The 144,179-nt window shown below is 43.8% G+C and overlaps 4 long non-coding RNA genes across 5 annotated transcripts; 1 reads left to right on the plus strand and 3 right to left on the minus strand.

Moving 5' to 3' along the window:
* Positions 1–20,431: 20,431 nt before the first annotated feature.
* Positions 20,432–28,372, minus strand: LOC123606577. The gene is made up of 3 exons (XR_006716349.1): positions 28,205–28,372; positions 27,181–27,378; positions 20,432–22,699 (listed from the first exon to the last, which is right to left on the minus strand). It is a non-coding gene; the product is annotated as an uncharacterized LOC123606577 (long non-coding RNA).
* A 143-nt stretch (positions 28,373–28,515) lies between these two features.
* On the plus strand, positions 28,516–34,624 carry LOC123606578. Of its 2 annotated transcripts, XR_006716351.1 has the most exons (4): positions 28,516–28,627; positions 29,500–29,544; positions 29,949–30,074; positions 34,346–34,624. It is a non-coding gene; the product is annotated as an uncharacterized LOC123606578 (long non-coding RNA). The 2 variants fall into 2 exon arrangements; XR_006716352.1 differs by lacking the exon at positions 29,500–29,544.
* Positions 34,625–41,082: 6,458 nt separating this feature from the next.
* LOC123606579 lies at positions 41,083–45,478 on the minus strand. The gene is made up of 2 exons (XR_006716353.1): positions 43,756–45,478; positions 41,083–43,672 (listed from the first exon to the last, which is right to left on the minus strand). It is a non-coding gene; the product is annotated as an uncharacterized LOC123606579 (long non-coding RNA).
* A 602-nt stretch (positions 45,479–46,080) lies between these two features.
* Positions 46,081–118,650, minus strand: LOC123606580. The gene is made up of 3 exons (XR_006716354.1): positions 118,538–118,650; positions 100,942–101,056; positions 46,081–46,498 (listed from the first exon to the last, which is right to left on the minus strand). It is a non-coding gene; the product is annotated as an uncharacterized LOC123606580 (long non-coding RNA).
* Between the last annotated feature and the right edge of the window lie 25,529 nt (positions 118,651–144,179).

The raw sequence follows: 144,179 nt of genomic DNA on the forward strand, positions 1-144,179 counted from the left end.
ATAGTGCCAAGACTGAGAAACCGTTGCCGAGACTATGTCCTGTTAAGATATAGTTGATAAATATATAAAATATAGTCCCTGCTTTTATAGAGTTGATAGCCTTCCAACAAGAATGAGACAAGAAGACAAATAGTTATCCCACAGGCACCCTATCCCTGTCTTGTGGCACTTGTCACAGTCAGCGCTCTCCAGGGGGGGATGGAAGGAGGATGGGCTCCTTCTAGTTGGGGGGGGTGTTCAAAGGAGGTGCTTTTTCTTATTACTTATTTGCAACACTAACCCCCAACAAAAGGTGTTAAGAAAGGCCTTCGCTGACAAGCCTCTCCAGTGAACTGGGTTTGGACAGAGATTGGAAGGAAAGTGTTCCAGATAAGGAGAATAAAGAGAAGAGAATGTCAACATGTGGACGTGGGAAAGCAACATTTAGTAGGATCTGTGAATGGGAGGAATCCATGAGGAGCTTGAAAATGTGGTTGGGGCCTCCAAGGGGCCTCGTAGGGGCCTCCGGTGCTAAGCAGAGGGGTTGGTGCCTGTGCTTTCTGTCAAAAAGCTGCCCTGTTTTCCTGTGTCTCCCAAGCCCTCAGGAAGGAGCCAAGGTTATCGATGTGCCCTTTCATCCCTCTGCATGTGGATATGGCATGATCAGGGCTGGGGAACAGGCCTGAGGTCTCCACGCAGGGGAGAGACCAGAAACAGCAGGAAGAAGTATGATGTGAGTGTGCGTGAGTGAAGGCAGGGATTCCCGTCCATGGAGAGCCTGTTCTGTGTCATGCCCTGCTCTAGGCACACTACATGAGGCATTATCTTTACCCCATATGACAACCCTGAGTGACTGGTGGTATTAGCCCCACTATATAGATAAAGAGACACCAACACGGTACGAAACGTGGCTTTTCCTAAGGTCCCGCAGCTCCCAAGTGGCTTACTCGGGACTCAGAGCCAGAATTTCTGATTCTACAGCCACACAATGACTCTCACCTTCTCCATCCTGTCTGCACGTGAGGGTGACACCAACAGTGACAGTGAGTGGGGATGCTCCCAGCTGAAGCTCACCGCTGGCCTCGCTGTGGAGGCGGGCAGTCCCGGTGGGAACCCCCACAGGCTGAGGAGGAGCGAGGTGGGCCAGGGGGGGAAGGAGCCGTCACCACTGGTTTAAATCAGGCTGCCTGAGCAAGGGTGGGCAGCCGTCTCCTCACCAAAGGGGTGGGGGGTGGAAACCGCTCATCTCTGGCCAAGGGCTGTGTCTTCAGCCCCAGCGGTGCCCTGGTCTCGGAGCTTCGAGAGGCTTATGGTACTTGAGCATTCGGCCCAGGGGAGTTATCAGAAGGTAGAGAAGAAACAGGAAGGCTGCCAACTCCGTGTCAGAGTTCCCAAGTGGAGCCCAGGCTAAGGAGCCGTTTGGGTGGTCCACAATTGGTGCTTTCCCAAAACAAGCAGGGGCCGCCTATGTTCCCAGATGACTCCCACGGCGACCCTAATCCTGAACTCCCGGCCGCTGCCTTTGCTTACAGGGCTCATTAGTGTGCACAGAGAGGAAGCTGTCCTGTCCGGGCAGAGTGGGCCACAACAGCAGGTGGGTGGGGCGAGAAAAGCTGGAAGCCACCCACTCCGAGGGACTCAACAGAGCTGGCTGTGGGCAGAGGAAGGACCCGGAGCCGGCTGGGGCTCAGGGAGCTGTCTCGCCAACTGTGTACATGTAGCAAATCGCAGATGCCTTGCAGACAGGTTTCGGTGCCACGACAGGGACTTAGGGTCAGCTAGACCTGGGTTCAAATCCCGGGGCAACTACTGGAGTGAAGAGATCTAATTTCAGAGAAGTTACATGTCACGGGCAGCCGGCCTTCTAGCCTAACTGACAACAGAGAACCCCTACTCATGTAAGTGGTTGGTGTTCAGACCTTGAGACCCCTTGTGCTAGGGCAACAGCTTTGTGGTTCTTGTATTCCTTATCTACCAGGCTTCCCTCCACCCCCCAGCTTCCTGTCTTAAACAGACCCTTTCTTGATACATATCTGTGGGACGGACGTCACTTGGGCATCCCAGTGAGCCAGGCTCGGTGTTGTGTGTGTACCCGCCCACACACACACCGACCTCAGCACCAGGAGGCTCTGGGGGAGCACTGAGCCAGCTCACGATGCCCAGCTTTTTTGTCTCTTCGGACTTTTCCAGGCTAGAAAGCACAGGGAGACTCTCCAGAGGGAAGAGGCCTCATGGGTTGTTCACTATCCCTGTGGGGCCAGCTCCAGCGGGTTCATGGATGGCACCTCTGAGTATTACTCTAAGACAACTGCGCCCCCACAGGACTGGGCAAGGTGTAGAAATCCGAAAAGAATGGCCATAGTGATCTGGAAATGCCTTCTTCTCGACCCGCTGAAGTTTGGCTTAAGGTTGGGTCAAAGGTCAGGTCAATGTTGAAGTTCCCCCTCCTGGGTCACCCCAAGCTGGAGTGGCGGCCCTTCAGGTCTGCTCGGATAAAGCCGTTGCTGGTTTCCTTGTCATCACCCCGTCCTGCCCCTTCGGAGGCTGGGCTGTGATGTTTTGCTTCTCTTGATGTTAGTTACACCCTACGGTCACTGGTCTGTTATGACCCACGGCCGACCACATTTGTCTTTCTGTCCAATCTGCCCAAGCCAGTACCCCTGTGTCCACCTTCCCAGCTTGTGGCTTGTCTCTGTGCCCAGAGCAGATTTAATTGCTTCGCAGTTCTGAGAACAATGCCCAGCGGGGCTTTTCTGGGCTTTCTTTCCTCTTTCCCCCAAAAGAAGTGAAAATGGAAAAAGCGTTGCCTCTCCAGTCACAAAGAGCTGGCTGGTAGTGCTGTGTCATGGGGCAGCTTTGTCCTTACCTGGACCAGAGGGATGGAGTTGGAACCACAGCCTGCTCTGACTACAGGAGCTCCCCACAAACATGACTCAACTGGCCAAGGTGGTTGGAGACCTAAGGGCCTGGGAGTGAGGGGAGCCGCTAGGAAGGGGTTCACATGCCTTGTGATGAATTCTAATGCACCTGCATGAAGTCTTTTGTCCACACCTTACAATGTACAATTCAGCACCCCTGGCAACAAAGAATCATGCATCCCCAAATGTCCAACAGCATCAATGTTGACTGTTGTAATTTAGCCATGGCCACAGGGCACCACCTCCCAGACTGCCGTGCGATCCCCCTTACAGTAGAAATACCTCCTCGCGGACTTTCCACCAGCTGCCCAGGGAAAAGGAGGATAACAGCTAGATTCACTGGATTAACTTCAGGCTCTACAAATGCCAGAATCAGGGAGGCCCAGGAAAGCAATATTGACTTCACACCATGCTCCTGGAACGGCTGCTTTGCTGAGTTCTCTCTGATGATGCTCACGGGCTTCTCAGAGGTGGGTTCTGGCTCAATGGCGTCTGCAAGCCAAACTCTCTCCCAGCCGCGGTCTTTGTTGCTGTGACCGGCTGCATCCCCCTCCATGTAGTCAGCAAAGCCAGAAACCTAGAAATCATCCTCGTTGCCTTCCTGTGCCTTCTTCCCCGTATCCAGGCTGCCCTGTTGATTCGCTGTCCTAGATGTCATTCATTCCACCCACCTCTTTCCATCCTCACCACCCCTGCCTCGGGCTGTCCTTCCATGATCTGTCACCCAGGTTACGCTAAGAGTCCTAACAGTCTCTCTGCTCCCAGCCCCTTTCAACTCCAATCCACCACCAACCTTACTCCAGGAAACATCTTTCCAAACCATAAATCATGTCACTCTACTTAAAATCCTAACAGCAAGCCATTGCCTCTAGCACAGAACATGAAATGCAAAGCCCCTCGAGGACCTAGCCCTGACCTACCTCTCCAAAGTGAGCTAGTACTCCCCATGCGTCTGCATCTTGCATTTCCCTCAACGCACCACACTCGCTCAAGCCTCTGAGCCTTCTCACATGCTGTTCCTCTGCCTACAACGCTATTTCCAGCCTCTTCTGTTGCCTGATTCCAACTTTCCTTAAAGACTCAGTTGAAGCATCACTTCCTCTAGAAAAGACTTCTCGAATTCTCCCCAGAGGGCTGTACTCAGGGCTTTCCTGTCCACTTTCACTGCCCTTTGTGCACATTCTTCTCATCCCATGTTCTAATCCTGGGTTCTCTTATCTGATTCTTCCACCAGACCATCAGCTCCTTGAGATCAGCTGCTGTAACCATTTCTACCTACCAGCACCCGCTACACTGCCTTGCACATAGTAGATGGTCAGTAAATGTTAATAGGATAAAGAACTATTGGGACTATGATCAAAATACGATTGATCAATTAATTGAATGAATGAATCGATGTGGATGTCCTCACTATGCTAAGGTATCTGCTTTCCTCCTTCCTTGGTTCATTTATCAAGCAACTACTATGTGCCAATCACTATACAAGTCTCTGGGAATTTGGAGATAAATAAGACTTAGTTTTTTCCTTGCAAAGCTTGTGGTCTGGCTGAGGACACAGATCCACTAATTAATCCCCACCTGTCCCCCACCCTCAACAAACAGCCCCACACTTCACCTTGTTGCTCTAATTAAAAACATGGAATTCTTTCTTCATTCATCTCTTCACTTGCCCATCTCATCCAACCCAACAGAAAGTCCCACTGAGTTTATGTCTAAACCATACCCTCCATCTTTTATCCTTCATCTTGATCCCCGTTGCTACCAGTATAATCCAAGCCAGCATCTTTCTCCTTGACTCATTGGTCTCCCTCCTTCCATCCTTGCACTTTATAATCCATTCTTCCTGTTAAATGAAAGAATGTCACTTCTATTCTTTTTTGTATTTTATTTTTAGAGAGAGGGGGTGGGTAGAGGGGCAGAGAGAGAAAGAATCTCAAGCAGACTCCATGCTCAGCATGGAGCCCAATGTGAGACTTGATCCCATGAACCCAGAGTCGTGACCTGAGCCAAAATCAAGAGTCAGACGCTCAACTGGCTGAACCCTCCAGGTGCCCTTGTGCCACCCACATTCTTAAAACCAGTTTCTTCTCGTCACATTCACTATGATGACCAGGATCCTTGCTCTCAGTACTCACTCTTTCCCTTAATAGAATTTTGTAGCCATACCCTTGCCATGGCATCTTGGTGGGAAGAATGTATTTCCCCCACCTCTTAGCCTTGAAAGTGGTCGTGTAACTCCTTCGGCCAATGGGATTTTAGTAGACACTGTGCAAGCGGAGGCTCCAAACACGTTGCGCAGTTTGGCATGCCCCTGTCTTCCCACAGCACACGGGAGACACCATGCCCCACGAGTGCCTCGTCCAAGGAAAACGCGTATGGAGACATGTGGAGCCGACACGAACCCAGTCTGAAGCCAGGACCACAGTCCTACCTACCCACACCCCTGCAATCAGAGCTGGTTCCACGGGAGCTACATTACTACTGTAGCCAATTGGCAATTTCCGTGTTTTCACGAATCCTTTTTCTACTGTGAAAATATTTTTTCCAGGTTTGATTTCTGTATCAGGATAACCCTGAAAATACACATTTTTCTGCTTGAATATTTGTGGCTTCCTGTGGAAATCCATGTATTTATAAATGGAATTTCAAGTATTTTTTAAACTTTTTTTAATGTTTATTTATTTCTGAGAGACAGAGCGTAAGTGGGGGAGGGACAGAGAGAGAGAGGGAGACACAGAATCCAAAGCAGGCTCCAGGCTCTGAGCTGTTAGCACAGAGCCCGATGCAGGGCTCGAACTCACAATCCGTGAGATCATGACCTGAGCCTAAGTCTGAAGCTTAACCGACTGAGCCACCCAGGGACCTCAGAATTTCAAGTATTCTTATAGCTTTGCCTTAAATACCTGGAGGAAGAAAGCTTCTGCTTGCATACTGATTTACTTAATACTAAGCATGGTGATGGTTATGAACTTGAATATTATCAAACCTGACTGAATTCAAATCTATTAATAAATTGTTACAATAGCTTGTTTAGTCATATACAGGGCTCCTTGTGAAAAGGGCCCCAGGCTTGGTCTAATTCCCCTCTCCTGTTACTATTCTGAAATTATTTTTAATTTTTTTTCAAAAGGGCTCCACGTGTTCATTTTGTACCAGGGCCCCAAATTATGTAGCTGGTTCTCCCCCCAAATGAATGCTGGTTATTGTAAACTACGGAGTTTTGCATGGTTTCACTTAATTTCTTCCTAGTAGCTATCAACTTCTGAAATTATGTGGCTCACCTGTTTTCTTGTTCCCACTGTCTCCTTCAAACAGTATAAATTTCACAGCAGCAAGCACCTTGTTGTCTTTTGTGTCTCCGTAGGTCCAGGGCCTGGTGCATCGTGGGCTTTCAATAAACACTTGGTGAATAAACGAGCAAACAACCTCTATAGCTTCTGGAATCAGGCAAAGATCTGTGAGAGCTTCGTGGACAAAAACTTCTCCCAAAGGAAGAAGGTTTACCGCAGAAGCAGTGTTCACACTTGTTCATTTCCCATCTTTTGCCTATTCAGAATGCCCGGCACCTCTGTGAACTCTACTAGAAGTCATCTTATAGAAATCTAGTTGAAGGGAAAGATGAGAAAGGCTTCTTTTCGGGGGCCATTCCAAGGACAAGTTCATTGGCTCAAGGCGTGATGGAGCAGAGACTGTTCACTGTCCCTCTGATTCTTTTTTTCTTTTTCTTTTAATAATGCCCAGAATTTCAGCTGGGTGCTGGCCACTCAGCTTGGGTCTCCCCTGCAGCTATTGGTGCCATGTGACTCATTCCAGTCAGTAAGATAGAAGCAGAAAGGAATTGTGAAATGACATCCACTTCACAGTCGCTCTAAGAATGCAATGAGCTGGCGTTGCACGGAGAGGACTTAGAACAGTGTCTGACTCAGTGAGCGCTCAGTGTCAGTCACAGCCATTATGACTATCGGAATTTCCAATTTTGTACTCAGTCCGGGATTAATTATGAACCTTCCACTGTTCTTATAACCATGTATTGTCACGAGTTTCTCATTATCATTTCAGAGGTTGTTTCTTTATCATTGTTCAGCAGAGTTCGTTACCTTTGAGGAGACATCGCAATGGGCTGAATAGCTCAACAGGTGTGTCCCCTACCACATTCCAGTTCCCATTGGCAAAGGTATCCTTGGGGCCTTGGGAAAATGCATCCAGCTCAGATCTTATGTTAACGCCCAACGTGAGGTTTTACTGAGCACAGGCATTTCCCAGAGCATTTAGAGGCTTATTAGAAGTTGTCTGAAGCACGCACTACTTTTTAGTAATAACTAGATCCCTATTTTCAATATTTCCAAAACACTCTGCTGTAGTGAGGGAAAAGAGAGAGAGACTGAACAAAATCAAATATTTCCCCTTGAAAGCAACTGATGTGAGGGTTGTGTTGTGTCCTCATGACCCTTTCTTGCATCTTTTATGCATGACCAAATGGTACAGAATTAGTAGTGGGAGCACATGACTTTGAAGGTAGACAAGCTGGATGTAAGTCCTGGCTAGGTCTCTCCAACTTGGTGACCTTGGGCAAGTCACAGCGTCGCCAAGTGTTTAAGTATGGAATAGTAATGCCCACCTCGTGCAATTGTGGTTGACTTAAGTAGTAAATGAGATGATGAATGCAGAGTATTTACAGCAGCGTCTGGAACACAGTGAGCTGCCATGGTCATTACTGCAGCATAGTCCAGAACTAATTGGGCCCAAGTCATTCCTGCCACATAACTTTCAATAGAGCTTCCTGATGACAGATCTGGTTTCACAAGTCACCCACAATCAGCAGACCCAGTGGGCAAACAAGTCCCATTCTCCCAGAGGGACTTCAATTTCCTATCGTCCTGCTCAGTTAAAGAATTCATAACTCCCTCCCACCCGTAGCGTTCAGCATTTTAAACCATGCTCCATAAATAGAACACATTCCATCTTCTTATAGATGAGCCCCTCCCAGCCAAGGCCATCTTTCATAAAACATTCCCATCCATTTCATTGCATTTTCCAATTTAGAGTCTGGTTCAGAGCCTTGGGAATCACATCCTCCGTTGGTTTCTCACCATAGGTGACTCTCTGGGAACAGGCCTCACAGAGGGGCTCTGACTTATACCTCCTGGGCTGAGATGAGGGATCAGCACACTTGAAACAGGGAGGAGTTCCTTTTGAGCTGCACAGGCGATGGCAAAGGTTCATGAGAAAGTGCCTGAATACGGGCACACTCGGGATTGCTCAACTCAGGAGGGGCAGGAGCAGAGCTCGTGAGAATGTGGGGTAAGTTCAAGGCTCAGGCCCTGCCACGCTTTCAGACATTCACACCCTTCCCTGCATTTTCTCCCAGAGAGCAGCAAAGAGCCGCATGAACCACAACGTGCATCAATCCCAGGCTGGACCAAGAAAAGCAAACAAAACAACTCTCTCATGGCCCCATGCTACAGAGCTCACCGCTTGGCCAGCGTAAAATATCTGTAATAATAGAATTCGGGAATAAGTCATCTCGTTGTCTACTGGTCTTTACTATTGAATCAATAAAAGTTTTCCATTTCAAATATATACACCACTTTCCTGAAAATAATGCTTGGGGTGTTTTAAAAATAACTTAAGAATGTTCCTCAGTCGCACATAACCCGCCATGCAAAGAAAGGGAGAAGAATCGGGCTATCGCTTGGACAGAATGTCGTTGCTAAGACAGGGGTCTCAGTGGGTCTCAGTGTTCTTCGAGAGCAATAATGAAGGCATTAAATTACCAGGTCAGAGGCCCCAATTCACAAAGAAATAATATCAGTTTATTATTTCTAATCTTATTAAGTTAGAAAATAGTCTTGAGATGTAATGTCATCCCAGAATGGCTAAAGTATTGATTATGTGAAGCTGCATTCATGGATAATTCAAGGAGCCTGATTTCATTTAATTTCAGTAATTTTTAAACCATTCCAATGAATTTTCTATAAAGCAAATAATCCTAAATTATTCCCATAAATAATGTAGATATATGGTCAGATTTGCTTAGTAGTTACCAGTTACACACTTTGCATTATGAGTTAGAAAAAAAAGATTATTTTTAATCCTGTTTTCCCAATCCCCAGTGTCTTCCTCAGGGCAAATGGGCCTTAGGAAAAAAAAAAAAAAAAAAAAAAAAAACATATTGCAGTTTTAAAAGATAAATATGGACATTATCAACATAGGACTTATGACAATCCACTGATGCTTGTCATTTTCTTGTAATTCTATTATGTCTAAAGCTGAAGCCTCAATACTCTGTGATTTGAGATTATGGCAGCAAAGAGAAGCATACAGCCAGGCGTCACGGTGTCGCCCTGTGGCAGCCGGACTTGCAGAGAGCACTTGATTCCCAGAGTCTCATTCTTCCCTGCCCGCTGGCAAAGCTCTCACTAGAGGTGGGACCAAAAAGAAGCTTATCTCCCCAGCCCCACACCACATTGTCCCCACATTGCCCCCACATGCCCCAGGAAAGCGGCCCCAGGGCCCCGGTCTCCTCTGGGTAGGAAAGCCCAGCTACCGGTGCCTACAGCTTAAGCTAGCATTTAACGAACACCTACTATGTGCCAAGACCCAGGCTAGGCTCTGAGGGATAAAGATTAGCCAAGATCCTATTTCCTTGTTGAAGAAGTTTCCAGTGTGATGTATGTGTGGGTAAGAGAGGCTCAGGAAAGTGATGTCTAGGGTGGGCTAAGGGTCTCTTCTCCCTGAGCGGAGATTATCAGGGAGAGAGAGTACCACCCTCCACCATCAGCACCACACAGAGGCATTGTTTCCAGCGTCCTTTTTCTCCTGATTATAGGCATTTATTTTTTCATTCGCCCAGCAGCTAGTTAACACCTGCTATGCCCCAGGTGCTGCCCTAGGTGTTAGCAGTACAGCCATCAGTGACATCCAGATTGGGCTCTTGGGGGGGGCTTACAGTCTGGTGGAGAACACAGATAAGGCAAAGAGAGGTTCTACATGATACTCTGTGTAGGAGGAAATACTTGCAGAAGACCATCTGGGGAAGACGACATTTGAGTCTCCAAACATGACAATACCATGTAAAAGGGGAGGCAGAAGTGGGGCAGGGCGTTCTAGAGAGAGAGGAAAAGCACATGCAGAGGTCCAGAGGTGAGAGGGGGCAGCATGATGGAACTTCTCGTGTCAGGAATACATGATGCAAAGAGGAAAGAGAACACAGCCCAGCTCCTAAAGGCCTCACATCTTGGATGCTGTGCTATGAGACCCGCATCCCGGGTGACTTGCCTGGGGTCAGCCTCAGCTCTGTCCCCTCCACCAGTATCCCCTTCTTGGCCTGTGACCCACAGGTCAAAGAATCTAGCGGACGGTTTCCCCTTGGTCTCTCATTCACATCCCTCCAGGCTGATAATTAGACTTTTCCTATCTCTCTTCCCAAGATCCTGTGAGCAATAGGCAGAGGGCCCTCATGCAATTAATGAGCCCGGAGTTACCGATCCAAACTTGAGACTCACGTCCTCAAGAATGTTTCCTCTCAGGATATTTATTAGCTCAGAAGACATGTGTGGGCAGAGCATGTTATTTAGTGACCTGTAATGCCTGAATAATGATCACAATAAATCAGACCTCATTATTATGTGCGGGAGAGCCGGACGGCCCAACTGGCTAGGTAATGAGGTCTAATTTAATGCCCTGTATTATTCTCCACATGTTTGCTGGGAAGCCAGGGGTGGGGGCTAGTCCTCATGGGTCCAGATGCCCTGGATGTGCGGCAGTTACACAGGGAGACTTGTGGCCCCAGCATATGTTAGGAGTCAGGAAAAGAGTGATCAACAACGATCTGTCCCTCTGAGTGGGTTACAACCAAGGTCTGGTCCCCTCACACCCACTTAAACAGGAAGAGCTAATGGCCAGAGCTAATTATAACAAACAACAGCACCCTGGGATCTATTTCTTAGGAGTGAAAGGCAAGGTACATGGTCAGGAAATGCCAGCACAGAGAAATCAGAATCTCCGTGAAAAGAAATATAACCGTCAGAGGGCTAACTTCATGAGCCAGGCTTCTAAGACTGGTCTATAATAGACTCTGCTCAGAGCGTCAGAGAGGGGAGGAGGTGGCTTTGGGTCCAGCCTTCTTTGAACGTGACCAGCCCTCACTTATTTTTGCTGTGAGGGGCCTTTTGCAACAGCAATCCATTATTGCGCTTTTTAATTCTTCATGCACAGCCTTTTCTCATTGATTACCTAACATCATTAGTTTGGGCTCAGCCCATACAAAAGTCAATGGAGTGATCAATTTTAACCATATGATGTACAAAAATTTGTGCTTAAAGCATCCAGACACCAAAATCGTTTATCTCTTGCCCACCAAACTGTAAATCTTTTCCTGCTATTGGCTTCTTGTTGGGCAGCAGACATAAAGAAGGAGCCAGCCAGAGACCTTTGTGTAGGTGGCCTTCTCGAGATCCCCGAGGAGCTGTCATCTGCGAGGCCCCCGACATCCGAAGGCGGTTACCAAGTGTAATATCTGTGTGCGGCCACGGGTGCCAGACAGCCTGTCAGGCTCAATGCTTCGTGTGCTGGAGCTCTGTGCCTGCTCTCTTCGTCCCTTTCTTGTCCTCTCGTTTTTAGAGGTGGAACCTCATCAAACCCAGCAAAGCAGCCTGCACCCCCCACGTCTGGAGATCAGGGCGGTTGGCGTGGCACCCACATAAAAAGCAATGTTTAGTCATGCCCTCCTTGTCCTCCAGGGCAGCAAAATAACTGCATTCTCTCTGAGCCACAGCGTGAGCACTTATCTCTACGAGGCCCAGAGGAAAGGTGTTCTCCGTGTCACCTTTGCACTTGAATAGAATTCTTAGATCCGCCTCTCTCCTGGGATCTCCGGGCTCATAATCCTACTGGAAGCCTTTTGATAATACAAACTCGGATCCAGGATGATCATCTGAGTATAGGAGAGCAATTGCTGAGGGAGACTTCTTTGTGTTTTAGGTACCTAGAATAATTGGTTTTTGATTTCAACATTTATTCATTTTTTGAGAGACAGAGAAGGACAGAGCACGAGCAGGGGAGGGGCAGAGAGAGAGGGGGACACAGAATCCAAAGCAGGTTCCAGGCTCCGAGCTGTCAGCACAGAGCCCGATGCGGGGCTCGACCCCACACACCGTGAGATCATGACCTGAGCCATAGTCGGATGCTTAACCGACTGAGCCACCTGGGAGCCCCTAGAATAATGTAAAATGAATATTTATCCCTTTCAAATTCTGCTGTGTTACAGGTCATCAAGCCGAATATGGCAGGTACGTGGAACATTAAATAAATCTCCGGAAAGGGGCTAAGTGTGCGCTGGGCTAGCAAGGCAGAGTCTTGCTTGATTAGAAGGCAAAACAATGAGATGGAGGGTGGGGTTTAGTAGAAGAGGGCCTATCTGGGCTTCAGGGTCACAACGAGGTGAAAAGTGACCATAACAAAATTACCCCTGAATCACTCAGCATGGTGCCCGCTGGAGATCCCATACTGCCTCTCGGGGAAGTTAACCCAGCTAGATTTTCTCTGGCATTAAAATAGATGACTGCGTCTTCACTCAAGCTTGTTTCTGAGACTAGTTGGCATGAAAAATGTGTTTCCATAAACACTTAGAACGCCACAGAGTATAAAAAGAGGCTGATGCCAAGAGAAGACAGGAAGACTGAGGTCATCCGCAAAGACTGCAAAGTCACACTTCCCGCTCTAGTGCACTGTGGCATGGCAGTTCTCAAACTTTAGCCGTCATCAGAATGGCCAGAGGCTGGTCAGAAGACAGACTGACTGATGGGCCTGCTTCCAGAGTTTCTGATTCAGGAGGTCTGAGGTGGGCCTGAGAAATTGGCAAGTCCTAGTGACGCTGCTGCTGGTTCAGCAAACACCCTTGGAGGACCATCGCTTCAGGGTGGACCTTGTTTTATGCACTGGTGGGGAGAACCTTCCGGGCCAACCACCTCCGTGTGCAGCCACGATGCATTCCTGGTACAATTACAACTACACGTTTTCTCCGATTCCAAAGCAGTCGACTGTCTCTGGCCAGAGTCTCTGCAAGCTCCACTTCATTCTGTTCTTGATCCATTTTCAGGGGGTGAGGATGAATGTATGATGTCCTTCCCAATGTCAAAAGACCTCAGTCTTTAATTCCTTGCTGACATTAGCCTGTAGTTTTCTTTAGCATTTCACCAACAGTGCCTAGATTTGCCAGAACACTCAATATTTTCCTATGTAGGGCAATAGTCTTCCTTTGTTTCTCTGATCTGAGTCAGAGAATGATCACATGCACGCATTGCGTTGGCCATTACCAGTTAAAAGCTACCCCCAGAGGGGCGCCTGGGTGGCTCGGGGTCTGTTAAGCCTCCAACTTCAGCTCAGGTCATGACCTCGCAGTTGAGGAGTTTGAGCCCTGTGTCAGGCTCTGTGCTGACAGCTCAGAGCCTGGAGCCTGCTTCAGATTCTGTGTCTCCCTCTCTCTCTGCTCCTCCCCTGCTCACTGTCTCTCAAGAAATAAAACGTTAAAAAAAATTAAAAACTACCCCCAGAAAAAGAAGCCACACCGGAGTAAATAATACATGTAGCAGAATGCACTCAAGACAGAGAGAGCATTTTTAATATGGCACCCTAGCTATGCACTGACTTATGGCAGGATTCAGAACATGCAGGAGACGGGCATATTAATCCTGTGTGTGTGTGTGTGTGTGCGCGCGTGTGTATTTCAGAGACAAATAGTGTTAAAGCACATCAGTCCTTCACAGGTTAGACTTCAATTCACACTAAGTACACAGTTGAAATCACATAAATTTTGTTCCACTGAATCTGTTTTTACTGTCAATAAGGGAAATAGAGATCACCCGGTTTATAGAAAGAAGAAAGGCAGCTGTCCACCTCACGTCTATTCCCTGGGCTTCAGAAAGTGACATAGATAAAGTTCTCCCCCAGGTGACGTGAGCCAATTTACACAGTGGAAAGAAAAAGAGACTGAACACACTTCCCTAGCCTATGGCCTCATTGGCACCAGAAGATCCTTTTTCCCGGAGTCCAGAACTTCCAACTAGGAAAAATTCAGAGTCGATTTTCATCTTTTGCCCAGAATCATTTTGGCTGAGAATAGTTTTGTGCTTAGCTGTTCAAATTTTTTAAATTATATATGTGTATATATATATATATATATATATATATATACACATATATATGTATACACACACACACATACGCTTCTTATATATCTCTAATCTTATTGAATTTAACCAACATTTATAGTGTTTTTTAAATGAAAGATTGTTTTCTTGCTATTACCATGTAGAAATATTGTGTGTATGTCTTTGAGTTTTCTGGGTCTACAGATCTGCGGCCGGGAAGAGTGAAGGGTTCAGGCCATCCCAAACAGATGCTACCACATGTATAGCAACTCCTTCACAGAAACTGTCTCCCAGGAGCAGCGTAACCTCTGGAAAAGCATTCTTGCTAACTCAATCCCATCTTCGAGTTGCAAAGTGATACACCTACTAGACTCTCCAATTATTCAAGAAGGATTTGGAGAATGTTCTACACCAATAATGTCAGGGTAACTCAAGCGATCACCTCTTCCATACTTGTAGCCACCTCCCTTTGAATTCAGGAAACGGGTGAGGGCATTGTGAAAGCAGAACTTCCTTTCTACTTCTCTAAGAATATGGTAGCTGATGTTCTGCAACATCTCTTTTCTCTGTGTATTTGTCTCCCTCCTACTCTGTAATAAAAATGTCCAGCACATAAATACTTTCTGTCGTTTCCAGTTTTGCATGAGTAAAGGTTGTAATGCCAGGATAGACCTAATTACTTAGTCCATGAAACACTCCGTGCCAGTTATAAGCTTTTCCATGAATTTCATTGTCTTAAGTTCTGACATTTCCCAAGGGCCCATCCACAAGCATGGTTGGCTCCCGATTGCCTGGAGAGATGTCAATATCTCCAAATGGCAAGGATTTCACGTTTGGGGGATATGAGATGGACTCTGATTGACCCATAGTAGATATTATTCTGCTCCTCTTGTGTTGATCTACACTAATGATAAGCACCATTCTTGACTTCCTACAGACTTCTCCTAGGCCTTATTTCCTTATCAGCTTCATTCAGAAGAATTCCGAATGTCTGTTTTTGTTTTTGTTTTTTTAAAGTAATGCTAACTGGTACGTTAGAAGAACCCAGAAATGGGGCGCCTGGGTGGCGCAGTCGGCTGGGCGTCCGACTTCAGCCAGGTCACGATCTCGCGGTCCGTGGGTTCGAGCCCCGCGTCAGGCTCTGGGCTGATGGCTCAGAGCCTGGAGCCTGTTTCCGATTCTGTGTCTCCCTCTCTCTCTGCCCCTCCCCCGTTCATGCTCTGTCTCTCTCTGTCCCCAAAATAAATAAACGTTGAAAAAAAAAATTAAAAAAAAAAAAAAAAAAAAAAGAAGAACCCAGAAATCTCAGTGGTGCAACAAATATATTTCTCACTCATGTCACAGCCCAATGAGATTGTTCCTCACCAGAAGTGTCCCCTCCATAAGAGGATTCAGGGACTCGGACTCTTTCCATCGTGGGGCTCAGCATCGTCGTTAGGGAACTGCCAACATTGTCCTAAAAGTAATTTCCGCCCCAAAGGGCCGAAGGGGCAGTGAGCATGGGTAACCTCCCACGAGAGGTTTCATAGGCTCAGCCTGGAGGTGGAACAAATCACTGCCACTCACATTGTTCTGGCCTGAGCCCGGGTATGCAGCTACCCATTTGCAAAGGAGGCTAGAAATGCAGTTGTCCGTGTAAGTCCAGGAGGAAGAGGAAGGAGGGTTGGCAGATTCCCCAGCCGCCCCTGCCACCATGGCCTTTACAGCCTGTGGACATTCTCTCACGGATAGAAGATGGAGATAGGAAGGAGTCATGGCTGACCTGCTGTCTGTAGCCTCTCTCATTCCTGGTTTTCAGATATCTTCATAAGGAGAATCCTGGGCCTGCCCTTGGGGAGAGTCTTCTAAGAGAGGAAAGGAAAGAGATCACACGGCTCCTTTGTTACTATTGATACGTGTGCATAAATTTGAAACAATTAAGCAGACATGACAGGAAGTTAGGTGTTGGCTGTGAGAAGCTCAGAGAAGTAACTGGTAGCCCACAATGTTTTATCACCTCCTTGGTACACAGCTGGGGCTGGCCTTTCGCTACGAACCTACGAAATCACTTGCTCATTATTCTTTCCTTCCCTGGTCTCCAGTGTCAAAGGGAGGCTTATCTGAGGAGCTTGATTTTGCTGTGCTAGACAAAGCAATTTTTTGTGTCATCTCATTTGTTAGCAACTGCGAGATGTCAGCAGCATTTATACGGTGGGTCCAGGTGGCACCTTCCCGGATGCACAGGGAGCACAGACAACAAAACTTCTGAAGAACTGTAAGAAAGACTCTTTAGTAGCAATGGCTCTGTGCGATGCAAGGAGCCTGAGAGTTAATAGTCACCGAGGTCCTGGGAGTCATTTGATTTTTATGGTAAATGCTGGAAGGGCTTTTTCTCTACTGTTCCTATTTTTAGTGTAACTTTATCTTGTTTGCTTTTATGGACACTAAAGGCTGGAGACCTTTAACACTGAGAAAGATTCTTTAGATTTGATTTGGTCCTCATTCAGCCAGATGTGCCAATACAAACCCGATTTGGGAACCCCATGGAGCGAAGGAATCTGGAGGCTGGGAGAACGCACAGATGCAATCACCTCTTCCTCCCAAATTACACAGCAAAGGCCAAGGGAATGGAGGTGGGTCAAGGAAAGAGCTGTGTTTTCCCCCCTTAGACCCAGTTTCCATTCTTCACCCCTGAGAAGGACCACCTTATGTGGGTTTACTCCTTACCCCTAAACATAAGCTGGGTCCCAGAAGAGACTAGAGATCTGAGGGTCCACAGCCTTCAGCCTACCTCAGAAATATTTCATTGCTTTGGTGAGAGACCTCACTAGAGGCCTACAGTCCCCTTGGGAACAAAGCATTCGCACCATTTTCTGTGGCCTGTGGATTACAATGCCCAGTGCTACTCAAGCCCTTGGAAAGACTCTTTAGGACATTATTACAGCACTCTGTGCACTTCAACTGCTCAAGATCCATTTGAGGATTTGTTCATCTTCTTGATTTGCCCCGTTCTTTTGCCTCCTGGCCTCCCACCTCCTGTTCCTTCAGGGATTATTGTCTTCAAGGTCAATGAGAAGATACAGGAAATAAAAGAAGCTGTCTCCTTCTTTCAGGGACTAAAGAGAGGCCTCCTCCAGACCTTCCTTAATTTTCTCTCCTGACAGACATCTTATTCCAAGTTGATCATGAAGGTCTTAGTTTATAGTAAATACCCAAATGCCTGTAAAGCAGCGTTAAGGAGAGTTTTGTCATCAGTGATGACAAAGAGGGCAATTAGGGAATTTAAAGAAGCTCTACAATATGGTAGAGGTCACACCCGAAAGTTGGGGGGGGGGGGTGGGAGGTGAGGGTTTCAACAAAGTAATAAAGAGTGAAACTGACTGCGTGGACCCGGGGCAAAACAAAGAGCACCTGCTTTATCTGAAGGGGTCACCACCCCCTGGTTCCTGTTGATGGCTGCCAGGCCCAACGTGGGCCCATGTTGCCAGACCTACCAAGTTGTAAGAAAAACTGGGAATAAATATTTCTATATGAAGTATCCTAATTCTGCAATGATGAAAAACAATTTATACCTTTAAAAACGCTTAGCTGGCTTAACCAAACACATCCGATGGTGGATGCCCATGGAGCCTCTGGTTTGCAACCTCTACAAGTTTACCCTTCCACAAGCAATGGAGAGCCGGCTATTGTTAATATTCTCCTTTTGTCCTCTGGTACAATTTCAGGTCGTAGGATGTCTATGTGCAAAATAAAACAATCCACATTCAGAATTTACCATTAGATTTGGTAGAGTATTCGACTGTAGAACTTATCACAGGAAATACAGATAAGCAAAATAAATTCATTCTACAGTAAGTAGTGGGAGTACAGGCCTTTTTGTGTTTCACCTCCTCTAAAAACAAAATATGATCTTTTCTCAGCATTTTAAATCACTCAGCATTACTAGATATCATTTTCATTGAAAAGAGAAGATCGTAACAAGCCATGAGGCAACATGAATGTAGTTAATGCCACTGACCTATACACTTAAAAATGATTAAAATGGTAATTTTATGTTATGCGCATTTTACCACAGTTTAAAATAAAAAGTGCGGGGGAGGGGAGTGGATTACATCCAAGATTTTGGTCTGGGGAAGCCAGGCCACAAATAGTACTAATTAGCAGCCTTGGGCAGGGGTGGAATATTCCACTCAATTAGACCTCAAGAAAGATCTGCTGATTGATTGGAAAAGGGAGAATTGCTTAAATACTACCTCCGCAGGGAAGGGAGAGAGGATTTGAATAAAGGTGCTGAAAGCCTGAAACAAAGCCAAAGTCCTGTAAACAGTCTCGAGAATGGAGCAGACAGGGCTGTCTGGTTTATGAAGGAACAGAACCTATCCGTGACCAGTTCCCATGAAAGAGGTATAAGACTTTCACCAGTAAAAATCGGTAGACAAGCGAGTAGCTATACGCCCATTTGGCTGGAGCTCTGGGCCAGACCAGTGTATGAAGTTTGGACTTTGGGGATTGATTATTCCAAACATAGAAACATAAGCTACTAGATACGTCTTCTTTGGAAATGGACTATACCCCCATCCTACCAACACCCTCCTAGGTCAGGAACCATTAATATAAGTAGTTGACCTGAATTCACAGTCACTGCACAAAGTCATTGGACATCAGCTGATTTCATTATCACTTATTTTTTTTTTTTAATTTTTTTTTTCAATGTTTATTTATTTTTGGGACAGAGAGAGACAGAGCATGAACGGGGGAGGGGCAGAGAGAGAGGGAGACACAGAATCGGAAACAGGCTCCAGGCTCTGAGCCATCAGCCCAGAGCCTGACGCGGGGCTCGAACTCATGGACCGCGAGATCGTGACCTGGCTGAAGTCGGACGCTTAACCGACTGCGCCACCCAGGCGCCCCTCATTATCACTTATTTTTTATCTACGAAATTAAAGATTTTTTTTTTTAATATAGTTTATTATCAAGTTAGCTAACATACAGTGTATACAGGGTGCTCTTGGCTTCAGGAGTAGACTCCTATGCTTCATCGCTTACATACAACACCCAGGGCTCATCCCAACAAATGCCCTCCTCAATGCCCATCCCCCATTTTCTCCTCCCCCCCCCCCCATTAACCCTCAGTTTGTTCTCTGTATTTAAGAGTCTCTTATGGTTTGCCTCAATGAATCCAGTTTTTATTTTTTTTTATTTTTTTAAATTTTTTTTCCAACGTTTATTTATTTTGGGGACAGAGAGAGACAGAGCATGAACGGGGGAGGGGCAGAGAGAGAGGGAGACACAGAATCAGAAACAGGCTCCAGGCTCTGAGCCATCAGCCCAGAGCCCGACGCGGGGCTCGAACTCACGGACCGCGAGATCGTGACCTGGCTGAAGTCGGACGCTTAACCGACTGCGCCACCCAGGCGCCCCTGAATCCAGTTTTTAATAGGCCACATTTCTTACTAAAGAAATGGAACGAGAGAGGGGCCCCTGGGTGGCTCAGTCGGTGAAGCATCCGAGAGGGCATGATCTCACAGTTTGTGGGTTCGAGCCTCACATCAGGCCCTGTGCTGACAGCTCAGAGCCTGGAGCCTGCTTCGGATTCTGTGCCTCCCTTTCTCTGCCCCTCTCCTGTTCATGCTCTGTCTCTCTCTGTCTCTCAAAAATAAATAAACGGTAAAAAAATAAAAAATAAAAAATAAAAAATAAAGGAAATGGAACTAGAGAAAAATTTTAAATACTACCAGAGAAATTGATGATGTTTAATTATCATAAATTCAAGATACTCAGTTGATTGTCTTATGTCTCTTAGGGAAATGTGAAATCAGGCACACACAAAATAATCCAATTCTCCCCGCCCTCATGAAACCTGCCTCTGAGTATTCCTTTTTATTTAATTCTCAATGGAAAAAATGTTCTCCCTGAAGGCTTGTTTGCAGTTCCTTCTAATCACGGTGGAGCTTGAGAGTCTGGGAAAGTTGGCATTCCTGGTTCTGTGAATTTGAGATCCTGGATCCTCTAAAGGTCAGGGAGAATTCTGCTCTTACTTTTGTTCTTTTTGCTTGAGGTCACTATGAAAGTGCTTGTCTCTAGTTTAACGCCCCCCACCCCCACCATGTAGGCTTTCCAAATTTGTAATTAGTAATAACAATAACAGCAGATTTTTTTTTTTTTAAGTTTACAACAGGGTAGAAAACACAGAATCATTACACCCATGTAAAAAAACCAACCTCCCCTTAAAAAAATAAATGCATAGAAAAAAATACAAGAAAGACACTAAAATATTTATAGCAATTTTCCCTAGTCATGGAAGATTTTACAAGTTTCTTTCTACAGCAAATCAAAATGAAATGCCATTTAACTTCATAGAGACCTTTTTCCCCCTACTACTATGAAACCAAAGAATGGAAATTAACTAAGAGCAGTTAGCTTATTGGCTTCTACTTTTCTATGCCGAGCATCAATTTTTTGTAATAAAATGTATTTTATAATTTACATAAATTAAATTCATGAAGTAGGGCACGTTTGTCCCCTGGCCTCAATCATCTATAGGGGAGAAGGGAGGTAGGATGTTATGAACTGACTGTCCCCATGGTCACTGGTGCTGAGGGCAGTGGGACACGGGGTGCTAGGTGCCAGTGTGGTGTCAGTGCTGAGCTGCGTGGTCTCTGAGGGGAATGAGTGATAAGAATATTTCCCTCCACCATTTTTAAAAGCCAAGTTCCTGATTTACACAGAGAATGAGGGGTTGTGGCGGGGGAGGGGGGGTGGTGGTGGTGAGTTTACCATATCACATTTTCACATTTTCATCTATCATAATTTTAGATCTTTACGTTTCTGGAGTTGGTGATGGATAGCCTCCAAACACATAAACACTCCCCACCTGTACAAAATGCACCAGGGACTTTGCTGTCATAAAGGCAAGATCAAGGTAGGAGTGAATCAAATTCTAAAACCCCCTCCTTAGGAGAAATAAGACCCAAGATCGGCTGTGGCCACGGAAGGTGACAGTTTCTGGATGCTGTTAGTTTGCAGCAAATTGACGTTTTGTAGTCTTATCTATTACCAGAAAAGCGCTCTTAAAAAAACAACAACAAAAAAAACCCCAACAACAACAACAAAAAATGTAGCCAGTGGGGGAGAAAGCAGGAGCCCCATCGTCTCATTTTTAACTAGGACCAGCTGAAAAATGAAGGCAAGCCCCACACAAACCATCTTATGTCTGCCAATTCATTTCCTGGCCCCAAAAGGAAAAAAAAAAAAATCCAAACCCTCGTGTTTCCTCTCAAGCAGGCCAAACATGGCAAAGCACCAGGGGAATTCTGAATGGAATCAATTGCACTTGTTACTAACTGAGTTTTCTTTTATTCTTATATTACCAAGGGCTGGATACTCAGCTGCAAGCAATTATAATGAAGAGTTACTGAGTAATGGTTTCCAGATTGCTCCATGATGGGGCATTAATTGAAAGGGACAATTTAAGAGCTTAGGCCATGTAAATGCATTTCTTATTCTGTCAGATTGAGAAATTTCTGGATGCAAAAGGCTGAAATGCTCAGAACTGATAAAGACTTAATAACGCCCATTTAAACCAGCATTTTCAAAATGAGTTTCATGTTTTTAAGAGAACAAATATAAAACGGTGAACCTGTGGGCTTGTTCATTCAATCAGGAAAATATTCTAAATAGCATATTTGCATGCTGCACTCAGAGGCATACACATTATATAAAATGATACTTGATTAGTCTATTGCTGCATTGCAAAGCCAGTTCAGTTTTCAAACTTACTTTTCAGGTTGCATGCTATTATAATGCATGTTAAGCTCTGTGTGTGTGTATATACTTTAAGATTTTAAACAGCATTTAAAAACACATAAATGAGTTTTATGAGTTTTACGTGCACATGATTTAAAATTTGAAACAACATTTAGACAGATTTGCATGCATATGAAAATGGACCTCCACAGAAATTACTTACCAAGTCCATATCAGCTTCATTTTATCTTTCTTAAAGTAGATTTTTATTTCCCTGAACCCCATTAAACAGAAGAATTTTCAAAGAGGTTCTCTGACATGTAGCAATAAGGACAAATATCAGAAGAGAATAGGAAAGTTAAAGCCAGACAAGTTAGAAAAAACTCCACCCCTTGAAAATAAGAGTAGTGATAGCTTTCAAGGTCTACTTTCAGACTTCTGCATTAGTACCAGTTTTATTTTTGAAAAGGAAAAAAGGAGAAAGGGAGAGAAATGAAGGAACAGATAGAACAATAGGAAATAGCTGATAGATGATAGATAGATGATTGATAAATGACAGGTGATAGATTTGTTAGAGAGAGAGAGGGAGATAAATGATAGATAGGTGGATGGATGATCAGTGATCCAGAGACAGATTGATAGAAACAGAGGCAGATACATTTCAGGACTTAAATTCGAAGTTGAAGGTGAAAGAAGCAACATGGCCACCACCTTCTCATTCTGTTGTCTACAGCCGAACTGCCATCTGAAAGTTGAACTTTTACCCTTCCTTCTACCTTAAGCCTCTCTCTTTCCCGTGTCTGGCTTTGTGCAGGGTATCTGTGGTGCTGATGGTGAGCTTCCCCTGGAGCCTGGATGCAAACCATGACATGGAAGGCAAAATAGGCAGAAGAGAGTAGTTGTCACCATGGGTAAATTAATGGCGTCCTATCAAAAAATGAGAGGAAAGGACCTCATTATTATTACTATTGTTACATTACCCATTTTCACTCATTCATTCAACAAGCTATGATGTGACTTTCCCTCCCATCTACCACGTCAAATGCTAGCTAAGCCAAAAACCAAGATGAAAGCATCTAACCCATTCACAGGCATACTGTGGATTATTGGTCCATTGATAGATTACTGCTTGGCTCAAAATCTTCTTTCTTACTGGATTAGTCATTCACAGGATGAAAGCCCTGGATTAATATCTGACTCTTCACTTCCCTTGGCTGTTTGGTGACAATAGTGAAAAATCTGGTCTTTTCTGCAGCTCTAAAGTCAAGGCCAAACCCCAGTAGAATGCCCCCAGACAGCAGTCCTCGCGCTAAGACGCCTGAAGTCAAAAACAAAACTACTTGAATGGCCCATGGTCGGTCTTGTTCAGGGGTTGAGAACCTTCATAAGTATTAATCTAAATTGATTATTCACATGGAACTGTCAAGGATCCAAGATGAGACAGAGGAAAGTGTATTTTTTTGGCCACAAAATGAAACAGGGTGCCGCGCATTTACATGGCTACTGTTACCAAATAGCATTGCCTAAAATGGTTTCCTTTTATCAAAAAAAAAAACAAAAACAAAAACCTACACTATGTATCTGCCCTTTATTTTGCTATCCTTTCTTCTTCTTAAGTTTTTTCAGTCACTGAAAAATCTGAAATTTTCATTGTAAGGTTCAAAACCCCATTATTGTCTCTAAGATTTGAAGAGAAGAGGTCTCTTTTTAAACATCCTGAATTTAAGAATAAACAAACTCAATAGGAAGATGTAGACAGTTCTTCTCAGCCGCTCTTGTGATTTCTCATGTTGTGGATTGTACTGATAAATTATCCTAAATCACATCGTAATTTCGCCTAAGAAATGTAAGCCTCGTGGAATATGGTTAAAATATAAAAGGGACAATTCATGCAGCCACTTACCGGGCTGTGGCAATTCCTAGTAGCAGCCAAACACCTGAACAAACCCAGTGAATTCCGAGTCAGATGGTTCGGATAACAGCAGACGTGGGCGAGATTGATTTGGTGAAATAATTCACTTACCATGCAGTTTAATACGTGTCTTTATTCTCAGTACTCCACATAACCGGCGGAAAGACAGTGAGGACACATTCTCTTTTGATAACGTAGTTTATTCTGAAGAAAAGTGTCGGAACCAGCACATGCAAGTACCCCCCACTTTTCGAAAGTTTACATTACACTGCGTTACTTTAACAAAAGACCCTCATTAGTACCTGTCGTCACTAACTGAAAAAATCCAAAGAGGATTTTCACTTTTATTTTTTAAAAAAGGCGGGAGGGGAGCAAAAATAGCCTTCAGTGCTGGTTTTGCAGGGAGCTAGAAACAGAGGCGGTGTGCACCCCCAGCAGCGAGAACGGTCCCACCAAACTCCTTCCTGAGAAGCACACTCAGCATCTCAGCAGCAAGCCGCCACAGCTTTGAACTGTGTCTGTGAGCATCTGTGCTTTCTCTTGATTTATTTTGTGTATAGTTAGCAAGATGTGTCCCAAGGTATCAGAAAAGCCGAAGAGAGGTTATATTTTGGGTCTGGGAATACTCAAAAAATTTTTCATATAAATTAATGGTAATTGCTTATTCGCTTTATGCCATTTCAGCTTATAAAGGGTTTCATAGGAACGTGCTACTTTCAGGTAGCGGGGCGGGGCGGGGTGGGGGTGGTGGTGGGGAACCTATAAATGCAGAATTGAACCACGTACGCACATGACTATTACCCAGAAGGGCTATCACCATAACCTTGGATCCAGGGCACATTCTGATTTCAATAGCTTACAGAAAAAAAACTCATCTTGAATTTGTAGGTGTGAGTGAAAGGCTTGGAAGTTGATTTAGAGCGGTTGATTTTTTTTTTTAAACTGCTTCAAAGTTGCTACAATGTAGATAGTGTGCTGCTGAATACACCTGATTTCCCGCGTGACCAAGAATCCAGAGTCGACAAGTTCATCCTTACGCTAAGCAGCTTTGCTTGAATCAGTACCTGGAAAAACTAGGAGAATTCCTGTGTTTACATACTCCTTTCAAGCAGGGCAGGAGCAACATTTGAGAGGGATTAGCAATCAAAAATTGAAAATCTACCATCACTACACGAGCCTGCCTTTTCATTTTGGACAGATCATAAAACACATAACATGGGCCAGACCCTAGTCCAGCAAACGCTCGAATCCTAATTTTCAAAAATAGCTTTTATATGCAATTGCTCTCTTTTCAATAAAACAAAGATTTGTTTATAGCTACAATTTAATTAAGAACCTTTTGGAAGAGGAAGATCTGGAAACCAGGGATCTCATTTTTTTTCCTCTTTTTTTTTTCCACCAGAGTTGTTTGTTTATTGGTTTAATTTTCCCTGAAGTAAAAATACACTTTGAAATGTAACATGTCATTATGTAATTTGTAGTAACAAAGTGCAGGCCCTTGCACACGACAGCAAACAGGACCACTCCAGCTCACAGACAGTCCCCACATCCACTCCTCCCTCCCCATCTGATTAACAGCCTGTGTAAACATTCAGCCAACCAGAACACTGGCCAGTGCAAAATTTGGTCAGCCATAAAACTGCCAGCCAAACACACACATGAGGGGTTTATACAGAAATCTTAATTTGGGGGAAATGATCAAAACTAAGACGACATGGCCCCAAAGGAGATAGGGAAGGGCTGACCTTTATTTTCTTTAATCCCTCCCTTCCCCTGATACAGACAGGGATGATATCACCACCAAGGTGAAATGCAGAAGAAAATGGCCCCGAAATGCAGGGTTGTAGAGGGAATAATCAGAAGCTCAACCCCCTTAAGGAAAATCTAGGAGGAAAAAAAAAATAAGCTTCTGTTTTAAGGAGAAATTTTACCTTGTCTGAGTTGTTTGACAAAGGTCCTGTTTTGACATATCCAGAATGGATTCCCCCCACCAGCGTGTTTTCTATTGGTGCAGGGAAAACTAATACGTATTCTAATTGTATAGAAATTAATGGAATTGATAGACAAAGGGGTGTTTTGTGAGTTTTTTTTTTCCTACCCACAAATCTCATTGCTCTTGGCAAAAGACTTTAGACCCTTCACATAATGGAAAATTCAAAATGTCCAATGTAAAAATAAATAAATAAGAAGAAACTGACTTTTTTTTTTTTTTTTTTTTTTTTTTTGAGAATACCCATAGGGAGGGGCACCTGGGTGGCTCAGTCAGTTGAGCGTCCGACTTCGGCTCAGGTCATGATCTCACGGTTCGTGGGTTCGAGCCCCGCATCAGGCTCTGTGCTGACTGCTTGCTCAGAGCCTGGAGCCTGCTTCGGATTCTGTGTCTCCTTCTCTCTCTGCCCCTCCCCCACTTGTGCTCTGTCTCTCAAAAATAAATAAATGTAAAAAAAAAAAATTTTTTTTTAAAGAATACCCATGGGGCACCTGGGTGACTCAGTCAGTTAGGTTTCCGACTTCGGCTCAGGTCATGATCTCACGGTTCGTGAATTTGAGCCCTGTGCCAGGCTCTGTGTTGACAGCTCACAGCCTGGAGCCTGCTTCAGATTTTGTGTCTCCCTCTCTCTCTGCTCCTCCCCTGCTCGCACACTGTCTCTCTCTCCAAAATAAATAAGGATTAAAAAAAAATTTTTTTTTTAATTTAAAGAATACCCTTGCAAGATGGCTAACATTTTTTCTGGCTTAGGGCAGTATTTCATAGCTCACTTTGGAGGCTACACTACACCTAATTTTTAACAAAATTGAGTCTTTTTTTTAAATTCACCTTTTTAGAAACTACACGGGTGGTAATGGCACTGATGGAATTACCTATAACAAAAGCATTAGTCTGGTTCCTTCTCCTTAATGGCTCTTGGGTTACTGGTTATTACGGGGAACTGGCCTTCCCTGTAATTCCTTATAATTTTCACCTTTGTTCTAGCCTTGCTCCTTAATTTTGAATTTCTATTTTGCTTGGAAAACAAGTATGGCCAGCCATTTTATGATGCTCTCTAGGATTTTCTGCTGCTTCTTTGGTATATCTAATCGCGCTCACAAGCGTTGACTTTTGCCTCTCATAAGAATCTCCATGTTTCACTGTGGGTGGTTTCATGATAAAGAAATTAATAACTATACGTAATGTAAGCTCCAAATAGAATCAGAAACTATATAGACTTGGTGAGCATTTTTTTTCCAGACACTGGGTGAAGCATTTTCCATTTCATTTAATTACTCACAAAACCCTATGAGTTGGGCAGGAGTATTACTCCCTTTTTATACAGATTGGGTCTAACTGCGATATAAAGAGTTTCAGTAATTTGCCCCAAGTCAGGCAGCCAGAGAACAGCTGAGCTGGAATAGTGGCCCCAAACAGCCTAATGGAAGTCCCTGTCTACTTCCTACTTCCTACTTCCTCTCCCCGGTGTGACAGTATTGCCTTGGTCATGAGGCAGCTCTGTCTCACCCCTAAGAGTCACTGCAAAGAGGCAGATGGGGTGCCCTCCATGATGCTTTCTCGTAGGCAGTAGGCGAGGCAGCCTGGTGCATTGAAGGAGCACCTGTCTCAGAGTTTGAAAGCCGTGATTCCTTTACAAGCTCAGGCACAGATTAATTGTACCTTGGAAAGGTTTACTCTCACATCTCTCAGTGTCTGTTTCCTCATCTGTGAAAAGGAGAGAAGCTTTTGTGAGATTTAAACAAAATAACATTTTTGTGATGCCGAACAGAAGGTTATCAGCTCTTCCTTTCTCCCTCCCACTCTCATCTGCTTACATCATCTTGTGAGAGGCTTTTGTCATCATAACTCTACTAAACAATTTACAAAATTCCATTCCTGGATTGTCGATGGATGGAGTTTCCTATCTTAAAGAAAACAGTTTCAACAGAAATGTTTTGTTATATTTTTGTTAAACTCATTGCTTCACTGAACTGCATGCGCTCTAACTCTAAAAAGCAAGTTTGGTTTTCTATTCCAAGTGAGTTATCAGGAGGCAGTCCTGCCTTTACTCCAAAAACCAGCAAGATAATTTCTAACATTCAACATTCAGGAATGTTCGTTTCAAAAGCATATGGTCCCTGCATGTGGGCAACTGTTTTGTCAACAGGTGACAGAAGATCAGAGATGTTAAAGAAGCCTCCTCTCTGACGGAACATTCACTGGCTCGTGGTTATTGGACCTTCTCCGTTACAATCTGCCTTCAACCAGTTTTTTCAGTGTTGGAATAAAGGCAAGTGAGGATAAATTATGACTCAAAAGACTTCAGATAGTGACCCCAAACACTCTTCCAATTCTGTGAGCTATTTAACCTTAATCTACCTTGAAAACCACAATAGATTTCCATCTTCTTGGGATGACAGAAGCCAAGAGGACAGTCTAAATGACCTTTTGAGGCTTACTTGTCTCTTTCAAAACATTTCAGTTTTCCCCACTTCATCCCGCCCTCCACCACCAGCCACCCGATGAGCACTTGCATAGAGTAAAACCTTACGTGCTTCCAATGATAAATTAGTTGTCAATACACAGAGAAGTCACTTTTTCCAAAGTCGCCCGGAGTAGAGGCACATCCTACTTCCTCTCAAAGGCCCCAGAGCTACCTGCGCATTGGCATATGCACAGAAAAACACGTTTGGCCACATATTTGAGCTGCGTTAATCTGTTGAAAGGAGGATAGATTCTTAAATGGAGCTTTAAATAACCCTCCCCTTTGAGATCATCAACGCTCCCAGCTGGGTCTTTGTGCGAGATGAAATGATTTACAGAATCGGGCCTGGAAAAATTGGAGGGCAACTCCGAGAGGCAAGAGCACGTTGTGGTAGATCATTCATGCTGCCAGGGAAACTTTTGTAGTCTCCAAGCTACTACGAGACATGGCTCTCGATCCAGGGCAGAGGACTCATCAAAAAGGCAGGAGGTATGCTGGCTGCACAGAGGGCCGGGGGGCAGGGGGTGGTTGTTGGCAGGGCGTTTCCACCCCAAACGCAGACAGAGTCCTGGAAGGACACTCACATAAACAAAGCAGAGAGACAGCGTCAGCTCTGCAGCGAGGCTCCCCCTTTCCCAGATCAAAGCCCGCGCCAGGGAGACAGCTCCGCGGAACACAGTGTCCTTTCTGGAACATCCAACTCCGGGGGAGAGACTTGAACTGGAGCCACCACCTTGCCACCTGTAGCCAATGCCACTCTCCCAGGGTGGGGGGTCTGCCACTGCTCAAACAGCAGAAAATCAATGGAAAGATAAGACGACACAGGGAGAGGAGGTTCTACCTCAAGCTATCGAAAGCTCAGATCAGCTAGTTTGAGAAAAAATTGCATCCAGCCAACCCTAACAGTCCATGGAGTGTAAAAAGGGGATGAAAATCAGGACAGGGTCATGGTTAAGAACACAAATTCCAAAACCAAGTTGTTTGCTTTGACGCTCCATTCTGCCACTTGCTAGATGTGCAACCTTGACCACTGGACTCCTCTATGCCTTAGTTTCCTCACCTGCAAAATGGACCTAATAGCACCTACACGTAGGATTTAATGAGTGACGGGCCCCTAAGAAAGCTCTAAAATGGTCGCAATTATTATTTGAAGTCACACAGTCCTGGGTTTGAACAGGTTCTGCTGCTTAGTAGTTTTGTGAACTTGGGGAAACAACACACATTGGGGACAACTTACCCATCTGTAAAATGGATTTTAATACCACCCTGGCCGTGTTGCCATGGGATTTGATTTTACATGGCACACAGTAAGCATTCAGAAAATGTCACCTCTGATTATTGTAATCTGTCCTGTTTTCCAGCCCAGGCAGCCCACAGGATTCCTTAGACTGGAAGGATCACAGCCGGTAAACCTTAGAATCCTCTTAAACTCCCAAAGCTTTATCCATATGCAAAAGAGATACATCCCTGGGGATGACTGGGTCCTGGATGTTTAAGATACACAACTAATTTTATTTTAAGAGAGAAAAAGGAACCTGGAAGTGTTCCCAAATTTAACATCTGCAAGCAGAGGGGATGACGAAATGCATTAGTACTGAAGAATAACGTTCTCCCATCTTCTCGGAAAACATCTGGGGTATCACCCGCCCCTCCACTCATCCCCCCACCTCCCACCACAAAGCTGGTTCTTGGCTGACAGTTTATCAGAGATAAATGGAAACACCTGGGATCCAGATAAGGCCAACTGAGTGTGATCAGCTGAGGAGCCCTTGGGGACATATGCCACTCAGTATTTCTTTTTCCACCCCAGGCAGGTTGGGGACGTGATCTAGCCTGTGACTGAAGGCGAGGCTCCCTTTCACATTCATTCTTTCCTTCATTCATTCCAAACAACCTCCAGAGGTCAGAGGTCAGCCAGTTCAGCTTCCTGCCTGAGGTAGGTCAACCCTGAAACCACCAGGTAAGTTAGATGCTTATTGATCCTGCTTTGAACCATTTCCTCAAAAAGACACTGAGTGGCTAAGTCTCCATTTTGTTCCAATCCGATCACCTTTTCCTTTGTTAAACCAAGCCCTCTCTGGCTACAGAGATGTACGGCCTAATGTAATCTTTCATGCCCTCTGGTCATTCAAACAAATATTTTTGTTGCCATCTCTACCTTCCTGAACTTAAAAAACTTTAAATCTGCCTTGTTTCCCCTGTCTCTACATCGGGCTAGACTAAACAATCCTGTCTCCTTTAACCTTTCTTCAGAGGTCCTACTTGCCTTCCCTTTAATTAGCTTATTCCTTTTCTCTCAACTCATTCCAGCTTCTACACATCATTTAGAGGCTGAAACCTGACACAGACCTCTAATACTTGACAACAGACCCAGCCGCTGTTAAAGTGAGAGGGTTTCAGTGTGTGCTTTAGCACAGCCACTATCTGGAAGTATGATCCCTAAGCAAGTTGCATAATGTTTCTGGGCCTCAGTTACTTTAATTGTGAGGTTGTTCCAATCATAAAGAACAGGGATTGTGAACATGGCATTGGGGAGACAAACCAGCAGCCAATAGAGACTTTCTAAAAGAGCTGAATTCAGAAAGACACATAGGGGTGTACTGGGTAAAAAAAGGAAAAGAGAAGAAAGCAATCCTACCAGAGGCAACTACCTGTGCAAAAGTCCTGGGGCCCAAACTCCTATGAACCAGTACGACTGGATCCTAGAGAACAGGGAAGGGGGTCATGAAATGAGGAAATTAAGGTGAAGGAGGCAGACACCAGGGCCTTGTTAGCCATGATAAGGATTTTAGTCTATCCTAAAGGCACCGGGGAGATGATACACTTATAAACGGCACATTTGGTACAATTTTGAAAAACAGCGGCTATGGAATGGATTGCACACAGAGAAGACATGGTGTGAATAGAAGACTTTGGAAGTAATCTAGGCCTGGAAGTGTGAGAAATTGGACCATGGTGGCAACGTGAAGATGAAGAGGCATGGACAGATTTGGAAATGAGAATCAACAATCTTTACTGACGCAGCGGATACGGCAACGAGGGAGAAAGAGGTGTCAGGGATGGCTGCCAATGTCTGCTTGCTCATCTTTGGTTGGCGGTGCTGTTTATTGAGAGCAGGAATGCTGGGGGAGGTGAGGGTTTGAGGGAAAAGGTATGAGTTCAGTTTTTGGCCACATGGAGTTTGAAGTGCTGTGAGATGGCCAAGTCAAGATGTTGAATAGGCAAATGGATTTATGGCTGGGAGCTCTGGGGAGAGCCTAGGCTGGATATATAGATTTAAGAGTCATCAGCATATAGGTAATAATTAAAACCATAAGCATGGACAAGCTCACAGACGGAGGCTGTAGGATGGGAAGAACAGGACACTGGAGCAAGCCTTGAGCTTTTCCAATATTTAACAGTCAGTAAAATGGAAGATGAGCCAGGAAAAAGACGGAGGAGAATCCCCAGAGGTAGGAGGAAATTAGGAGAGTGTTAGCTCATGGAACCCAAAAGAAGAGGGTGTTTTGAGAAGAAGGGAATGTCGACAGCAAGGCTGTTACATTTCCTTGTCTTTAATGACCTAATCTAGGTGACATTCTCATCCAACTTTCATGTATGTGTGCAGTGCTGGGTTTTTCCAACTTGGAATTTTGCCATTTTTCCTATGCACACTGTGGCTTGTTGTTGGGGGCTGTGACCACACTTTCTATCCCATGGGACTAGTATAGAACACTGGTTACATCTCATTTATCCCAAAGCTTCTGCTACCCAGAATTAAGGAGGAAAAAAACACCTGAAAAACTTAATGATTATTACTCAACTCTACCCACTAATATTTGTGCATTTACAAATAGGAGCCCTTACTTAGCTTTCACTTAGAACTTTTATTTTATAAATTCTCAAGAAGTTGATATTTGGTTTCTCGGACCACAGTGAAACGGAAAGAACCTCGTGGAGAGGAGCTAGGGTGGGGGAAGACAGGAAGATCACAGAGGCACGCAAAAGTCATTACGGTACAGTCAGCCCTCCTTAGGAAGTAGATTAAAGTGTACAAAGGCAAGCGAAAGAACAAAACATTACAGCAATCTGAGTTCCTGTCGTGAGGCATAAATACACCCTACTCCTCAGTAATCCTTGGAGAAACATCACACTATAATGCCTGATAATTACAGAGTAATTACATAAATTTTAAATAAATGTTTGCTACATCAAAATAGAAATTAAAAAAAAAAAAACCTATCGTGTGCTGTTCCATATTCTTCTGTCCCTTGTATTTGCTGCAAACTGGTAGTTAGAGCCGAAGGATCAATGGGATTCCAGCTGAAATTTTTGGCAAGCATTCATCACAGGAGGCGATGGGAACCTCAGGTTATTGTGAGATGTTAGGATTGGTCTGTTAGGATTGGTCTGATGTCAGCCTGGACATCCATTTCGAAGTTCCTGCTGGCCTCTCACCTGATGGTTTTACAACCATTGATTCTCATGGCCTGGATTTGTTATTTCATTAGGAGTCGAAAAATCCAGAATGCGGCAAGCTCTACAGCACCAATCACCTAGTGTCTTCAACAAATTGCAAAGAGAAAAGGGGTGAGGGGGAGCCACAGATTAAAAGAGACACAACAACCAAATGTGGTGTAAAGGCTTTGTCCTGCTTATTAGTAAATAAATGTTTATGAGTCAACTGGGGACATTTTAACACTGACCAGAAATGTGATCCTGTTAAGGGATTGTTACTTTCAGGCATGGAAACGACGTTGTAATGACATATTTTAAAAAGCTGCTGTTAATCGAGATAGGACTGGAGTATCTATGGATGCAATGATACGATGTCTGGTATTTGCTTCAGAATAATCCAGGGGACGGGGCAAGGGGCCATGGATGTGCACGCAGCGGGCCTGTGGAGGGATGAACCCATCAGCCCTCGCGGCGGAAGCTGGATGATGGGAGCCTGCGGGCTCATGTGCCCTGCTCTCTACTTTCTATCAATGCTTGAAACGTTCCTTTTAAAAAACTTAAACGTAGGGGGAGAAAAGTCATTTCTTTCACACCTTGTTATTTTGGAAGAAACTATTTCTAAAAAGTCTTCTTCCGCAGGGCAGAGGAAACAGATAATTTGGCGCGTCTGAAGAGGCGTGCCTGGAATAATGGAGGTATGACTACTGTTACCTCCTTACTGAAACACCAAGGTGAAGCCAGCAGCAGGGAAGAAATCACTCCACACCCCACACCATGGCAGCTTAGGAAGCTTCACTGTTTCAGTCAGACACTATTTCTTTTTTTTTTTTTTAATGATTTATTTTGAGAGAGAGAGAGAGAGTGAGAGGGGCAGAGCAAGAGGGAGAGAGAGAATCCCAAGCAGGTTCCGTGCTGTCAGTACACAGCCCAACCTGGGGCTCAATCCCACGAACCATGAGATAGTCACCTGAGCTGAAATCAAGAGTCGGTCACTCAGCCCACTAAGCCCCCAGACACCCCAGAAACGATTCCTACTTGGAGACACTTCCAGACTTCAGTTTCAGGCTGCAAAACTCTGTGACCCTCAGCAGGCTGACTCAGTACTGTGGCTGAAGGGGGGTGCTCTGAGCCTCTGTGTCCCATGTTTCAAGTCCGATTCTCTTACCTTTCTCCCTCCTCTGCTCCCTGTTCGTCTGCCCCAGAGAAGTCACCATTTGTTGGCTAACTCGGTGGTGGCAATGAGTAGCGGGGGAAGCTGGTGGCTGGGGGGTGACGGGTTCAGAGACTACCCAGGATCCATGTAAGTGTTTTACACCCCCTTACGTGGATTTTCACCTATCCTGTTCCCTGAGTTCAAGAAGCCCACCACCCACTGAAATCCTGCTCATCTTTTAAGAACCATTTTAAACGTCATCAGAGTCTCAGACCTTTTTCCAGCATGCTCATCAAAGCTAAGGGACCCTTCCTCTAATCCCCCCGGCTTTTTGCTTGTAGACTTTATACAATATGTTTAGATATCTAGACCTCTGACCACGTGGTTAACCTCTCCACGGCTGGAATGTGTCTCCTCCACTTGTATATCCGTCCCTAAGTCACGCCCTGTCCCCAGCCATTGTCTCCCATGCAGTGGCCCCAGCACAGATGAGCTCACCCGTGGCCTCGCAAGCCTCCTCCACCACCTATCTCTAATTTTCCATCCCCTCTGCCTCCTTCCCGCTACCCCTCCTTTTCCTTACTGCCCCTTCCTACACTGCCTCTCTCTTCCCCCAGGTTGAGAAGCGAAAGCATCAGAGAAGAGGAGGATCGATTTCACACCAGGGCCTCAGGCTGTATGGGTGGATTCCCTGCACCAGACCGTTTGTCTGGCAACTGCAGAACTGGAGAAGAAATCTCGGCCCTACCCAGGAGTCTCGGAGCTCCCACCGCCTCATGCGCCCATCACAGCTTTCTGGATCGACAGCCCCCTCTTTCAGTCAATAGGAGCTTTGTGAGCTAAACAACAGATGCCACAGGGCCTAGAAGGCAAATAAATATGGTTATTCAACGTTCTATCACACTGTGTATAATTCAGGAAATTCAATTATGGTTTCCCCGGCAACGGTAACACAACTTCAGGCCGGGTGCACAGGCCTTGTTTTCTGGTGCACAAGGGGTTGACCCTGACCCCTTCACACGTCGGAGACAATGCAATCTGGCAGACTTACAATTGCTATTGGAAACCTAACTGGGTCCTCCTAATGCCAGCGCTTACAAATTTAAAGCTGTTTTTCAGCAGTTGGTTATAAAGACTTAAAAAAAAAAAAAAAAAAAAGCACTAACATAATCTCAGACACATTTAAGTGTGGAACGATTAAGCAACAGGGGCACAACTCCAGAATCGGGATAGATCTGAGGCATGAAAAGGCAGAGCAAGACTTTCTTAGAATGAGAATTGTCAGGATCGGACCTGCCTACTGTCCAGAGCACGGGTTATAGCCTGAGATCTACGGTGTCCCTAAAGAGAGACCAGTGCCATTGTGGTTGGGAGCGGGATTCTGGTGCCAACTTGGTTGACCAGTCTTCTGAGTAGCTTTATGACCTTAGGCAAGGTATTTACCTTTTCTGTGCCTCAGTTTCCCCATCCATGCAGTGGGGATGATGACATTGGTGACTATAGGGTTATTCAGTTAGTTTGGCTTTGGAGCAGAGAGTATTATTGGACCTCTTGGCAGGATTTACTAATGACAGCACTTAGCTATTTTTCACGACCCCACTTGTAATTCTGTGCCTGAGCCAATATCAGAATTGGGACATGTTACATATGTACTACCTTGAGTTGGTTCTTTTTTATTTTCCTAGCAAACCGTATTTCTTTTTCCACGCCTCACTCCTCCATGAACTTTAATTAAGCCCTCTCCCATCTAGAGAGCAAGACAAGGGTTCAGTTTTGTTTTTGAAAAGACTCACAAGCTTGTATGGCAGCAGGTTTTTCCACAGTTTGACAGTTTCAGTTCAGCTCGGTGCCGCTGATTTATAAGACACTGAGCTCATTGGCTTTATCCTCTGTTCTCCCCCAGCCATTTCTCAATCGAGCCGCGCTGGCTGGAAACATCTGAGAAAGAAATTTACTGAGAGATGCACAAACAGCCTATTCACATTTCATAATTTTCAGGAGCCTTCCCCAGAGGACTCAGTGGTAGCCTGTTAACACATGTGCAACCCCTGGCCAGTGTCCTTGCACCCCGTCACCCCACTCACTGGTGCAGACAGTCCCCGGGTCCCCTCCAAACTCGGCTTCTTTGACTCTAATGCTAAGTGTTGGAGCTAACACGGCCCATGCTGTTCTCAAATCTTGCCCAGCCTTGCCTGTGACAGCGGGATTAGACAGGAAAATATGGACGGAAGGCACCCAATAGATTTAGTGATTTAATTGTCTGAGCGCTTAAAAATTCAGGATTAATGCCCCTTTAAGTGTGCCTGCTTCTTTCTCATTAACAGGAAGCTGTTTAAAATAATTCACTTGAATAAAGACCTAATGGGGGCTCAGAAGAATGTCTTTGCATGACTCATCTACCTCCTTTCTTCTCTCTAGCCAGCCCCTCTCCCCTGACCAATTTGGTCTTCTCATAGAGAACCTCTAATCTGAAATTGGTGTTTCCCACTAAGCTCTCCATTTGTGCTTGAAGTAATTTGCAGTGGCCACGTTCTGCATCTTGTTCTCAGACGTGTCTTGGTCAATTAGTGCAATGTCACAGCCATGTGTAGTTATTCTAACTCCAGCTGTGAGCTGTTAATAATAAACTTACCCACAGGACAATCATGCCATATGGTTGATGGTCAATCAAGACTAAAATATGCATTAGGAAAAAAAAAAAATGCTCCTGTCAACAGTGAGGGGGTGTAGGTCATTGGTTAAGGATGCTGGCTTGCAAGAACCAAGTTTGGGTTAAATAGTGTATCACCGGCACCCTTACCTTGCTCCTACTCTATGATATTTGTCCTGAGACACAAAGGCATGGTAACTAAAATGACACAGCTGGAATCAGAAGACAAGTAGACAAAACATGGTGAGATGTATAATATAGGTTGGGGAATAGGGATTTGTTGAAAAGAAACATAGCTCAGATTCTTTACTAGGAAAAGGAGACAGATCTGCATTTCAGTCATGGGAAATGATTTGTATGCTACAAGACAAATTCTATTTAATGGGGGTTTGGAGGCAAATAAAAACAAACTGATTTGTGGCAAACGAGTGAAGGAGGAACAATAACCCACTTGGGTGATTCCAATTAACTTCCTGCACAGGACTGAAGGGCTTTAGGTTATTTGGGTTTGGTTTTGAATTTGGGGTTTGGGGCAGAGTGTGTGTGTGGGGGGGGAGATGTTGGAGGCTCTTGGCAAATAGCTTAACCTTGACCTATGCTCCTAGTCATAGCTACTCCAGTAGAAAAGCAAATGGCAATGCCAGTAACGTATCTACTTGTTTTGATGGCAAAACCAATACTTAGGCATCTCTATGTCAGTTTCACTGGAAACGACGAAGGACCAGGGTAGAATGGTGTCCCATAAGCAAAAAGCCATGCCAATTGCTTTATTCAATTGAGCTGAGTTTTAGTCTGTGGGCTTGTTTACATAACCAGTTCTTAATACAACATCTACCATGAATATCTTAATAATACACCAGGGGCCAGACCCAATCTCTACACCATAGCAGTTTTGAGTTAACATGTTTAAACTGGAAACCCAGGTTAAATCAGGTCAAAGTGTCCTTTGAATTTAAACACTCCCCCACCACCTCCTAAGAAAGAGTCTCCTCCCCCCACCCTACTTTTTTTTTTTTTTTTTTTTTTTTTTTTTTTTACTCCTGGTCAAGAAGTGAAATAAATCCATTCCTGTGAGGCTCCTTTTCTATAAAAAGGAGGAAGTATTTTTCCACACTAAGAAGACCTTCCAATTGTCATTCAAAGGGTAGTCCTCCAAAGGGATCCTTAGCCTTGAGTAATGGAGGGAAGAGAAAAAAAGAATGCTAGCTGCAAACTCTCATATACCCCCCATCCAAGATGGTTGTCCCCTTAGTCTTCAAAAATAGTTTGGATGCCCAAGAAGACTGCCTTCATGCAGCCCCAGAAAAAATGGTGTTTAGAGATTAGCTGGACCAGGATTCCACAAACACAGGGGTTGTTGTTATGTAACCTCACCAATTTAATATCAAAAGGAATGCAGTTGGAAAACCCTGCCCCTGGCCCTGTTCGTGTCAAAGGGGTTAAGTACCACACCGCACCCGCCCCCCGCCTCACACACACACACACACACACACACATTCTAGTTTAGAGACATGACATGGACACACACAGCAGAGAATCCAGAGGAGAAATCAGTTCTGCATTTGGAGGTGATGAGAACAATGATAAGGAAGAAGAGGAAACGGAGAGCATCATCATTTACTGAAGTGTCAGGAAGTATTCTGGGCACTTTACATAGATCTGCGCAGCAATCCGCAATGTTGATAGACCCATTTTACAGATGCGAAAACTGAACTCCACGAAGTAACTCGCTTAAGTAAGGCAGTGGAGCTAGGATTCAAACCACATCCCCCTGACTGTTCTTTTCTGTGTTGAGGGGATGCTTCATTGAAGAAGCAGGATGTGAAGGAGACTAGAAGGGTGAGTAAGGTTCAGATGGGCAGACCTGAGGGTCTAACCTATTCTAAATAGGATAAAGAGGTGGGAATAAAGGAACAGATGCTGGAATGGGTATGTCACAGTAGAGATGTTCAGAGTTGAAACAGAGGGGCTTTGGAGGTTTACAGGGTTTACACAGGGCAGGAACTGCTGGAAAGTGATTGGACCCAAACATTGCCACACGCAATCACTTTTAGGAATACATCTTGCAAAGGCTTGACATGTGAGGTCGAATCCATGTGAAAGGAGTGTACCACAGTAAAAATGTTACTGTTATGGCAGCTTTATTCAGAGTAGCCAAAACTTGCAAGCAACCGAGGTAAATGGGTAAACTGGGGTACATCCAGACAATGGAATATCATTCAACACTAAAGAGAAATGAGCTCTTTTTTTTTTTTTTACATTTATTTATTTTTGAGAGACAGAGAGAGACAGAGCACAAGTGGGGGAGGGGCAGAGAGAGAGGGAGACCCAGAATCCGAAGCAGGCTCCAGGCTCTGAGCTGTCAGCACAGAGCCCGATGTGGGGCTCAAACCCACAAACCGCGAGATCATGACTTGAGCCGAAGTCAAACACTCAACTGACTGAGCCACCCAGGTGCCCCAAAAGAGATGAGCTCTTAAGCCACCAGAGGACATGGAGAACCGTTAAATGCATATTGCTGAGTGAAAGAAGCCAATCTGAAAGGCTACATGTGGTATGATTCCAACTATACGAATGTTGGAAACGGCAAAATCATGGACAGAGTTTAGTGGTTGCCAGGGTTTGAGGAAGGGGGTGGGGAAGATGAATAGGTGGTGCCCAAGGCATCTTTAGGGTAGTGAAACCCTTCTATATGATATCGTAATGGTAGATACAGGTGACTATACTTCTAACAAAATCCATAGAATGTATAACATAAAGAGTGAACCCTAATATAAACTACGGACTTGAGTTAACAATAACATATCAATACTGACTCACCATCATCACAAATGTTCCACACTAAGGCAAGATGGTATTTTTTTTTCCCCCAAGATTAACTTTTATTTATTTTTTTCAGAATTTTAAAAAAATTTTTTTGATATGAAATTTATCGTCAAATTGGTTTCCATACAACACCCAGTGCTCATCCCAAAAGGTGCCCTCCTCAATACCCATCACCCACTCTCCCCTCCCTCTCACCCCCCATCAACCCTCAGTTTATTCTCAGTTTTTAAGAGTCTCCTATGGTTTGGCTCCCTCCCTCTCTAACTTTTTTTTTTCCTTCCCCTCCCCCATGGTCTTCTGTTAAGTTTCTCAGGATCCACATAAGAGTGAAAACATCTGGTATCTGTCTTTCTCTGTATGACTTATTTCACTTAGCATAACCCTCTCCAGTTTCATCCACGTTGCTACAAAGGGCCAGATTTCATTCTTTCTCATTGCCGCGTAGTACTCCATTGTGTATATAAACCACAATTTCTTTATCCATTCATCAGTCGATGGACATTTAGGCTCTTTCCATAATTTGGCTGTGGTTGGAAGTGCTGCTATAAACATTGGGGTACAAGTGCCCCTATGCACCAGCACTCCTGTATCCCTGGGGTAAATTCCCAGCAGTGCTGTTGCTGGGTCATAGGGTAGGTCTATTTTTAATTTTTTGAGGAACCTCCACACTGTTACAAGATGGTATTTTAAAAATTGGGGAAATTGGGAGTAGGTGGAAGAGAGGGCTTATGGGAACGCTCTGTAGTTTTTCCTCAGTCTTTTTTCCTGAGGTAAAACTACCGGAAAACCAAAACCAAAACACAAGATTACCAGACTAGGCCCAGATCCTATACCTGGCCCTGTTACTAACCAGCTCTTAGAGCAGATCGTCGCCTCTCTGGGTCTTCCAGATCAATAGCTTACAACATGGCCCACCTTCACGAGACATTCCACGACTCTGAGAAAATGCACATTGGCCCAAATTTCTCCCTTTGTTGAGGAGTGAGAGACCCAATGTGCTTGGGCCTCAGGGCCATGAATGTCAGCCCCGCGAGGGTTTGGACGGTTGCAGCCAGAGCTCAAGATCTATGACGTCACTTCACTCTTGTGCATGAGGTCGTTTGCACCTGAGGGCCCCAAGCATCCATGTGCTTGTGGTTGTGGCTGCTGCTCATTTAGAACGGTTACTAATTCTCGGGGCGCCTGGGTGGCGCAGTCGGTTAAGCATCCGACTTCAGCCAGGTCACAATCTCGCGGTCCGTGAGTTCAAGCCCCGCGTCGGGCTCTGGGCTGATGGCTCAGAGCCTGGAGCCTGTTTCTGATTCTGTGTCTCCCTCTCTCTCTGCCCCTCCCCCGTTCATGCTCTGTCTCTCTCTGTCCCAAAAATAAATAAACGTTGAAAAAAAAAAAAATTTTAAGAACGGTTACTAATTCTCAACTTCTGCGAGCATTAAAAAAGTGTGCTTTTTCAGCACGAAGTTTTTTTGCAGCATGATAGAAACTGGAACCCACAAACTGTGTTGACTTTAAAGGAGTAGATGTGAGAATTAAAACGTCCTCCTTCTACACCCAGTTTCTGAGTTTATGTGCTGAGCTTCCTGACAGAAAGTTGGCCTCTACGTGCCCCCCAGCTGCCATGTAGATGACAGGGTGCCTGGCCGAACAGATGTGCTGATGTTTGCAGGCAGAGCCGGCCTGCATGTCATTGAAACCCTGCTCACCTCATTCGACGGTTGCTTCCCTGCCCGCTTCACAGAGCTGCCGCAGGGGAAGACCTGAGCTTACATCCCAGGTCGGCTCTTACCTGAATCCCTCGGGTCCCAGCAGGTACAGTGTAAACACAATCCAATGCGAATATCGCTCATGACGAAGGGGAATGTAAGTCACGTAAATGCCAAGTACGATGGGTAATTTCATTTTATATAAAAACACGCGGTGGAAATACACATCATTTTTAGATTGCACTCGATTTTTTGACACACAAATGCATTTTTGTTTTAACAGGGTGAGGAAGAAAAAATAGTATCACCAACTTTTACTTGTGTGCAAACTTCATACACACAGGATTTAAACAGATGTGTGTGTTTATAACCTTAAAGATGCACATATGTAACACATTCCACAGTGTATTTATTTGCACAGTTGATTTGACTGAAAGACTCTGTATTTACATCTTTTAATTGTGTTATGTGAGACAGTGCTACACGCGTTGTTTATGTGTCTGACATTTATGATTGAAAGCCAAGTGGCTCATGGAAGTTAGTTCTCCGTAGGTTTTGGAAGTATTCCAGACCAAAAAATTAATTGCTGCCAAGAAAGGCATGGGTGGGGGTGGGGTACGGAACGTCAGTTGATTTCCAAATACTTAATTTGGGACGATCAAAAGTAAAAATCAAAAAATAAAGCGCCCTGCTCAACACAAAGCACAAAACTTAAGGCTAACTTCTCCCATTCAGGGAAAGAAAGAAGCTTTCTGTTGCTGTTCATGTGTGATATTTGAAAGGGGCTGCAGCACAGTGTAAGGATGGGGAGGTGGGCAGACCTCTCTGGAGCCCACATCCAACACTTCTCAACGAGGATTCCAGAAGGCCCAGCCTGTAAATGCCTATATTGTCTTCCTTCCCCGCAGCCACGGCCAGCTGAACATTCTGCTTGGTCTGTCCACAAAAGTTTTCTTCCTGCATCCAAGAGTTCAGGTTTTAAAACGCACTCTTGTTGGGAAAAATTCTAAAATCAGAAAGGATGTGGTCTGAAGTGTTGAAGTGTTTGGCCACGTATGGAATACACTACTCAGAGAAATGAAGTGGCACATTTATCAAGTCTCAGTGTGAGCTTTTCAAGCTGGGGATCCAGTATAGATTTGTTTGAGCTGCCCTGGCCAGAGCTTACTGAATGTCTTCCTCCGCTGGACGTGTGTGCCTTTTGTATTGCCCTCCTGAAGTACGTAGGTGCTGCTACCCTTTGGCACAGATTATTAATGCCACTGACAATTCTGCTATTTCCCCCTTCTCTTTGTCAATAACTCAGGCTTATGAATCCAATAAATATCTGCCTAGACTTCAATTATGCATGAGTGGATTCTCTCACTCTTCCCTCTTAGTTTTCTGCAGCACTGGGGACAAGTTATCATATACCACGTGAGATGGGTTTGCGCACAGGGGAGTGCTGGGAGCATCGCTTAGGTCATACCAAGTCCTGCTAGAAATACACACCGTGCTGCTAATCTTCAAATATGGAAAGGAGAGGCTCTCTCAGAAACTACCTTTGCTCTCTATTTTAAATTCCAACGGGTATGGAGACAAACAAGGGTAAGGAATTTTCGGTTCCGCTCTGCTGAGCTGCACAAAGTGACTGGTTAGCTTGATGGGCAGAGGGAAGGGAGAATTAGCAGTACTTTGTCTCCACCCCTAACTCGATCTTTGAGCATATTTGTTCCAGTAAAATCAGGTTAAAATAAATGAAAGGCAGCTTGAAGGAGGCTTAAGATAACGGGGAGAGTGTGCATGCACATGAACTTCAAGCCTCCCCTACCTAGCACCTGCCAGCAGACCCGCCATTTGATCCTCAATCACAGCCCAGAACGTGCACCCCAGCCCCAGCCTGGACCATGGACGAGGCTCCACTGGGGAGCACTGGCTGTGTGCTCTCAACATCTAAAAAAGCCAGTAGCCGAGCTCTGATTTCTGTTGTGAAGTCAAAATACAGAAGGAACCCCATAAATGGAGAGGGAGAAAGGGCATCCAGAAGGTTGTATCAAATGAGCGAATTTCAGTAATTGTGGAAAGATAGAGCCAGAAGTGACAGAGCAGGGGTGCGGTGAAGGGGTAGGGATATATGTTGCAAGAGAAAAATGATATTTTCTCACCCTCCTTTTCTTGTCCCTCCTTCTCTGTCTCTCCACCCCTCAGAGATGGGGTTTGCAAAGACATAGACTTGTCTCCATATAGCAGATAACGTGGAGAAACCCACATAGAGAAGAGGGGACACGGGGAAGGCCACTCCCACTTCCCCATCGCATATGAACACCACCACCACCGACTCCTCCTCTGGAAGTTTATTTTCCCTACACCTTTTAGGAAAAGGGGGACGTTTTCCCTAAAATAAAAGTTTTAAATCTGAGGGAAAGATAATTCTCCATATTTTTGGAGGGCTAAAGCTCGGCTCGTAAGCAGCGTCTATGATGAGCCCTTTATCCAGAATAGCTAAAAGGTGTGTGGAAGGACATGTCTAATGTCACTCTGGCTTTCTCAAGCTATCCTTGTCTCACGGTCAGCCTGCAGGTTACACATGGAGTGCCCCCTCTCCTACTGCTTTGAATGCACTGCTGATCTTCGTTTGGGTCATAACAATCAGGTCCTCTCTCTCTGCCATCCTGGGAGGAGGATCAATCAGAATTCTTGTCACACCTGTCCTACTTGAGAGTTTCCACTTTAACCCCCATGCCTTTGCTGTCTCATCCAGATTGCAAATCACTTCTTCCTTTTTCAACCTGTCCTACTTGAGAGTTTCCACTTTAACCCCCATGCCTTTGCTGTCTCATCCAGATTGCAAATCACTTCTTCCTTTTTCAACTTGAACTTCGGCATCTTTCGCTCCCTTTGTTGCCCCTCCCCCAATCTCCTCATGTAGCACCAGTCTGCTGTTACTCACATTGCCAGAGACAGCACCAGGAGATTCACCTGCAGAGTCTCTTGTCCTGTGTGTCTCTGAGTCCACAGGTGGGCACCCCAGGATCCTGGAGATGCACTGTGGGTGGAAGGGGAGAGGACACCACAGGACCGATCCTACCCTTGGAGTTCCACAATACGCTATCGTCCACACTAAACGTCCTGAGACTTCTCACCATAAAGAGGCCCGCTTCATGTCTATAAAGTGACACTGCACAAAATTATTTCAGAACCCCAACTTTTGAGTCAGGCCTTCTACCATTTTGCAAAAGTGCTGTTGTGAGGGGCATGTGTCAGGAGATGTCACTGGTCCACATGGTGGGTCTATCCCATGGTGGGATCCAAGTGCTTGTATGCATGGGCATGGGCCTCAGGAAACGAGCTGCCTCTCCAACTCGCCCCCACCTTGTCTTCACCCCACAAGCGTACAGCAGTTCCTGGTAATGCCCGAGTTACAGATCTGGAGTGACCAGCCCTGGAAGCCCAACCCTAATGACTCACAGAACTTCAAGACCTTCCTCTTGTCTGCCCTCAAGTGGCAAAGACTGATGGCTATACTACAAAATAAATCCTTTCTCCCCTTGTTCTTTGACAAGAAGAACTTCTAATTTGGGGGCTGGACTTGTCAGGATTCTGAGTAATCCTGGATAGGTATGCAACTGAAGGGAGGGCTGTGGGCACCATCTAGAACTGTGTTTAATGGGAGGGGGCATGCCCTTCTTTCCCTTCTCCCCTTCTCTGCTTCTAGAAAGATGTGATGGCAGGGGCTTGAGCAACCACCTTGTGTCCCACGGTAGAAGCCACATGCTCAACAAGGTAGAAGGAGACCGGGTGCCTGACATCGTAGAACAAGATATCCGCTCCAGATTGACACATCTCTTCATCTTTTATATGAATAATAATAGAGTTTTTATTAGGCCACTGTTATGGTGAGGTTTCTGCCACCTCAGCAGAATCTAATCTTAATGCATTTGGCTCCTCTCTTCAGCTAAGCCCTCAGATCTCTCCAAGGAAACTAAACGCCCAAATTATTTCCTCGAACAACCTCTTGGAAAGTCATCTCAACTGGGAACAAGTTAGCTTCAGGGAGACCCCACTGGAGTGTCTCTACTGATGACCTTCTGCCTCCTGTATCTGGACCCTCTCTCACCCAAGATCTTTCGCAAGGAGAGCAGGAGGTGGGAGTTGACTGGACAATCATCCACACCACCGTGATGAGCACCTTGGCTGTCCCTGCCTGGGTGGTCTAGTCCAAGTACCCATCTGTTTTCTCACTCTTGGCCCCGGATAACTGTTCCTTGCATTGCCAAACTTTCGGTGTTATATGTTCATTTGGCTGTATTCCCATTTACGATCATGTCTTCCCCACATGAAGCATCCAATGTGCTCATTAGTATATACACACCATCTATTCTGATGGGCTCAGTGTCATGTGGTTCAGCTTCAACATCACACAGCATCTAAATTAACAGACACTCCAATACACGACTCTGACCCTGCCAGTCCATTTCATGTTTAAATCCATAGTGCCAAGGCTAGTAATTCAAAGGAAGGCAAGGAGCGCCTGGGTGGCTCATTCGGTTAAGCGTTCCACTTCAGCTCAGGTCATGAGCTCGCGGTTGTCAAGTTCAAGCCCCCCATTGGGCTCTGTGCTGACAGCTCGGAGCCTGGAGCCTGCCTCGGATTCTGTGTCTCCCTCTCTCTCTGCCCCTCCCCTGCTCACGCCCTCTCTTTCTCTCTCTCAACAATAAACAAACATTAAAAAATATCTAACAAATGAACTAAATGGATAAAAACCCTAACGTTAGAATATCGAGCACTCGGACACGCGAAAAGAAGATTTTTGCACAAGAAAGTGGTGTTGTAACCACTATTTCTGGGCTGTGGAGTCACCTACTTTCTTAGGGTTTGTGGCCAATGAAAAGGTTTTCAGAAAAAAATAATGTATTTGTACAAAGGCTTAGAAAAACCAGAAGCACACCTACATACACTTTTGACTGCATCTACCTGAGGAGAGGAAAGAAGGCAAGGAAGCAGGAAGGGAAGAAGAGAGGCAATGAGATCTGATCCATAATCTTTTTTTTACATGGCATCTAGCATGGAACCTGGTGGCTAAAAACAGATATTTCTCTATGCCCGAGGGGGGGCAGAACAAGGAACATAGATATCAGTTTCATTGCCACTACCACTGTTATCCTAAATTTTGAAATATTTGAGCATACAAAAAGCATCATATTGGATGCTCTTTATTGGATGCATAGATCTATGTTTATAGAAAGTTTTAATGGTTGCAAAGACAAATTGCGAAAATGATTCATTTTTTTTAGAGATCTTGATATATCATCCCGCATGCTAATAAAGTTTTCAATACTGGGCTGCAGTATAGATTATAATACTAATGTTTCCCCTGGGCTCCAGTGATTAGAACTCCTTTGGTAAATGTCTTAAAGTTAAGGTTAATGCACCAAAAAGCTGTAATTCACTGACGTTTAATACTGGCTCGTGCAACATGAAAACTTTGGTAGCGGATGCAGGCTGTTGAGAAACTTTTCTTCAAGCTTTGGAGTCCAGACGTTCACAGAACGTTTTCTCCCCATGCCCTCAGAGCCGTGTGGTTCCGACACCTTCCTCACGGATGCACAATGATTCTGGAAAGACAACAACAAAGTCGGGGAAATAATGGCATTATTGTTGAAGGGAGCCTTCAGGAGGTAATACTCTAACAAGAATTGAAACTTGAACTCTTTGAACTGAATTTTTCAGGAAAGCACTTCCAAACTCTTGAAAGGAAAACATCAAAGTTTTGAAGGGCAGATATGAAAAAGACTTCCCCTCTTACACCAAAGTGACGCAAATTCAACCTGACACACGTTTATGGTGAGTTTTGTGCGCCAGTGGAGATGAAACGGAAAAAGGCACGTGCTCGTCTTCAAGGAACGTATGACAGTGATCTTTCAGCTGGTTGAGACCTCGGTTTCTGAATTATTTTTCCCTTCTGTCCTCTGCCTACTCAGAAAGGGCTGGGTGGTACGTGATTTTTGTAGGTGCTCTCTTAAGGTGCAAAACCTCTTTCAGGATAGTAGGAAACAAACTGTAACTATTATGAGAAAACATTTTTCTTCACGGGTCAGTTTGGCAAGACCAAGAAGCTTAAAAATAGAATGTGTTGATACGAGCGTGAGATAATGGAAACTCTCATACATTTCTGGTGCGAGTGGAGAGAGGGGTGGCCTCTACAGAAAACAACTGGGTAATATTTACCTAAAGTTTAAGCGAATATACTGGTTCATCCAGCAATTCTGCTTCGAGAAACGTATCGCCCTTTACAAGTACTTTGCTCATCTGTGAAATGATGCATGCTAGATATAACTCACAGCACCACGGTGAAAACAGCAAGAGGTTAAAAGCCACCCAAATATCTGTCAGTAGGGGATAGGTCAATAGGTGAGTAATAAAGTGGATGATAAAAAGCCGTAATGACTGAGGAAGAGCAGCATGAGCTCAGATGGAATCAGCAGCAGATGTGTCCAGGAGGACCAAACAGGGCACGATGAGACCATACGGTATGTGGTGCTGTGGCAGGTCTGGCACAGGTGTATTAGGACAACTGTCCTGCATCGCTGTCCCTTACCCTCCCCAGGAACCCAGTGGGCTCAGCTGCCAACAGTCTTGTCACAGAGCTCGTCCCTCTGAGAACCCCAGCTCTGTCTTGATACCGTGAAAACCCAGCCTGTCTCTGGGGGGTTGTGAAAATGAAACGTTCCTGGCTGATGCCTCAGATCTACATGCGGTTCTGGGCCACCCTTTGGCCCACCAGAGAGCCCCCAACACCCTGGGAGCAGCTGCCGTCGGTGCCCCTGGCACCTGCTCTGCTGTCCCAGCCAGCTTTAAGCTTACACAACCAAGACAGGGTACAAGCAAACCTTGTAAGGGCTGGCGTGCGTTGTGGCAGGACACGGGCTCTGAGATTCAGGGTCCGGCCGCATCTGCAAATCTTGCGGACCAGAGGGTTCGCGTGTTTGTTATCAGGAAGTAAACAGCCTGGAAGGAGGAAGGTCTGTGCTCTTAGCTCCAGCCAGAGACACCAAAGACCCCGAGGGGAAACCGTGGACCACCTCTCCCCATTTCTCCCTGACCACAAAGTGGCTCTAGTAGAGTGAGAGCTGAAGGAGGCCTGGTAGCTTCTGAAATCTTCAGAAACTCCAATAATCGGTGTCCAGGAATCAGCATTCTCCAGTGCCTTTGTAGGAAACAGGCACCAAAAGGGGCCCTGAGAGCTGTGTGTGAACCCATGGGAAATAGACCCATACATAAGATCAGGAGGCTTGGACAGGAGGGCACAGGTGCCCCTGCCATGCGGCCGGAAACAGTCAGGTTCAAGAGCAGGAGAAGCCTAAGGAATTTTGGATTACAAAAGCAAACAGACTGCCTGCCTCAAGTTGTAGGAGTCAGGGATACAGAAAACCGGACCAAAAGTCATCTATCCTTCAAGAGGACGGCTCCTAAGATGTCACGTATGTCGAGCACGTTCTTCTTCATGCTTTCCTTCCAGTCCTGCCAAAGCAAGGCAGTCCAGTCCTGCCAAAGCGGTGGTTTGCAGGGACCAGTGAAATGCCAGTCCTCCCCTGTGTCAGTTGCTCCTAAAAACAACATTTTTCTTGTCCTGGCTACAGACACCTATCAGGATGTACCCAGAGCCTCTGTCTACTATGTCAACAGAGTAGAATGCTTGACAAGAGGAAATATTCTGATTACCTAAAGCAGAAGCCAAAACCAGAAGGACGGTTGCAGCTTCCAGTGGTGAATAAGTCCAAGGCTGTTTTTGGTTTTTTTGTTTTGTTTGTTTGTTTGTTTGTTTTTTGCAACGGACATCCTAGATGTTTAAGAGGTAGTGAGAAGTTACCACTTCTCTATAGGCTCCAGACTGGTCTCTCTGTTCATCTTTTCTCTGCCCCAGCCAGTCCCATCTCTGCAGTAGGGTTACTTTTCCCCAAAGTCCACTTTGATTGTTAATAAAATAAAGAGGTTCTCCAGGCATCACATAGGTTCCAAAACTCTCAGCTTGGCTTTTAGGATTGTCTGAGTTGAAGCAGTATTTCCGGGACTATCTCCAACTAAACTCAAGGCCAGCAGGTTGACTCATCTGTTCTCCAACTCTCATCTCATCTGTTCCATCTCTGTGCTTGTCACTTGGCACCTACCCCACACCCACCGTCATTTACTGACATCTTGCTATCTTTTAAAATCCAACTCGATGCCACCTCCTCCAGGAAGCCATCCTAATGCTCCCAGCCTTAAGTGCTCTCTCGTTCTTCTGAACTTCTGCAGGCCCTTGTTCCTCATATGGCTTTGTACTACAGTTGCTTTCCAAATGGGCTATGTTCTCCTTAGGAGTTAGATCTTTTATGGAATTTCTGTACCAAGAATTTTCTGGTATCTCTCAGTACTTAGCATTACATTCTACATGTAATGTTGACTCCCAGCCTTTCGATTAGAAGAGGCCTGCTATGGACTGAATTGCATTCCCACCACCGCCCCCCCCCCCCCCGCCACCCACCAAAATTCATTATGTTGAAACTCCTAACCCCCAGCGTGATGGTATCTGGAGGTGAGGCTTTGGGGGGAAAATTATGTTCACATGAGATGGTGAAGATGGGCCTCTCATGATTGTATGAGTGCCCTTACCAGAAAAGAGCCATTTTTTGTTTGTCTGTTATCCATTTGGCCAAGTTTTGTCTTTTGTTTGGAAAGTCTAATCCTTTTGCTTTTAAAGTAATTAGCATAAGGAAGAACTTCTGCCATATTGTTATTTGTTTTCTTTATGTTTTCTACCTTTTGCTGTCTCTCGTTTTCTCCATTACTGCTTTTTTGGGAATGAAGTTGATTTTCTACAGTGAACCCGATTCCCTTCTCATTTCTTGTTGTGTGTATCTGTTAAATGCTTTCTTTAGAGTTACCATGGGGATTACATTTAGCGTCCTAAATTTGTAACAATCTGGTTTGAGCTGATACCAACTTAACTTCAGTAGGGTACAAAGTCACCACCCCCCAACTCTGCCCCGGAAAGCTCTGTTCTCCCTTTCTGTTACTGATGTCCCAAATTAACTCTCTCCACATCGTGTGCCCTGTAACATGGATAGTTATTATTTTGCATGCCTTCGTCTCTTAACTCGTGTAAGAAATAAAAAGTGGGGTTACAAAACAAAGCAAAAACAAAACTCTTTTTTCAAACTGCTCTCTCTCTCTCTCTCTCTCTCTCTGCTGTGTGTGGACGCAGAGAAGCCAACCGTCTGGGAACCTGGAAGAGAACTCTGACCAGAACCCAGCCACGCTGGCACCCTGGTGTCAGACGTCCAGCTTCCAGAACTAAAAGAAAAGAAATTCCCATTGTTTAAGCCACACAGTCTATGGTATTTTGTTAGGGCAGCCTGGGCTGGCTGAGACAGGGCCTTAAGAGGTCCTCTGAGCCGGCCTTCTTATTTTACACAGTGATCCAAAGGGACACAGAGCAGAGCAGGGGTCAAAACCCAGCTGCCCCACCCCACCGAAAACCCCGCAGCCCACAGCTCTAGCAAGTATAATAAGGTTGTCAGATATCACAGAGTGAATGAAAAGGCCCAGAGCAATAAGTATATTTTTCTTAAACATGTCTATACCTTTAAACTCTTTTTATCATAGCTTTGAAATAACAAACCAAAGGCCCACGGGGACCTCCAGCAAGGTCTGAAATTGAGAATTGGGCTTAAGAAGCTGCCAGGGATGAGGAGAGGAAGGGGGAGGACTGCCTGTTTGGTTATAACAATATTATAATTACAGAGTTGTGAGTTACGCAAAGGAGAACACACGGCAGGATTCACCACCACCTCGCGAGATTTCTTGTACCCGTGCACACACTAAAGCATTTCGGGGCTTGGCTTTCTGTTACTGCCACTACATTACGCTCATCCACGTTTTACAGCTCACAGAGGGCTTCCACATACATGGTCTCATGGAATCCACGCCACAGCCCACGCAGGAACGTGCCTCTCTGCGGAGACCATCACCTCCTAGAGCCGAAGTTTCCATAAGTGAGCTGAGTATGGGCACACAGCTGCTGAGGGTTGGACCTGAGACTGCAATGCTGTGTGTGTGTGTGTGTGTGTGTGTGTGTGTGTGTGTGTGTGACAGAGAGAGAGAGCGAGAGAGAGAGAGGGAGAGAGGAGTTGGGGTGGGCTTGACCCCACTTCACTATACACTCCAGGACTACGTTCCAAGAAGTCCACGAACATTCTCCATTAGCTGGTAGCTGAAAGAAAACCGAACTTCTAATGAGGGACCTGAGTTTCCGTCACCAATTCACAAGTGACCGAGCAAATTACTTAGTCTCTCTAGTTCCCAGTTTCTTTACCGTGAAAGAGGCGTGTTGGATAGCTTTGTCTTTGATTCCCTTTCAATTCAGACAGTCTGTGATTTTCAGAGCTAAACAGGGTTAGATAAAAGAGCAGGCCAACTCACTTCCAAAAAATTCTGATCCCTGGACCAGGTCCCTAGGAGGAAGACATTATTCATAACGCATCCTCCCCACACTCTTCAAGTGGGGAGGGGAAGACAAGACCTGCATCTGGTCTGAATGCAACGGGAACTGAAGCCTGCCCTATCACTCTAGTTAAAAGACTCCGCTGTAGCCGTGAGTGCCAAAGTGGTCAACGTGGCTTTGGAGGTAAATCAAAACCAAGTATGCAGAAGATCAAAAGCTTTACTCCTCAGAGACCAGCAAAAGGCACATTTCCCAGACACTCTTCCCTATGGAATTTAAGATCTTCTGATATCTTGCCTAATTTAGACCCCAAACCCTAATAACTTCAGGCTGGAAATAGTCCTAGATCAATAAATACCCAAATCATAGTAAATCAGAAAACAATGTTCACAGCACTGAAAATCTCTTTATCATGGCAGCATCTATACGTATTAACTGTGTTTATTACTAATAACATATGAAGAGTGCGAGGGTTTAATGCGTCATTCCACGAGTTTTTAATCTTTAACACAGACTCTTTATAATCAAGTTCAAAAACTTTCCTCAGTGGTTCCATGTCTTTAGAGAAACAGAACATCTATCAAGAGAAAGACTTTAAAGCATGTTTTCAACAAGTAAGAAATAAAGCCATTGTGAAGAAAAGATGAGGTTTTAAAAAACATTTGTTAAGCTACATTAGCACTGGCTTTCAAACCCCATACTATGACATTCTTATATTCTGTATTAATTCATATTTGCACATGTTATAAAGATTTCGAGGAATCTCAACCAATAGATTTCTTTTAATCAGCAGAGGTACAAAAGGAGGACAGCAAGAACACTTATTCATCAGAAGTGATACTATTTGGGAATAAGACAAAATTTTTCAAATTTCCGCATTAGAGCGCCACCTTCGCAATTTTGTGCCTTTCCAAAGTACTCACTAGAATATTAATTACCTAACATTTAACATTAAGCTCATACTGAACAATGAAATCTATGAAATGACAAGTTCCACATGAAAGGTATTTCTTCTCAAACCCATTAAACTATATAATAACCATTAACAATATTCAGTTCAGAGCCCCTTAACATTCCGCGTCATGCACTTGGACATACGGCTGACCTGTAACTTTCAAAGTTTGTTGGCCACCATCTGGCTTTCGTCATCCATCCACTTATTAAGTATTCGGTTAATGTAAATACAGAATAAATAGAGATGCAAAGTGAACATCGTACAGTTCCTGCCATGATAGCCATCATAGGGTGGGAAGAAAAACAAAAGAATTAAAACTACGGTAGTGCACCTGCCGGCACAATCAAAACGTGTGTAAGACACCTGGAGAGCAGAAGAGAGCGCACTTAGTTCTGGGGAAGCTTCCTGAAAGAGGTGGCATCTGAGTTCGGGCAGCTGCTAGCTGTAGAATGTTGAGAAATGACTCAGGCTCTCTGAACCATACAGAGTGATAAGCTTTCCGTGACACAATGTATCTAGAACAACAGTGGCTCTCAAACTTTCTGCCTTAAGGGCCCCTTTATACTCTGAAAAACTTACTGAGCATTGCAAAGAGCTGATGTTTATCTATCGGTACTGATTGTATTAGAATTTAAAACTGGGAATTGTAAAGTATTTACCGCTCGTTAAAATAACAATAAGGGCATGTTAACATAAATAGCATTTTTTAATCTCCCAAAACGAACAAAAATGCATACTAAGTGAAATAAGCCAGTCATAAAAAAATAAATGCTGTGATTCCACTTATATGAGGTACCCAGAGTAGTCAAATTTATAGAGACAGAAGGTAGAAGGGCGGTTGCCAGGGGCTGGGGAGGAGTGAGCAAACGGGGAATTGTTGTTTAATGGTATGGTTTTACTGATGCAGGATGAAAAGAGTTGTACGGATTGATTGCACAATAATGTGAATGCACCGCATTCCTGAACTATACGCTTCAATATGGTGATGACTGTAAATTTTATGTTATATGTATTTTACCACAATTAAATTTTTAAAAAAATTTTATGTTTGTTTATCTTTGAGAGAGAGAGTGCAAGTGAGGGAGGGGCAGAGAGAGAGGGAGACACAGAATCTGAAGCAGGCTCCAGGCTCTGAGCTGTCAGCACAGAACCCGACGTGGGTCAAATCCATGAACCGTGAGATCATGACTTGAGCCGAAGCCAGACGCTTAACCCACTGAGTCACCCGGGCGCCCCATAGTTATTTTTTTTAATTAAGTTGAGTAATAGGAATGGCATGATTTTACAGTTTTGCAGATCTAATTTTTCTTTTTGTCTAACTTAGCACAGCTGGATTCTCATATCTGCTGCTACTTTCATTCTGCTGCGATACATTGTTTTGATTGTCTACCATCATGATTAAGTGGTTAAAAGGGAAAACGTTTTGGTAATTTTATCAGATAATTGTGGATCTTCTTCTTTGATACTACACCAATATTCAACAAGTGGTAATTTCTTAAAGGTTAGTTATACTATAGAGTCTGAAACCATAAAAATTAACTTTTGCTACTTCGTTACATTAAAATCCATTTTCTACTTTGCACCTTACGTGACTCTTTTACCCATGCGTGATTTCTTCACATTGACTGTTGGTTGTTGGGGAAATGTTGGTTCACTCTTCCAAATGTTATCCCATTTAATATTACAATATCTAAGGTATTGCATGCTTTACTATCACCTCTGATGTCATCAGAAAAGTCTTTAAATATTCTGAATTTATCAAGCCCATGGTGCTGAATACAAGTTTTCCAAAATTCCAATTTTCTCTTGAAAGCTTACATTCATTATTAGCCATACATACAATCAGTGACTTCTTTGACATAAAAAGCATATTTTGTTTATTCTCATAAAAAAGACCCACTACATCTGCCAAGTCTAAATATCCACAGTGTGTGTGTTATTCTTGCAGGTAAAAAGGGGACTCCGTGGAGGAAGTGACTGCTCAGCTCCCGGCTCAGAGTATCTCACAAGACCTTTCCTCAAGACAACTGTACTTCAAGGTACAGGAGAAGCCTTAACGCTCATGTCCCATGTTGTCACACAGAGCATTAAAAAGATGTACACTTAAGGGTCAAGTTTTAATACAATGAATAAATTTTACACTGTCATCAAGAGTGTTCCTTAGTAAAAGTGGCTTTTTCCCCTCTGTAAGTACATGGCGGTGAACACATGCTCACTAGTACAATTTGGTGCCTGGCCTTGATTTATGCTAAGGAGCCAGCAAGCTGACCCGCCCTTGTTTTTGTACCTTCAGTGTAAATGCCAGGACAGTGAAACAGGCAAATAACATCTTACTATTAGTATGAAAACACTTTGATCTTGTGGATTCCCAGGAAACAGTCCATGGACCATGCCTTGAAAGCCTCTGATCTAGAGGCCTTTTTATTTAAATCTTCATTTTTAAGTATTCTAACAGAAATGTTCCAATTCCTAAGTATACATGAAGATTGCAAAAGTAGATAAAGACCGCATGAAGTATTTCAATGCTTGAACACAATTATTCTGAAAGGGATTCTAGACTGAAGATGACTTAGCATGGTACCTTCGATACTAAGGAGAAAATTAAAGCAAGTGCCTTATCAGGCATAGAGCAATAAAACAAAAACTATCCAAGCTGGTTACTCTGAGAGACGTCTCTAAGAGAGGTTTATAGTTTCTAAATGTTTCTTTTCTTTAAAAAGAAAATGATGTTTTTCTTCCCCCCAAAAAAGTTTAACCTAAAGAAAGGAAACCCCCCATTGTTATTCATATTATTCATATTTTTTCTTAATTTAGGCAGCAGTCATGGCTTTCACAAGCAATGACAACAGAAACTTTTCTTAAAATAGCACAGGCTTTCCAACCTCAAAACCTATAAGGACTGCTGGATTTCAAGGAATAAAATCATTGGAAGGTTACTACATTTGTCGTATTTCAAACTGAGTGTAAATAATAAAGGTCTAACTCAAAAAACAAGGCCGATAATTCCGTGGTGACCAGCCAGACTCCTATTCCCATCATTTATTCGTATGTTGATAGACTTCCCCAGGAAGCCTGGGAAAATAACAGAAGTAACTCAACTTTCCCCAAGAGGGAAGCCTTCATTTTTCCTTGGCAGATTCATTCCTAACCACATAGCAGGGAACCATTATTAACATCTGGATATTCAAAAAGAGCCACTGAATTATTATAAAAATGTTTCAAATCATCAGCCTAAAACTCAAATGATCTACAGTGTGTATGATGCTTTTTTCTCCCTTTAGTCAAGAAGATAAATGGAGAAATTCTTTATATTTCAACTTCCATTACACATTTGTTTTTAATCTGGGAAAATTCATGTCTGCCTACTGTACCTCCATATCAAAGACTGATATGTCAGCGTTGGCTTCTGCTCCTCTCACCATGAGTTTCTTTTAAGAATACAATTTTTTTAGGAGTGAGATTACTGCAAAAATCAATTGGTCCCAAACAGTTATAAGTCAGATACTGAGTTCAGTTCTCTTTTAGTGTAGCTGTGTGCTGTTAGACTGAACAGCAATTAGGCAGATCAAATGTCCTCATGTTTCACTAATCCCCTTCTCCCTTTTTTTTAAATTTATTTATTTTTTAATTTACCTCCAAGTTAGTTAGCATATAGTGCAACAATGATTTTGGGGGGTAGATTCCTTAATACTCCTTACCCATTTAGCCCATCCCCCCTCCCACAACCCCTCCAGTAACCCTCTGTTCCCCATATTTAAGAGTCTCTTCTGGTTTGTCCCCCTCCCTGTTTTTATATTATTTTTGCTTCCCTTCCCTTATGTTCATCTGTTTTGTCTCTTAAAGTCCTCGTATGAGTTAAGTCATATGATATTTGTCTTTCTCCGACTAATTTCACTTAGCATAATACCCTGCAGGTCCATCCACGTAGTTGCAAATGGCAAGGTCATTCCTTTTGATTGCCAAATAATACTCCATTGTATATCTATACCACATCTTCTTTATCCATTCATCCAACGATGGACATTCGGGCTCTTTCCACACTTTGGCTATTGTCGATAGGGCAGCTGTAAACATTGGTAACCCCTTCCCCCTTTTTTTTTTTTTCAACGTTTATTTATTTTTGGGACAGAGAGAGACAGAGCATGAACGGGGGAGGGGCAGAGAGAGAGGGAGACGCAGAATCGGAAACAGGCTCCAGGCTCTGAGCCATCAGCCCAGAGCCCGACGCGGGGCTCGAACTCACAGACCGTGAGATCGTGACCTGGCTGAAGTCGGACGCTCAACCGACTGCGTCACCCAGGTGCCGCACCCCTTCCCCTTTTAAACAGTTTCTAAAAATTAATAGTCATGACTTTTCATAAACACACCACACACACACACACACACACACATTATAATATTCTTCGCAAAGCCTTTAAGTCTCAACATTGGGAGCTACTGATTCTGTTGGGTCAAGATGACAGTTTTGTTGGTGGCACTTGATAAACTTGATAAGACACCCTTCTATTTAAAACCCTCTGATGTCAGGGCGCCTGGGTGGCGCAGTCGGTTAAGCGTCCGACTTCAGCCAGGTCACGATCTCGCGGTCCGTGAGTTCGAGCCCCGCTCGGGCTCTGGGCTGATGGCTCGGAGCCTGGAGCCTGTTTCCGATTCTGTGTCTCCCTCTCTCTCTGCCCCTCCCCCATTCATGCTCTGTCTCTCTCTGTCCCAAAAATAAATAAACGTTGAAAAAAAAAAAAATTTAAAACCCTCTGATGTCTTCCCATTATTCTCAGATCACTACGTGAAGTCTTACCACGGTCCACAAAGTTCTGCTTGCAGCCCCATCAAGAGGATATTCAGCCCAGGTGACACACAAAAAAATGTTTTTGGAACCCCCCAGGATGAACAGGTTCAAATCTTTGCAAGCAACTTTGATTTTGGCAAGGCCCATTCCAAACCTTTGTACTACATACTGACTTCCCACCACTCTACTTTCCCTACGTGTATGACCAGCCTGTTTATCACCCACCCCACCACCTGTCCCAGCCTCCTCCCCCACCAGCTGCCCATTCCCAGCCTCCCTGAACTACAGCTCTGCCCCAAATAGTCTTCATGTCTGTTTTTCCCAATCAAATCCTACTCAACTCTCAAGTCTTGGCAGAAAGAGTCAATAAAGAAATCTTGCCAGGTTCTGCCTCATGCACCCTCACAGACTCTGTAACCTTCCTCGGCAGACCTCCTCACACTGACCACATGGTAGATAAGTGGCTGTTGAGTTAGTCTGGTTTTAAATGTCTGTCTCCCCACTAAGCTTCATAAAAGCAGAGACTGGATCTGTTTGGCTAGTATAACCTCCCCAAAGCCTAGAAGAGAAACTATACATGGGCCCTCAGAAAGCATTCCTTCCTTGTGGGACAAAGTTCTTAATAAGGAGAAACTTCTCCTAAACTAAACTTTACATTGGAGTGGAAGCCCTGAAGCAAATTCAGGGAGGGCTTTGGAGAGGGAAAATCTTTATTCTCTGCTGGATGTAAGGGAGAGAAAAGGAAGAGGCTGAGGATCTTTAGGATGGTCCCTCCCCTTAGAGTTGTGAGGCCTGGCTCAACAGGACAGATGGAGGCCCCAAAACCAGCTATCTAAATATTTATAAGCTTGGGGAACCTGGGTGGCTCAGCTAGTTAAGTATCCGGCTCTTGGTTTCAGCTAAGGTCATGATCTCAATGTTCGTGAGTTCGAGCCCTGCATCAGGCTCTACATTGGCAGCATAGAGCCTGAGTGGGATTCTCTCTCTCCTTCTCTCCCTGTCTCTTCCTTGCTCATGCTCACTCACTCTCTCTCTCTCTCAAAATAAATTTAAAAACTTAAAAAATAAATATTTATTAGCTTAAAATTAAGCTAATGAACAATCAAATGAAATACCTTTTATCCTCTTATTCTTAAAAAAGATGCCTTCAAAGTAAACCGGAAGTCTGAGTAATCAAACATAATGAAATATAGAGACTTCAATCAAGTTGGGGGTTTTTTTGCACCCAAATTATCCACATTTAAATTTTTTTTTAATGTTTATTTGTATTTGAGACAGAGAGAGAGAGAGAGAGAGAGAGTGTGAGTGGGGGAGGGGCAGGTTAGGGATGGGGGAGACAGAATCCGAAGCAGGCTCCAGGCTCTGAGCTGTCAGACAGAGCCCGATGTGGGGCTCGAACTCATGAGCTGTAAGATCATAACCTGAGCTGAAGTCGGACACTCAACCGACTAAACCACCCGGGCACCCCAAATTATCCACATTGTGAAACGCTTTAATAGGAAATAATTATTTTCTTCATTGTCTAAATACACACAACACACACAGAGTTCATAGATCTCCATTAGGAATGAATGGTGCCCATTGTTTTAAAAAACAAAAACAAAAAACAAACCTGATTTCCAGGACACTCAGAATCCAGTTCTATTGAACTGTGAAACCAATATGTGTGCAAATTGAAATTCCTGCCTGTAAAGAAATTGCTCTTCTCACAATTGTTTTTCCCCTTTCTCCCCAAAAAAGTCCTGCTCTGCTTTCCCCCTTGGACATTTTTCAACTCCGTATCCCGTCCTTGGTGGCTCCCAAGAGTGAAGGGTCTTCAAATCTCAGACATCTATTCACCATGTCCTTCCAAGGACCACAATGAGTGCTTTGCAGGTTATCTTGGGATGAGGGCTCTCAGAAGCGGGGACATTTACGACATGTAACACAGGTATGCCTCACTCTACAAAGGGAGTGTGATCTGGAAGCCCTGAGTTCCCAGTAGCTCTCGTTCCCCTCTGTCTTCCCTTGTCCGTGAAGAGAATGCTCACCTTCATTTAGGGTGGTCACTTCATCAAAGACCTTTAATTTCACCCTTTCTCCTTCTTCCTGTCAAGTATTCACAGCAACACTCGTTCAAAAACTCCATGAAGACCTCTAATAGATGGGTTATAACTAACTCTAAAAGGATCCATGAATCCCATTGAAAAGTGAAACAATCTGTTGCAACACAAATACCAATCTTGCACAGCACTTGTGTCGTCCACTTCTGACCGTCCGGCCGGGAATACAAGCACGGCCCAGAGAAACGCTTGCCCGTGTTTCTTTTTGCTGACTTGGTACTGCACTTACTACCTTTTTGTGTGTGAAGATGAAAAACACACCCCAAAAATGAACTTGAAAGAATCAGAAATTTCCAAGTGTTGGACTGATAGCAATGATCGGGAATTGCTTTGAATGCCATTTACCTCTGCGGGGGCTACTGGTCATAACAGGACACCTGTTGCTTCTTTTCCTTTATAATTTCCCTCCTCCTTAAATTTGTCTGAAGTGCCTTCCCAGGCTGGAACCTGCTACATCACCAGTAAGGGAGGGAAGAAGGATAAAAATTCCAAGGTGAGATGTATTAAACACAGACGTATTTTTCACCTTCTCCTTTTGGCTCCGCCTCCAGAGGGACTAATGCCTAATGATTCCAGGAAGCGAAAGCAATTAAATTTCACTTGGTGTAAAGTTGAAGAAATTGTCCCATGTGAAAAGAATGTTTCTTTGCCACATTCCATCAGCGGCAATAAACAGGCAGATTTCCCTGGTTTTGATATAGTAGTGTGAGCTTTCACAAGGCTCAGGTTGATTTCATTTTAAAAAGTGGAATTTATGGGACAGAGGGCTGAAAGGTTTGTACTGACATGTTTAAAACCCTCTTTTAAAAAAGCGGCATATTGCATCGTTCCATTTAAGTGTTCACACCGCAGACTGAAACATAATCTGTTTACTGAAAAAACAACTTTTTATTGCCCTGTGAATAATTTCCCATTGAAAAAGAAAACAATGTACAGTATTTTAGTGCTTTGTGAAACATCTGGAAATTTTTCTTCAGTTGCTAAAGCTATTAGGAATTTGCATCCACATTCAAACTACTGATTTTTTAATTTAATGCAGAGCAACTTCAAACATACTATTGAACAAATCTAAAAGCGACAGCTTCCAGAGGCCCGCCGAGGGCATTCAGAGACAAAGCAACGAACCCAGCACAAGGCAAGTCTGGTCTCTCAGTGAGCCCGTCAGGGATGCTTTTGCTTCTTTGTCGTCACTTTCCTGAACACGGTGGAGAGTGGATTGTATTAGTTAGGGTGACACCAGCTGCTCTAACAAATAACCCTAGTCTCGGTGGCTTGACATGGTGGAAATTTTCTTCTTGCTCACCGAACAGCCCAACATGGTGTGCCAAGCAAGCTGGATGCTTTCACATGGAAATGCAAAGACCCTGTTTCCATCTCTGACTGCATCTTCCACAGGGCACTTTGCAGAAAAGAGACAGAGCCTGAAGGCAGAGGTGGTGGCCACCAGGCCTGCTCCCATTCCATGGGCTAGAACTCAGTCGCCCGACCAAACAAACCACAAGTGAGGCGAGGACCACACATCCAATCCCGAGAAGGAAAAGAAAAGGGTTTGGCCAACAGCTTGCCAGTCTGTAGATCCCAGCCAACATATTACAAGATTGAGAAGGTTTCCCTCAAACGCTACCACGTTCGGTGCTCAGCATTTGCTTATCCAACCCCTACGGTGGGCTCTACATAAATCATTCTACTAAAGGTCCTGGCAGTTTCCGGAGGGGACTAATGGTGCCGCAAAGCCATTGGACTTCAGAGGCTTTTTCCTGATCTCAGCTCCAAAGCCTGTACCTTTATTTGTGAAAGTTGTAAAATGGGACAAATGATGAAGACAGCTCTCCACGTGAAGACAGCATATTGGCCAATTCAAGCTCTGGAACTATGTACAAGCTTTACTGTCAGAAATCCTCTTTGCATTTTACTCTATTTTACTTTTCTCCTGAGGCTGTTATTTCTCCACCAGGGAACTTCCTGCAAACTTAAGACTTAACACGTTATTTTGGAAAAAAAAAAAAATCTTTCCACACTGTTTCATTGCCTATGTGTAGGCATCATACTCCGACCTACAGGGGATACAGCAGTATGAGCCAGGTTCCCTCAAGAACATGTCCACCCAGAAAAGATAAGTTAAAATATAAATGACTGAAGGTTGTGTGTGTGGGTTCTTCCTCCCCCACTCTGGGCCTGCTTCTCCTACAGTCTACGTGAGCAGCCCATCTCTGTACTACCATCGGATACGATCTTACTTGATCATCTTATTATAATTGACTATTGACCTGTCAGCTTCCTCCATTACACTAGAAACTGCATGAAGAAAAGAATCTTCTTTTTTTAAGTTTATTTATTTATTTTGAGAGAGAGAGAGAGAGAGTAAGGAAGGGGCAGAGAAAGAGAGAGAGAGAAAGAGAGAATTCCAAGCAGGTTCCATGCTGTCAGTGTAGAGTCCAACACAGGGCTCGAAATCTTGAACCAGGAGATCATGACCTGAGCCAAAATTAAGAGTCAGTTGCTTAACTGACTGAGCCACCAGGCGCCCCAGAAAGGGATCTTCTGTATCTATCTTGCTTACCCCCAGCACATACCCCAGTCTCTGGCTCCTAACAGGTACTTGCTAAGTGTGTGTGGACTGGGATTGAGCTGAATGCAAGTTAGGAAAAGATAGGTTCCATAAGACAGTAAAAGAATCAAAGAGCTACTAGTGTTCAAAAGACAGAACCGTGCATCTGGCTCAAGGGGGGCAGGGAGAGGGGGGACGGTTTCCTGAAGCATTTGAAGTGAACTTTAAAGGAAGGATAGAGTTTCAACAAGCAGAATTTCAGCGGTGGATCGCCCGCAGAGGAGCGGCGTCCGTAAACACTCCGAGGTGGAAAAGCAAAGAGGAAATTGAGGAACAGCCAGCATTCTTGCTTATTGTGCACTTAAAGTGTGTGAAGGGAAGGATAAGAGAGAGGAATGGGAAGTGACTCTTCTAGAAAGGGCTGATCCTCAGGCTGGCAAGTTTCAATTTTATTCCGTGGGCCAGAGGGAGCTGGGGGAGGCCTGGGTATCAGGAGGAACAGTCTGCCAGGTGGGTGAGAGGTGGAGCATGTGGGTGAGAGGCTGGAGGAAGAGACGCCTCTGGCCAGGCTTGAGAAAATGCAGGTGAACGGCCCCAGGGCCCTAGCTGAGGCAAGGGGCAGTGAGGAGGGACAGGGTAGGTGGGGCTGGAGGTACCGGCAGAGGAAGAGCCAACTGTTCTTGAAAACAGGTCAGAGTGTCAGGAACGATGACAAGGCCAAAGCGCCAGGGGAATGACAATGCGGTGCTACCTCAAGAGGCACTGGAGACAGAAATACTGATTTGGTGACTGAGGACAGGATGAAAATGTGGGTTTGAGACACTTTGAGCCTAAAGTGCTCAGGAGAGGCCGGGCAGGGATGTGGGGAGGTAGGCCGTCCAAATGGAGCTAAGGGGAGCTGAGAAGGCAGGGCAGCGAGGGCCAGGTGGGCCTGGCCGTGAGGGGGGGCCACTTGGCCCAGACCTTGGATCCGTGGAATTTTCCAAACTGAGACTTGACGCTGCCTTTAAAGGAGTTTATATGTACAGTCCCAGAGTTTGTGTGGGTGTTGAAAATTTGGTAAGTATAAACTTGCAAGATACATCGCAATTTTGCAGCCCTACCGGGATATTTATTCACTGTCCTCATATGCACGGAGACTTATTTAGAAAGAAAGAAAGAAAGAAAGAAAGAAAGAAAGAAAGGTCTTCTAATAGCTCTGGCTCGGTGTCCCCTCATAACCCACACTCACCTCCAACTGTAGCAATCTCTCCGCTGAACGATAATTGCCGTATCTTCCTCCATCTCCCCGCTGTCTGAGGCATGATGTGGGGTTAAAAGCACAGTGGCCAGCCTGGCCTCTGGCAGAGAGAAGGCAATGCAATACATATTCAGGGAGGGATGGTGAGGAAGAGAGAAGTCCTTTACTTTGAATTAATAACTGCAGTTCTCAAAGTGGAGGAAGGCTATATAGAAGAAAGACAAGTATCTTCCTTTCAAAACGGACAACGAAACCATCCTTGTAGCATTAACAATCTAATTGAACATATGGTGAGCGCCATCTTCTGTGGGAAGCTTCCTGACAACGTCATGGAGGTTCTGTCCAATTCGGTATGAGGGTGTGGGGTGAAGAGATGGGAAGATCGGGGGTATTCCACTCCAGTTCGTTTTCACACCTTGAATTCCACTTCTGAGCACAGACAGACATGTCCTGAGAAACTCTCTGACCGCCTTTTCTATTCCTTGCTCCCTTTGGCCCCAGCAAGCATGGATGGAGAAAGAGAGGAGGTCAAGATGTGGAAGATTTAAGCAGATCCGAAGATGAACGATGGAAGATCCTGGCTTTTTTCCTTCCCTATTAAACCCTGGGCAGACTGCTTCAAGAAGAAAGAACAACACGTTGCCCAATTATTATAAGAATATACTTCTGATACACCTGTTTTACTTCCCAACGCCGACTTTGATGACCTTAATTTTACCTGCGCTATGGTATAAATTTTCCCTGAGATCTTTATCTCATCCTGACGCCAATTAGCACATGAGTTTCAGCAGAAGAATCCACGGCAATTTATACACACCTTCGAAGGAAAGGAAAGACTAATCGAAATGAAGACCGTCTCAAAACCAATTGAACAGGTGTGCATTTCCATAATGGCTGCACAATTCAGCCACGTATTGGTGTTTGTTCCTTTTGCTTGTGAACTGAATTAGTAATCTTCACATGCCCTGTCCCGGTGATTGAAATAAATTACTTTGTTAAATTGCGAAGCAAGTTGACCCATCTGTTGGCCCATGAATGTTCAGATTCTCAGAGGGTTTATTATTCCAAATAATGACTGCCATATGCAGCGGTAAACAGTTCCTTTAAAACTGACTAAAGGATTTGGTGCGACTTTTGAAGGCAATTTATAAAGCTATTCATGTTCCCCTACAGGATCTGCCCTTCAACTAACTTCCAGAAAAGTTGTCTTGATAGGTTAATCCTGACCAAGACACGTAGTTCTCTTTGGAGAGGACAGAGGCAGTGAAGAGCAGAAACATATGTTCTGTGAATACCTACTATGCATCAGGCACCAGGACATATGTTAGTGCAGCTCCACGGGGCCTCACACACGGGCCCTGGGCTGTGGGTACAGATCCCAGAGACAACAGGAGGTCAGAGAGGTTAAGCGGCTCATCCAAAGACAAATGCTCAGTGTGAACTGGGATGCCAACCCCACCTAGTTGGTTCCAACTTGTGCTATCAATTCAGACCTATTGGAGAAAAAAATCAGAGAATATTTATGCCACTGTTCCGATCCTGCAAACAGCCCCATTCTGACAATTCTTGCCCCCTTGTCTCTAGAACATGAGCCTTTCTTGTCTTCCTGATCTCCTTTAAGGGGAGAAGAAGAGGGTTTTGAACTCCCATTGGCAAGAATATAATAAGAATGTTTTGGGGCACCTGGGTGGCTCAGTCAGTTAAGTGTCTGACTTTGGCTCAGGTCATGATCTCGTGAGTCCAATCCCCACATCAGGCTCTGCGCTGACAATGCAGAGCCTGCTTGGGATTTTCTCTCTCTCTCCCTCTCTTCTCTCTCCCTCTCTCTCTGCTCCTCCCCCACTCATTCTTTCTCTCTCCCTCTCAAAATAAATAAATAAACTTTTTAAAAAAGGGCATGTTTTAAAGACAAAACTCTATGGGTCCTCTCATATGTGGCTTTCCTTATAGGCCATCCTCATTTTCAGATCCCAGGAGAGAATACGTGTTCTGCTCACACAAGGTCCATAAACTGCTCTGACCACGGACCAGCCATGATTTGTTCATGATGTTAGCAGTGACTCACTGTGGCTAGATTACAGATGTTAAATTGCTGATGGATGGCCGAAAGCCAGCACATGGTCGGCTCTTCTGGTATTCAACTGCAGTATTAATCATGTGTGGAAAGGTACTTTTTTCCCTCTGTGAAAAATGAAATGGCTAATATACAGTATGGAATGAGTGCCCTGGAATAATTCCTTTCCTAACGGGAAAAGAATAAAGCTATTAAAAGAATAAACTCTTGTATGTGACATGATGACAGTGGGATTTTTCTGATGAGCTAAATGAGTAAGCTCCCTCTCCTTTGATTTATGCCCATGCAAGGAGCCTCTCAAAGCTTCAAAAGGCAGAGAGTGCATTTGGAGATGTCGTTGGGTCTCTACTCCCTTTGTTTAAAGAGTAAGAGGCTAAGCCCAAACCCAAAGCAAGCGTTTGACAGGCAAACCTGCAGAGGTGAGTACCTGTGTGCTCAGCAATTCAGAAGAGGAGTTTCCATGTTGGAAAGGATGGAGACAGGGGGCACCTGGGTGGGTCAGTTGGTTGAGCGACCGACTTCAGCTCAGGTCATGATCTCACAGTTTGTGAGTTCAAGCCCGGCGTCGGGCTCTGTGCTGACAGCTCAGGGCCTGGAGCCGGCTTCAGATTCTGTGTGTGTGTCTCTCTCTCTCTGCCCTGCCCCTGCTCATGCTCTGTCTCTCTTTGTCTCAGAAATAAATAAATATTAAAAAAAAATGTTTAATGAAAAAAATTTCTTTTTAATTTTAAAAAGGGAGGAGACAGAACCTTTGGCTGAAGAGCTTTGCTCTCATTTCAAAAAACCAGAGACATCTCTGCATGGGCCAAAGTGTGGCCCTGCCTCTGTGATTGGTCTCCCAGACCTGAGGGAAGCACACCTATTCCTTTGCTGTCAGTTTGAATCCTGAGGAGGGGGCTCGAAATGAGGATTGTTCTTCACCTCCTCCAAAGATGGAACCAGGAAAAAAAAAAAAAAGCCCACATTAAGAGCCTCGGAAAAGGCTTCACAAATAAAAACTAATTCCCGGCAGAGGTGTATATTTGACATCAGAAAAGATTGCCCAGGTAATGTCCGTCAGAGAAAAAAACATTCTTGAATTATGTATTTGTATTTAAATCAAGAGCAATGTGATCAGAGAAGCAGCATATAACATCAGACAAAACCCAAACTGGGAAAAGCACAACTTCAGAAATAGTCTGCAAAATAACCAGTCAGGACTCCTCAAAGGTTATGAAAGTTTGAGAAAGTATCACAAATCAGAGGAGAGTAAGAAGAGACAGGAAGTAGCAAATGCAATGTGAGATTGTACATTGGATCCGGGACCAAATGAAGAACGTTAGTAGAACCACCAAGAAATTTAGAGATTAATTTATAGTAGCTAACAGTTAATCTGGAGATTAACATTTGGAGAAAGCAACATTATCAGATGTGTTTGTTGCTGAGGGGTGTCCCTGCTTTTAGTGGACAGAGCTAGGACACATATATATGTATGCTGACCCATGCGTATTTATCTGTACATATTTACTTCAGTGTCTACTTGAAGGTATACATGTGAAAACAAATGTGCATTTATGTTGATTTCTCTGACTCCAGTCCAATACCGCTGGGTTCATTCTAGCATTACCCCTTTGCTTCTCTATAACCATCCACAGTGAACACCAACCTCTCATTATCTGCAATTGTTCATTGCTGGAATATAATTGACTCTATGTGTTGATCTTGTGTCGAACAAACTTGCTAAAGTCACTTTATAGTTCAAGGAGCATTTTTGTAGGTTCTTTAGGCTTTTCTACATAGGCAATCACGTTGTCTAAAAATAGAGACAGAGTTATTTCTTTTCTAGGATGTACACCTTCTTTACTTTGTTTCTTGATTACGTGAAATCAGATCAGTAAAAGGGCAGAACGTTGCCTGTTCCCAATCTTTGGTTGAAAGTTTCGAGTCTCTTACCACCAAGTGTGATAACCATAGATTAATATTATTTTATTAGTTGTAGATTTTTCACATATGCCCTTTATCAGGTTGAAGAATTCTTAATTTGTTGAGAGTTTTTATCTCAGGTGATCGTTGAATTTGTCAAATGCTTGCTCTCTATCGAAATGACCAAATAGCTTCTCTTCATCAGTCTGTTACTAGGGTAAACTATATTAGTTGATTTTGAATGTTGATTTTGAATGTTCAACCAGCCTTGCATTCCTGGAATGAAACTCACTTGGTCCTAATGTATTGTCCTTTTTATATTTTATTGCATGCAATTTGCTATTATTTTGCTGAGGATTTTTGTATCTATATCCATGAGAGATGGAAGTCTATGGTTTCCTTTTCTTGTAATGTCTCAGGTCTGTTTACCAATAAAGGTAGGATATAAAGATAGAAAAGCAGATAATGGAGAAATTGAATGTATGTCTCTATCTATACAAAACTGGTGTGCAAACCAAATTCTGTCCTTTCCTGGAGAAGAACAGGCTTGGGGAAAGCTGACATTGACAAGTCTATAGACTTCTTCTCTCTGTTCTACAATTAGAACAAATTTGGCCAAGATCCTGTTGGATCAGCGACTGCATAATGTTGACAGTAACATCAACTGCACTCTCCAGAGACTTACTAATTAAATTTCAAAGTTTAATCAAAAGAAAACTCACACGTTCCCTATTAATATGCTGACTTGTTTGGAAGATGGATAAATTTTAGCTATACTTTCAGAATAAGTTTGGGATGAGTACAATAGATACACGATGAAATTGAGGACCAGGATCCTAGAAAAGTCAGAAAATATGGCCTGAATATAGCATGTGTTAATAAATATTTGTTGGATGAATAGGTATCTGTAAAGCTTGTTATATGCTTGGAATGTTTTTCAAGTCTCCTACTACTCAAATTTTCAACATTGTTCTGCTTAGAAAAACAAAATGTCAATTTTTCTTAAATAGTTTCATTTTCTTTGCCTTTCTACCCATTTGTGTCCTAGAGGAAAACACAACCCAAGAGTTCCTGGTTCAGCATACTTACCCAACATGTTTGTCCTCTGTCCAAAGTGATACTTTAGTCACATTTGTCTCAAGAGACAGCATAGTGCCATTGGCCAAGAGCCAATGAGGTTACAGCCTGTATTGCTCAGCTTCAAATTTAGAACAAGGGGGTTTTCAGTCCATGGGTGTGGTTCTTTCCCAAGACCATCTAGCAACGACAATTTGGTCGGGGAACCTTATGCCATGGGTCTAAAATATCTGCATATGAATAACAGCCAGGGTTCTTATTTCCTTTGTGCCAGACGCCATGCTATACCCTCTGCCTATATTACCTCACTTCATCCGCACAACCAGCCGATGTGATTGCTATCAGCAGCCATCACTTTCCCTTCTTTCAATGAGAAAGCCGCATCTCAGGTCAGTAGGTGGTGGGCACCTGAAATAACATTTTCCCAAATGATGCCTCAAATCTAGCCTCAAGGGAGTTTTTACCATCATGAGCAGCCATGAGCCCAAATCATAACTGCAATTTTGCTGGTGGTCCAAAGGGAAATACTTTGTGTGTGTGTGTGTGTGTGTGTGTGTGTGTGTGTTCAGTTGTACCCAGAGAAAGCTTACAAGAGCCTCTCATACCTTTTTAGAATTGTTTGTTGGAACCTCTAATCAAATTAGACATGGAAAAGTCTTTTCCAAGAGTTTTCGCCTGTAAAATGTATGAGCTCAAATGCTTTCATTTGTTCATGATTTGTCTCAAGTACCTAAAATAGCGCTTAACAGAGGAGGCACACAATAAGTATTTATCGGGGAAATAAGGGTTTTGAGGTACAATAATCCATTTAAATCACAAGTACCGCGAGTGATATTGCAATAAATAGCTTCTCCCCCACGTATATGTCTTCTGTCAACCCTAAGGTCATAGTCGAAAGAGGGAAATGTTTCCCCACACTTTGACAGAAGAAGAAGACACCTGACAATGAGTTTGCGGGATAATGTCCGGGATATAGTAGATGCTTAATAAAAACGTGTTGAAGTAATTATTGAAAAGGAAGAGCAACAGTGACTCAAGCACACTCTTTGTCAGACATTCTTCCTGCTCTACCTCATAATGTCCGTGGCAGCTACTCTAACGTTTCCCATTTTACAAAGGAAAAAAAGTAAAGTTTGGAGAGGTTAAGTAACACAGCTGAAATCATACAGTTGCAGGTGGCAGAGCTGAGATGGAACCCGGGCAGGCTGGTCTCAGAAGCCCCAGCCTGAACTGTCCCTTAACACCTGTGCACTTGCCAACCCATTCCTTCTGCAAGGACTTGGCTCTTCCCTCCCCCTGGATCTTTGTGTCGCTGCCTCCTTATTGTCTGAGCCTCCGCCCAGTATCACTTCCTCAGGAAGACCTTCCCTGACCATTTCCCACCAGCCATTCCCTCTCCCAGGATCCCATTAGATTGTCCTCAGGGCATGAACCGCCCCCTGGTAATCTCCTGTTTATGATTCTGTGACTGCCAAGTGCCTCAACCAGAGCTTGAGTTTCATGAGAGCGGGGGCCTCTTTCTGTCCTGTTGGCCACAGTGACCCACAGGCTGGAGCTGAGCCTGGCACATGAAAGCACTCCCTAAATACTTGCTGAATTCCCGAATGACTGCTGCAGGCCGGTGTTAAAGAAGATGGCACCTGCTAGGCCAGTCCTTAGAAAAGCGCCTGGTGCCCGACTGGTGTGTGTGTCTCCAGACCTATTAAGTTCATCCCCGTATTGGTGCCTCTTTGCCAGTTCAGGAAAGAAAATTGATTTCCACATGGGCCAGTTGGGCACATTTTTCCATGCAAAGAGGAAGGCTCAGTGACTTCATGTTTGTAGTGGGCTTTATAATATCTCCAACAAAGATTCTTTGCTGAGTAAAAATAATTTCCATCCCTTTCAGATTGGAGCCATACACACTCAACTTCTACAAGACCAAAATGTCAGTTGTTTCTGGTTTAAAGAATGTGTCTCAACAGACAGCCCTAAGCTTTATATATCACACAGGATAAAATCCAAAGAAAAAAAATTTATTACAGAAAACTCGCTCTGGCCTGGATCCAGCATTTGATGGAGAATATTAACAATATTGCTTGGACTTAAGTCTCTCAGTTTCCCCCGACACATGTCTGAATGAGCTTGATGTATGTGACATGCATCTTGTTTTCGACCCTTGTAAGTGAGCTTATTGTCAGCATAATTGTTTTACAGATCTCCAGCCAGACTCAGACCTCACACGATGCTGCCATGTTTGTTTCTTCAGAAAGTTTGGCGGTTCAGATGACATCACCCTCCTCTCCACCCTCCCCAGCTTTGCGTTTTCTGGACCAGTCCCTTGTAACTGCTCTGATTTCATTCACTTTCAGGTGCTATTCTCCCTGTCTAGAACCCTTCTCCTTCTGCCTGTGTCTTTCTCTGAATTCTTTTTAAAGACTTGGATCCATTGTCCCACCTCTCTTCGCTTGACATCATCTGTCAGATTTACTCATTTACTCATACTTTCCAGGTTAAGCCGGTGCCCCTCCTCTAAATTCTAAAAGAAACTTATGGAGACCTTTGGTCTGGTTATTTGCTATTATCCACCGGCCAATGAGCTCCTGGCACATACACTTTATTCATTTTGTATCCCCAGCACCTCGCTGTGTCCTGTACACGATAGCACCTAATAACGACTGCAACTGTGTTTACCCTGAATTTACGCTGGTTCACGCATCCCCCTTCCATTTTGTGTGAAGTTGTCTCACAGGAGAAAAATCATTTTCCTCCACTCATTCCTTAAAAAGCTGATTTCACTCATAAAATGAGAAGGCCAGATTTTCAGTTCCTGGTGTTACTCTCCCAAACCTGTCTCGAGATCTGCAGTCACCCAAACCGATGGTGAGTGGAGATAATGGTCCTAGGAGCAAAGAACTCATTGGCATCAAGAACATGAAGGCATTCCTCAGACAGGAGCAACACGGCACATGGACCAAAACAGAACCAGGAGAGGCAAGGATCAAGGAAGGCCCAGCTTTCTCACCCCCGCCCAGCCTTCTTCTGATCAAAACCTTATACCTCCATGTACAAGTGTTCCCTTTAAAACATCATAACCATTTCTAAGATATAAAGGAAATAACAATCGTGCTCTTGGTATGGTGTAACTACACAGTAACAAAACCAGTTTTCATTTAGAGCTTGCAGAATAAAGTGTGCACATGGCCCCGTGCCAAATGCAGTCTGTTATCTTGTGATATCATAGCCACAGGGAAAATTGATGTGCCTTCTCCTAGAAGTACTGCTACTCTTATAAGAAATAGTTCAAGAACTTGTCAATCTCTGGGCCCATCTAGAGATTCTACAGTAAAGTTAACTTGGCCAGAGTTTCCATCTGGACAGTGGCTAAGTTCTGCGTGGTCGAGAACAACTGTGACCCTGCACATCTGTTGTATGCATCATCACTTCCTAAACTCTCTAGACGACAGGGCTAGTCTGAAGGGCCAGGCATCTCCTACAACCTTCAAGGAATCCCCAGGGCGGGTTTTCTGTCCCAGACCTTCATTCTTCACTACAATATCTATGCATATGGTACAGGCTAGAGGCAGTGTGCAACTTAGAACCCACAAATGGCTGCCCTAATCTAGTTTACCTGTTGATCCTCAGATCCTTCAACAGGGCTTAGTTGGTGAAGCATCTACAACCACCTGCCCCCAGTGCAGATTTCTGCTTCCAACTAGACAGCACCCTGGGCAACAGGACTTTCTTTCTGGGAATCTCAAAATGGACAGTGAGGTGGGATTAAAGAATTAAAGAAAAAGTGACATCCTCCCTTGCCCCATGTTTTGATACTTAACTGGGCCAATATATTTTATTATAGTTAGTCTCAATGGTGCGACCTCCCCATTAGGTGACATCAAGTCCCAAAATACAAATAATGTTCCAAAGCTATTGGCAGAGTTTCCTTAACTTGAAAAAAAACATGGCACCAATCGTTCAAGAAAAAAATTTAGTGGGAAACCACTTCTGTCACTCAAAAAGTAGAATATCGACTATAAGAAAGGAGAATGCCAAAAATAAAACTTGTGGGAAGTCTACTTAGCAGAGCAGGGTAGAGATTGAAAAGCTAAGGACTTATAAGTTAGGTCCACTTTGGAGCCGACAGATCAGAACAGGCAGGTGGAGTAGGAAACCCCCTCCTCTTTTAAGTCTTACCAAGTGTTCCTCTACATGGGGCCTACTGCACTGGATTTTTAAAATTCTTAGTGTTAAAATAAGTAACATCTTAGCAATCAAAACATTATGGCAATCAACATAATTTAACTATACAAGCTACTACAGGTCTATGGTCTTGAGGATCAACTAATGGGTAGCAGACAATAGGAGTGATTGTCTCCATGCTCTGGGCCACACACATGCTGATATATCTATCACTGGGTTATTTGAGGAATAAATAAAATAATGACGAGAAACAGTAAAGCTGGAAAGCATTCTTCCAATATAAAAGATTTGACTAGCAGTAGTCCTCAAGTTGTTATAACTGGTTACATGGAACATACTGTTATATCAAATGTGATGTTGTAAAGGATTTACGTTGGTTAGTCACTCAACAAATCTTGTCTTCTTTCACCCTGAGCTAAGTACTGTTCTAAGTGCTGGAGATGCAGTGGTGAGCAAGATGTAGGGAATCCCGGCTCTCATGGAGCCTCTGTTTCAGGGTCAGGGATGGGAAAGACAAACACAAACAAGTCCATAAATGGGTACCATGGTATTGCCTAGTGGCACGTGTTAGAGCAAAAACAAGATAGAATGATACAATAGAGAATGAGTAGATGGAGAGTGACAAGCAAGGACAACTAGGATTAGAGTACCTGGCCAGAGAAAACTTCACTGAGGAGGTGACATTGTAAAGGAGACTTGCATGATGAAGAGCCAGTCATGAAAAGATTTAGTCATGAGACAGCTTTGTAGGCAGAGGGAATGGTGAGTGCAAAGGCAGAAGCATGTTATAGAAACAAAAAGAAAGTCAGTAGGCTGGAGAATAGTGACCAAAGGAGAGACTGTAGAGTCAGGTAGGGGCCAGATCACGCAGGACCCTGTAGCGTGTTTGGTGGGTCCTTCCTCCCTCCCTCCTTCCTCCTTCCCTTCTTTCCTTTCTTTCTCAGTTGTCTACCCAGTGGCTGAACCCCTTTGTTATTTTTTAAGAACTTTTGGAATTTCTCAGCTTCTGAGTCTTAACAGGAGGCATACCAATCTTGTTATAAAACTTAAAAACATGAAGGACTTTCTCTTCCAGCCTCCCTTGCAGGTGGGTACTGGTGCATGGTCTAATTCAGCCAATCAGATGCACAAGCCCCAGTCTTTAAACCGGAAGGTAGTGATGCAAAGAAGCGTGAATCCTGGCAAATCCACCTGGAGTTCAGGTGATGTAGCATCACATCAGAATAGGTTTCCAGGGGCAACCAGGGCCACAGTTGCAGAGCAGAGCTCAGCATCTCACGGGAGTAGGAGTGGTCGTCACACAGTGGCCTGGAATGTTCAACCGTGGCAAGAGCAGTGTGCTCACCAAATGCCCGGTGGTGAGATGTTGGCTATGGTCCTGGCTCTACCTGTACTTCCTTGCTCTGACTGCTTTCTGAGCCTCTTCGGCAGCCTCCCTAGGGGTTCTATGCTTCCCACTCCCATCACTTTCTAATAACTTTCTTCGCTGTTAGAACCAACCACAGTTCACTTCCCTTTCTTGCACCTAAGAACTCTGACTGACACAACATGGTCAGAACTTTGAATTTTATTCTAAGGTCAGCAGGAAGCTGCTGGAGGGTTTTAAGAAGAAAAACAGCACAGATGAAATGAGAATGTCTGGGAAGAATTCCTGTTTAATCTTAGGACTACACTGTAATTCTCCTAAACAATTGGTTTGTTTGAGGCTGTTGGACATCCTCATTTGGGTAATTGACTTTTTTTCTTTTTTATGTGTTCTCTGTTAGAAAATGTAGAGTTCAGGTCAGGGCCAGTCCATAATGGAAGTAGATAACTCTGGTATATATTTTGAACCTTTGTTCTTGGCTCCACATTGCCTCATTCTTGCTTTTCTTTTAAAGGTTGTACTATATGTCCTACCTGGCTTCAAATTCTTTCTGGAAAAAGCTTGTGTGTGTGTGTGTGTGTGTGTGTGTGTGTGTGTGTGTCTGGCTACCTGACACAGTAGCCGCCAGCCACATCTTGTGATTTTAATTTTAATTCACTAAAATTAAATTAGGCTACCCTATGATCCAGCAATCCTGCTCCATATTATTTGAAAATGTATGTCCACACAGAAGCCCGCACATGGATGTTTATAGCAGCTTTATTTATAATGGCTAAAATGTGGGAGCAACAAAGATGGCCTTCAGTAGGTACATGGATAAACTGTAGTACATCCAGACAATGGAATATTATTCAGTGCCAAAAAGAAATGAACTATCAGGCCATAGGAGAAACTGAAACTGATATTATGAAATGAAAGAAGCCAATCTGAAAATGCTACGTATTGTGTGATTCCAAATATGTGATATTCTAGAAAAGGCAAAACTATGGAGACAGTATAGAGATCAGTGGCTACCACAAGTTAAGGATGGGGGGTAGGACACAAGACGAATACACAGAGCACAGAAGATTTTTAAGGCAGTGAAAATACTCTGGATGATACTATACTGATGGATACATTTGTCATTAAATATTTGTCCAAACCCATAGAATGTGCAACACCAAGAGTGAACCCCGGGGCACCTGACTGGCTTAGCCAGTACAGCATGTGACTCTTGATCTCCGGGTCGTAAGTTCAAGCCCCACATTGGGCATGGAGCTTACTTTAAAAAAAAAAAAAAGAGTGAATCCTAATATAAACTATGGACTTTTTGTGATAATGATGCGTCAATCATTATTAGGTTCATCAATCATGAGAAATGTTCTCTGATGGAGGATGTTGATACAGGAAGGAGGCCTCCCCCCTGCATGAGTCAGGGCGGGGGGGGGGTGTATGAGAAATCTCTGTAACTTCCTCTCAATTTTTATGTGAAATAAAACTGCTCTAAAAAGAAGTAAGTTCTTAAAAATTTAATTTAATTTAAAAAATCCAGTTCCTCAGTCATACTAGCCACACTCCATGGGCTCAGTAACCATGTGTAGCTACCTATTCTAATAGGTATAGAACAGATATTAAACACTTCCATCATCATAGAAATTTCCATTGGATAGTGCTGCCATGTGCTATCATCCATATAGTATACTATAATATTACTTAATATAATGAATATCTTTTTTGTTCTGTTGCCTCTGAGAATTTGTCAGTTGAACATTGATCTCCACTTAGGAACCAGTAATGGCAAGGGTTCTAGAATACGTTTGCATGATGATGTGCACAGAAAAGAAATATTCAAGATGCCGTCTCTGTAGAACTGATCCTAAGACAGTGAGAGCCGTGTCCCAATCATGTCTGGGCATTGCACAGGCACTCAGAAAAATACAGAGGATGTCAGAAACTGTCCCTTTGGTCTAGCATGGAACAGTGTCTTTTCTGAAGACAAAACAAAGCAAAAAGTCTAATGACCTCTAACATAAGCCAGAGGCTCCAGTTGGATAACTGAGTAGAATCGGAGGTTATTGTTTCACAAGACCGTCTCTTGGGAAAAAAAGCGAAGGTTTCTATACCGAAATGGAAAAAACAAATACGTTCTCTCCCAGTGGTTAATAATGTTTTCTTTATTAAGCAAAATGCACACACGGTGTTGTTTTCTCCATTGCTTCAAGGTCAGCAAGGCTGGGAACTGATTAGCAAGAGTCAGTGGTATCTCTCAGGCATAGGAGGACAGGCCAGACGGGAGGGGAACAGTTTTCAGAACAGCAGACTCTCTTCCACCAGCGAGCTTTGGGCAAGAGAAAGGAGCTCTCGGGACAATTATCAACACAGTAGCAGCCTGGTGGTTTTCTTCTCCTCCTCTGGGGAGCTATTTTCTTTGCAAAACTACTGTAATTTTAATGGGCTGCCATTTGCTCATTAAAGTCATCTGGGAATTTAGTCAGCATACGGACCACAAAATGGAACTCTGTATAATGTTTAGGATTTTGTCGTTTAATAAAACATTTTATAAGCTCAGTGTGTACCTATTAACTAATAACTGCCCTTCCCAGGGCCCAGCCTCTTGCCCTGTGGTCTACAGTGCACTGACTGCTATAGGTGAGTTATGGAGAGATCTTTCCCAAGTTCCCATTCATCTTTATTATGATACTCAACTAGCAGATGATGAGTAATCAGTCACTGTTAAATTCCATCCCTGGGAATTTGATCGGGCTTGGCTTCTTATCATTCAAAATCTTTTTGAGGGCCGTCTCCTTTGGAAAAGGGAGGCCTTGAGCTTCTAATCCTATGGAGGGATTTATTATCTGCTGGGGAGCCACAGCATGTATGGGGGTGCTGGTAATTATCACTGATAGAGCAATTCCTAAATGCTGGTCCTTGACCTGATTCCATCATTAGCTCGCAGGACAGATGATAAAAATGGGCATCTCTAGGCGCCAGTCCAGACCCGCTGAATTATCCTCAGGGCCAAGGTCCAGAACTGTTTGAAAACCACTGCCCCCATTTTTTTTTCCTGAGATGCAGCCAGATCTGTGAGGCACTCGGAAAACAGAATACTAAGCATATTGAAAGGCATACACTGCATCCCCGTAGTGGAAAAGTTTGCTTTATACAAGAAAAACAAAAGTCAAAGAGCAAACTCTGCTGCATCTCCAAGCCTAACGACCCATTTAGTAAGAGTTTATCACAAAGGTCAAAATGTGGAAGATGCAACACAACCTATCACCAGGCTTAGAAAACTCAAAAAAGGCACCGTTACTGGTAGGCTGTTTTCTTGAAATTTATTACCATTTTTTGAGCACCTGTGTGTCAATTTACTTTCATTTCCAACAGCTATGGGAGAGGAGGCTTATATAGCCCTAGGTCCCAAATAAAGCATGGGGAAAAGCACAGGGAGAAAAAGGCGGGGGACTGAGAGCCCAATACTGGGAGGCAGAGGGTCAGAAGTGTTCAGATAACAGTGGGATGAGCTGGGGGTGCAGCAGGGGGCAAGGACCTACACCAGGGGTGGGTGACGGAATGCATGTGAGAGAACTTCCACTCTAACTTGACTGTTCTAATGCCATATTTCCCTTGGCTTTGTCTAGTATCTTTCCACTGTAAATAAACAAATCTCAAGTCAACACGTTAGCTTAAAATGGGTTGAAAACATAGCACTCTTTTAAGATTGTGCTTAAGAGAAGCAATGATTCTTTTTGCCACCATCCCTACTTTTGCTTCTGATTGGCTGGAGGAAACACACCCCCACAAGTTCCCAAGGGAAAAAAATCAGTGAAATGAATTGGGACCCATAGAGCCCAGTTCTACCTGTCCCATGACAATCTACTGTCAACTGACTCTTGGGCCTGACTCTGCTCAGGCACTGTGCTCAATTTTTTGCAAGCATTATCATATGTGTTCTTCCCAAATGCCTTATAAGCTAGGTATTATTGTCATCCCCATTTGAGAGATGGGGAAAGGGAAGCTTAGGGGAGGTAAATAATTTGCCAAAGTTGTAGCTGCAATATTTTAGTCAAGCTACACTTCTAGATTCAAACAATACCATCTGGGACATTGCAAGCTGTCAAGCGTTCTTTCCTAGTGAGGGGAATAGCCAAGAAAAAAGAAAAAAAAATGTTATCTGCAGCAAAAACGTTCTTCTCCCGTTAACCAAAACCTTCCAAGGAAAACCAAGCCAGTTTGTGGTGGACAGAAATAGTAAAATACTTATTTAGAACATGAATTGCTTTCACCCAGTCGATTTGCAGAGGAGTTTTGCAGTCCATCTATGACCCACTCCATCTCCCCCATCCCACTCCTGCCCCTCGACAAATACAAAATTAGAATAAAGACGACGAAATAAAAATATATTTGCTTTTCCTCAGACAACAAGCTTTTTCCTAGAACTTGTCTTCTCTGAAAGCGAAGCCCTCCCAGGAAGCATCTAACTAAGATCTTGGGCCCCTTCACAAAGGGTTGACGATTCAGGATTCAGCCCCCTGCATTCCTTGGACAGCTTTTCTGCAGGGAATCCCACCCACACTTGAGATTTCTCTCAACTTCTCCGTCCTGGATTCTTCACGTCAAAGAATATCGACATTCAGGAGGAGGCAAATTTGAGTCTGCTGGAGTTTCTAAGAAGCTAGCTATGATCCAGCAGCACATCAAAGAAGCTGACATTTGCCCTGCACAGACCCTTCGTGCCCTTTCCAAAAAGCACACACCCACTTTCTATGACGATTAGGATCGATACTTAGTGAGCAGTGACAATGCACCCTGAACAATGAGACACACAAAAGCTCCTTTACCTTCCACCCAGCGCCCAGTGTCCTGCAGATAAAAATAACAACAGCTGCCACTCACAATAGTGCCCTGACCACAGTCCAGATCCTACGCTAACAAACTGGCAGCTAATCTTTATGACAACTTTAATAGGTGAGAAGACATAGGTGTCCCCATCTTACAGATGGGAAAACCAACACTCAGAACATTACCAAGCTGGTAAATGGATGTGCTAAGAACAGCAGGTTCCAAAGCCCAAGCTCTTAACCAGTATACTGTAAGTTCTCCTAATGTTTGGTTACCGTTCTTGGCTGGAACAGAGGAAACTGTGGTACACGTTTCTTATTCAACTTATCTCCCATCTTGTTTTTGGTTGAACTAACGAATATTTTTTAAAGAGAGTCAACAAGATGGAAAAAACATATGTGATTCAAGAGTCTCTGAAGATTCTACTGATAGCATGATTTGCAGTCGTTCCTCCTGGAGGCTTCTCCTTTAGGCAGGCATTGCAAACATGGTAGAAAGGGAGATAGACAAGTCAGAGAGGGGTGGGAAACACCACCAAAAATGCAGATCTCCTTCACAGACAGTCAGAACTATTCCAATAAAGTGTAATGAAATCATTGAACAGGATGCGAAGTGGGATTCAAGTGGCCTGTTATCTTCTTCTCTACAGATGTCTTTCTTCCAACATGACATTCCCACGTCTGGGTCAAGATGAGGAAAAAGAGACATTGCAAGGAGCCTTATAAGGTTGCATTTGTTTACTTTAGATGGTTATTCTTTATTCTGAAATTGTTTTCTTCTTTTTTTTTTTAGTGTTATAATACCCTTTCTTCTAAGAAAGTGATAGAAAATGTTCATTTTCTTTTTCTTTCTCTCTTTTTAAAAATTGTCTTTATATGGGGCGCCTGGGTGGCTCAGTCGGTTGAGCGTCTGACTTTGGCTCAGGTCACGATCTCATGGTTCGTGGGTTCAAGCCCCGCATCAGGCTCTGTGCTGACTGCTTGCTCAGAGCCTGGAGGCTGCTTCAGATTCTGTGTCTCCTTCTCTCTCTGCCCCTCCCCCACTCATGCTTTGTCTCACTCTGTTTCTTAAAAATAAATAAATGTAAAAAAAATTTTTTTTTAAAAGATGTACTTTAAGAAAAAATTGTCAGGGCGCCTGGGTGGCGCAGTCGGTTGGGCGTCCGACTTCAGCCAGGTCACGATCTCGCGTTCTGTGAGTTCGAGCCCCGCGTCAGGCTCTGGGCTGATGGCTCAGAGCCTGGAGCCTGTTTCCGATTCTGTGTCTCCCTCTCTCTCTGCCCCTCCCCCGTTCGTGCTCTGTCTCTCTCTGTCCCAAAAATAAATAAACGTTGGAAAAAAAAAATTAAAAAAAAAAAAAAAAAGAAAAGAAAAAATTGTCTTTATTTGACCAAATAAAGAGTTGGCTACCTAGTGTCCATTGAAAACACGAAATAAAACTACTTTTTAAAACTTTTTACTTACTCGAGAAAGTCTTGGGATAACTGCTTCTGAGTCTTCTCATTTTTTCTGATCAGTATGGATTATTTTGTAAAAACTAATAAAAAATTATTTTGAAAGAAATAAACCATAACATTTAGGGGAATCATATATACATACCTATCCTCCTTCCTATAACTTTATTTTTTTTAATTTTGTCTTCATCCATCCATGTCTGATTCTTTGTATTACTTACTATCCCTGATGGAAGAGTGTAGAAAAGGCAAGGTTTCTTGGTGACATTGAGAGGTTTTGGTGACAAGGGAATAATTAGATGCACCAGTGGATAAAGTGAAATTTAACAAAATAATAATTTAAAATTATTTGTTATGAAGCCATAAGAAATTTGTTTGTTGAGCAACAAAAGATATTCCTTCTTAGTAGCAGAAGTAAAAGTTTTAAATATATGTATATTATATACATTATATATATGAATAAATATTTATATATTATATTATAAATATTTATAAATAAATATATATAACTAAAATATATATATTAAACAAATAAATATATAAATATATATAATATATATAAATTTATATATATATATATATATATACATATAATTCTACCAAAGTTTGGGCTGCAGCAAATAGTGTTATACATTTGAAAATAAAAAAAAAATCTGCAGCAAATGATCTGACCTCATGGAAGATAGCCCTGACACTCAACAAACAAAACCTCTATTGTGAACAGACTCTATTTCAAGAGCAGACTGACGGGGGATTTGGCAAAATGGAGTTTAGGCTTAGACTAATTTCACATGCTAATGAGAATCTCTGGATAAAAGCTGCTTTATAATGGGTACTAACCATTTGGCAGATTAACAAGAGTCAGACCAAACAGAGCAGGAATTAGTCATGTTTGTCATAAGACCATATGGCTGGAAGGAAACTGGGAGAGTGTGGATTTTAGCCTGGCCTGGAGGGGTTTTTTGGGCATAAGATAGTTGAAGAATCCCAGGCAAATCAGAATATCACACAAGGTTCATGTGTAACCTCTTGTAAGTCTTTTCAGCCTCTTACAATTCTTTTGTAGCCATCAAATCAGATGCTAGAGTTTGTGTTCCTTCCTTTTCCTTTGGGGCAGAATCCCTGCCCCAGATGGAAAACACGTGGTAAGGAAAAGAATGCAGGTTTTAGAGGTGTACTAATATGGCACATGTGGCCATTCCAACTTAAACTTCAGTCGTAATAGCCACATTTCAATAGCCACATGTGGCTGGTGTCTACCATATTGAACAGCGCAAATACAGAACATTTCCATCATTGCAGAAGGTTCTAATGGACAGCTCTGCTCTACAGTCAAAGAGCCCACTACCATGAACTTGAGCTTCACTCAATATCCTTATCTGAAAAATTAGGAAACTAATAATATCTGTCTCACAGGAATGTTAGGAGAATCCAAAGTATATAAAAGTTCTTTGGAAGCTATAAAACAAATGTTAGCTATTTTGATGATGATGATGATGATGATGATGATGAATGACTTCTACATAGGAAGCCTTCATATAGTTAGAAATCATAAGCAATCTCATGCTTCACTCAGAGTACACAAGTCCAAGTCATGAGGGGTTTTTCTGCCTCCAAATTTATGCTCTCTCTTTCTTCTTCTAAGTTCCTCCTTTACTTCATGACTAAGGACAAAGAACTAGACAATGTTTAAGTGAAAAGGTCCTAGAATCCTATTTGAATACTAATGAGGTATGAATACTAAGCTTAAAAAAAAAAAAACCCATCAAACATAATTTGTAGTATACATCTTATTTAGTGTTTCCCAAGCTAATGTCCCCAATCCCAAGGAGCCTTTGGAAGTCTAAGGAATGAACAGAGCAGGGCAGATTAGGGGAAGTGTGCATGGCAGGTAAGGGGGTATCAGAGCGACTGCCATTACCACAAAAGTTTTCCCAGAAGTTATATGGTTTCCAAGATAAGGCTACCTAGGCCAGTTGACGTATAAAGTGTCGGTTTTGTCTGAAATGATATTAATTCAATCCAATAATTTTTGGTGGAACCATAATTTTTTGGTGGAGCCATTGCCATTTTTGGAGATCAAAAATAGTCAAACGCTAACAATTCTAGACGTTCAACCTAGTACTATCTCAATTTGACCCATAACACAGGGGCCAGGAGTTCAGATTTCAATCAACAGACACACCAGGGTTTGAATCTCATTCTGCCACTGAATAATTGTGTTTTTCTGGGAAATTAATAGAATAATGGGAAAAACAAGTGCAATTTGCAGATCAAATCTTTTGAAACACTGGGTTGATGAGAAAAGAAAATAATGAAGTGCTTTCAGTTGGCTGAAAGTTTGAGACCACGGATATATAACCCTCTCAAGGTAGGGCTATTAATTGGCCACATACCACCTAGTTCAGGCAACTTTAATCATAGAACAGAGAGTAATAAAGATAAGTAAGCAAGAGAGATCTCCTTAAAACAAGAGCAACTTATTAGGGTGCCCGCGTGGCTCAGTGGTTGAGCATTCAACTCTTAGTTTTGGCTCAGGTCATGATCCCAGGGTCATGAGATCGAGCCCAGCACAAGGCTCTGCACTGAGTGTGGAGCCTGCTTACGTTCTTCTCTCTCCATCTACCCCTCCCCTCTGCTTGCACTCTCACTCTTTCTGTCTTTAAAAAAGAGAGAGAGAGAGAGAGAGAGAGAGAGAGATTTATCAAAAGCCCTTGCCCCTCCTACCTCAAGCATGATAAAAAGCACCTTCAAGTTTGTCTAAGGCAATTGCACATGAAAAGCTACACCGATGGCAGAAAGACAAAGTATTAAGTGCAAAAGCCAGCAGAGAGATAAACAAAGCAACAGAACTGTCAAGAGGCTCTTGGTCTTGACCTTCTTCATGATCTGACCATATTAGGACATTGCTTCACCATATTATAATAATTTTAATATTATTGAGAAAGCAGAAATGTGTATTGTACTGTCAGGGTATTTCTAAGTAAAAAACAAATCCCTGCACTAAAACTATGGTGCAGATGAGGGTGACCCAATACCTTCTGTGGACCAGGAAGGCCGGAGGATAGGGGCTGCTTCCAGAAACACTTGCCCATCACAGGCACGCGTGATGCCTGGGAGCAGGTCTGTGTTGGCACCAAAAGAGAGGAAAACCAAACCAGGTTGTTCAGACCCAGGCAGATAGAGAACAGTGGCTAAGACACAGGATCCAAAGCACCAGAAGGAGAAGTTGGAGAACAAGGAATCTGAGAGAAAAAAAAAAAAAAAAACCCAGAGCAGACAACCAATAAAAGGGCTAGATGAAATGATGAAATGTACATACCTGGGGTGGGTTTAATACAAATGAGCAAACAAACAGGATCCCTTTGAAGGGACAAAAAGGGATGAACTTCTTTGAGCAGAAAAACTCCCAGATAGGAATGCCTCATCTCAAGTCACGGTAACTAAATTCTAGCTCATTAATGGAAATGAAGAAAACGGTTTTAATTTTAAACAATAGCCTAATAGGTCCTCGGACCAGCTGTTTCTGTGATAAAAGAACACCGGATCCAGATCCACACAAACCAGAGTCACTTGGCTCACCGTTTATTAGCTTTGTGCCCAGGGGCACGTGTCTGCATCTCTGTGAACTTCAGTTTCTCATCTTTAAAACAGGAGCAATCATACCACCTTCCCAGCATTGTGGTAAAAACCATACAAAGCCACACGTCCTGGGAAGTGCTGGGGTCGTACTTGGTATTTAGTAGGTACGTAAGTAAGGTTTACTCAGTAAACGTTGGATCTCTTCTCTTCTCCACAGCGACGGTGATTTATTAGCAACTGGAACAACGATGTATAGATTTTCTCCGTTACATGTGTGCTTAGTCAGTTATTCCCCTTTTGTACCTGCTGGCCATACATCCCTTCCTAAGAAGGCTGCTCTGTTTACTCTTCCAAAGCAATGTGAATTGCAACCTTCACTTTGAGACTTACTTGGAATGAATATCGGAGCCTTATTTTGGGTCTCAGTGTTGATAGCATCCTTCAGAAGGATGTCAACACCAGAAAGATTTTATTGTCAGCTGACAGTGGCAGGGGAAAGAAATCCGCAAAAAGCAAGAGTCACCTCCCCCCACACCTGCCAAAGAAACACAAAGCCCAAAGCTGCAGCCCTCAGTGTCCCAGCGTGAGCAGCTGCTCTGGGGCCCAGCACTTCCCCCGGCTGCTTCTTCACCCTCCAGTGCAGCCCCTGATGGGTCGCCTCCTGTCTTTGGTCTCCACACTTATCAGGAGCAGACATCTGCAACCATGTCTTCAGGGACCACCCAGAGGGCAGCCAGAGAACCCTGGGGCTCCCCGCGAATTTGCAGAAAGGTCAAGAGTCACTTGTCAGCCAACCAGCTCCCTGAAAGCATCTCAGGGAGACCCGGTGGAAAGGTCATCTTAAGATAGTGACAGGGCACAGCTTGAGGGGGGGAAAGAAGAATTTCTTTTTTAAGTAGCAAAAAGTACGTCTGTTTCTGGCTCAGCTTAGACTCTGGAGTCTGATTTTTATTTCCATGGCATTTCCTTAGCTTTTCCAATTCATGTCTAAATCACAGAATGTGTCCATTGTGCACTTCTGGCCTTGCATATATGTGCCACGAAGCACAACGCCGCAGATGCATTTTCTCACTTCATTAAACGTTGCTTTAAAATGGCATCCAAATGTCCGCTCTTCCCATCACATCTAGAGGAGGTTGTGTTACCTTCCCCCCACTCCCCCACCAGTGAGAACAGAGGGAACGCCTAAGTCACAAGCTGCGGTGTTGAATATTTTTCAAGTTTGCATGTCCGACTTTGTAGGCTGATTATCAGGACAGCCGTGCCACTGCAAGCGATGGCCCTCGCGGGCCTGGGCCAGGGCCATTGGCCTTGCAAATCTCCAGCCTCCACTGCAGCAGCTGAAACTGGCCTAAGCCCCAGGGAGCCCTTTCCACTTCAGTGGGTGAGGTGCTGACTCCACCTCCCACAGGCAGGCCAGGACGCATTCTGCTGACTTAAGAAGATGCCACGTAAATTAGAACTCATGTAACCATATGGTTCAAACCTGCAGGTCATATTTTATACACAAATGACTATGACAGGCGGTATTTTTGTGCTGACAAGTTGTATTTCATCGATGTTTACTTAAAATCCATGCTATCATTAAAAGCTGAGCAATAGAACTTTATCATCTATTGATGCAAAAATTTGACTGAGTTTTCTTACTTAGAAAAAGAAAAAGAAAAAGAAAAAGAAAAAGAAAAAATTCACCTGGGGAAGCTTTCGCTTCTTCCTTAACTCATAGCCAGTGTTTGAAGGTATGGTGGTTTAGATGTTCCACAGGGGTTTGAAAGGAGTTCTGGAGCCCTGGCTTCCAGAGTGACCAATGTTGAGTGTGTTAAACAGTTATTTTACTTGGATCCCCAAGTAAGTGCTTTAGTTTACCAACCACCCAATGCTGTGTGACCTCTTAGATACAGAGCCAACTGACTCCAACTTTCTTGAGTCTACCTCCTCTAACATGGTAAGTAAGAGAATCTCCAATACCGTGATCAGTAACCTCTAAGGGCCTAAAAGTTGATAAAGAAAACAGTGAACAAAATACTAGCTAGATCATTCCATGGCCTCTGGTCCTTTGAAGACAAACCTTAGGAAAATATCTCTCAAGCTTACTAGAAGTCTGATTAAACTCACAACTCAGTAAGCCCTAGAGATTCTGTGGCTATATTAGGATTGCAAGAACTCAGAGACTTTCAGCACAAATCTTGAAACCAGACTGAAATATCTAAGTCTATATCTGTATCTATATCTATAGATAATTGTATCATTCTTTTCTTTCATTCTATTACTATGAGGTATCATAATGATTGGTTTGTATATATTGAGCCGTTCTTACATCCCAGGGATAAATCCTACTTGGTCAAGGTGAATGACTCTTTTAATGCGCTGCTGAATTTGGTTTGCTAGGATTTTACTGAGACTTTTTCCTCTATATTCATCAGAGATATTGGCCTGTAGTAGTGTCCTTTTCTGGTTTTAGTATCAGGATAATACTGACCTTATAAATGAGTTTGGGAGGGTTCCCTCCTCTTTAATTTTTTGGTAGTACTGGAGAAGGATTGGTGTTATTTCTTTTTCAAATGTTTGGTAAAATTCATCAGTGAGACCATCTGGTCCTGGGCTTTTCTTTTTTGGGAGACTCTGATCTCTGGTTCAATCTCCTTGCTAACGATTGGTTTGCTCACATTTTCTCTTTATTCCTGATTCAGTCGTGGTAAGTTTATGTTTCTAAGAACTTTTTGATTTCTTCTAGATTGTGCAGTTTGTTGTTGTATAGTTGTTCATAGAAGCATCTTAATGATGCTCTGAATGTCTGTGGTATCAGTTGTCTCCTTTTTCATTTAAAATTTTGTTGATTTGGGTCCTTTCTCTTTTTTCCTTGATTGGTCTAGCTAAGGGTTTGTCAAGTTTGTTTATGTTTTCAAAGAACTGACTCTTAGTTTGGTTCATTTTTTCTCTTGTTTTTTCTGTTCTCCATTTTATTTATTTCTGCTCTAATTTTTATTAATTTTTCTTTTTCTTAGGCTCAGTTTATTTCTTAAGGTATAGATTTAGGTTGTGTATTGGGGATCTTTCTTGCTTCTTAAAGTAAGTATTCATTCCTGTGAACCTCCCTCTTAGAACTGCTTTGGCTACATCCCACAAGTTCTGGTACATTGTGTTTCCATTTTTTGTTTGTCTTAAGAAACTTTTTTATTTCCCCTTTAATTTTTTATTTGACCCTCTGATTGTTCAGGAGAATGTTGTTTAATTTCCATGTGAACATAAATTTTTCAGTTTTTCTTTTATTGATGTTTAGTTTCATGCTGTTGTGGCCAAGAAAAGCTAGTTGGTATTTCAGTCTCCTTGAATTTGCTAAGACTTGTTTTATGGCCTAACATATGGTCTATCCTAGAAAACGTTCCATGTTAGCTTGAAAAGAGTATGTATTCTGCTGTTGTTGGGTAGAATGTTCTGGATGTGCCTGTTAGGTACATTGGCCTATAACATTGTTCAAATCCACTGTATTTTTATTGATTCTGTCTGGGTGATCTATGCATGCATTGTTGAAAAAGGGGTATTAATTTCTCCAACTATTATTGTATTACTGTTTGTTTCTCCTTTTAGCTCTGCTAGTGTTTGCTTTATATATTTAGGTGCTCAAATGCATAAATATTTACAATTGTCATATCTTCTTGATGTATTGACCTCTTTATTATTATAAAAGGACCTTCTTTGTCTCTATCATCTTTCTATCATTTTAAATTTAAAGTCTATTTTATCTGATATAAATATAGCTACACTGCTTTTTTTTTCTTTTGCCACCATTTGCTTGAAATGACTTTTTCCACCCATTCACTCTCATTCTATGTGTGTCTTTAAGGCTAAAGTGAGTCTCTTATAGGCAATGTATTGTTGGATCTTATTTTTTAATCCATTCAGCCATTCTATGTCTTTTGAATGGAGAATTTAATCCATTTGCATTTAAAGTAATTATTGACAGGTAAGGTCTTACTATTTCCATTTTGCTAATTGTTCTCTGGTTGCTCTATAGACCTGTTATTCCTTGTTTCTTACCCTGCTGTCTTTTTTGTGTTTTGTGTCTTTGATATCAGTATGCTTTGAAACTTTTATCATGTTCTTTCGTGTAATTACTACAAGATTTTCCCTTATGGGTATCATGAGGCAAACATAAGCTATCTTAAAGTTATAACGCTCTATATTACACTAACAACTTAACTTGAATAGGATTCAGATACTTCATGTGTTTACTTCTCCCCCTCACATTTCAGGTTATTGCTGTTACAATGTACATGTTTTTTATATTGTGTAACTAGTAAGAGATCATTGTATTCATGTTTATTTTTGCTACGTTCATTTTTTTTTTAACTTTTAAACTACATTTGTGAGTTATGCACCTCATTACCATATGTCAGAATCTAACTATGACTATATATTTACCATTACCAATGATACGTATGCTACCTTTTGAGTTTTTATGTTGTTAATTAGTGTTCTTTTACTTCCACTCAAATAACTCCCTTTAGAATTTCTTATAAGGCAGGTCTGGTGGTAACAAACTCCCTCAGCTTTTGTTTGTTCAGAAAAGTCTTTATCCCTCCTTTGTTTCTGAAGGACAGCTTCAATGGGTATAGAATGCCTTGGTTGACAGTTCTTTTCTATCAATATTTTGAATATGGCATCCCATTTTCTTCTGACCTGAAAAGTTTCTGTTGAAAAATCTGCTGTCTTTCAGGGGTTCCCTTATGTGTAACTTCTCTCTTTTCTCTTGCTGTTCTCAAAATTCTTTCTATGTCTTTGAGTTTTGACAATTTAATTATAATGTGTCTCAGTGTAGCCCAATTCAGATTCAATCTACTTGGGATCCTTTGGGTCTCATGGATCTGCATGTCCATTTCTCTCCCCAGGTTTAGGATGTTTCAGCCATTATTGCTTAAATATGCTTTCTGTTCCTTTCTCTTTTTCTTTTTCTTCTCCTTCTGGAATTCCCATACTGCAAATACTATTTCTTTTCATCGTGTCCCAGAATATTCATAGGCTTTCTTCAATGTTTTGTTTTGTTTTGTTTTGCTCCTCTGACTAGGTAATTTTCAGTGTCCAAATTTTCAGGTTGCTGATCCTTCTGCATGTTTGAGCCTACTTGTGAAATTTCTCACTTTAGTTACTGTATTTTTTAACTCTAGGATTTCTATTTGTTTAATGGTTGCTATTTTCTTGTCAAATCTCATTTGGTTCATGCATTGTTTTTCAAATTCTTTTTAGTTGTCTGTGTTCTCCTATAGTTCTCTAAACCTTCTTAAGAGGATTATTCTGAATTCCTTGTCTGACTATTTATAGATATCCTTTTCTTTAGGGTCAGTTATTAGAGCTTTATTAGTTTCCTTCGATGGTGTCATAGTTACCCGACTTTTTTGTGATCCTTGATTCTTTATGTTGATATCTGTTCATTTGAGTAATGGAGCTACTCTTAGACACTTTACAAGTTTGCTTTGGGAGAGATAGCTCTTCACCAGTCAGCCCAGTTTGGGTTTCTTGGTGTGTTTTCTGGTAATGTCATTGGACAAGTGGGGCCTTCTGTTATGGTCTATTTGGGGGGCAAGGCAACTGTTCAAGCTCTAAGGATAGGGATAGGGTTGGGGGTCACTGGCTGAGGGCAGTTAGATGAGTTTTCCTACCCAAGTGAGGCTGTAGGATGCATTCTGAAGTTGCCTGGATTCACTGGTCAGGCATACTAGATGGTTGGGACTGGGTATTATATTCAGTAGTAGATGTGGCTATAAATTAGTTTCCTTCCCCCAGCAGAGCAGCAGACTGGAGCCCAAGACCTATACAGCTCATTGTTTGAGGTCCTGAATCAATCTTGAGTGTGCACTAAATTCCCTAGTCAGGTGAGGCCACCAGTTTTGCTCTGCAGACAGGGGAAGCCACAGGTTGTGCTCTCTGTTGAAGTGCCACTGCGCACAGGCCACTGAATGGGCTCTGCAGGTTCCCCTGCGCTCTACCTAGGTTCCCTGTTTAGACAAGATAAAGACTGTGTTCAACAATGAGTGAAGCTATGAATTAGATTCTTTGCCTGGGTGCAACGGGAGAAGCAGCTCTAAAATCACTAATGCTCTTCACTGTCTTAACTCAAGCCAACCCACACCCCAAGTTCCTTGGCTGAACAGGACCACTGGCTTTGCTCTGCAAACTATCAGCTATCTCTGCCCTTCTCTCAACTTGAGTACCACTGGGTCATACAGCTTGGGGGCATTTTCACAGCGCTTCTTGTCAGATAGGGCCAGAAAGCACTCATCACAGTAGGCATGGCTGTGTTTCAGCCCCCAGCCTGGGTACTCCAGGCTACTCTCAATTTCCCAAACGGGCTTTCCAGTTGGGGAGGGAAAGAGCTACCCTTCAATTTGGCTATGAATTAATCCCCCTATCTGTGCTTAGCGTGGGAAGACTCCACCCTTGGTACTGACTTTACTCTGGAGGTGATGAGCTTTGCTTGCCCACCTTTTAGCTGGGCCACACAATTTCCACCAGTTGTCCCCAGCCCTTCTGGTCAGATGGAGCTGGAAGGCACTCATGATAGTGGACGGGGCTGTGACTCAGCACCTTGCCCGGCTATGAGCAAATGGGGCTTCAGGCCTGGCAAAATTCCTCGTGTGAGGATCCAAATCAAGCAGATCTACACTCCACCAAGTTCCCTGGTCCGTGAGAGCTGCCAGCTTGGTTCTGCAGGTGACCAAAACCACTGGTGGTGTTACTACTTGAGCACTGCAGACGTGAACCCAGTCTGCAGAGACCCATGTGCTCGCTGTTGCAAGTCCCTCCCCGCCTTCTCTGCCACAGCCAGATTCCCAGTGGCCAGGCCCTGCAGATTGCAGGGTAATCCCCACAGTAGGAGATCAAGTCAAGGGTTTCCTCAAAGCAACCCACAATGCTGAGGGAGGTTGGTTGTCCTCCACTGCTGGGTTCTCTTTTCCCAGAGGAGGAACCAAACATTCAGGGGTACCTCTCTGTGTAGAGCTGTGTGGTCCTGGGGGAGGGGCAATGTGGTCAATGAGAAGCCTCTCCTCTTAACTTTCTAATGCCATCTGTCTTGATCTCTGTAAGGTGCTTCAGCCTTACCCCCATGTTCTAGGATTCTCCCAGCAGTGTCTTCTTCATGAATAGGAATTAATTGTTCTTGGGATGGGGAGCAAAGTCAGGAATAACTCATGCCACCATCTTGGTAATGTCGCTCCAGCACTTTTCTGATTCATGATTAAATTGATAGAAAGTATTCTGACCGGGGCACCTGGGTGGCTCAGCTGGTTGAGCGTCCAACTTCAGCTCAGGTCATGATCTCACAGTTTGTGAGTTCGAGCCCCGCGTCAGGCTCTGTGCTGACGGCTCAGAGCCTGGAGCCTGCTTCGGATTCTGTGTCTCCCTCTCTCTGCTCTTCCCCTGCTCACATGCTGTCTCTCTCTCAAAAATAAATAAAGATTACCAAAAAATATTTTTTAATAAAAAAAAGAAAGTATTCTGACCAACCTACTAAAATTATAGTCACATTTAGTTACATATTTTTTAAATGGCTTTTCTTAAAAATAATGCAATTTCTTTTAAATTAGGACTACTCTGAACATTCCAGGCACATACTTGCCAAACCTAAAGCCCTTCCAGAACATTGGGAAGCTCTGCCCCTGTGGTCTAAGGGGCATTTCTGGAAGTTCAGGGAGAGCAGATCACCTCTGTCCAGCCAGGCAGGGTTGGATTTGAATCCTGACCGCACCTCTGACTTTCTTTAAGCAACTCCAAAATGCCTCCAAAGCTCAATTTCCTTGCTCATAAAATGGGATGGAATACACAGTGCCTGACGCACTTATTAAATGTTTATTTCTTCCTTCTATATCCAGGTGAAAAAACACCTGTGCCCCCCAAAACATTGAGACTGTCCAGAGAGTAGCTGTTGGGGAGTGGGAAAAGTGTGCTCCCGCTGAAGTTTGATTTTGTTTCCCTCCCATGCTCCTCCCTCTCGGCATCACCTCTTTTCCCCAGGTGTTTGTCTTTCAAGTCTTCACTGACAGTGGCTTAGGAACTGACTCATCCCACGTGCGTTTTAATGACAGACTCTGCAAAATCTTAAAGCCTTTAGAGATTGAAGGGAATATTTTTTTTAATGAACATGTGTCATTCTATTTTAAAAGTAATATGTGATTACTACCAAAAAAAAAAAAAAAGACAAATGCAGAAAAGTACAAAGCAGAAGAATTACCTGTCAGCCTGCTACCCAAAGACAAGCACCATTAATATTTTGTTGTTATATTTTGTTATATATATATATATATATATATATATATATATTGTTGTGTATATATAATATTTTGTATTAATATTTTCTTTTCATCTTTTCTGTATGCCTATTTATTGTAACCTTTATTTGTGTGTGTGTGTGTGTGTGTGTGTAAAAAGATGATTACATTGCTGTTTTTAGTTTTAACTTAGAATACATAGATAACTTTGTATCTTTCTTTTCTTCAACATTATAACCCAGGAGGCATTCTCCATATTATTATAAATTTCTCATAAATAATAACTCTTAATGGCTACAAAATAAGGGATACATTTTTTTAGACAAGGAGGGCACAAGTGAATGAGAGGCAGAGAGAGAGAGAGAGAAAGAGAAGCGGGGCTCACCTGAAGTGGTACTCACGTTCACCCCAAGCTGGGCACGAGCTCACCCAATATGGGTCTCAAACTCACAAACCATGAGATCATGACCTGAGCTGATGCTTAACAACGGAGCCACCCAGGCAGGCCCCCGATAAGACACACGTTTTTAAGGGTAAAATCCCCAACTGTATTAGGTCCTGTGGGAGATAAATGTATAAAACTAAACTAAATGTAGATTCTCTGAGGATGGTGATTTTGTCTCTTTTTATTCTCTGCAGATAAATGTGGAGTCCCAGAGGCCGCATGTGGAGTCTAGAGGGCTCTGGGACTCCCTCTCCAAACCAGACTATCCCCTGATTTGCTATGAACTCATTCTTCATAATGACAGACAAGCAACTCTCTCTGGCTTCTTCTATGATCTGTTGCTAAGGCACAAGTAAGAGTAAACACATGAGTCATAAAAATAGAAATAGGTTTTTTTTAAAGCACCTGTTTCCTATTTAACACCCTCATAAGCATGTTTTGAAAACTATAGGGAAATCTGAGAATGCTTCAGATTTTCTTAGCATTTTTTAGGAATTAGAAATGCAAGTTATAATAAAGTCATCTATGTGATTGTCTGATCCTCGCATATGTAAAAGTGTTGGAAACTGTACAAACAGATTAGATCTCATTTAAAGCAAAAATAAATCCTAAAAGGTACATCAGTTTGTTTAGTCAACAGCTTTGATGCCCAAGAAAACAAGGCAAGACTTCGCCCCGCCCTGGTAGCATTTGAGTAAAGTTCTGGCAATGGTCGTATCTAGTTAAAGCTTTAAGGTTTTATCACCAAGAACAAGGTTCCACACAAGGTTCCACAAAAGGATCAGTGGTTCCACACAAGGAACGGAAACTGACTCATGGAAAATTTCTAATAAAAATTGGGCAGAGCTGAAAGGATGCTTTGTGAAGTGCGTATACCTAATAGAAGGAGTCCATGAGAGAAAGTCTATTTTTGCTTACCTAAGGGCCACCATTGAACCTACCTTTGTGTTCTACTGAGCAAGTCTTTGTATAGTGTATTCATGTACTCTCATACTTCTTTTCGGCCTCTCTAAAACCTTAAGATATGTACCCCTACACATGTCCACAGACCTGATGTATGAGACAAATTTGATTTTGAAAACAAATATCAAGTGGACAAGAACAATGTTTAAGTTGGACATTATCACTACTGTTTAGTCTCTTACATCAGCTCTGGCAGAGGCAGCCCAAGGAAATGAGGGAAGGACTGCACGACCACATTCTTTCTTCTCTCCCCAACCACAGCCAAGACTGTAGGCAACAGAGGAAGGTTCTGAGGCTACAGCAAAGGTGGGGAAGAGACTGGGAGGCAGATCCCCCCAGGGAAGGCTAAAGGAAGGGGGGAGCTTTGATGGGATCAAGAAAGGAGATACAGAACTTTCTAGATTCAAAGAATTTTTAATTATGTGAAAGGATGTTTATGCAAGAGGATGACCTCTTTTTTCTCCATTTCTTCCGGGGTAGGTCAAAAGAAAATGGGCTTAAGCTGTAGCAGAGTAGGTTTAGGTAAGACAAGAGAAGGAATTTCCTGAATGTGGAGGTCGTTAAAAACTGGAATGAGTTACTAAGGGAGTCGGTGGACACTGTTCCTCTGGGGAACATTTAAAAATAAGATAAATTTTCATCTGTCAGGGAGGGTTTAGAAGTAATCCAACCAGAAGGCCTCTCAAAGCATTTTCCAGCCCTACAACCTGAAGGCCAAATTCTCTCCGATTTTATTTCTACAGTTAACTAGATGGGCGATGGACGCCTGGAGCACAGCTCAGGATTTCAGATGCGGTAACTGGAGGCAATTACTTTTACTTCTATAATAAGACACCACTTTGCATAAAAGACTAAGGTCATAATCCTTCCTGGAAGCCGCATCAAGAAAAACATTCTGAACTCAAAACCTGGCAAATGACTGCATAGACACCTTCACTCTCATCCTCACAAATGCAAAACACCACGCTCTCCTCTCTGCCTTTTTGTTCCCTTAGGTCTGCAGGGCTCACCTTTCCAGTTTTTAAGTTTATCTTTCCCAGACGGTTATTCCAAATACTCCGTTTTACAACTAGTCAGTTTCTCCAAACAGTCTTTCAAAACCTAACCAAATATTTTCCCTGCAATTATTTGGCTAAGTTTCAATCTTAGATATAGCAAGCTAAAAAACAAGGTTTGGAAAAAGTGTAGTCAGGCACATTCTTCTCTTGTCCTTTTCTCTTGAGTTGGAATCAAGCCATGGGTTTGGGGCCGGGGTGGGGGGGGGGCAGGGGGCGGGATTTCCACCCACCCTCCGTCCTGGAGGACCCACTGCCCTGATGCTCTCTCTCTTGTAATTTACCAGCTTTGTTGAGCTCCGGGGCTTTCCTTTCTTTTACATGCTTCAAGTCGTCTTTGTTGCCTGGTGAAGCAGGAATGTTCAAAGGAATTGATAACTGAACCCTCCTCCAGATGCCCCGCACCTCCTTTTCATTCTTTCCCTAACTTTTTTTTCCCTTTAGCTTCTCCCGCCTCCTGCTCACCCTTCACACCGAGACATTTGTCAGAAGGTCCCTCTGCGTTCTCCAACCCCTTTGTCCAGCATGAACTCTCTGAATTCAAGTGGAAAGAGAAGGAATTTGGCCTAGGTAAGAAAAGGAGAGGCTGGCCAAGGATAAAGGGAAGCACGAGGGGGCTTCAGCTGCCCCGAACCCTGGGCTAGATGTTGTCTAACAGTTCTCTTTTAAGCAGGGAGAGAAAACTCCTCCAAGAACTCAGTTTGGCACATCTCCTGGCAGGATTTGGGCAAAAAGAGATAAATGATGACCAAGGGAGACAACTTGGATTTATTCATTGACTGTGAATTAAAGTAGATCATATAACTAACACTCTTCATGAGACCATCACATGTCTACAATCTTGCTCCTGGTTCTAAATTAGAGTGGCCAAATAATAATGACAAAAATTGTTAAATCATCATTATTATTACTTCCATAGAAGCTTCACAGAGAACTTTAAGTCTTGATGGGGATAACGTGAAGAGGGGGATCATCTCAGTCTTTATACAAGAGTAAACGAGGTGTATTCTCTTCTTGTACAAATGGGGAAAACCAAGAACAGAGTGACGACATAATTGACCCAGGGTAGCCAAACAAAGCACAAGGTTCTGTGCACCCATATGTAATATATCCTTCACCAGGATGCCCTGTTAAGATGAAATCTACTTGTATAGCTAAACAGGTAGTAAGGTTTAAAAAAAAATAAAAAACACGTGCACAAAAAAATATTAAATTGAGTTTATGAGTGACATCCTCCAAATAATAAAATACATCACTACCTGTGTAACACAGCAAGAGAAGTTTACTGACAGTCTGTCTTCTTGGCAATAGTTGGTTCATCCAGGTCTACAGCCCCAAGTTTGTATCCAGGTTTATCTAGAGAGTCGACCAGAACCCCAGGCCCCTTCAGGCCACTCAGAGTCCAACTCTCCTTCATCAAAAGAGAATGAGGGATGGAAATGGAGATAGAGAGAGGGATAGCGATACAGATAGGAAAGTCAGAAAAGATCATTTGCATTGGTTTTACTTCCAGGGACCTACACACTCTTTACCAGAGACAAACCTTCCTTGGGTATTGCACATTGGACGGTTAACCCAGCCCTTAAGTGATAGTCCCGTCCTCCATGGAACAACCCCTGGCCTAAACGTATCCTTGTTCTCTGAAGTGTTGAGAGAGGAATATAAGCATAATTCCTCTCTTTCAGCCCACCATATCCTTATTCTGATTCAACCAACCACCATGCTCGCTAGCAGATGAAAATCTTTATTTTCGCACATGTCCTGAGCCTTCACCTTAATTCCTGAAGACAACCGGCTGGTTCTGCCTTGGTCCCTCTCCTTCCCTAGACAGGAAGAACCCACAAGCCCAGCTCACAGAAATGTGCAGCATGGTTACCAAGGTTCTGCGAAGGCTCGGGATACCACCGGGTGTCAGATCCTCCACTCAATGTGGCTGGTTCCACTACGAAGAAACAAATCATCCCTTTGAACAAAAAGCTCCAAAACTTGGAGGGAAGAGAACACAAAAGCTGCAGATCTCTGTAAATTACGTATTATCTGCGCCTAGAATGCCCAGAGGGGTCATGAATTTGGAGATCTCAACAAGAACAACAAGCCAATATCTGACACCTTCTGTTCCTAAAACTCATTACAGCTCTGGGAATGAAAGTATAGGGAGACAAAAACAAACAAACAAACAGTGAATAAATTATTTACAAGAGGAAAAGCCTTCATTATCTCCTTGAGTGTTTCCCAATAGCTTCAAAACCGATAGAGAAAGACAAGTCTTGCCTCCTAAACTGTCTCCTGAATTCAAATTATCTCTGGTCTGGGATTGAAAGGACTCTTCGTGCCTTCGTGGATTGGCCTGAAAAATACCGAGTCCCCCAATCTTAAGCCTTTCTTCTCTTTCTAAAATGTCATAAGGAAAAGCAATAAGAAAATTTAAATCACATATCCTCTAAGAAAGAGATGTCTGGGGACACCTGGTCGGTTAAGTGTCTGACTTCCGCTCAGGTCATGATCTCACCATTCGTGGGTTCCAGCCCCGCGTCGGGCTCTGTGCTGACAGCTCAGAGCCTGGAGCCTGCTTCGGGTTCTGCATCTCCCTCTCTCTCTGCCCCTCCCCCACTCATTCTCTCTCTCTCGGTCTCTCTCTCTCTCTCAAAAATAAACATCAAAAAAAGAGAGATGTTTTTTTTTTTAAATCAGCCTTTCAAATTTATTGAAAAGAGTGTTCTTTATGTTGAATTGGGAAAATGTGCTGATGCTTCTGTGATACCTAAAATCTGACTAGTGCTCTCACACTTTATTCAGAGAAGATTCTGCAGCACTTTGCTCCTCTGGACAGCAGAGCATCTCCATCGCGCTGGACTGAACTGAGCTTGGGGGTGGAGAGGACAAATTTAGAGTGGATCTAATCCCTTCGCCATGAACCCCTCAAGACATGAGGCTCATCTTGATAGCCAACATCTCACTCCTAGTAAGCACTCAATAGAGCCTGGCTAACTCAATTAACAAATAAATGAACAATCATGTCTAAATCACTAAGATTTTCTCCCTCTTTCCCCCTCCCCACCCTCCATATCAGTCTTTCCCGAGAATCACTCCTTGCCCATGTTCTTCCCCAAAGACATTTTAGTAAAAGGAATGTACCATATTCTGAAAGTCTTACACATTCTGTTTCTTATTTCATCTGAGAAAGAATTTACTGAAGAGTCCTCCCCACCACATGTGGATTGAATTTCCAGTCTCTTCTCCCCATTTCCACCTTTCTTTTATTTCTGTCTCCATCAGAGCACGGCACTCAATATGCTGCAGAAATAATTTTCTGCTGAATGAAGTTCGGCCATAAGTCAAGGGCAGATTTATTAAGGCCCCCGCATAGCCTGTTCCCCCAGCTTACTGTCGACATGACAGTTTAAATCTTTGATCACTCTTGCGCGTAACCCCTTCCCTGCTGGACAGTCCAGACCTGAGATGAGCACCCCGCTCCAGCACGTGGGCTGTGTTGAACATGATTCTGAGCCCGTGCAGACAGGACATCTTCGACAAGACCGGGGAGTGTCCGGTGTTTTCGGGGACGGTCAAGGTATTCCCACATACGCACTGGTTTTTCAACCTGCCTCTGTTCCCAGAAGACAGTTTATCGTCACCACGGCCGTGCCTTGTCTTCCACTTCTTCCTTACAGCGAGGAAACACCACTGCAGTTGGGTCACTGGAGAGCTATTTCATCCAGCAGATTGGCTGGGTGTTCCGTGAGAGACGGCTGTTATTTCTGTTTGCTTTTGGTTTCTGTTTCTGGTGATTTTTACCTTTCTGTGACAGCATACCAAACCTCTGGCCCCACATAAAACAGTCTTTAAAAACCCCTTGAATCAGTCAGGTAGTGGGGTTTTATGTATTGATTACCTTTTTTTAAGTGTTTACTTATTTTGAGAGAGAGAAAGCAGGACTAGAGGAGAAGCAGAGAGAGGGAGAGAGAGAGAATCCCAAGCAGCTTCGTGCTGTCATCACAGAGCCCAAAGATGCAGGACTCGATCTCACAAACCACGAGACCATGACCTGAACTGAAATCAAGAGTTGGATGCATTAAGGAAGACACTTGTGATGAGCACTGAGTGTTATACATAGGGGATGATTCCTGGAATCTACTCCTGAAATCATTATTGCACTATATGCTAACTAACTTGGATGTAAATTAAAAAATAAATCAAATAAAATAAAATAAAACTCAAAAAATAAATAAATAATAAAAATAATAATAGGGGCGCCTGGGTGGCTCAGTCGGTTAAGCGTCTGACTTCAACTCAGGTCATGACCTCGCAGTTCGTGGTCCTAGCCCCGCATCGGGCTTTGTGCTGACAGCTCGGAGCCTGGAGTCTGCTTTGAATTCTGTATCTCCCTCTCTCTCTCTGCCCCTCCTCCACTTGTACTCTGCCTCTCTCTCCCAAAAATAAACATTAAAAAAAAGTTTTCAAAAAATAGGAGTAATAATAATAATAAAAGAGTTGGATGCTTAACCAACTGAACCACCCCGGCACCCCAATGATTACTTTTAAATGTTGTTTGATGTCCCTGTGTATTACATGTGGGCACTTTGGTTATCAACACACACACACACACACACACACACACACTTTCCCTTCACAAAACAATGCTGGAAGCTGGTACTAAGAATATTAAACTGCTTGCACAAATTGGAAGGCTCCTGGAAAGGGTTCTTCCATCCATGCTAACCGAAGTATAATATTGTGTGTTTCAGGTCACCAGGGTGCACATTCCCTTGTTGCAGATTCTTTGGTCTACATTTGCCCCATTGATTCCTTGCAAACAAATGATTGCTATTGTTGCTCCTCCCACTGAGGAGCACTTTACATGTATCATAGTCTTCTCCATACGTCATGCCATTAGATTCTCGCCATAATTTCTACCAGTGTAGGTTTATCTTACGTGAGGAACCCTGACTTATTCAAAGTGATGCCCTAATGTAGGTAGCAGACTAAGCCCTTACACTCAGATCCTCTTTGGAGACACAATCTTTTTACAAGTAACCCCATAAAAAATCACCAAAACACTGAGAAGCTTGTGGAAAGGGTTGTTGGCAAAATACCCACCACCACCCCACGCCGCCTTTTTTCAGTGTAAGTACTAATTCAGAATATACAGAAACACATTTAAAAAAAAAGAAAAAAAATGACCCTAACCCCCTAAAGATAACCATCTACCATTTGGGCATATCTCCTCCCAGGCATGTTCCTCTAAACAGGGAACAGAGTATGTTCCTTTAAAGTTGCAATTACTTCTAGAAAAATATTAGAAACCAGCCATAGAGTGGCATCATTAGAGAAGAGCTGGCCAAAAGCACTAAGAGAGGTCATAGATATTCTGTTCTCGTTTAGATAAACACAAGTTTCTGCCCACACCCTGTTGTTGCCACAGACACTTGAAGAGAAATAAGAATACATTTTCCTTTCGGCAGAAGATTAACTGAACATCCACCGACTGCAGTGTCGGTGTGGTCCTCGGGGCCTCACAAACTCTGATCTAAGGAAGAAAAAGAAAACAATACAGAAAGTACACAAAGAGCTGAAGAGGGCAAAATTTGCAGGAACCGGCTCAGCGCTGTCAGGAAAAATAACAAAATGTTAATCAAATTTCCAGGAAGTTGGGTGTTTGTGGAAGATCCTAAGTGCTTCTTACCGGGGGTGACCCACATAAGACAATGTGCTCCTGTTGGGATGTCATATTTGCCCTACAGAAACAGCCAAGATCCCACACTGTCTCCTCACAGGAGCTCGTAGATTTGTCCAAGGGGGCTGCCTTTTTCTCCTGGCAAAGCTCTCAGTTGTCACCTAACACCTGCCAATTGTACAAGGTCATCCACCCGGGATATTTTCATTATCTGCTAGATAGGCTGGGGGAGCTCTTACTTACAGAGAAATATATGTGTTCCCCGCCCAATCGCATCCATCCATCTCCTGCTTGGATCCTTTTACTTGGGCATAGTCATGGTTTCAGGCAGGCATTTATCTTGGAGTTTTTGAGAAAATTGGCCTTATCTGCTAATGCTGCAAGCATTTTTTTTTAAATCTACCTGCTTTAATCTGCAGTTGTAATAATATAGGTGTGCCATTTTTCAAGTGTTTTTATCTTCAAGCATTGCAAAACAAATGTGATTTCTGATAAATTCTTATTTATGAAAAAAAATGGCTATACATGATATGCTTAGAAATCCACTTTCTCAACATTTCCCCCCAAACATTTTAAACACCACAGGCAGAGTATGACAGCCACAGTGGGACAATGGGGATAACTGACAGGTTTTGAGCATGTATGGGGTTTTTTTGCCTGTGCCCCAAAGTTTCTGAGCTTTCAGGAGCTTGCAGAGACAATGACTCTGGCTTAATAACTGTGAAATGCTATTGAACTAGCAATAAAATATATTCTCTACCACGGAACAATATGATACTTACAACAGCCAGCCTTCCTGCCAATCACAGGACATTCACAAAAAAGTGACTCGAGCTCCTTTAGCAACGGGAAGGGCCCCGTGTGAAATGTGTGTACACGAGCATGAGGCTTTGGCAAAGCCACAGGAGCTCTGAGGCCGCACAGCACAGTTTGGGTTACACTAAACTGTTGTGTTTATGTACACGTAGAAGAAGAACATCTCTCTTATTTACAAAAGATAAACCCAAACATCAGGGTTGCATGCTAGTGACTATGGCCTTTCCCACACGCATTTTTACTTTCAGCCCATCGTACATATATTAGAGTACTTACTCTATAGGTCCGCTAAGGCATTCCCAGGCTTCCTTATACTGACAGACCGGTTTGGCAAAATAGCAGATTATTTCACATGAAGGTGACTTTTTTAAGTAAAAGGAGGAAACAGGACCTAAAATAAAGAAGAAAAGAAGAGAATGCTGTTTACTCAAAGCTGAGAAGGACTCCCTTCCTAGGAAGAAGTCCTCCGGCCCCAGTGAGTCAGCAAAGGAAAGCTAACCAAATGGCCGCTCAGAGAAGGGTAAGAACCGTGCTCTCCATGGGTGATTCTTTTCCTATGTGAGATCAGCAGCCAGCCTGATTTGGGCAAATTGCAAGGCTCTGGCTCTGTCTTAAGTACACATTATGTGCAGGAGAATTGATGGACAAACATCCTGAAACTGAAGTATTTAGAATCAGCCGTCACACCAGACTGCTGCACCATGTCTAGAAATCTACAGCAAGAAATATGGACATAAAAATGCATCTCAAATGCCACATCGTGGGACAACCCAGTCACACGTGGGTTAAAGGCATAGCAAAATTTGCATTATTCGTTGGCTGTGTCCCATTATTATTCTTCAGCCTCTGCTTGATGTAAATTGGGGATTTGAGCCAGCACAGATAAGAGTTTAAGTTGGTTCTTTCCCAGACAAAAGGGACAAAAGGCGAAAATTCTCATGCAGACAGGGTGAATCGGCACAGAGATGACTGAAAAGGCATCTTGTGTTCAGCATCTTCCTTGATCCTTGACTCTTTTGGGCTGACGAGTGACAGTTCCAAAGGGATTCAAAGAGAGAAGTTGCAAAAGGAGGGGTTCTAGGAAGTGTGATGTCAGAGTTCTTCTCTCAGTTTGACACTATCTACATCCTTCTCAGATTGTACGAGACACATTTCACTGATAAAGATGAAATCTTAAAAAAAAAAAAAAAAAAACCAACACTAGACTTTTTCTTTTTTTTTTTTTTTTTTAATTTTTTTTTTTCAACGTTTATTTATTTTTGGGACAGAGAGAGACAGAGCATGAACGGGGGAGGGGCAGAGAGAGAGGGAGACACAGAATCGGAAACAGGCTCCAGGCTCTGAGCCATCAGCCCAGAGCCCGACGCGGGGCTCGAACTCACGGACCGCGAGATCGTGACCTGGTTGAAGTCGGACGCTTAACCGACTGCGCCACCCAGGCTCCCCTACACTAGACTTTTTCAATAGTTTCTAGGGTGAGGCCAACACTTTAGCAATGGTTTCTTAGTAAGTTGTGTGTCCTTCACTGGCTGTGGTCTCCCTGAGAACAGGGACCTTGTATTCTCCACCTTTAATTCCCCCACAGCCTCTAGCGCAAAGCCTGTGCATAGTAGGTCCTCACAATCAATGTTAACTGACAATGGGGTTCAACTTGCTCAGTAAACGGAATCTGCTAGCAGTTTAACCACACGAAGCTGCTTCTTTTCTAGGACGAAACATGATCATATATTGGAAGTTTCATAGGATTAAACCCAATACTATCCCTATATTATTAGCTACTTTCCACATACATTATTCCTCCTATTCCACATACATTTCCTAAGAGGCACTGTGTGCCCTCCACTGTAGCCACACTTAACTCCACTTACAAGTGAGGAAAGAGGCATGTAGGTCAGTTAAGAGATTGCCAAAGCCAAGCCATTGGTTGAGGAATAGCTAAACCTCATTTGTACTATTGGTCCCTAAACCCTATATGTTAGTCAGGCACCTTTCCATCAAAAGTGAAAGAAACCCAATGCAAACAACCTTACACGGAGGAGTAGATTTAGTGGCTCATAAACTAGGAAGTTAAAGGGTGGGGTTTTTTCAGGCACGGGAACTCAAATAATAACAATGTCCTTTTTTTCTTTCTCTCTCTCTTTCCATCTCTTTGTTCTGCTTACCTCTCTTCGTTTGTATACTGTATACTGGCCTCATTCTCTTATCACAGGCTTTCTCTACACACAAAAGCAAGAGGCCCTAAATCTGTCCCAGTGCCCATATACCAGCTCCCATGGAAGGATATGATTGACCTTACTTAGGCCGTATGCCCAAGGCTGGGCCCAATCCCTGTGAGAGAAAGATTGGATTTGGCCGAAGCCTAGGTCATGGGTCTACTCTCAGGGTCAGCATCATGGACTGAATATCTGCATACCCCCAAAACTCATATCTTGAAACCCGCCTCCCAGTGTGGCAGTGTTGTGGGGGGAAGCCTTTGGAAGGTAATTAGGATGAGAGGAGTTTGTGAAGACAGAGCCCTCCTGAACGAGGTCAGTGCCCTTATAAAGATCACAAAAGAGCTTGCTCGTCTCTGTTCTCTGCCATGTGAGGATACAAGTCGGCAGTCTACAACCTGGAGAGGGTTCTCACCAGAATCCAACTGCGCTGGCACCTGATTCCAGACTTCCCGCCTCCAGAACTGTGAGAAATAAATTTTTGTTGCCTTAAAGCCATTCAGCCTATGACACTGTGTTACAGCAGCACTAACTGCCTAAGGCAGCCAGGGATGAGGCTCTATTATTAACAAACAATCCAGTGGAAACACCTAGGATAGAGACGAAGAAATTTCCCAGCGGAAGGAGAAGAGAGGCAGACAAAACCACAATGTCCAGTATTGTCTCGCTCATTCGTCCTCAAGTGCCCCACCATCCTGCCCGTGAGCTCCAAAACACTTCATTTGCTGATTAACGAACTAGGTCCTTATTACAAAGTTGGTATTCATGAGGCTGAAAGACCAGCTCACCACTTACTCTAATTTGGACAGTGCCACCCTCCCCACTCCTCCTGCCCCCCTAAGAACAGGATGGATCCATAGCTTGCTTCCTGTTGGGAGGAAGGGGCTACAGACTATCCTGTGACCAGGTCAGACCTGGTCAGGGTTCAAACTCAAGCGCCCCTTACTTTACCCCAAACCAAACAAAGCTGTGTATGGGCACCAGTCCAAACCTACCACACCGAGGCGAACCTGCAAGACGTGAGAGCTAGAGGGCAAGCCACATTCCATTTCTAGAATGACCCAAAAACCACAGGCACTTCCGAATTCGTTTGGGGAGGACCAAGGTTATCAGAAAACGACATTAAGATAGTCTGGTTCTGCAGATGTTCTTATTTCATGGCAATATGTACCCAGCGATTTATTGATAGGAAAGAAAATAAGTGATTAAAGGCCTATAGAGGTGTTCAATGAATATTTGTTGAATTGAACTGGATTAAATTCAGCGTGGTCTGGTCTTTCAATTAAACAGGCCAGCGGGCCACGCCTGGCAGGTTTAGCTGTCTTTCTGAAAGGCGAGTGGCAGATCTGGTCGCAGTTAGGAGGCAGCGGGCACAGTGTCCTGGCAGAAGTCGTGTGCTTTGCAGCCCAAAGGGTGTCACTTCATCCACTATGCAAGATGGTCTGAGAACACCCCAGGGCGGGCCAAGGAAGGGGTTTTGGCTTTCAAGAATACCCTTACTAAGCAACCACGCTCTGCTGTGTGCCCTGTTACGAGATCTTCTCTAGTTTCAAGACTATTTTCTTAACAGAGGGTGCCACTTTAATATCCTGCCGTGGCACTAAACAGTACAGATCAAGGGCAGCCTGGGGGAGAACCAAGACAGGTTTAATGACCAGGGTCAAACATCTTGAAAGAATATGGCCTCAAGGGCTGGGCCCAGCACTTCTGAGACTGCACAGTGAGAAGAACACACAGGGATCCAGAGAACAAGGTGCCATCCTGTGGTTCCTCAGAAGTTTTCAGCCGCTTCTAGGGAACGCTACGCTGCACAGGGGATTCACTGAGCATGACTCTGGGGGAATGGCTGTCCCTTCAGGGTTGTCTGCTCACAAGGGAGTTTTCCCCAGAAGCTTTTTCAAAACCACTTCCTGGGGTGCCTGGCTGGCTCAGTGGGTTAAGCATCCAACTTCGGCTCAGGTCACGATCTTGGAGTTATCGAGTTCGAGCCCTGCATCAGGCTCTGTGCTGACAGCTCAGAGTCCGGAGCCTGCTTCAGATTCTGTGTCTCCCTCTCTCTCTGCCCCTCCCTCACTTGCATTCTCTCTCTCTCTCTCTCTATCTCTCTCTCTCTCTCAAAAATAATTTAAAAAATTTAAAAAAATTTTTTTTAAAAACCGCTTTCTCACAAGAAATTCACTGCCGCCATTTTGGAGCTGTTTTATACACCAACAGAACAGTTGGAGGATGGATAGTGGTCAACGGTCAGGCCAGTGCCTGCTGTTGTTGATAAAGAATGCTAGCCCTCGGAGAGCAGGGCACCCAGGCTTCCAGTTTGGGAATGAATAAGTCATGGGGAGGAAAAAAAAAAACGCTGTTCTCATTGGTGGAAACCACGTCTTGAGTGATTAATGCCGGCTGCACACAGTGGAACCAAACAATAACAAGTAACAGCACTTACACAGCACTTAGGACGTGCCAGGCACAGTTCTAGAGGCTTTCCACATGTGAACTCATTTAGTTACACAAAAGCCCTGTGAAGTGCATGCCATTATCACCCCTGTTTTATAGATGAGGATCACACGCGGTAACTGGCAGTACCCGTGTTTGAAAGCACACGGTTTGTCACCAGAGGTCATTCCCTTAATTGCTGTAAACACCACCCCCAAACAGGGGTCTTTGTGGTGTAAGTAGGATAAGCATAGAGAATGTAGGTGGAGTGCGTCCAGCATATATTATTACTGTTACACCATAATATAATGTCTAATCAACATATTACAATTAATAAACATTACTAAAATTATTATTTTCAAATAATCGATGATAAAGATGATGTGATTTGACTAGAAGTCACGTAAGAACTGGGGCGCCTGGGCGGCTCAGTCAATTAAACGTCTGACTCCTGATTTCGGCTCAGGTCACAATCATGGTTCATGAGTTCGAGCCCCACATTGGTCTCTGCACTGACAGTGTGAATGAAGCCTGCTTGAGATTCTCTCTCTCTCTCTCTCTCTCTCTCTCTCTTTCTCTTTCTCTCCCTCTCTCTGCCCCTCCCCTGCTCATCGTCTCTCTCTCAAAATAAATAAAACTTAAAAAAAAGAAAGAAAGAAGAAAGAAAGAAAGAAAGAAAGAAAGAAAGAAAGAAAGAAATCATGTAAGAACTGATAACAAAGGAACTGGATGAGCGGTGGCCAAGTTTCTGAGTCTGTTGCCAATCCCGAGTCACTGACATACTGATTTGCAAACTTGCGTCTCACTTCCCCAGGCTCTGCCCATGGAGACAGCTCCTCAGGCTTTTTGGTAATCTGGTTTTGACATCTTCAGATGAAACTCCAAGAGCACGTTATTGCTCTAACTAAAGTTGCTGAATATTAAAATAGCGGGACTTTTCAACCACCTTCAAATGCGCCTTCCAGTTGCTTCCATGTACAACTCTAGGAAGGAAACTGTGTCATCACGAATGAAAACTTAGCCGGATGTAGGTTTCACAAGAATCGTTAAATGTGAGGGCTGAGAAATGTTATGGCCAATATGTGACTGCTCTGTCCAGCCACCAACAAACCGCAGGACGGGCTCCATTTGCAAGTGAGGGGACAGGAGATTTGGGTCATATGTGGGCACCACCAGTCCAACGCTGAGAGTGTCACCACGCTGCCACAGGGCGTGACTTACCAACAGGCTCTGCCTGTCTCCATCCACAGCTGTAGACATGGCCCGGGAAGGATGAGAAACTGCTCCTCACTGGGCTTTCACTGAACTTGGGGACTGCCAGAGAAACAAGTAGGATTGGGGTTTATTTTTGTTTATTTGTTCGTCTGTGTGTTTATTTGCGTTTTAGCCAGAGCAGCTTTCTGACTGCCACCTACAGAGAATTTGGAGGGACGAGGGCTTTATCTAGAGGTTTCTCTTTCCCACTAGAGCACACACTGCCATTTCAAGAAGCATTTCTATCAGCTGTAGGGGTTTGCTTGCAAGTTTTTGTGTAGCCATTAATGTTAAAAACAGAAGCCACGGTATCCGTTGGCATTTCAGGCATAAAGGAAAACTGTTTCCCTTGTGAAGAAGGCCCCTGTGTTTCCAGCAGTGCCCCAGATGCAATGTTTGTTTTAGGTGGAGGGAAAGGAAGGCAGGCAGAAAGGGAGCCGAGAAATGGCTTTTTTTCTAAGGGTGGCAGATCATTAATAATCGGTGAAGGATGAACTCGAGAAGCCTCAGTGCACATATTTCTAGGGCTGAAGTTGAAGACTTCATTAATATTCTAGAGGAAGATTGCTCCCGTGAAGTTTCCTCTGGGCCTCCGATCTAACTCAGCGCCATGTAAACAGCAGAGGAGCAATAGATTCTGAGATTAGCTTCCAGAACTTTATCAGTGGACGCAGGAGAAGTGCGGTTCTCCACCCTAATGCAGAAATAAGCTGGTTTGCTTTGCTGTTAATCAGTTTGGGTTTCGCCTATTTTGAGTCTCCAGGCTTATATATTGTAGCAAAATGCTGAACATCCATTTCTTTGGCAAATGTTTAGCTCCGGTAACATAAAGTGTGCCACATTTGTTTTAACCATGTTTAGAACTACTTCAACATGACAGTTTATCAGCCCAGGCCAGAGGCCTTTCACATCTTACTTTAATTCGTCGAAAATCGGCTTACCCCTAGAGGCCCGAATGCACGGATAGAAGAAAACACAGCCTCTCTGTTTTGGCTAGAGAGAGATGGAAGGAGAGAAGAGGGTGGGGGGATTTCTCATCACACAATGAACACACACAAGTATCAACAATGGCCCCAGGGATGGCTAGGAGGTGGACACCCCGATACCTGGCTCTGGGCATGGGGTGAAAAGGGGAAAAAGAGGAGAGACATCATTTTCTGCTCATTCTGTGTATCTTGGGAGTTGTGCATTGGGAGGTGGAAGATGGCGTATGGAAGAAAAGACAACCGGGGAATGGGGAGAAATTCCTTTGTTTTGTGCAAAGTCTCCCAAAGAGAGGCAAAAAAGCAAGCAAGTAATAAATAATATGCCCACGTGTACCCCTGAGCCAAAACAACCCTCAGAGTTGAGACACTGCGGGTCTCCTGTCCCACCGACCCCTCCGCCATGAGCAAGCCACTTGTCCGGGTCGGTGGGTGGCTTTCCTGCCCTAACACTCAGGCCTTTGGCCTTTGTAGAAATATCTGCACTGGTACTTTGTAGCATTCTGATAAGAACAAGCCCTGTTTGTTTAAATATTAACTTCCCTACCGCTTCTGCCCCATTTCCATTCTACCCTCATCCTCTTCCAACTTTTTTTTTTTTAATCCCTTAAAGGAAATGTCACTGAAACATAAGGAATAGATCATTAGTATGTCTAACGGTAGACATTTTTTATTATGGAAAGCTCTGAATCCATACTGAACAAAAGCAACTGTTCAGAGCTCTCAAAGAAAAAAAAAAAAAAAATTGCCCAGCAATTTTAAGTTAATGGGCAAGATTAATGGATTGTCATATAATGTGAAGGGAAAGTATTAGAAAAAAACGAAAGTGGCTCTGCAAAATTGGTTTGGAATTGGAGTCTACGTGAAGGCCCTTCAGTTGGAGGATTACTGTCTGCAGGGCTCGCGGCTAAGCGGGATATTAATTTGAAAGCCATGCCTTGTACCGATACCCAGCACTTAGTGGTTGGTTTTATGTTAAAAATGCTTAGTCTGAAGCCTGTGCTGAAAGTTTGCCCAAACATCTCATAGTTGATTGCAAACCCGAGTGCCTGGGGGCTCTGAGCCCACACCTCAAGAATGTGGGTGATTGGGTGACATTTTGGCTCCACACCTGGATTTGTCAAGGCCTCTTAACGGCTGCTGGGAATGTGCCCTGCCTGGGGCCCGCTGCCCTCCCCCATCACCCCTCTGACAGATTAAAACACAACAGGGTCTGTTGCCTGACTGACACATTCCTCTCCTGTCTGCCTCTGAAAGGACTTTATTTAACAGTCCTGGAGTCGGGCTTTTGACTGACAGATTGTGAAGGGTAAAAGTCATTCGGTTCCATTAAGCCCTGTAACTGCTCGGGAACAAAACACCTTTAAAAAAAAGTGTCGGGGGGAGGGGAAAATAGAGCTGTGGAGAGTGGGGGCATGAGCTTTAGGGGGAAAAAAAGGGGATTCTTTTCAGGTTCAAAAACAATCCTTCTCTTTGCCTTCTGTCTATCAATTAGGGCAGCATTCCCAGAGGGAATACAGGCCTGGCCTCATTGGTGTCATTCAGCCGCCAATCTCCTGACAGGGACACCAAAGGGCCTCATGTAGCGCTGCGGAAACTGTCTGTCAGGCCATCAGCAGCTGCTATGACGACATTACCTCTGTTTTTCTAGGACTATTATAGAGAAAGGGGGGGGGGGGTGGGCAGGGGGCTCACCCATCAGAGTCTAAGTCTCAGCTCCAAATTTCTGTTCATATTTTCCTTTTACAACCCCCCGCATCTCTTCAACCCCAGGGTGAATTGCTTCACAAAAACAACATCATTTCCTTGCCTGGCTGGGCTACGGGGTAAATAACTTGCCAGCCAAGGACACGGTCTTAGGTGTCAAAGAAGGGTTCTACTTCTGGGAAAACTGAAGTCCTGACTGAATACATTCAATGACTGGTTCACACGAGCCCAAAGAAATGCTATTTGTGGTGGAAGGTGGACCCACCACCGAAAGGCCGGCATAGGCAGAGCTGTGTGAAAAGCCCTTGGCCCCACAAAGGGCTTCCTGCCAAGCCTTAGCCTTGTTTAGGTTCCTGTGGCTTTCGTTCCCCCTTGAGTTTTGCTTGGAGCCCAAAGGCTCAAATGGAGTTCAAAACCCTAAGCCAAACTCAGCTCCAAGCAACCACTTCCCACTTTTGTTTTTCTGCCTTGCTCTCTCCTTTCCTCAAGGCCAGACACACACACAAGCTAACTTGGGTTCGCCCCCAAAGACTCCTCGGCCTCAGCTGATCACCCTGAAGACCCAAAACGACAAAGAAGGGGTGCGTTTACCTGAGCTTCCTGGCTTCACTGGCAAAAATTGCCTTATTGCCTCTTACCCCCTCCTCTCCTCTCTCTACCCTCTCTGGATTCTGCCTCAAACAAGGGAGGTAAATCTGAGCCACGATGGCCTCCTATAAAGATACGTGGTTGTCTTTCCGTGTCCTGTGATGGCAGCATTTGTGACTGCTAGCATTTTCCTGGTAGCCTTTGCACATTACAGGGAGCTACATGCAGATGGTAATGGCAGCACTTTGGACCAAACTGAGTGCTGGAGAGAGCCACTGCCAAGCCCCAAGGCTGGCTGGCCTTTCTGTTGCAATACTTCTATGGCGCTTCAGGGACAGGGATTACAGGGCTTCCCACTTTCACATAAACCGTACACGATGTTTAGCCAAATCCTGTAAGAACATGTACATAAAGCCCTCTCTGTGCTGCCAGGGCCATGATATCTATCTCTTTTCTATCTCTTATTTCCTCCTTCATTCTGAAGGCTCTGCGGGGGTCCCATACTTCCTGAACATAAACCCCATCTGGAGTGGCTGAAGTCCATCCACGCAGCAATACCCTGGTCTCAGGCATACAGATGCTGGGTCTCGGAATATGTACCACCTACATGAAGACTGTGCCTGGGGATATTTGGAATGAGCTAGATTTTTGGCACTGGGGCTCTATACATTAGGAGCAAGTGGGCAGCATAATAAGAGAGAAAGAGATGACTTGATTGTCATCTTCCTGCTCTATGGCCTCAGGAAGACACACTCAGGAGCCAGCCCTTTGCCATCTGTACCAACAGAAGTTGCAGCAGTCATGGGAGGCACTAAGGGTTCACTAACGAATGAACATTTCCAAACTGCTTTGCAGGTCTTTGGTTGCGATCTCTGCACATTTTCATTGCGGAAGCTGAGAGGAAACCAACCTAAGGGATTGGGCGGATAGGCAGGGATGCACGCAAAGAGCTCTAACTTCCTGGGGGGGGGGGGGGCGGGGAGTGCCACCGAAAAAAGACTTCAGTTACTATCTAAAAAGATACAGGGAGCATTTTGCTCAGGATGGATTACTTCAAAAATGTCACTTGGAGTAGCCCCGAGTGGGCAGATGCTTGGAGCTCCTGGGTGCTGAATGGCGACCTGGGTTCCCATCCAGGGGCTCCACGTCACCCTCCAAAGCGCCATAACCCCATCCCTCCTCCTCATGACTTTTCACAAGGATTTCAGATCCAGTGTTGTGAGATGCTCACACTTCTGGCCTTACCACAGACCACGGGTTCCAAATGTTTCTCAGTGGAAGGCCCAATAGTATGAGATCTGAATATCAAATCATCTGTGTTGGAAAGACAACCATCTTTGTTTACTACTTTCTCAACGAATTCCTGACTGCACCCAACCAAGAGGTTGACATAGCCCTCTGTGGCCCCACATTCCACCATCTATTATATCAGGGACTGTGTCTGTCCCGTTTTTTCTTTGCAGTGTGCTAGCAGGACTTAAATGGTCCTTTGGGTCCTCGATGACAGTAAGGCTTCCTTCCTGGCGTATAATAGCCATTGGGTACTATCTTTGTGGATTGTATATTCCTATAGTAACTTCCACTGACTGGTTACATTGGGAATAACCTTAAACCAAACCTGCTACAGTTCAAATTCAATGGAATAAGTGGTTGTTACCGTTTAGACTCTATATAAGTTTAGACAATTCACTCTTACTTATGTGCGAGGATACCCCCACTGTGAACCAGCCTACGCTTGTCAGATTCTTATAAAAGAGCAATAAAATCTATCCTAAACACCACTCTTCTGTCTTTCATTTTCTCTCCCATGCAAACCAAGAGACTCGGTAAGAGGCACTCAACATAATAATACCTAACTTCTTCCCTACTCACCAACTCAGGAAAATGCTGAGCCAGAAACATAGATGTTTACTTAGCAGGTTGCCTTGTGCTAAGAGTTCTGTCTTTCTGTCTCTCTCCACAGTGGGACAGGAACTGAGGATTTGAATGACCACCTGTAATCCCCACTGGAACAAATCCTGTGAGGATGGCTCTAACATGTTCCTTGGAATGTTTTTTTTTTTTTTTTTTTTTTTTAACGTTTATTTATTTTCGGGACAGAGAGAGACAGAGCATGAACGGGGGAGGGGCAGAGAGAGAAGGAGACACAGAATCAGAAACAGGCTCCAGGCTCTGAGCCATCAGCCCAGAGCCCGACGCGGGGCTCGAACTCACGGACCGCGAGATCGTGACCTGGCTGAAGTCGGACGCTTAACCGACTGCGCCACCCAGGCGCCCCTGTTCCTTGGAATGTTACGAATTTCTAAAACATCATATATACCCATATTCAAAGGTAAATTTCATTACTTTTAAAATTATCCACGATGTTCTATTAGCCACATTCACAGCCCTCATGATAAAACAGCAATAAGTTGGAAGGAATTGAGATACAGAATGAGTCGGAAGAAACAAAAATAATTGACTAAGAAAAGAAATCCAATATATCAGCCTTAAATTTAAATATGAGAAGTATATTCTTGGCACTGCACAGAAGCATTTTGGAAAAGCTCATTTGAAAAAATGAATGAATTGATCTGTTAAAAGTACAGAGACAGCTGGCTGTCAGATCCTTAAACAGTAATAAGGCTAAATTTTTCCAAGACCCTGAACCTCAACAATGATCTTAGACCAGGGATTAAAGATACACAGGCACATTAATCTTTGCTTCACTTTCCCAGACCTCATGGATTATAATGAATTTACTAGAATAATCATTATCTAGGAGAAGACTGGCTTTTTAAAAGGGAACTTAACTAAGAAAAGTAAAGTCATTCTAAAGATAAAATTAACTCTGGTTGGGAGTAATGAGCATTGAGTGCCTTCTTCATAGCAGTGGACTATAAATTTAATCCAAATATGTAAGATTTCCCTCGTTTCTTTCATACAGTTGACTGGCTTTGAAAAATATCGTGCCCTTTAACTTTCAAACACTTGTTTTGCTCTTAGATATACAAGGAGAAGGAATGGAAGGAGATAACGGAACAAAGGAAGGGGTAAGAAAGTAACACGGCTCAGCTTGTTACTAAGGTTAATAACGATGCATCCCGGATATGAGCATTCATCATTAGCTCAGCTGAGGGCTGAACAAGCCATGGAGCCCAAAAGCTGGGTTGAAACAGCACAGAAATGAACCAGCCACAGATGATTTTTCTCACGATGCTGGTGTCCAGTTAATCCTTAAACTAAGTAATGAGAAAAAGTTGATCTTATTCCAAAATGAAGTTGAGTATCATGGTGCTTCCACAGCCAGAAAGAGCTAATCGTCAAACAAATTCTGTCCCATGATCTTTTTTCTCTAACGTTTAACATTTATTACGGTTTATGCATTTAGAAACTGAAGCAGTTCATGTGAAAGAACTGTTTAACCTTTTGTGAGAAAACAAATTCTCACAAAGCGCAACGCCCTGGAAAAACATGTGCTTAATTGGGACCAAAAGCCTAGCATTGTTGTATATTGGAAATGAATGTGTTTCATTGAATTTCATGGTATTTTTATTATAATTTGAGAGGCAGTAATAGATATTAAAGATTCTTTGGCAGAAGATCTTTGTTTGAAAATGTTCCAAGGTTCAAAGCTCAGTTTTCTTGCTCTGCACCATTTGCTTCTCTGTCAAGTAGTGTTGACAAGTTCACAACACCAAATAGCCAATTGTTGTTCCTTTCTGGAACCTCCTTATCTTTCTTGGGAAACAGAGAGCTTTTTGAAATTTCCAAGTTTCTTCTAAGACTCTGGAGATGAAAGAATCAAGAGAGAAGAATCTGGCTCATCTTGGTTTCCATTTGTTCCATACACTTGATCAGAATGTGATAAATTCTCAGATTTCCACGAGAACTGATCAACACATCACCTATCATTTCAGCAAAGGTTGACAGGTGAGATGTTAAAAGATATCACGCCTTTAGGGCACCTGGTGGCTCAGTCAGGTAAGAATCCAACTGTTGATTTTGGCTCTGATCCTGATCTCTCAGTTCAACGTTTATTTATTTTTGGGACAGAGAGAGACAGAGCATGAACGGGGGAGGGGCAGAGAGAGAGGGAGACACAGAATCGGAAACAGGCTCCAGGCTCTGAGCCATCAGCCCAGAGCCCGACGCGGGGCTCGAACTCACGGACCGCGTGATCTCTCAGTTCATGCAGTTGAGCCCCACATCAGGCTCTGTGCTGGCAGAGCTCTGTGCTGGCTCTGTGCTGGGATTCTCTCTCTCTTCCTCTCTCTTTGTCCCTCAGTGTTCTCTCTCTCAAAAAAATAAATAAATATAAGATGTCATGCCTTTCTTTCTAACAGTCTCTCCCACAAGGACACCATGGCTTAGGCCCTGTCCTTCTTTGTAATTCCCAACTACATCATGTGAATGGTATTTCATATTGGTCTTTCCAGGACAGAATATACCTGTGGCCTTTCTCTGAATGCCTGATAAAGATTTTCTATGAAGTCTTAATCATTTTCCCTCTTTGCTCCAGGACCCAAGCTACAGAAAAAAATCAAAATCCAAGCTGGGAGACAATCAAAAACCTAAAACCATCGTTTTCCAAACTGATAGGTTTGGAAACATTGAGCAAAGTAAGACTTTTCTTCAGTTCTTTTAGATGCACATTCATTAAAGCCAAGAGTTTTTCTACTTTAAGTACTTGAAGTATGTATATAATTGGCTGTTGTTCTAGAACAGTCACCACTCATGCAGTTTTAAACGGGTGTCAGAAAGCACTATCGTGCTCTTACTGTTGGTGTGTCATTGACAATTTGGGCTGCCTGTGTGCATGAGTGTCTTTCCTGCTGGATTGATGCGTTGTCTTTGCAGGTGAACGTATGCTGTGCTGACTGTAGTGCCATGATGAAGCACCTGCATTCTGAGCATCAGATCCTCAACTGTGCTTGAAAAATACTTGGGGGTGGGGCACCTGGGTGGCTCAGTGAGTTAAGGGTCTGACTTCAGCTCAGGTCATGATCTCAAGGTCCGTGAGTTTGAGCCCCGCGTCAGGCGGTGGGCCGACAGCTCAGAACCTGGAGCCTGCTTCACATTCTCTGTCTCCCTCGCTCTCTGCCCCTCCACCACTCGTGCTCTGCCTCTCACTCTCTCTCTCTCTTTCTCTCAAAAATAAATAAACATTTTTTAAAAACTACTTAAAAATACTTGAGGGACAACTGTGTGGCTCTGTCAGTTAAGCCTCCGACTCTTGATTTCAGCTCAGTTCGTGATCTCACTGTTTGGTCGAGTCCCGCGCTGGGCTCTGTACTGACAGCACGGAGCCTGCTTGGGATTCTGTCTCCTTTTCTCGCTTCCCCTCCCTCACTTGCTCTCTGTATCTTTCTCAAAATAAATTAAAGTAAACTTAATTTTTTTAATGAAAATACTTGAAAGAGAGTAGGATCCCCAACATAACACAATTATGAATTTAAAAAATTTCTATATAAATCAGGGCAACTCAAGCACCCACTCCTTACCCTAAATATTAGCCACCACACAGAGGAAAGTTCAGGAACCATAACATCTTCCTTTTAGGTTTGGACTGGAGCTTATCCTATCACCAGAATTTTTTTCTTGTAATTGATTCCTCTTTATTACTGGTTTTCTATAAGTATTTGAGTATAATTTCAGATCTTTTTTAAAAAGCTCACTTTAAGCAAACTCGTAACAATGGCAAAGAGTCACTTTGAAATCAGTAAGACACCAGAGCACAAAATATACACATACTAATTAACCTTACCTTCATGTTTATACTACGTCTGTAGCCAAGTCTGAAATGTTTTATGTATCATGACATTTCCCCTCCTGTGAAGAGTCTATTATCTTTGCTGAAACTTTATTTTCATCTCCATTAGTTAAAAAGCAAAGGAATTTGGCCCAAAATGCAAAATATTTTAAGAAATGGGGGTGCCTGGGTGGCTCCGTCAGTTAAGTGTCCAACTCCGGCTCAGGTCATGATTTCACGGTTTGGGGGTTCGAGCCCCGCATCAGGCTCTGTGCTGACAGCTCGGAGCCTGGAGCCTGCTTCGGATTCTGTGTCTCCCTCTCTCTCTGCCCCTCCCCTGCTTGCACGTGCAAAAAATAAACATTAAAAACAAATGTAAAAAATAAACATTAAAAACAAATGTAAAAAAGAAATGGGAATCAGCTGTTTAAAAATACATACACACCACCATCAGGAGCACTTATAACAACACAATGGCAAGATTGGGGTAGCATGTCTTTGGCTGTTTCCAGAGTCCCAATGTGAAGTGGAGACATTGAGTTCAATTATGTAGCTATTTTGGTTTGGTTTGCCTAGCTTGAATGATTGGGATATTTGTCCCAATTATTCCCTAACACTTTGTACATGCAGATGTAGGCTTACCTTGTGATTGGGTGCAGAACCTTCAATGGGGAGATGGGAAACTCAGATTCTGTGTTTACGTGGCCCAACGATTAAGCCTGTAATGTTGACCAAGTTACATCCACTGCATGCCTCAGTTTATTCATCTTACAAATAGGCAAAGAGAGAGAAACCCCATTTTATTAAAGCCAATCAAGATGACTGGACTTAAAACCCTCTTCTGCAGCTTTGAGAGTAAATGGGACATAAACACGAAATAATGTGTTAGACCAGGTTTCCTAGTAAACAGAGCCAGAAGCAGGAATTAAGTTCTGTTGCTTTCTTTGGCAGGTATAGTCTCGGGGCAACAGAAGTGAAAGGAAAGAGAAGCGAGGCAGGGAAGGATAAAAAGCAAGGCCAAGCGATGCTTCACGGTGAGCCTCAAAGAATCTGGAGCGGGAGGAGGGAGAGGAAATGTTTTTACCAATTTCCTGTCTATCTCCTGTTTGCCATTGGTCAATGAGTGCACCATGGGGAGTTAACACCCCGCACTTCCAGGTTGAACCATCTAGTCCCTATGACACAGCCCATGGCCTGCAGGGCAGCATTCCATCGGAGCCAGGATGTCACAGAGAACCAGAGAGGTGGGTGTGTGACAGCATGGCATGAGGCTGCAGAATGATGTCAGCCCTCAGCGAGTGAAAGCCACAGGAGGGACGCAGCAGAGAGAGCGGCTGAGAGCCTGGAGGCAAAGCCCAGAGAATCTGAAGATATTCGTGAGATGTGTCCAGTAAAAATGCATTTAGCCAAGTTGAATCCCTACTATAACTACAGGTTTGGCATACCTCTAAGTTAGGAAGAACTACCAAAGTGCCAATCACTTTGCCAAAGAACATGGCGTTGGCCAAAACCAAGGCCGTTGACGTTTCTGACTTTGAACAGCAAAGTTAAAATACATTCTTAAATACATTGTTTAAATGGAAGGGACACGATGCCAAAAGCATGGATGATTTTAAGCCTTTCCAGAAGCCACCATGTCACCAATATCAAGGGTGTGAAAACCTCACACTAAGAATTAGCCCAGCTGTTCCCATAGCTAGAAATTCACAATAGTCACCATGTATGAGTCTCTGCTTCCCTGGTCATGGGTAGGAATGCCCTAGGAAGCAGGGCAGAAGCAAAGTTCATGGGCACTGTCTTTCTATTAAAGAGCTCACGTTTGAGTTGGGAGGGCAGGAGCTATTTATTTTTCTTTGTATGCTCAGCTTCTGTTCTTCCTCCTTCCTTTTTTTTTTTTTTTAATGTTTATTTATTTTTGAGACAGAGCATGAGCAGAGGAGGGGCAGAGAGAGAGAGACAGATGGACACAATCTGAAGCAGTTCCAGGCTCTGAGCTATCAGCACAGAGACCGACGCGGGACTTGAACTTGTCAACTGTGCGATCATGATCTGAGCTGAATTCGGACGCTCAACCCACTGCGCCACCCAGGCACCCCAGTTCTTCCTCCTTTCTAACAATGGTGCCCTAGATATTGTTTGAGCACCCACCCTCCCCCTCACTCCTTGCAGTTTAGGCAGGACTGACCCCATCCCCAGCTTCAGGGCAGGTGCCCCACGGCTGGCCCATTAGAGCCACATGACTTGTTCAGGAGTGGTTCCCAGCCAACGTGAGCCAATTTAGCAGAAAAACGTGTCTTCTTTTTTCTTCTGGATTTGGAGCTGGGGAGATCTATTTGTAGGGCTGCTGGCAGCCATTTGGCCTCACCAGGCAAAGCACGCCTGAGTAACAGAGCCAGCTCAATGGAAGGCAAAACTGAGAAACGGAGAGAGACTGGATCTCAAGAGCATTGTTAAAGCCTCTGGATCCAGCTGAACTCTTTGGTTACTGAGCCAATCAAGTCCCCTTTTTGCTTAAAGTAGTGTGAGTTAAGTTTTCTGTTACTTACAGCTGAAGAATCTGAACGCACAGGGAGACAGACTTGTGAGTAATCATGATGCAATGTGATCAATCCTCACATGAAGAGAGAAACTAAATAAATGTTTGGGGAGCCCTGGACAGAAAGTACAGCTTCTTTGGATCTTTATTAGTAAAATGACTGGGTCTGCATAGATAACCTTTAAAGCCCTCTAGTCCTGACCCCACCCCAACACTCTATGGCTCCTGAGGGCCTCCCTTCGGTGTCCAGGACTGCTACACAGGGCGTAAGCACACTCATGACCAACCATTTACTTTTCTCCACATTCTAGAATGTTCCATCAGATTATCAACACGGTGGGTCACAGTTTGTAAATGTAAACCCATAGCCAATTAGTGGAAGAGGAGGTGAGCCTGCCAATCGATAATCTCAGACCACCTCAGACACTACCTCATGACATTCCTGGGTCCTTAGGTAAATCCTTAGACTTGAGGCTTAAGAAAATGAATCACACATGTGTCTTCCTCTCTGATGTGATGTGCAATGGTCTGGGTGAAGCATCATAGCTGTTCTATATAAATACAAGAAGGATTTGAATACATAAGATGATGAGCAAGGTAGGAGGGAGAATAAGAATCAGAGAAAGTTCCAGGAGTCGTCATCATTCTGGCAGTGGACTACTTTCTGGGGTTCCTTTCCTGTAGCGCCTACAATAGTTTATTACAAATAAACACAGAGTTAATCCAGAAAATGGCTTAGTCTCCTTCCCTGAACATGCAGATCCTTTAGCCAGAGACGGGGGCGGGGGGGCTCGTCCACACACCAGGTGTCATCTGGACAAAGGGGGTTTCTGCTCTCCTCGCTCTCCAGGCTAATTGCACATTTCAGACGCAGTGGAAATAAAAACCCGTCATCCAGTCATCCACTGCTGCTGTCGACGCCAGCACTGCAGTTCTCAACAGAGGCAACTGGCTCCCGGCCATCCACATATTCCCACCTCTCACTGCGGTCATCATTCTGGTCATTAGATCGCAACAATAGTAGCCAGATAACCACAGTCAGAACAGAGAGAGAGCATTCTTTAATGCATTCCCAGTATGGACCTCCCCAGTGTGGCTGGTCACACTGAAGAAAAATCATGCAATTATTTGTACCACCACCTCTGTGTGTGTGTGTGTGTGAGAGAGAGAGAGAGAGAGAGAGAGAGAGAGAGAGAGAGAATGGATGGGGCAGGGGCAGCACCTACTAGTAGCCAGGTATTATGTTAGGTACTCTTCATGCATTATCTTGTTTTGTTTTCACAATCATCCTGCCACATAAAAGCTCTATGGTCTCTATTTTACATAGAAACTGAGGCTCACTTGCTAACTTGTCCAAGGTCACACAGCTAACAAGCAGTAGGAACTGGCCTCAAACCTGGAGGCGCATTCTTACCCATTACGCTCAGCTACCTCCCCTAGCTTTTGTTCTTTTCCCAGAGGTGATGTGATTCAATCCCACAACCCGCCCAGTTTGGGGGGGTTTTTTTGGCCTCACAGAATTTCTTCCATGACCCCACTCCCAGTTTGTTCTGCTCCCTAATCCCGAGATGGAAAAGTTACCAGATGAGACAGTATACTTGTAACTAAAATAGCAATGTCATTCCCGGAGTGCTGCTGGGAATATACAAAAGTGCTCTGTGTTTATCAGTAAGCAGATAGTACATATGTGAAGTCAACCTCTGACAATGTATGCGCATATGTATTTGGGTAGATCCGACACATGAGATCCTCTCAAAAAAGATCTTGAGAGAACTTTTATCCATCCAACACATTTTTATTGCCTATCTCCCACGTGACACTGGAACAATACTAAATGACTAGTTTGATCTTTGCATTTCTGGGGCAGACACGTAAGCAGGTGTAAATAGAGGGAAGAACAGACAAACTTCACAAATGTGCTGCCAGCCAAATCCTTTGACTGCCATGTGGAAAGACCAGAAATATAGGGAAAAGTTTTGAAGGAAGTAACATTTGAATTATGCCTTGAAGGCTGAGAAGAATTTTGACAAGTGTAGAAGGGGAAGAAGAAATTCCAGGGGACACTGGGGGTAAAGAAAATAAGGTGGTAAGCTGAAGTCAGATCTTCACCAGAGAAAATAGTCTAATCTGATCGGTAGGTAAGAGGCCATTCGGGACTCTTGAGAGGAGCTTGACAGACAGAAGGGGCCAAACCATACAGGACCTTTACAGAAGACAGGGGGTGTTTTTGTACACCCGCCACCCATATTGCCTTTAGACAGCTGCTCCTCCTTCACTACGTGTGGTCCCAGTGGGTCTGTCATCACTGAGTCCAGGCATCCACAGTCGTGGGTTGGGCACATTGCTCCGGAGGACCTAATCAGAGCCGGCATGAATGACTGGTCTAGGGCTGGACACAAGATCCTAATAGGGTCAATCAGGGCTTCCCTGGCTTCGCACGATAACAGAAAAAAGAAGTGCTTCTTTCTTCCTATGTTGAAAGATTATCAGTTTGCATGTGGGCGGCCATCTTCCCCACTTTCTGAACAGACTGTGCCTGTAGGGTGAAGCCCTGACAATGAGGGACCTGAAGCCAGGAGGTGACAGAGAGAGAGAGAGACAGGGCCCAGAAGATGTTGATTGAGCCCCTGCACCCACCTCTGTCTGAGGCTCTAGATCCATCCTTAGACTCCTCAGTCACGTGAGCCATTAACTGATCTCCCTTGAGCTAGTTTGAGCCAAGAGTCCTGACCGGTTCGGCTACGAATGTTATACTAAGGAGTTTGGGCTTCCTGAGGTAGGGCTGGGAAGCCACTGAAAAGCCTCTCCTCTTCAATGCTTAGAGAACAGACTTGTACTGCAGACGGAAAGTCTATGGAGAGATTAAACAACCTGTCAGGGGTCAGAGGCAACATCCACAGAACCTTCTAACTCGTTATGCAAATGAAAGCAGTTAAACCCTTTCCACAGCCACTGTAGAATAACACACTTTGCTACCAAAAGCTACCCAAAGAGCCACACTAAATGATAAACCTGAGTTAGAGCTGCGCATTACTCCCAGTATCGTCAGCAAAATCTGGATAGTAGACGTCTCACCCCACAGGGTGACAATATCTCAAGAGGAGCAGGTGACTTGTAAGGTCAAGGAACAGGGCCTGAAACAGCATTACTGTAACAAATGTGAAGGGTCCGGTTACCTCCCTCTCTGAAACCCAAGACGTTTGAAGGAAAAGAGGTGCTGAAATATCTGCCGCTGGCAGTGACACCTGAGAACACGGGTGACCGCCCCTGCCCCCACCCCGCGCATGCAAGGGCAGGGATCGGGCCTTTTGCTGCAAATAGCTTTGAACCTTCTGCTTACCTCCAGCCCTCGCTTCTATCTCTGAGAAAAAAAGAAAACCACTTTGCTCTTAGCCCAGGCCGAGTGTATCAGGTTACTGTCACTTTGGCAGGTCCCTGTCACAAGATGAACCCTGACCAAATAGGAGCTACTCAGGGCTGGGAAAAGCCTCAAGTGGGCACTTGATCTTCCAGTGCCTCTGGATAAGAGAACATATAAGCCCAGGAATGTGCTTCCTCCGACCTGGAAGGCTCTGCCTCTGGGGCAGTTTCTTACCAGGCTGATTTAACATAGCAACAGGGTGGCGGGGGTGGTGGGAGGGGTGGGGGGGGGGGAGGCTGCCGGGGTGGCTCAGGTGGTTAGGCATCCGACTTCAGCTCAGGTCATGATCTCACCGTCCGTGAGTTCGGGCTCCACATAGGACTCTGTGCTGACAGCTCAGAGCCCGGAGCCTGCTTCGGATTCTGTGTCTCCCCTTCTCTCTGCCCCTCCCATGCTCATGCTGTGTCTCTCAATAATAAATAAATGTTAAAAAAAAATTTTAACATAGCAACAAGGAGACGAAGTGGGGACAAAGGGGGTGGCATCGCCTGTCGTCACCCTCTGCCCATACCAACTCCTCCTCCCACTGCCCTTATAGGACACAGAACGAAATGCCTGGGAGAAGCAGGACGTCAGCCAGTGGCCACTCAGCCTAGGAGTGCTTAGCAGCATATGTGTACAAAGGAGGCTGGGACAGGGGGAGGGGGCACGGAGATCCCAGGACCCACCACGGCTGGGGCTTAGAAGACTCAAAGCAAACTCTTCCGGCCATCACCCCACTGTATGTGACTAATTCCCAGACACTCATTTTTCACATTTCAACAACTCCGAAATAGGAATGTATCTGTAATCAATGGTGTGGCATACTTGAAAATTGTTAGCTTTTCCTTTCTTGGGGATTTCAGAAATAATGGTGTGTTTTACAGCTGATGTTTTTCTAGGTTCAAAAAAATAACGATATGCAAGACCACCTGCTCACAGTGTTAAACTAAAACTCCCAGTCTATTCCCCAGAGACATTTTATAATCCAAAAGACCCACTGCAGCAGTGAGAGCGGGAGTCACAAAAACCAGAAGGGACCCTGGTGCTGCAAGAGAGGCAAATGGTCTACGCCACTCAGCGTCCTCAGAAGTTGTAATGTACAAAAGAAGGTATGAGCCACAAATCACTCACAGTTGGAAAATGGCAGATTGATGCCTCCTATAAGAAGTCATCAGCTCCGATAAGCATTTCTCATCTTGATGCCTGAGTTGAGGGCACATGGTGGCAGGGGTGATAAAGTGACTGGGATGCTGGTAATATGATGATGACAATGATAAGACCTAACATTTAGATAGACCTTCATAGTTCTCAGAACATTTTCCTGCGCATTACATGACCTCATGACCTCAGCTGCTATCACCACCCTTTTTTTTAAGTTTATTTCTTTATTTTGAGATTTATATATAGATATAGATATATAGATAGATAGGTATAGATAGATATAGATATAGATATAGATATAGATATAGATATAGATATAGATATAGATATAGATATATACAGAGAGAGAGAGAGAGAGAGAACAGGGGAGGGGCAGAGAGAGAGGGAGAGAAAGAATCCCAAGCGGGCTCTGTGCTGTCAGCGCAGAGCCCAACATAGGGCTCGATCCCGTGAACCATGAGATCATGACCTGAGCCATAATTAAGAGCCGGACGCTTAACCAACTGAGCCACCCAGGCACCCCTTTTCCCCCTTTCTATAGATTAGGACACTGAAGCATAAGCCATGGGTGTCTCACCCAAAGTAGCATGGTTAGTCAATAGTTAGTCAATGGTGGAGATTTTACCAGACTTCTCAGCAATACAATCTTTCCTTATGACCCTTCAACTATTCCACCAGGAATGAGGGAAAGATTGAGCCTGAGGCAGACCTTTCTCCAATCCTTTCGAGCTCACAAAGTAGAAATGAGTGTTTTAAGTTTACTTTTTTACCAACATCCCAGAAAAGAAAATGTTGGTTAAGGAGAGTTGAAAGGACAAACTCGTGTTTTAAATGTCCATGTTTAAAATGATGTGTATAAATAAACAATTAAATAAACAAATCTATGTGTGTATTAACACTGAGATTTGAAATTTTTGTATAATAAATTACGTTTGCCTCAAAGGCACTTTTGTTGAAGTGGTACAAATTTAGAAAATAATAAAAGGTTCAAAATGTTGAAAAGTAGTTACACAATCAATTAGCCCCCAGTTAAGGAGTGCCTTTAGCAAGCAATACACACACACACACACACACACACACAGAAAGAGAGAGAGAGAGAGAGAGAAAGAGAGGCTGTGATGGAACTTTTCCCTCATGGGAGCAGACAATGCAATTACAATGCAATTAGGGGGCAAGGCAAACATTAAAAGATATATCAACACACAATAGTAAGTGACCAGCCCAAATAGGGGAAAGAGGACTATGGCTGGGATTGTCAAAGCAGGCTACCTGGCGAAAGAAGGACTTGAGACAGGCCTTAAAAGATGTCAGGATTTGGCTCAGCTGGGAGAAGGGAGAGCTGGCATTCCTGTGTCCAGCGAACAGGTGAAGAAACAAACAAAATGTTATCTAGGGCTTGGCATATAGTAGGGTGCTCACTGAGGGTCACTGAGGGGAAATGGAAATGAACAGCCGTTTCTCTAGAAAAAGTACAAGCCCGGCTAGAAAAGTGGAATATAAATAGAGTCTTATAAATAGTCTTAAGAGTCTTAGGAGAGAGTTCCAAGGAAAGGTTATAAAGTTCTTTAAAAACAAGACTAAGGCATTTGAATTTCAACCTATAAATAATGAGGAGCCACTGAAGGTTTTTGAGCAGCACAAAGGGTGGTAGGAGTAGACTTTACACAGACACCTGCAGCACGTCAGTGATGGACCCCCTAGAAAATTTCCATGTAAAACAGTGGGAGGGGATCGTTGAGATAGAGACCTTATCTAAAGTGGATCCTGAGATGGGTACAGCTGACTTCTGTGATGGCCCAACCGCTCGGTCCTCAAGGACACACGACAGAGTTTAGGCTGTCAGTGGACATACAGGCAGAAATGTCCCACAGCAGTGGGAACTCAGGTCTCTCACTCAGGAGAAAGGCACAAACTACATTTATATATAAATAGATGGAGACGGAAATAAATGCGGATGTTAGTTTTCCACATTGATTAATAAATTTCAACAGCTAGTTTCATATACGTGTGTATATCTGCATCAGTAGACGATATGTAGATGAATGGTAGACAGACAGACAGATATGTTTGGCATTTGTGCTTCTGATTCTCTCTCCTCTCATTCTCTAGTCTTTCTCTCCTCCCTCTTCTACAATCCAGCACCACATGTCACTGAGATAAGTTCTGAGGCTGACTTTTTCAGATAATGACAATGTGCCTTTCCAGCAACGGAAAAACTCCAATATGGCCTTGCTTCTGATCTGCAAGAGTACTGAAGATAGAAACACCTGCTGGAACCATGATTGGCACAATTCATTCATTTGACAAGTTTTTCTTGAGCACCTCCCAGGTGCTGGCACGGTGCTTGGTGCTGGAGGTACAGCTGTAAATAGGACCTTCTTCATTCATTCACTTAACAAGTGTTTCTCGAACACATTCTATGTATAAAGCTCTGTGCAAAGAGCTGTGTTGGTCGTCGTTCCTTACTTCAAACGATCACAGCCTCGCAAGAAAGAAAATAAACCCCTACTGGCAATATCAATATACATGAAGTCATCGCCTTGCAGGGAGTACGTTCACGACTCTGGTCTCAAATAAAGTGTTCCACTCCATACACCCGCGGGGGAAGTAAGGTCTGGGGAGGAAATGAAACCTTTATAACTGTCCTGAGCATGTGGGATTAACAAGTGCTCTTGTAAAAGCAAATGCCAACTGCGAAGCTGCCTATTGGCCTGTTGCCTCCTCAAAGGCATTTATGTTTATTTATTTATTTGTTTATTTATTTGCTAGATTTATCACATTTGCAGGCTGTGCCATTTGGCCTCAGGGTCAAATAAATCTCTTTTAAAACCTTAACATCATTCTTAAGCATTGTGTACCCCTGCCTGCCCCTGACGGACCTTTCTAAAGGCTTTACAAGAACAGAATTAAATCCATTTTACAAATAAATACACTGGGAACAATAGAGCTTAAATGCATCACAGAAGGCAAAAATAAACTCCAGGAAAAATCTGGAGGTAAGGCGAAAATGTCCTACCGCCCCTTTTTGAATCCTCAAAGCTAAAAAAAAAAAAAAAAAAATGGTGGTGGGTAGAATTTTACCTCTCTTCTTCTTGGCACATGTCCCAGTGTAGAAGGCATTTTCTCCGTGAGGATTTGTCACAAGGTCCAGGAAGACAGCCAAGAATCATAACAAAGTGTGGAATGGAATGGAATGGAAATACATTTTTAAGAAAGCTGGCCATGTCATTTGAAAATTCAGCCGAGGCAGATTCAACTTCCAAGGCCTAAGGCTGTCTCTGGGAGACAGTTAAACAGGAAAGAATAACTGACTGCTTGAGACTCCAATTCACGTTATCATTCTACTAACATCGCTAATATTGTGTTAAATTATCCTTTCATTTATTCGTCAAACATTTATCTAGCACTAGGTACTCAGCACAGAATTAGCTGCCATGGAACGCCCACACAAAAAATAAGGCAGGTCTCTGGTTTTAAGGAGTATTCATGCAAATTAAAAATCACAGAGTAATAAATCCTAGAAAAGTTGCCATCACAGCCTGAGGAAGGTGCTCCATATGAGCAGATGACTGTTACATTGTCACATAACCTCAGTCTACCATTTTCTCATTTTTTTCTCCTATGCCCTAGAATATAGCAAGACATATTCATTCTACTATAGAAACAATTTGCTTTTTCTACAAGGTGTTGACTTATTTGGGGTAAATTGGTGTATTTAGAAAGACATGGTGATATTTGCTATTGAAAATGTGTGGTTTTTTGTTGTTGTTCCCGTTATTACCTTAAACCACAATTTTAGATTAACCAACAGACCCCCAGCCCCACCTGCATTGGGTAAGGGACCTTCTACCCTACAATTTGTACCACAATAACTAAAAAAGACCAGAAGCCAAGCCTTAAATATTTATGATTCTCTACCCTCCCCCTGCCCACCCCCCCTAAAAACAGGACTGATCAGTAGGAGTTCAATAAATACTTAATAGATTAGATAAACAGTTGCAGGATCTTGTCATCTTATAGCCAACATCTCCTCTAAAATTTCTAATCAAAATGTAGCAAGATTTCTATACAATTGACATTGTGAAGCTAACCTTACTTCATCATCCATTTATAATGTACCTTTATATTTTTTTTTTTAAAAAGAGTGTTGACGAAAGTTGTATGTTCTTGGACAAGCCAGTGTGCCTCTCTGAACTGTAGATTCCTTCTCTGCACTCCCCACACGGGCTGGTTTTGAGGCTCTAATTGGATAATGTATCCAAAAGCACCCTATAAACTATCAAGGATGTGAAAGAGTAGCAATCTAGGAAAGCTGATCTATATTTAAATATAACAGTAATTTGGGGCGTCTGGGTGGCTCAGTCGGTTGGGTGTCCGACTTCGGCTCAGGTCATGATCTCGCGGTCCGTGAGTTCGAGCCCCACATCGGGCTCTGTGCTGACAGCTCACAGCCTGGAGCCTGTTTCAGATTCTGTGTCTCCCTCTCTCTCTCCGACCCTCCCCCGTTCATAGTGTGTCTCTCTCTGTCTCAAAAATAAACGTTAAAAATAAAAAATTTAAATATAACAGTAATTTAAAATTTCTATTCACCATTAGTGTCTTCTTATCTTTTCATAACAAAAATTCTTATTAGTGTAATTGTATTGTTGGCTTCATAAATGTTAGCTACTGTTCAGCTACATTTTGTGTCAACTAAGTCTGATAAACTTGCCTAAAGACCTAACAAATGACATGGTCATTTCTATGGAACTATGCAATCTGTGGTCCAAACAAAGGACTTAAAAATGAATTTTTAAAACATCACCCATTTACAAGTAGGAATTATGCAGTAAATAGGGTTCTGAAACTGACAAATTAAAAAAAAAAAAACTTATGAGAATAATTTCAAGAGCAGAATGGCACATTCTGCCAAAGTCAAAAACCACATATTCCATGGACATATCAAATTGTAACCGTGATTTTAACAATTTAGCAGGTTTAGGAAGAACAAACTGCAGACATTTTCCTTCTGATTCTTACGGAATCCTTTTAACCAGAATGGCAAATTCCTGTTGGTGGCGGGGGGAGGGCGGGGGGGGGGGGTGGAGGGAGGATCACCAGAGCAGTCACCAGTGAAAGATCCAATGTCAACCCCAAGACATGACTCTTCAGCTATGGAATGAGCTTTCTCCAAAAGTATTTGAAATCCTCTATCCAAGAAAAAAAACCTAGACAAGAATTATTGAATTCCGTAAAGCTCACAGAACTCCTAATTTAATGGAACGATCTTGTCTTGCCAAAATGAACAGTCCTGTTCATTGCCTGCCCCCAGGGACCTTCCAGCCTCCTACCTCACCAGCCCACCCCATAAATGCTTGGCCTCACCCCCTAGTAAATGCCCACCAATCCCCGGAGACACTATGGGCGCGCAAGACCCGTTTTTCAGACATGCTATTCCTGAGTCCCGTCTCTGCGGCCTCCTGTGAATTGTTCAAGATCCAAGTTCACCTCCTTCCTTCCCCACATATTCCAGAGACAGTTGCTCCTTCCTTGGGCCTTTTACCATGTCAGGCACTGACTGCTTGTGTGATGATTCCCTTCTGTTTGCTTGTCTACTGACTCTAAGACCGGAAGAGCAGAAATCTCTTCAGGCACTCTTCTGAATGCTTTCACGTCTATTAACTAAGTTAATACTCATATTATGTCCTATGACAATGATGCCTACTTTCAGTAACCCCACTTCACAGGCGAGGGGACTGAGGCTTGGAAAAGTTAAGTAGCTTGCTCACGGCTCACACCCATAAATGGCAGAGCTGAGATTTGAATGCAAGGTCTGTGTTCTTCTTCACTACGCTATCCTGGCTCCCAAAAACTGTACAGAGCAGAAGCATAAAGGTTCAGAAGCTGGCCTAAAATTTGACAAGAATCGCCTTTCCTCACAAGGAAGACTATATCCAAAGGCAGTCCTAGCACTTCCTTGGGTGCAGCCTAGCTTCGGAGCTGCTCCAAACAGAAGGGGTAGGAAAATTCTCATTTTGTGGCTAATTGAATTAGTGTCTCCCTCTCAAACGTAATGAAATTCAAAGCCATTTTATTAGTCCTCTTGGGACTCTTTGCAAAAATTCTTCCTCCACTGTATTAGATTAGACGCCCTGTATAAAATAAGGTCAGAATCTTCCAAGATATTTCTTTGTTGCTCCTGCCTACACCAGGGCACACACGGGTCCCTCAGTTTAGTCTCCCAGGTTCCCTTCAAAACACCCCAGGAAGAGATCAGAATATCTTCTAAACACAAGAATCAAGCTGACGCTCATCTATCAGCACCTACCTCATCATGCTCTAGGGGCTAGTACTATGTGTTTCTGGATGCACCGTTGAAACCATTCGCTAACACAGCTCAGGGTGACAGAGGTGGCCCATTTTAAAACAAATTACCTTTGTCCCTGACCACCCCATAGATATGAACAGCTTTTGAAAAACTTGGCTGTGTCCTAAAAGGTCTTTTGAGGACACCATGGTGTCCTCTTTATTAAGCATGCGACTTGGACAGAAGGTCAAGGCTTCCTACCCTCCCGTGGATTTGTCTACACATCCTCAGGCTGGAGAGAAACCAAAGAAGGGCATTTCCTGACTGCAAATTGGTCTTTTCAAAAAAATATTCCTAATGATAACTACGTTTCTGGAGTGCTTATTCTCCGTGTCTGGCCCTGTGCTGAGCACTGATAATCTAGGGAGTGAACACTGAATGCTGATTCTCAATATAATGTAAAAATTGGGCTCTAGAACCGGGCTGCATGGATTTGAACCTACAGCCCACATTTTTACTACACTACACTAAGAATCAGCATTCAATGTTCATCTGGAAAATGGGTTTAATAAAGGAGCCTAACTTATACAATTGATGCAAATGTCTCATGTGTTCATATATGCAAAGTTCTTAAATCAGTGTCTGGCACTTGGTAAACCCTGTGGAAGGGTTAGTGATTTGTCTTTCTCCCCAACATCAGTTTGTCCTCTCTCTCAATGTCCTGGTTAGAGCAATTCACCCTGATTAGTCAAGCTGATGTTCCTCAACTTTTTTTTCCATGTATCAAGTTCACTAATAAGTTTTCTGTCTTAACCAAGTACATGCACAAATACATATAAAACCTTAAAAAAGGTTTCATGAAACACTATTCATGTTTATCATATGCTACACGCTCTGAGATTCTCTATTCACTACTGTCCTATTTTGTTTCTTTTCTCTGTGGCTTCAAGATAGCCACAATCCACTAAATTTATTGCATGACTTACCAATAGGTTGCTGCAGATGGTCTAGGAAAACAAAGCAAAACACTGATCTAAGGTAACCATCATTCATTAAATTCTAACACCACCCCTATGAGGTAAGTACTATCATCTAGTTCATTCAACAGAGGCAGGAACTCAGGCACAGAAAGATTAAGGAACTTACATAAGGTCTCACAACTTTCCAGCAATTCACACAGGCACCTATGATGATTGCCCCTGGTTAAGGAGCAGGCGCTGGCCTAAGTTAGCTCAACTGAAGTGAATATGGATAAAGTCATGTGGACATTGGCATCCATGCTACAGCGGAAGTGGAACAGGTCTGAGGAGAGTTGACACTGTGAACAGCAGGCTAGAAACCAGAAGAGAGATGCCCCTTGATGAGATGGCTCCACTTGGAAGCTAGTCTACTCTAAAGTGCCTCTGTTACAAGCTAAGGAGTTCCCCATTTGGTCAGTTTGGGTTGGGTTTTCTGCTACTTGCGGACAAAAGTATCTACATATCTTAACTGATACGTTGCCTTATTATACCCCAATATCATCACTATTTTGCAGAAAAAGAAGCTCAAAAAATTTACCAGGGGAGTCCTACTAGTAAAAGGCGGAGCCAAGATTCAAACCAAGGTCTAACTTCAAGACACTATACCAAACAGCTCACAGTAGATGGTGTGCTAAACTATAAAGGACAAAATCAGGGGGGTGGGTTATAATATACGTTGCCTTTCTCCAAGAAAAGTCATCATCACCTGCACCCCCCACCATCACCACCACCCAAGCACGCTGCCTGCACGCTCCCAAATGCTCTTACCTCCTTTTCACTTTATCTCACAGCTATTTATGCTCCCATCTTAGGTTTTCCAGGAGACTCTAAGCTCTTAAAGGACAGGGTTCATGGGACGCAGCTTTATAGCTCCGTGCCTGCGTGTTGAAATCACACAAGAAACACACAAGGAACTGATTGTCCTTAAATCACTCTTTGTCCCACTTAGAAGTAACGGGGAGTGGGGAAGAAACGCTGCAATATTTAGTGGCAAGTTTTACACAGATTTCACCCAACACGGCTCGGTCTCAGGTGTGTGCTATGTGCTGCTCCTTTTAACTGTCTCTATCAGAAGGGCAAAAGGCAAAAGCAAGATGGGCAGGATCATTTTCAAAACAGAGAAACTATTGGCACTGCCCCTGCCGCCAGGACCAGACCCGCTAAATCTGGCCCCTGTGAGTCTTCAGGTCTGATCTAATCCTACCCTTAAAGCCAAACTCACATCCACTTTGGACTATGGCCTGGCTCTGAGTGCATTTTGAATCCCAGGACTGATGGCTTCGCCAACATTTTATGTGTTCCCTGGGAAACTCCTGGAGCGCCACTGTGTTCAAGAGGCAAACAGCTTTGACCATGGCGTTCACCACTTACAGTCCTTCAGTGGCTTCCCCGCCTACCAGATCCAGTGGAAACTGGAATGCTTGGGGGCGCTCCACAATACAACACACGTTTTCAATCTTAACCTATAGATTTCCTCTGCCCTCGGCCAACTGGCTTAGTCACAGTCGCCCCAGACTTGCCCCACACTGGCTTACTTCCTGGTCACTGTGTGGGTCACGTCCATGCTGGTGCCCCTGCCTACATGCCTTTGCAGCCACCCTGTCTGTCATGATCACATCTTTTCTGGAAGGCCCAGTTCCCAAACCACCTCTCTCATGGAGTCTCTACCCATGCTAGATGTACTGTCTTCCCATTTGGAACCCTCATAGCATTTTTCTTATACCTCTCTTAGAGAAAATATTACAATTATTACGGGACTGGCTTCTGGCAACCAATTATAATGTAATATTTATTATTATTACTAACGTTTACTGAGGTTTGCAAATGTCAAGCATTGTCTTAAGTGCTCTATATACATTAGCTCATTTAATCCTAGCTATACCCTATGAAAGAAGTAAAAATAGAGATAATAGTAGCCTATTTTTTCAGGTTATCATGAGGATTGAATGACAAATACATGCTCTTACAACTGAGCTTCTTGTGAGCCTGGCACACAGTAAATGCTCAATATGTGTTTATTACATCATCATCAACATCATCACCACTGTCAAACCCATTTTACAGATGAGGAAACTGAGTCTTAAAGCGGTTTGCATATAATTACTCGACTAGTAAAACCTGGAACTTGCATACTGTGTTAATCACTGCATTTTAATATTAAGTCCCTTTAGGGTTGGCATTCCGAACACATCTTTTTTCCTGTTCAGAGTTTAGCACAGAACCTTACCGAGTTGGCCTATAAGTATATGCTGAAATGAATAGATTACATCTGAAACCATCAAGAATTTCATGATCTTGCTAAGGGGTTTCCATTGGTAGCCACTGAATACTGTATTTTCCTGGATAAGGCAAAAACTCGCATACCTGCTATACGCTTTTCTGAACGTAGACTGACTTCTTATTCTCCAATCCTTGCCAGTGAAGCGCTTTCCTTCGGCTCTTAAAAACGCCCTCTTCCAATGCAGGAAGTAAACAAAGCCTGCTATTTCTACAGTTTTAATGTGAGCAGAACATGTTGCAAAGACCCCGCGTGCCGAAGCCATCCCTCCCGGAGCCCCGTCACAGGAGGTAAAAGGATGTTAACAGCATTATCCACGCCAACACTTCTCTCCTATCACCTTCATCTCTGATTTTCAGTCCAGGCTGCTCAGGTTTGTTTATGTCGCCATAAATTAAAGGACACGCTTTTTACACGCCCTGAATCCGTGTCATTCCAGATGACAGAGTAAGGGAAAAATGGTTTCTCATAACCCTCTCGAATGTCCTGGTATGAAGTTGCACCAAGGAGCGTGCTTCCCAGCCGGGCCTCCCGATACCTGGACGGGAGCGTGGCCGCCTGAAAGGAACAAGCCACCCGCAGCAGCAGGCTGCCCCCTGGGCCGGAGCGGGATCGCTTTCACCCACGCATGAGCTGAAGCTTCTCGCCCCAGGCGAGGGCTAACCATGAAAATCGCTCAGATGTGTGGCTCCTCGACTGGACCACAATGTTTCAATTTGTTTCACCAACACTTGCAAAGTGACCTATGGCTTCACCCAAAGCCCGGGATAGTGCTGCTGTGCAGAGCGCCTTCCCCCGCTCCCCCCCCCCCCACCGAAATCAACTACAAGTGCTGAATCTTGACTAGCTAGGGTCCCCCCGCCCATCCTGACTTGGCCCCTGCTGTGCTGAAACCGGGGCAGACCCCAGGCTCTCAGGCTCTCAGCCACAGGAGGCTGACGGCAGATACTGAGCTGCCCACCCGAGAGGAGAGGCAGAAGGCGAGTGCCGGAGGGTGAAGAAACCCCTCCCCGACCACTCACAGAGCCCTGCGTTTTTCACACACGAAGATTGCAGAAGTAACAGGCGTATGACACGCGCACATTCACGCTCACCTACCTTTCCACACTCATTGCATGGGACACCTCGTCGTCATCACGGCAATCTGAGGTCCCGCAGAGATGAGAACGCTGAGCCTCAGAAAGTTTCAGAATTATGTGCCTAAGGTTATTCAGCCAGTTAGCGGCAGAATCAAGACTCAAACGACAGTGATATCACTGGACTAGGACCTATGTTATATATTTTTTTAATGTTTATTTATTTTTAAGAGAGAAAGAGCGCAAGTGGGGGAGGGGCAGAGAGAGAGGGAGACACAGAATCCCAAGCAGGCTCCAGGATCTGAGCTGTCAGCACAGAGCCCAACACGGGGTTGAACCCATGAACCCTGAGTTCATGACCTCAACAGAAGTCAGATGCTTAACCCACCAAGCCACCCAGGTGCCCCATGGACCAGGACCTATTTTATGTGCAAGGAGAAGACAGTGACTCTGGCAGTAGTCCTCAACACTGGTCACATGTGTATCACCAGAGATCTTATAGAAATAACAGTCCTCTGGCCCACCACAGGGCCAACTGCATCCTAATGACAGGGGAAAGGGTCCAAACACGACTGCTGTTATTAGTCAGCATTCTCCACAGAAACCAGTAGGATGCATATATATAAAGAGAGAGATTTATTTTAAGGAACCGTTTCATGTGATTATGGAGGCTGGCAAATCCAGTATCTGCAGGGTAAGTGGTCAGGCCGGAAACCCAGAAAGCCAGTGCTGCACTGGAAGTCCAAACGGTGCCTGCCGACAGAATTTCCTCTCGCTTGGGAGAGTTCAGTCCTCTGTTGGATTCAGGCCATCACCTGATTGGATGAGGCCCACCCACATTATGGGAAGAGTCCACTTTGATCAAATTAAGTGTCAAATTCATCCAGAAACACCTTCACAGAAACACCCAGAATGATGTTCAATCAAATACCTGGGCACTGTGGCACAGCTAAGTTGACACATAAAGGTAACTGTCATGGGTCATTTTACAGCTTCGCAGATGCTTCTCCTGTCTAGCCAGGGTGAAGAACCACTTACCTTCCATTCCACATATCCACCACTGCCTACAGTCTCTGCAAAACCAAAGACTGCCTAGCCTTTAACAAATTGCTCAGGACAGAAAAAGATAAGGTATTTTATGTCTATACCAGGGAAACTACTTTCAGAGAAAGTAGCAAGGTGATTTCTGTAGGTACACATGTAGGTGTAGCCAAGAAGTACAATCACACATTTTCTAGAAGATAGCTACATCAATCCCATCTTCCACAGACCACTTTGACCATGGGTGCCAAATTGTTTCTGGTGAACGGCCGACATTCGTCCTACTTATTCTCTTCTCAAGCCCTTTCAAAGCAGAATTCCGTATCTTACAAGGAGGGCTGAATTTTGAAAACTCAAGAAAAGCCAGAAGAAAATGGTTCATTTGCACCTGACCTACGGCTTGACAAGAGGTACCAGAGGCTTGTGTTAAAAGGCAGTAAATCTCACCAAGATGGCAGGGAAGTTTGTAGCCAGAGCTGGGCAAAGCATTTTCCATAGTAGTGAATTCAGAAAAGCTGAGAGTACTGGCTGATTATATATTTACAAACTCTATAAGCCTGCCCCCCACCCCCCGCCCCTGCTTGTTGGCTGAAAAATTTGAGGAGATGAAACATAATGCAGCAGAGGCATCAAGAGGCGGGATGCCTGTCTAGTCTGGCTTAGTTTTAAATATCAAAACTTTGGTATTTTTTATGGCACATTGTTTTGAAAATATTTAGATACATTTTATATGTGTTTAATTAACAAACTCAGAATTAGGTGAGTACTTACCTGTGTATCAGACCAGCAAAATCATTTGCTGGAGGTTGGGACTATAGGGCCAGGAGTCCCAGGGAACAGAGGGGCATCTCCTGGGAACTTGATCCTGTTCAAGAGGTGCCACACCCCTCTCAGCTGGTCCCCAGGAACTCGAGGGCCGCCGCTGAGTCCAGGCCCAGGGATAACTGCCGAGTGGGCAGAGGTGGTCTTTGCCCCCTCCCCTCTCTGCAGATTTCCTTTTCTTTCCATCCCCTCTTCTGGCTCAGTCTTCTTTCTGCTCACTTCAGATTTTAACAAAGCTGATCTCAGTTGAAATCTCATGAGCCTCTTGTTAGCTGCAGTTTGACCAGTTGCCTCTGCCTATAATAGTGTTATTTTTTTACTTGGGTGTTGGAGTGTTGGCTTTCCGCTGGCTAATATAGGTTGGCTTTGACTGGGATAACTTAGCTTTCTTCATTTACCTCATTTCCCAGCAGGCAGTTTTCCAGCATGTTCTTTTCAAGGCAATAACCAAGTGCAAGAACACAAGTGGAAATAAGCAAGTATCCTTTTCAAGCCCTTGTTTGCATTATGTGTGCTAATGTCCAATTTTCTCAAATAAGTCATATGGCTAGGTCCCTTGTAGGGCACTATAAGGTTACAGAAAAAGGAAAGCTAATGCAATCAATCATAGCACTGGTTCCAGTTTGGGACTAGGGCAGTAAAGGTCACCTAAGAAAGCCCTTATCATTTGTTCCGGTCCACCCAGAAGTCTATCTTGTTCAAGCATAGCCTATCCATCCATCCATTCAAACTTTTATGGGGATTGACTCTAGACTAAGAGCTTTATAGGATACAGAAATAAGAAAGGCCAGAGTTCTACCAAGGAGATTAGGATACCCAAAGGCATGCCAGCATAGCGAGGACCTTGAGAAAGGCCAAAAAAGAACCAATAAATTGTTACAGGGCTGAGATTGTTACAGGTTGAGATCCCACTCTCTGCAGGGGGAATATAAGCCCATAGTGTGTTTTTCAGCAATCCAAGGTGAAATGAGGCAAAGAAAAAAAAAAAAAAAAAAAGGACAGCACAACAGATTTCTTTGTAAAGTTAAATTTGTTGTATTTAAAAAGCCTTTGTTTATTCTGGAAACGTGTTCTTCCTACCTTTGAAATTAAAATATTAACTTTTATAAAATTAAATAACAATAGTTTTGGTTGTGCATTTTAAAATATCCTTACTTAGTAACATAAAAGTTGTCCATCTAAAACCTACCCTCTCCAAAACCTCACATTGTTTCCTTCTCTGTTTTTATTTTGCCTTCACCCCAACAGTCAGGGCAGCGAGAGCACTGTGAGCTGTGTCACTCCAGGGAGAAGGAGTCCTTTGAGGTGGACCTCAAGGTGGGCTGGATTCCAGCACGTGGAAATGACTGTGGTGTGAGTGGAATCTGCAGAGAAAGCAAGGAAGGAAGAAGGAAGACTGGGTCATTCTATCCACAGTCTAGAATCAGGTTTATCTGAACGCCCTTGAGCAGCCTGGAGCTGCTAGACGACAGAACTCCTGTCCTTCACCTTGAAACCCACCTTCCCATCCCTCACCAGGCCCAGTCTGGGCCCGGCTGCAGTTGGCTCTTGAAGACTCTCTTTTCCCAGCCACACATTTTTTTTTTTGAATTATTTATTTATTTGAGGGGAGAGCACAAGCGGGGGGGGGGGGGGCGGGCAGACAGAGGGGGACAGAGGATCCGAAGCGGGCTCTGCACTGACAGGCTGACAGCAGCAAGGAGCCCGATGTGGGGCTCGAACTCACAAGCTGCAAGATCATGACCTGAGCCAAAGTCAGACACTCATCCGACTGAGCCACCCAGCTGCCCCTCCCAGCCACACCTTTTGAAGTGTTCTCCCCTTTGCCTGAAGGTTAGGTGACAATTTTTCCTCTATTCCTCTTCTATCTGCCAGTAGACCCTTCCGGAAACCAACCTTCCACACACCTACTTCCCAGGTGATTCTCCTACAAGACAGTCAAGCTGATAGGATGAGGCCAGAGCTAATTCTTCCTGTCTTGAATCATCCTCCCTCAAGCACCTTCCCAGGTTTGTCTCATCATGAGCCATCCAGGCAGGCATCCTTGACACAAAGACCACATTCTCATCTCAACTTAGCCAGCATAATTATATTAATTATTAATATGAGTATTATTAATTCAGTAATCATTAATTCAAAGTCACAGGTAAAGAGCTCTTTAAACCCAGGGTAGTCTAACTCTAAAGCTGACGTGCTCCTCCATCCTCCCTACACACACACACACATACACACACACACACTCTCTCTCTCTCTCTTTCTCTCTCTCTCTCTCAGAACCTCCATGATGTTCTCAATGCCAAAAATACTATTGAAGCAGTAAAATAGGCCCCACCCAACGTCCTACCCAACGCCCAGCCCTCAGAGCCCAGGCTGAAACATCACATAAGAATCATGGAATTGGGGGGCGCCTGGGGGGCGCAGTCGGTTAAGCGTCCGACTTCAGCCAGGTCACGATCTCGCGGTCCGTGAGTTTGAGCCCCGTGTCGGGCTCTGGGCTGATGGCTCAGAGCCTGGAGCCTGTTTCCGATTCTGTGTCTCCCTCTCTCTCTGCCCCTCCCCCGTTCATGCTCTGTCTCTCTCTGTCCCAAAAATAAATAAACGTTGAAAAAAAAAAAAGAATCATGGAATTGGATCGTTTTCTTTCGAGCTTGAATTTTGAGGCGTGTTTAGGTAGTGTTGCCTCTGTCCATCCGGAACAAGGCTTTTAAGACCTTGTGGTAGTTTAATCTTTGGAGCAATACAGCTCAGAGTTACCATCAAGTGGGCCCTGTGTGAAGTCGAGGGCATTTGATGGAATCCAAGGATAGAGAATTCCATTGTCTCCGCTCCCCATGTGCTGTCTCAGGGCTCGAACTTCAGGACTGCACAGTGAATGGAATAATGACATTAGCCAAAAATAACAGCTATACCACACATGTGAAATCGAGTGCTGATGCATCATAAGATTTTGAACACAAATCCAGGATAAGGTTAATATAACATTCTTTTTTAAAAGTCACCAAAAGAGAGCATTTTCAGTACAAAGACTTCCACCTGCATAACATTTTACATTTCTCAGCATGCTTTCACCTCATTTGATGTAAATGAAGCAATATTTTCTCCATTGTATAGATGACAGAGCCAGGGGTGGGGGACAATTAACTGGTCTGTATAGTTATAAAGCCTGTCAGTAATGTATATGAGACTGGAATTCAGGACAAGTACTTCTGTGACCAAGTCTACTCAGATTAGCACAATTAAACGAGTTTTGCTGGCTCGTTTTGTTCTGTTGGAGAATCCAGGTTAACTAACTGAATTATCTGGAACTCAAGGTGGTTTACAAATGGAACAGTTGCCTATAGCAAATACAAGTGGCATAGATGGAGTCACCCAGTTGGCTCAACCAGTAAAGAGGCCTGAACTGCAGAAATGGAAAAGACAACCTAACCTACTCATTCAAATATTTGGATATTCTTTCATGACTGGGCAACCTCATGACCACACGTGTTCTGATCCCCATCAGACAGAACGGTATCCCTGCCAGGGGCATAATGAAAGCCCTATGGGCAGTGGGAACTCCAGAATTCTATATAGGAGGAGCCTCACGAGGACGGACCTCTGGGTGAAAGATGTTTGGGTGATAGGCACAGTTTTTTTTCTCTTGGATTATATGTTATAGATCAGAAAAAAAAAAACTTTTTTTAAGTAGCTTTCAGTTACCTTTGCCTAAAGTTGAGACAACTTAAATTGTATGTGACAGAGAAGACTAGAACCTGCAGTAATGATGATGGTGACAGCTGCAGTAGTTAACAGTGGTCGTAGGGTGACTAATTCATTCCAACATGCTCGGAACTCTCTCTATTTTATTTTATTTTTTTAATTAATTAACTTTTACTTTATTTTATTATTTTAGAGAGAGAGAATGCGAGTGGGGGAGAGGGTCAAGGCGGGGAGAGAGAGAGAGAAAATCTTAAGGAGGCGCTACGTTCAACTTGGAGACCAGCATGGGGCTCAATCCCACAACCCTGGGATCATGACCTGAGCCGAAATCAAGAGTCAGACGCTCAGCGAGGAGCCACCCAGGTGCCCCTCCCTCAATTTGAAAACCGAAAGTCCCAGGTTCTCCTTGCAACCCATCTTGGCAAATTGAGAGAGTTGGTCACTCTTAAGTAATAAAATCGTCATCGTCGTCATCATCATCATTATCATAGAGACTAGAGAAGAATCGGATGGGATTGTGGGGCACTTACACTTCTAAGCTACCCATTCGGTGCCACCATTGACTGTCTGAAATAGGTTATGCAGTGCCAAGATGTCGGCATGCAAGGAAATTATCCTCAGTGTTGTCACCCATCCCCAAGAGCCATGGGATTTCTGGAATCATTCCTTGTCCCCATCTGGATTTCTGGAATCAGCCTACTCAGGTGATCACCAGGCATCACTGCCAACCTATTGCAAAGTTTCATTGAGTCTCGTCCTCTCTCAGAAGCATCTGGTCCCCTCTGAGTAACAGGAACTCTTGGGCAATTCCAGGTAGTCATTTCCACTCTGGATTCTTGATTCTTCTCCAGGGCTGTCCCCAGGACCTCAAGATCTCCCTGCTCTCAGATTTCCCTAACCATAGGTGGAGTTTCTGCTGGCCCAAAAAGCACAAGGGGAAAAATAAACACTACCTGTGTCTGGAAGGGAAAAAGATATGGGCTGAGAACTCTGAAGGAGATGGAACTAGAGACATATCTGAAGAAGGGGAAGGCTTTATACAGGAACAAGCAAAAAGAAAGGCGTCAAGGGAGAAAGACACGTGACCAAAAAGAGATAATGAACAAAGTATGTATCATGGGGACTCGTAGATAAACATGCCTCAAGGAGAGAGCAAGGGAGGTGGGGTCCAAACTTTTGGTGGTAGAGAAAGAAATACCTATATCCTTCATTTAAGAGACTAGTTCTCATCTGAAGGCAGTTTTGCCCACCATGGAAAAACATTTGACAATGTCTGTTGACATTTGTGATTGTTACAAGCGAGAGTGGGGATACCTCTGGCAGCTGGTGGGTAGAGGCCAGAGACACTGTTAAACGCCCTACAATGCCCAGGATGGCTGCCCACAAGAAAGAATTATCCAGCCCCAATATCAAGAATGCCAAACTTGAAAAAGCTTGTGGCAAGTGGTGGGGAGACACCGGAGGTTTTGAGCAAGGAAGTTGGAGTTGATACCCCATAAATCTGAGACAAAGTTAGCCAGCACAAGAATACAAGAATATCTCACTTTACGCAATAGAGACCTAAAACAAACGAACAAACAAAAACTTTGTGGCAATCCAAGTTCTAGAAATTAAATTCTATTTTAAATGTATTGAAGCAATCCACTAGGTAAATGGAGGTGAACACTCTTAAGAAGTGAAGAATCCTTTCCCAAAACAAGCACCATTCCTACCAGCATCCTTTCTGATATATGCAAAGAGTTGTACTTTAGAGCCTCTTCACATGGGGTACACCTAGTTACCTCTTTCAGACACAGGAGGGCAATGCAGGCTTCCCTCCCCAGGAATGGAAGATGAGAAGCCAGATTCTCTGACTCCTGCCCACCGTCTGACCCCAGAGCAGTTCCGTATTAGATCACTGATTAGTTCCAGGAGCAGTTTCTTTTTCTTCGTGATTCATCGGCTCTTAAAAGCAACCACTTCTTCACCCTGTCATTGGGACACTTAATCCAAAAATATTGAAATCAAGAGATATTTTCCGTGCTGTTAACGTTGGAAGCAGAATATGATTCCTTTGAAAACTTCAAAAGTTCATTTTTGTTTCTTGGTGACTGCTTTCAAGTCTTCAAACAATGAAGGATTTCGTTTTCCTCTAGATAAAGCTTGTTTTTACCCAGTCTCAGTTTTCTTTCCTTTCCTTTAAAACCCCTCTACACAACCAAGTGCACCAAATATTTCTGAATATAATTTATGAGCTTTGGCTGTTTACTTCTTGCCAAAACTAAAAAGTATGTCTGCGTGTGGCCTGAGGAATCTCAGCTATGACAAAACTAAAACAGAGAAATGAGCATCTACTTCATATTTGAAAAGGGGGGGGAAATCTTTTATTTCCTTTCCCGCACAAAGGAAAATAAATAAACTAACTTCTGCAAGCACCTCGTCCTATCCATCCTACCTCAGATGGCCATCGGTGAAAGCTTGTTGAAAGCATCGGGAGGGAAGATAGGCCAGACATCTGAAGGTGGAGGACCGTTGCTTGCTCAGCGGACAGGGCTGAAGGTCCTGGCCAACCTGACCTGTCCCTTGAAGCCTTTTTCAGCTGCCTGCCTTGAACTCTTAACCATGTGCGCCTTGGTGGGGTGGGGGGACCATCAATTCTCTAACGAGTTCCTGACCCGCCTGCAATCCTTCCCTTCCTTGCACACATCGCTTTAGAGTATCAAAACCCAACATCTGGAATTTGGCTTTTCACTGTCACAGGATGTCTCAAATGCTGGCTGGTGTTTCTAGAGTTACATAATTTCTCCTAAGGAGCTTTTTTTTTTCTCACTTCAAAAAAAAAAAAAAAAGAGTGAGAGAAATTGTGGAGGAAATGCCTATGATATTAAAAAGTCATAAGTACTCATCTGTGATAACGAAAAAGCAGCGGCATTGGATGTACATAGATTCTGATAGTTACCCATGAACTCGAGGGAATGGAGCCTGGTGGAGCTGACCATAAACAGGCAGAAATGAAGAGGGTGGGGAAAAGAGGTAAATGCCTCATGATGTGCAAACATTGTGGTGATGATTTTAGCATCTCAGGGAAGAATGAAGGAATCAGTGGTTGGAGGTACATCTGGTTGTTTCAGACCATCTCACCCAGCTAATCTTAACCAACCTTCAATCAATGGTTGACTTAACATGTTCAAGCCTCGCCACTGGACACCTCTTCCTACTGCCGGAGGGCCACCCTGGAGCCACATGCTGTGCTGTTCAAGGAACAATCTGAGGGAACTGCAGGGGCCTGTCTGCAGCAGCCAGACCCCAAGCTGGCCCACAGTGACTCATGGGGCAGACTCTGGCCCTTCACCCAACGTTCCACTGGCCCTGCTTTGAAATGAGCTTTGAAAACCACTCCTTGGCCTCTTAAAAGAGGCAGTTGACCCAGTGGTTGATTATTTTCTTGAAATGGCCCATTGAGCTGGATTTCCATGCTCCCTGTTAAAGGAGAACTGGTAAATATAATCCAAGAATCATTATAAACAAGAGTTTCACTACCTCCCTCCACATCCCACACCCCAAAACTCTTACTGAAGCTCTTAAGCATCCTAATGCAGAAGATTCTAGAAAAAAATAGATCCATTTTTCAATTGTCAAGTATTTTTAATCTCAAAAGGCATGTAAGTCCTCTGGCCAATGCAGGAATCTGAGCTGACAACCACTGTGTGTGTGTGTGTGTGTGTGTGTGTGTGTGTGAGAGAGAGAGAGAGAGAGAGAGTGTGTATGTGTGCGTGTGTGGTGTTGGGTGTGTGTGGTGGCATTATTCTCACTACAGTGGATGACCACTGAGTGTTTCTTCCTGTGCAAGGAGGCCAGTAATGGGAAACAGACTGGGTTGTGCTTCCCTGGAATGTCAAGACCTCTTTCCATTCAAGGTGCTTAAAAATAAGAAAGGTATCTAAAGTCATCATAAAATTATCAAATTTAAAACTGAAAACTGTGTGTCTGGGGCTAGCAATTCAAGAAATAGCAGATGTTGTCCTTATCCTTAAGAAGTCTGTGTTCTAAGGGGAGATACAGATGATGAAATAGGCAATTATAGTCCAGGGTAATTAGTGTCTCAAAAGGAAGTTCAAGAATCTCTGAGAATATATATAAGGGTCACCTAGCTCAGTTTGGGAGGTCAAACAAGGCATCATGGGAAAAAATGACATCTAAGCTGAGATCAGAATGACAAGGTAAGAGGTAACAAAGAAAAGAGATAGAACATCAAAAGAGAAGTAACATCATTCACGAAGCTCTAGAAATTGAAGTACATGGCATTTGGCTAAAATATGAGTGATGAACAAAAATTGATTTTGTAAACCAGGATCAGCAAACTTTTTCATAAAAGACAGATAGTAAATATTTTAGGCTTTGTGGTCAGTACAGTCCTTGTCAGAACTACTCAATTCTGCTGCTGTGTCAAGGACATACCTACAGACAATATGTAAATGAATTTGTTCCAATAAAACTTTATTTATAAGCACAGGCAGCAGGCTGGATATGGCTCGTGGCCTTACTTAGCTGGCATCTGAATCTTCACTCTTCTCAGTGTGCTTCCCAAACGAGTAGCCTCAGCCTCACCCAGGAGCTTGTTAGAAATGTGGACCAGCTCATGGACCAGGACCATGAGTCCATGGTCTCAGGACCAGCTCATGACCTACTGACCTAGAATCTGCATTTTATGTTTGACAGTTCCCCAGGTGGTTTATGGGCACATTAAAATGGGAGAAGCACTTCTGCAAGCCTTAAGGCCATTGGACTCCCATCTTTGCGGCACTCATATTTGCATGGTTGGAAGATGTGTCTGACTGTGGTATTGCAAGCACCAGAGAGTGAATGTCTCCTTAAATTTCATGCCCTAAGTTCCTACCTTGCCTCTCTGGGGTCCTGGCCCTAGTGAGGAAAATGGACAATAGAAGACAAGACTACAAGATGGTTTCTCTCTTCGCCCAGCCTCGCCAAATCCAACTCCCACAACAAAAGGCTGGTCTTCAAAGGTTTTAGGGGCTTATCTTCATGAAGCTCTTAAAGGTTAACCCTTGGGGTGTATTTTTAAACCTGACTTGAAGCCAGTTTTCTAGGGACGATTTCTCCAAACTAGAGCTGTATACCATGTTTCTTTACTCTCCATTATGTTAACATTTGTTCCTGTATAGATTCCAGAACACTTTAGAGGTCCAGTCTTCTGTACTCACCCTACCTCTAGAGGCGTTTTCTGGCCACATGGGTTTGATGTTAGCTTCCAGACCAGCACACAGGCAGCAGCTCTGAGCGTGAGCAG

This window comes from Leopardus geoffroyi, chromosome A2 (assembly GCF_018350155.1).
Source record: "Leopardus geoffroyi isolate Oge1 chromosome A2, O.geoffroyi_Oge1_pat1.0, whole genome shotgun sequence".
Lineage (NCBI taxonomy): Eukaryota > Metazoa > Chordata > Mammalia > Carnivora > Felidae > Leopardus > Leopardus geoffroyi.